Source organism: Sarcophilus harrisii, chromosome 1, assembly GCF_902635505.1.
Source record: "Sarcophilus harrisii chromosome 1, mSarHar1.11, whole genome shotgun sequence".
Lineage (NCBI taxonomy): Eukaryota > Metazoa > Chordata > Mammalia > Dasyuromorphia > Dasyuridae > Sarcophilus > Sarcophilus harrisii.
This window is the reverse complement of record NC_045426.1, coordinates 504909431-505053609: the sequence shown is the minus strand read 5'-3', so window position 1 is coordinate 505053609 and position 144179 is coordinate 504909431. Positions and strand designations below refer to the sequence as shown.

Sequence of the window (144179 nt, the reverse complement as noted above, 5' to 3'; positions counted from 1 at the left end):
AACTTTCATTCATTCCTTCTGAGCTCAGTGGGATGTGCTGGTTACAGAAGCCTGCAAGTTGTTCTGAATTTTTTCATTTGAAGTTTCTCTTGGAAATGAATGAAGTCCTAAGTCCAATCTCCTGAAGCCCTGAGTCCTAGAACTCCCAAATCTCTTGCACCCACAAAAATCACCCATTGTGGTTTCAAATCATATTTATAGGAGACATTATTTTACCTTCTCTAATCTCCAAGTAGTGTTTTTGTACACAAGCCAGGCTTATGAAATTGTATCTCGCCCAGAAAGTTAAATTTTTCTGAAAAACAGTGATTTACAATGTTACAGTTACAGGGCCTGCACACTGTCAAAATAAATCTACTTCAATTTTTCTCTACTCCGATTTCTTCTCCATTACTTATTACAACGCTATCCCTTCACACACACACACACACACACACACACACACACACACACACACACTCAATGTCCACTATTCTCTTTGATTCTATTTGACTTTAATATAACAATGATGCTTTAGGATTCCCCCCCTGGGGCCAATGGTTTCCATTTCCCATGGTTTCATCCACTACCCCATTGAACTCAGTACATGTTCAGCTATTAGAGCCTTGACATAAATGGCAGTGACAGGTATGAAATCAAGCACTTAAGTTTCAAGATGGAACCAATCAATATGCTCTACTTTGCCAAACTGAGCAAGAGTAGCAACAGTTCTCATTTAGAGTTTATTGTCACTAATAAAAAGCTTTCTGAATAACATTGGTAGAGGGAAATGTACAATTATCATTACCCCATTTTACTGATGAGCAAAATGAGGTTCAATGAAGTAAAGGGATTGTTCACGATCACTCAGTAAGTTGCAGGGCTGTGGTGTGAACCTAGGTACTCTGATGACACTATCCCATACTTTAAGATTATCAGATCCACCCCTCTCCAAAAAAAATTGATTGGTAACACATGAGTGTTGAGGGGCAATTATCACACAATGTTCAGCTATGATCCACTCTCTGACCAAATGTACCTTTCATTTTGCTGTGGGAATAGAAAATATATAAATTATATGTTCATTAGAGAAATAGGGAGAGAGAGAAAGTTGTCATATTCTAAAAAAGAATTAGTAAAAGTTTTGGTGAAGAAGCAGCATAGAAGATGCTCTTTAGAAAAGATAACTTTAATTACATTTTATTTTTTAATTGAATTTAACAAATATTAACAAACAAATATCACCTATTGCCCTTCCCTAACAGTTTGCTCCCATTAAATAAGAGCTCTCTTATAATAATAAAAGCAGTCAAGCAAAAACAAATTCACTAACTGGAAGTTTATGAAGATACCTGCCTTATTCAACATCTTTAATCTATTGCTTCTCTACCAAAAGATGGAGGCCAGGTTTATCATTATTGATCATTGAATTGGTCAGTGTTCTTTAAGTTATTTAAAATTGTGCTCTTTTGTATCATTGTTGTCGTTATATATGTTGTTCTTCAGGTTCTGCTTACTTTGCTCTGTATCAATTCATACAAGTTTTCCTAGGTTTCTCTCAATCCATGTCTTTAATAGTTTTGTTTTGTTTTGTTGTTTTTACTGAGCAATAATAGTCTATTACATTTATCTATCATAACTGTTTAGTCACTCCTCTACTGATGGGTACCCATTTTGCTTCCAGTTCTTTGCTACAACAAAAAGTTTTTGATGGCTATATCATATTACTGACATTAAATCATTCATTGGCCACTGATTAAAGATCTCACATTTAGACCATCATCAATTGAGTTATGTTACAAATGACCAAATCCTTTGATTTTTAATGTACTTTGCTCCCTTTTTATATAGTTATATTTTTATAGAAAAGTTATAAAAGTTTTATATATTTATATTTTATAAACGCTATTGTCATTACAGGCATTCAAATAAACCATATATGACTAAGGACTATTTTGCATTATCCTTTCTTTGTTTCATGTGTTTCTCTGGCCAATTAATTCATTATTGATGGCCTATCTATTGGTGATTGTCCTCTCTATTTTTATCTAGGCTATCCCTGAGAAAACAAAATCTCTTGTTAGGTCTTTCAGCTCCAAAATGAAAAATCCCAGAAACATTTATAGTCCAAATCCAGAGTTTCTAGGCCACAGAACAAATACAACAAAGAGTCAGAAAGAAAAAAATTAATTACAGAATACTCAGACTCATATGTGATTTAGCAGCCATGACTCTAAAGAAGCAGAGAGTTTAGAATATAATATTCCAGAAGGCAAAGGATAAAGGCTTACAGCAAAGAATTACCTGCCCTGGAAAACTGAAGACAATCTTAATTAAAAGGCCAAAGAATAGTTCTGCTATACTTTGATGATGAAAAGAATGAAAAGAGAAAGGAGGAAGAATACACTGGCAAAGGAAGAGTGAAGGAAAAATTGGGGAAATTATCCTAATCTGGGTGCAAGTAGAAGTCTACACAAACAAGGAGGGAGTGGGTAGTGAAAGTAACATTTGAACTTCATTTTCATCTGAACTAAGGAAAAGAGAGAAGAATCTACACACATACACATACATACACAGAGTTGAATACAGGAATGAATTTCACTCAAATAGGAAGGAAAGAGAAGAAAAGAGAAGGAAGATTTGAGGCAAAATAGATTAAGAGAGAGATGAGTCCTAAATAAAGCAAAGGATGCATAAAATATTTAAGAATATATACAAAAATATCTGTAATTTTTTCAGGTAGCAAAGAATGGGAATCTGAGGGGGTCCTCTTTAATTAAGGAATGGATCAAGAAGTTATAATATACAAGTGTAATATAACATTATTGGAATTGTAAAAAAAAAATTGTGAAAGGGATTGTTTCAGACAAATCTGAGACGACTTGTATAAACTAACTCAAAATGAGTTAATCAGGAATTAAGAGATAGTCAGGAATCAGGAAAACAATTCATAGAATGACAATATCATAAAGACAAATAAAAAGACTAAGGAACTCTTATTATCATAACGACCAATCATGATTGCAGAGGACTAGTGGTGAAACACACTGCCCACCTCCTGATGGAGAGGTACAGAATGCAGAAGAAACTCCAAGCACAATATAGGACACTAAGTGGCACAGTAGATAGAGTGCCAGGCCTAGAGTCAGAAAGACTTAACTTCCTAAATAGACACATACTAGCTGTGTGCCCCTGGGCAAGTCACTTAACTCTGTTTGCCTCAGTTTCCTCATCTGTAAAATAATCTAGAGAAGGAAATGACAAACTATTTCAGTATCTTTCCCAAGAAAACCCAAATGGAGTCACAAAGAATTGTAACAATTGAAACTGACTGAACAACAACAAAAAATACATTTTATCTTTCCTTTGCTCATGTCCCTTACAGAAATTTTGTTTTGTTTGACTATATATAATTTATAATAGAGGACAGTTTTTCTTTCATTTTCAATTAGAAAGGGGTACAGGGATGAATTTTTACTAATTGAAAAAAATAAATTTTAATTTAAAGAAATTTAATATAAGGTTTTTCATCATCAAAACATTTTAGGGATCATTGTTATTTTACTGCTAACTTCACATTAAAGCCTTCATGTAAAGCACATACAAATTAGATGCTGACAAATTGAACCTTTCAGTTAACTTTATCCTGAATAAGTACCTTTTTCTCAGTGAGAATATGTTTTCAGTAATTCTCTCAAGGCTCTCCTCTTTTCTGCCCTCTTTTCATTAGGAAAACTGTCTTCATCTGAAAGGTGTATCTCTTTACATCTATTTTCACATAAAATTATGTGTACTAAAGATCATCTAGTTCAACTTCTTGATCCAAAGTAGGATCACCACCCCTCTCAATATTCTTTATAATCTTAATCCTGTTTAAATTATTTCTTCACAGAAGTAGAATGAGGGAGTTAGAATCATACTCAAGTTCTGTAGACTCTTAAGGGCAGTTAAGTGATATAGTAGATAGAGCATAGGACATGACTCATCTTCCTGAGTTCAAATCCAGCCTCAGACACTTACTATGTGATCTTGAGCAAGTCATTTAATCTTGTTTGCCTGAGTTTCTTCTTCCATAAAATGAGCAGGAGAAGAAAATGGTAAAGCATTCCAGGACCTTTGCCAAGAAAATCCCAATGGGGTCACAGAGAGTCAGACATGACTGAAAGACTAGATAACAACAAAAACATATTCTATAAACTTAGAAGTCCTCTAATCCAACTATTCCTACCAAAAAAAAAAAAAAAAAGAGTCTCCCTTACAACATCAATAACTATTCATCATTCATTGTCTTCATGAACACTTCTAGGGATAGGGAATTCACTGCTTCATTAGGCAGTCCACTAGTTTTTCACCAAGTTCAACCTATAAGAAAGCTCTTATAACAAGGCAAAATTTGCCTAAGTTGTTCAGCCTTCTGAAGATAAATAGAATATGCCTTCTTCCACATAGTACTCCAAATACTTGAATATAGATATCATGTCCTTTGGGACAATGGTAGAGGCCTATGGAGCCACTTGCTGACATGCTATGACCCCGCCTATTGCATACCTCTTCTCCAACTATACATCTAGACTTTGCTTATTTGTGCCCTAATGGAGTTTCTACTTATGTTCTTCCTCAAATGGATCCTAAATATCCCAGTCCTATCTGTGGAAGAGAGCAAATACATGACATCTCCTCTTCTCACCTTCCTAAAAATAATGCAGTGCCCTCCTTAGGTGTTTTAAAGTGGGTTACTCCAAAGATTTACAAGAAAATATACAGGAATGGTATCATAAATAAAGTTGAAAGGTACTTAAAGGTCTTTTCAATCAGTCCTGGCTTTCCTTACAAGCTCCTAAGAGTCTTGGCTTTGCTCTTTCTTAGTCTTTTTTTCCTCCTTGTCTGACAATTCATTTTTAATTTTATTCCTAGGGTCAGCCTGGTAGATATTATATCAGTTCTCAGTTTTAGATCTGTTCTCAATCTCAAGTTAGGAATTTAGTTAAGGAAAGACAAAGGTGTCTGGAGCCTTTAGGAACTCAATTCTCCAGTTCTTAATTCTTTTTCCAAAATTCTCTTAGCCTTGACTGATGCCATTAAGGGGAACTTTCTCTATTCCTGACAACTTGAAATGAGTCTGGTCTTGCTTCTCACTCCCAAGATAAGATAACTCTCCCTGCCCTGCTCTCCTCAAGGAGATTTTAGTCTGACTGCCTCAGATGACAAACCCAGCTCACCCCCTTTCCTGAAAGTCTTGGAACTCTAGCCCAGATTCTTTGTCACTCATCCAGACCCATCCTTCCTATCCTGCTTAGTTGAATGTGAAGTGTCTCCTCTGATTGCTGCACATCTGATATTGCCCTTGTTTTAAGTTAATTTTACCAGTCCATGGCCCTGCAGCCAATTTAACCTCTAGCCTTCCTGAATTCAATTAACTTTCTATGGCATGGAACTGATCCAAAGTGCCTCAAAGACCCAAATTCAATAAAACCACCACCCAAGGTCTTTTATCTTATGCCATTTTCTAAACGTCCCTATACATTGAACCATAATTCAAAGCAACATATCTCCTGAATTCTTTTGGACCCTGAAATTTCCTGAATTTAGGGATGTTTCACTTTTGATCTAACTACCTGCCTCCCTTGTTTTGCCCTACATGTTAGTGTCCAGTTCTTGCATACCTTCTTCTTCCCCCAGTAAATGTATACTCCAGGCCACAAGTAAACATTTTATATAGTTTTTTAAAAGAAAGAAAAAAGATACAATTTCTGAAAAAAATTCCAAGATACCTAGAAATACTTGTAATCAATTTATCAACATGAATTTTTTTTAAGAGAGAGAGAAAGACAGAGAGAGAGAGAGAAAGAATATATGAAGATAATCTCAGAAGGAAAGCTACACAAGAAAACTCCCCATTCCTATGCCATTCCTATGTACATCAACTTTCTAAATTATTCTACCTATATTACTTTTTGGGGGGGACTAGCTTTCCTTTAATCTCAAAATATTTATGTGTCTCAAGCCAAATCATCCCAATAAAATATCATCTTCCAACTCAAAACCTCCTCATACTAATTAAACATTCACACACCCGGCCATGCTCAATAGAGTTGATTCACCTAGGCTATAACTCCAGACTCATTGACCCATTCAGGAATCCTACTCATTACTTGGGGAGCAGTGGAGCAAACCTCTTTGATCTGTCTGCATTCCTATCTAATTAGTGAGTAAACTTTCCTCTTTCTTCAACCCAAGGAAGACAAGAAAATATAAATAAAGGGAAACTATTCAGATCACCTAAAAATTAGAATAATTCAATCCAATACATTAGGCAATCCCTAAGTGTAAAGGACAATCCCTTTCTTTATTGATGCTAACATAATTCTAAGGAATGGTATTAGAAATAATTACTATATTTTTAATGTACAGTATTTTCCCTATCATGTATTTTTACTCACTCCACATTTTATGAGATGAAAATCAACAAAATGGTTTTCCCCAAGGAATCTTCCCTTACAACATTTTTTTCCTTTATCTTCAAAACTGTACTTAATTACTTGCAATAGAACCTGCTAACCAAAACTGACATGCTTGTCAGAGAGGAAAAGTATTTTTACCAATTAACTTCTGCAACAAAGTGACAAAGATCTTCAACTCCATGTGAATACTTAAAATGTTTTCTTTGTGAAGTCAACAACAACCTTACCTCTAGTTCAGGAAAAGAGGCTATTTTTAATTCTATTATGTTTGTTGAAATTATTGGAGTCCACTTGAATTTTTTCTCACTTGTAGATTGCTATCAGCCAGGATAGCAATCCTTGACCAATGCATGAGTCCATGGAATTTACATCTCTGTTTCACTTCATTTTAATTTAATTGTCATGGAATTTATTGAATTTGATGATTTATGTGATTTTTATTTTGTGTTAAATAAATGTTCAGTGATCTCTAGATGTTCCTGACCTTATACAGGGTGTTCCAAAAATCTTAGTGCAATTTTAGGCTCTAACAGCTTTAAATAAGTAAACTTTAATAGGAAGGTAGGTAATGTAATGGATAGAACATTGCCTGGAGATAGAATAAAACAAGTCCAAATTTGACCTCAGATACTAACTGTATGACCTTGGTCAAGTCACTAAAACCCTAGAAAGAAATGGCAAAATTGTGGTATATGAATATTATGGAATATTATTGTTCTGTAAGAAACGACCAGCAGGACAAATACAGAGAGGCTTGGAGAGACTTACACGAACTGATGCTAAGTGAAATGAGCAGAACCAGAAGATCATTATATACTTCAACAACGATACTGTATGAGGATGTATTCTGATGGAAGTGGATTTCTTTGACAAGGAGAAGATCTAACTCAGTTTCAATTCATCAATGATGGACAGAAGCAGCTACATCCAAAGAAAGAACACTGGGAAATGAATGTAAACTGTTTGCATTTTTGTTTTTCTTCCCAGGTTATTTTTTACCTTCTGAATCCAATTCTTCCTGTGCAACGAGAGAACTGTTTGGTTCTGCACACATATATTGTATCTAGGATATACTGTGACATATTTAACATGTATAGGACTGTTTGCCATCTGGGGGAGGAGGTGGAGGGAGGGAGGGGAAAAGTCAGAACAGAAGTGAGTACAAGAGATAATGTTGTAAAAAATTACCCAGGCATGGGTTCCGTCAATAAAAAGTTATAATTATTTAAAAAAAGAAGAAGAAAGAAAGAAAAGAAAGAAAGAAATGGCAAACCACTCCTGTATCCTTGCCAATAAAACCCCATGAATAAGTCTGTGGGGTCACAAAGAATCAGATATATAACTGAACAACTGAACACAAGTGATACAATGGACAGTTTACTAGACTTGGAATCAAGAAGATATGAATTCAAATCCAACCCAAATAAGGTCAGAAAGAATTGAACATGACTGAACAACAAAGACAAGCACCTACTCTGTGTCAGGAATTATGCTAAGCATTAAGAGACATAGCCCATTAAGGCTTGCAAAATGTTTTTTGTCCCAATATTAGATTTCTCAAACTTCTGGTAGAGAAAACTATAAACTGAAGGGACACTTGTCGCCCCTCTTCTACAAAGTTCCATAGAGCTTTCTCTCCAACCTCCAATCCACAAGATGGAGAATCAGGCTCTTAGTCATAAAAACTTATAATTATTCAATTATGTTGCAAATCCATTAAGACTTTGATCAAAGGGAACCTGATTTGAGAACTTTCTTGGACCACAGAAGCACTGCCTTCAGCCTGCCTCTGAGGTTGCCCAGTGGGATGAGCTGGAGGTCTTGCCTGCTAACCAGGCTGGGGTAGGGAGGCAGAGAAAGATTGATCACCAGAGATCGCTCATATGATTATTCCTTCTCCATCCCTTCTTTCAATAAATCATTTTTTAATTACCAACCTAAATGTTCTTCTTTGGACTCATTCCTCATGTATGGTCTTTGTTTAAAGGAAAATCAAAAGCAGTTCGAGGTAATGTTAAAGAGGTTTTTCCCCGAGTCTTTCCATTGCTTTGTTGTTGTTAGTGCTCTGATGTGGGAGGACCTCTTGGCCAGAGGCACCAACCCCCACTTACACACAGCTGGCAAGAGAAAACAATATCAGAACATCTCCATTACACATCAGGCTTTTATATGGCAATGTTTCATATTTTACTGCAGTTTCCTTTGGAAATGCTCAAAGTAACTACATCTGTTTCCTTTCATTGGGATTTTTGTGTTCTTCCAGCCAAAAAGGAGAGAATAAAGTTCATTAATTCAGCATAGTAATAATTATAGTGTCCACATAAACGTTGCTTGGTTTTGTACTTTTTAGAAAATGCTCCATTTGTCTCTTTTTTTCCTTCACCCATCTATACACTGATTCTTGCCTTCAAGACTAGAAAGTAGCCCACAATTCTTGGGCTATGAAGTCTTAAGCATTGGGACTCCAAGGACATGGTGACAACTGAAGCCATTTCCCCAGTCTACAAACCCAAAGATGAGAAAAACCTCTGAAAAAGGAAAATGAGATAGGTTACTGTCCTTATATCTAGCCAGACCTCATCCTAATGACAATGTGGACAGTCCAACCTAATGAATTCATCTCAAAAGACTTTCTTTTTTAAAAAAAAATGAGAAAGAAACCTCTCTCCTGCAAATTTGTGAGATCTTGGCAAGGCATCTTTGTCCTTTTCACCTTCCCTTTACCCCAACTTCCTCACCTCTCTCCCATCTCTGAGGAATGGATACCTAGAACCAGAAGGTAAAATAGCCATTGAAAGAATTCACCAATCACCTCCTGAAAGAGACTCCAAAATGAAAACTCCAAGGAATATCATGGCCAAATTTCAGAATTATCAAATTAAGGAGAAAATATTGCAAATCGCCAGGAAAAAAATTCAAATAACAAGGAGTCACAATCAGGATTGCCCAGGATATAGCAGCTTCCACCTTAAATGATCAAAGGGCCTGGAATATGATATTCTGAAAAGCAAAGGAACTTGAAATGAAGCCAAGAATCAACTACACAGAAAAACTGAGCATTATCTTTCAGGGAAGAAAATGGACATTCAATGATACAGGTGAATTTCACTAATTTCTTATAAAAAGACCAGAACTGAACAGAAAATTTGATCTCCAAATATAGAACTCAAGAGAAGCATAAAAAGGTAAAAAGAAAGGAATTCTTGAGAACTGTGTCTCTGGGTAAACTTAGAGGGTGCGAGTATAATTTGATTTTGTTGTAATAATATATTAAAAAGGAATGGATGTTGGTCAAAAGAAGCATGTTCTTCCTCCATCACCATGCTCACTTAAAGTGTGACTAAAATACCTAAAAGGGAAAAAAAGCCCTGAAAATGAGGTGGGGTAAGAGCAGAATTGGCATCTTTGTAATCTGGGAGTTGCTCATGAAAGCAAGATTCTGTCTTCTGTTACAATAGCTGTACCCCAAAATAGCTTTCCTGTGCCACTTTGAATGCCATGTAGGAAAATTATGTGGTATATGGCCTCTAAGACCAACTGGCTCCAGAAAACCTTCTCTTTTCTTAGTTTCCAATTTAAGGGACAGAGGAGGAGGCTCCCAGAAATATTTAGAAGAATTTACTAATGATCAGTGCTACCAAAAATGGAATTTACTGCCTGAATATATAGCAGGATTTTTGGTCCCAAAAACTATTCAGGTACTGTCTAGGTGACCACCTATTAAGAACATATTAGATAGAATTCCTAATTTATGTTTGGGCCAAATGCCTCCTTGTGTTTCCTCCAGCTCTGGTATTCATTCATGAAAAAATTTATTAAGCACCTATAACATGTAGGTCATTTGTGTTACATTCTGATGGAAATACAAAGCTTAGATAAAACAGAATATCAACTCTCAAGAGGCTAGATTTGGAGGCAGAAAAGCCTGTTCCAAACATGTCCCTTATTAGTTTATGTAGCCATAAATTAATCTTTTAACTTCTCTAAGGTTATTTTTTCACCTTCAAAATGAAGAGAATGAACTTCTAATGAACGAATGAATGAAAATCATTTCTTCAACAATCATTGCATCTTAAGCACTGTACTAAGTGCTAGGATGCAAATAGAAAAGCAAAACAATTTGTTCTTAAGGAATTCACATCATTATAATAAATGACATTTGTATAACGCTATGAGATTGCAAGTGATTTTAATATGTATATTCTTATTCACTCTCCCAGAGCCAAGCTTTGAGATATTTTCTCCAAAAATAGAGCAAGAATGGAAGTATAAATATTCCCCTGCAACAATTCAGGAGCCCGCACTTTTCCGTACCACTTCTTTCTATGGGTAGAGCAAACTCAGCCTTAATAGAGTCTCTACAATTCAGGGGTCCTCAAACTTTTTAAATAGGGGGGTCAGTTCACTGTCCCTCAGACTGTTGGAGGGTCAGACTATAGTAAAAACAAAAACTTTGTTTTGTGGGCCTTTAAATAAAGAAAATCCATAGCTCTGGGTGAGGGAGATAAATGTCCTCAGCTGCCGCATCTGACCCACGGGCTGTAGTTTAAGGACCCCTGATACATGATACTGGTCCCACTTAATACACTACATGGTACTGGCCCCACTAAGCTCATAACAAAATGAGTTCTTTTCTCAATTATCATCAATCTGGGTTCCTCAGAATTGAACCAGAGGTTACTAACTGTTATATAGACTAGTCCCTGAATTTTCAAATGTCTAAGAGCATATATACTTAGCTTCTAATCTGCTTCACCTAAAGTGAAAGAATAAATGTCAAGACAAAGAAAGTAGGCCTTAACTTATGGGCCACATGTTAGCCTTAGATGGGAAAGGGCAGAGACTTCTTCCTTTGCAGTATTGTCTTTCCTCTTGTTAGAATGCTGCTGGATCTGGAGTCAGAAAGATTAATCTTCCTGAGTTCCAATCTAGTCTTGAGTCAGACACAACTGAAAATGACTGAACAAACTAAAAAGGCAAGAAAGCATCATCCAAAGAGAAAGGACAGGTTTTGTTGGCGTAAAGCCTTTTGAGAGTTCTCCAGCTCCAGCTAGAAGGCCAAATAAAGAGGATCTTCTTCATCACATGGCTTGCAAACTGGAAGTAGTTTGAGATGTTTACTAAAGTTCTATATTTATCCAGAGGACTTCCATTACTTATCATAAAAGTCTCCAGAAATAGGTCCCTAATCTCATAATTTAGGTTACCTAAGTCAATCATGCTGATCAGAAGGATCACCAGCCCCACTCGTTTTTCCCCTTTGTACATGTCATTCATATGACCCTCACAATGATCTTGTGAAGAAAATGCCAAAGTCGTTTTCATTCCTATATTAAAAATGAGAATACTTGAGGTTCCAAGAGGTTGAGATTTTTCTGGTATGACTATTAATTCTGTTGGGTGACATCTAGTAAAAATTCCATTTTCAAATTTTGAAGGATTGTAGTTATATCTGGGCAATTTTAAGACAACAGGTTGGTCTGTGAGAAAGATCCATTTCTAGTATAGTTATTAGATGAACTTTCAAATATTTTGACATCTGTGTTTGAACTTGACAATATTTAATCTGATAGTATATGAAAGATACACAATTCTAACTTCTGGATAACATCTTGCTAGGTTGCTAAGTACTAGCTTTTAATAGTCTACAGTTACATGTTGCACAATTTGCACTTTTTGCATTAATAATCTTTCTGTATTACTAAGTCTGAATTCCAGGGAAGAATCTTCTGTCATTTCTGGTAGCAATGATGTGATCCTTAATTGCCATCATAAACTCCTCCATTTCCATAAATCCACACCAGTCAGCCTTTTGTTTTATACTTCTTTGCATACTAGTGGTTGAGTTGTTATAGATATATAGATATAGACCATGGTACGCCTTTGGATCCCATTCTTATACCTTGGCCATTTCATAGGTTCCATTTGGAGATAAACCACTTTCATTTATATCCAATAGCACTAATGATGTGTAGGTAATATCAGTCTTGACTATTTCTTGGTGAAGTGACAGCTTTCATTGCAAAAATATTTCCTTAGTGTTTTGAACTGCCTATTATATGTCCTAAGAATTTCTAAAATTCTTTTGTAGGAAGGAAGTATTCACCTTTAGCTATGTTACGCTAATTGGCTTTGTGTTTCATTAATATTATATACATTTTTGTGAAAATGTTTTCTGAATCTGTTATGGTCCATTTTATAAATCCAAAAGTATATATTAAGACTGGTATTGCATTGGTGTTCATTGTTTTAAATGTGATAATCCCATGCAATTTTAATTTCAAGATTTCAATTAGTCTCTTAACATATTCAGTCACAGCATTATCCTTAAAGTCTTTATATTCAATGTGTCTAGCCTAGAGGACAACAAGATATTTATAAGATATCTCCTCCATCCACTAGTTAAATTTGACATCTGGATTCCAGCTTAAAGTCCTTGCTCTATTTTCCTTGGTGCAGGCTAAGAATTTTACAATTTAATGAGTCAAATAAGATTTTTATATTATTGGCAAAAGATTCTATGAAATGAAGAAAATGTTTAATGCATTGTTCAGTGGTGCCACATAATTTAATGTCATCCATGTACATTAATAAGATGTTTTGATCTAACTCACTTCTAAATTGTGACATCATACTTTATCCTACTTAGGAGAGATGATACTGAGTTTAAGACTAGAAATTATTGGAGCTTTGAAGAAAGATAAGACATAAAAACATATAATTATAATACATAATATTGTATAGATTCTCTGGAAAGTTGCAAAACTAAGTCTTGTACGAGATCCATAGGGAAAAGTTATTACTCCCTCAGGAGATCAGAAAAGCTTGATGAAGAATATGATATTTGAATAAAGCTTTTTAAGGATGTATAGGAATCCTAAAGGTAAAGAAAGGAAGGAAGAGTATCTCTAGAGTAAAGGGTTGGAGATAAGAAAGTGCAAAATGTCTTTGAAGACAGAAAATAATATGGTTTGGCTGAATTGTGGAGGTCATGGAGGAGAGTAACATAAGATGAAGCTGAAAAAGTAAGGTAGAAACAGACTATGAAAAGTCTTGAATTTTAGTTGGTAGGCAGCAAGCAATCACTAAAAAGGTGTGAACAGAATCATGACATAACCATATATGTTTTGTGATTCTATGATTTTTTTTCTTAAGACATTCTGGAGGAAGTCCCACACTCAAAGAGGAGAACTAGATAATCAAATGCATAAGTTAACATACCAATATTCTTTCTTTCATTCAAAAAATTTACCTTTCCATCTTTATATTAATCCTTTTGCAGATATAGGTTATAATAGGATGCTAAAAGCCATATGATAGATTCCCTAATGGCTCATCTATGGAACTGAAGTCTGACTACTTATGTTTGAACAATAATGAAATTCACTTATTTCTTTTATTTCATATACATGGTCAATAACAGCATGGGATTCTCTTAGTTTGTCTTCCACATTTTAGGTCCTCTCTATGGCCATTTTCAGGGAGAAACACAAGAACCTTTAATGGTTTTATTTACTTGTTTGTACTTTTAAGCTAGAATCATTCAACTAGAAGGGACTTTATAAAAGATATCTAGTTAAAATGCCCTCTTTTTTTCAAATAGGGAAATAGGAGCTAAGTAACATACCTCAAATCACACAGTTAATTAGTAGAGGAGATACAATTAGAACCCAAATCTGATTTTTAGTCAAATGTGGTTTCTTTTTTTACGAATTTTTTTCAAGCAAATTTGTCCTCCTTGGGCCATATTATTTTATTTTACCAAAACTCAAGATAGTTGAAGCAGGTGAATTCATTGGGTTTTTTTTTTCAAGATTTTCAGGGTGTTGTGCAATTGGAGCACCTACAAATTTAAATATTAACAAGACAGATCATGTTTTGAACATGCTACCCATTTCTAAAACTTCTTTACCCAAATCTCAGGGAAACACTCTTCTATTTAGTATCATAAATGGTGTTGTACTACAGAAGTCAATTTATCTCACAATAGAAAAAAGTTACCTTGAAAACAATCATTTCCTTGCTTTACCAAGATTAGCCTGGAACTGGTTCAATTTTGATGAAAATGGGACCACAATCAAGTGAAATGAAACAGCTGTCTAGAAAGAATACCAAATGAGACTAAATGGAGACAATGAAATGCACTGGGCCAGGAAAAGTTTGCCCAGTAAACTCAGGAAAAGACTAAATAAATTTGCAGAATCTCAATCAGTTGGAAAGGAACTCAGAGGTCATCTAGTCCAATTTTTAACTTAACGGAACATCCTCTACAACATTACCAAAAGTGGTCATTCAGACTTTGCTCAAAAGACTTCTAGTGATGAAGAACTCACTTCTTCCCAGAATAGCCCATTCCACATTTGGACAGCTATAATTGTTAGGAAATTTTTTCCTTATTTAGAGTCAAAAATCAGATTTTCTGAAACTTGATGCACCTATTTCTGCATCTGGGGCCAAAGAAAACAAATCTAATTTTTCTCCCAAATGATAATCCTGAAAATACATAAAATAGCTATCAAGTCCTCTATAAGCCTTTTCTTGTTCAGATTATTTTTCTCTAGTTCCTCCTATTCTCTTTTGACATGGTTTGCAATACTTTCAACATTTTCATTGCCTTTTTAACTGGTTCCAGTAGTGTCTAGAAATGAACACAATATTCGAAATGTGTTCTGACAGAGTATTGCAGAATTATTACCTTCCTTATTTCAGATACTATGCCTCTTAGTACATCCAAAGCATGCATTAGCTTTTTTGTCTATCATATTATTATATGCACTCATATTGAATTCACAGATATTTTTTATAATAACTACCATCCAGTCTTATTTCCCCTGTCCTGCAGTTGATTTTCTAAACTTCCCTAGCATCAACCAGTTAGATTTTATTAGAATGACTTTGTAGCTATCATAGTTGAAATAGGAGAAGTGGAGGACACTGGATGATTCCAAAGATCAAATATGACAACCTGGATACGTTTTTCTGCAAATATATCAAAAATCTTCCCAATGAGACAGGAATCCCCCTGTGATCTAGTAGAATTAATACAATGGCTGTTAAAGGAGGTTAATTTGTTATTTTTGTTTGTTTTGTTTTGTTTTTAATTAAAGCTTTTTATTTTCAAAACATGCATGGGTAATTTTTCAACATTGACCCTTGCAAAACTTTGTATTCCAAATTTTCCTTCCCTTCTCCCCATCCCCTTTCCCCAGATGGCAAGTAATCCAATATATGTTAAACATGTTAAAATATATGCTAAAACCAATATATGGTTACATATTTATACAATTATCTTGCTGCACAAGAGAAATCAGATCAAAAAGGAAAAAAAAGAGAAAGAAAATAAGATGCAAGCAAATAACAAAAAGAGTGAAAATGCTATGTTATGATCCATACTCAGTTCCCACAGTCCTCTCTTTGGGTACAGATGGCTCTCTTCATCACAAGATCATTGAAACTGGTCTGGATCATCAAAGGAGGTTAATTTGGAGGATAAAGATAGCACCAAATCACACATTCCCTAGCTATTATTAACAATCCTGAAAAAAAAATTGGATAGCCAGCATAAAAAATAATAATAATAAACTGTCTGGGTTCATTTAACAACTAAAAACAGAATTCTTGGTTTCTAGGGATTTTTGCTTAAAAAGCTAATGCATTCATGAACTTAGTAATTGCAAAGTTAAAGAGATGATGTTTATGAGAATAAGAACCAAAAGACTGCTGGTGGGAAGTAGGATCTCCAAACCAGAAGACTTGGTGGAAAATGCGTTGAATCCTGCTGAGATGAGACCTGTGAATGTGAATAAGAATGAGAATTGAGAAACTGCCACAGTGGTCCATAAATCTTGTGCTACCCTTCCCATCTCCCAGAGAGTGATCTCTTCCCTGAGATTAGAGAAGATGCAGATCACAAAGGCTTTCACCACCAAGGGAATGGATCTATGTTATGCCAATACAGTTACTTACCCCTGTGAAAACTGGCATTGGTGGCAATTACATTCTTTTTTTAATTAAAGCTTTTTAATTTTCAAAAGACATACATGGATAATTTTTCAACATTAACCCTGCAAAATTGTGTTAAATTTCTCTCTCACTTCTCCCCACTCCCTCCCCTAGTTAGCAAGTAATTCAATATATATTAAACATGGTAAAAATATGTTAAATCCAATATATGAATACATATTTATATAATTATATTACTGGACAAGAAAAATTAAATCAAAAAGGGAAAAATGAGAAAGAAAATAAAATGCAAGCAAACAACAAAAACAGTGAAAATGCTGTTGTGATCCACATTCAGTCCCCACAGTCTTCTTTCTGGATGGCTCTCTCCATCACAAGATCATTGGAACTGGTCTGGATCACCTCATTGTTGAAGAAAGCCATGTCCATCAGCATTGATCATCGTATAGTATTCTTGTTGCCATGTACAATGATTTCCTGGTTCTGCTCACTTCACTTAGCATCGGTTCATGTAAGTCTCTCCAGGCTTCTCTGAAATCATCCTGTTGGTCATTTCTTACAGAATAATAATATTCCATAACCTTCATATACCACAATTTATTAAGTCATTCTCCAATTGATGGGCATCCACTCAGTTTCCAGTTTCTGGCCACTACAAAAAGGGCTGCCACAAACATTTTTGCACATATGGGTCCTTTCCCTCCTTTAAGATCTCTTTGGGATATAAACCCTGTAGAAACACTGCTGGGTCAAAGGATAAATGGCAATGAAATTCTACTTTTTTCTGAGCATGGTCCCAACTGAGAGGCCCCAAGTTTCAGTTATAGACTTTCCCAGCCATACCACCATACAAACATGGGAAGATATACTAGTGAAACACTAACGGGAGATCAAGCCATCCCTCTTGACTACCATGACTTTCCATACAAATAGGAGCTCTAGGGATGATGAGAGGCATGGAACCAAATGATTTCTGCTACCAGGAAGGGCAACCAATACTTCTCTTCTGATCAAAATGAAGAGAACTGAAGAATTTCATTTCTCTAGCTTTCCTTACAGTAACCCGGGGCTGAGGAAAACAGATGGCCCATAATAACATACAGAGGACTCACAGGAGATAAAAAAAAATTCCCAAGACAATCATTAGGTCATACCTAGCCAAGGGTTAGTGCTTTGATATATTCAGCCTCACTAGTGACTTTTCCTCTAATCCTGTAGCTAAGACCAATCAAATGTAGTTCTTTTGCCTAGGAAGACTCTAATCTAACTTCACCATCCTTCCAAAAGGTACCTAAACTCTACATCTTCCTGCCCACAGCCTAGAGGAAAAAGGTCTCCCTGAGGGCACTGATTGCTACCATTACACCACTGACAAATGTTGACAATACCCAGAAAAGGTCATGGTTGAGAGGTCCTAAATTGAATGGTGGTCTACATGAGGAGCAAAGTAAGGAAAATCCAGGGTCTAACCCTCAGTCAAGTTTTGAAGAACATGTTGGATAAGGAGAACCTAGATATTTCTAGAAACTAATGGTGCTTTTTAGGAAAGGAGAGATACTTCAATCCAAGATTTTCCTGGATCTGGCCTTCAGATCTGATAAAGCTTCTGAACATAGTTTCAGATGATCTTGTCTTTCTCTTTTTTTGTTAGATCTCCTCAAGAGTCACCCAGGCCTCAAATTTCCTGTATGCTTAGGAGAGTCGACATAATCCGGGGAAACTATTCAAGTGCTCTCAAATAGCATATTTCTTTTCCCCCCAAGAAGACTAAGATAATTCCTTTCCAGGAAAGGTTTTGGGCAACATTTGGCAGGTTCTTTGCTTCCTACCAATAGAGGGGAGGAGAAACTATCTCTATATTACCCCACATAAATATGTATTTATTTAAAATAAAGAGGATCATTGAAATGGTTTGGCAGCAATCTTGAGTCCTAGATGAAAAAAAGGAATAAACCTTGTCCAACTCATGGAAGAAGGATGCAATGCTCAGCAAAATCCTCAAATATTTGGTATAATTCCTAATCACCTTTCACATAAGAGAAAGTAAGGTTTTAACTGGTAAACCTAAAACTATTAAGATACAGGTTAAGTCTTGATACCATCCCTTCTGTCATGGCTGGCTGTGTACAAGAAGGTAGTGACATCTTATTTCCCTTACCAGAGATGACACTGACATTTATTTCCAGAAATGTAATCACTTGTCCTTTAGCCCCAGTGTTCCTGGCACTACTCCTGCTCAACAACAAGATCCATGATGAACTTCCCCCAGCAACACTCACCTTATAGAAGATCTGGAACTTGGTCCTTCCAAAAACCTAAGATTTCCAGTCCCCTCCCCCCCGCCGCCCCAATATTGCACTCCTTCAGGACACAATTGCTTTTATCCCTTTTATATCATGACTTTCCCCATTGCAGTTCCATTGTCTCTCAGGTCAGCATAATAAATTACTATAAATAGGAATTTGGAGGGAGTTTTGTGGAAGCTACAGATGACACATAAAAACCATTCAAAAAAGTTTAGAAACTCAGAACTGCATAAAATATATACCATAAAAGAAAAAATTAAGACTTCTTCTCTGGCATGAATTTTACCCAGATTTTCCAGATCTCAGGGGTGCTATTCTCCTAACTCCCATTGATGTAGAAGATAAAACAGCATTTGAATATTTTTTATGTCTTTCCATTTACTTTATTTTCTTTTACCTACACCAAACTCTTCCTCCAATCCTCTCGATCTAGGTTTCTTGCATTCCCAGGGGCAAAGTTTTCTAATATCAGCTCTATAGCCACAAAAAGTGTAGACAATCCTATAGAACCCAAATTCTTCAACTGTGGGTCACAGCCTCATACAGGGTCTTGTAACTGAATGTGGGGGTCATAAAATTATGATTTGTTATCAATAAATGTTTTATATGTATACCTATTTTTTATATAACTATATGCCCAGAGTTATGTAAAAATTTCTTGGCAAAAAGGGGTCTCAAATGGAAAAAGTTTAAGAAATCCTGTTTTAGAAAATCTGAAAGATCTGGCTGCTAAGGGGTAGGGTTGGGTAAGAGTACATCTACTAGGATCTCTGCCACACATGTAAGGCTAATTTTTGCCTAAAAGCCATCTGCAAGCCTTAATTTGTCCAGAGGACTAGGGCTTGAGCCATTGATGTAACTTCCTAGATACAAAGGCCTAAAACAGCCAGGCTTCTAGGAAAAAGGATCTCCTCAAACTCACAGATATTCCACTGCCATGCAAATTAACATACCCTTCTGAGTCATCACATCTTCTGACCAGATGCACATCCATCTGTAGACAATGAGGACTGAGTCTGTATCAAAGCTATATCATTGCTAAGCCTCTGACCCATAAGCTTAATAAATAAATTTCTTTTTAGGTATGGGAGGGAGGGGAGTGTCAACAAATCTTTTGCTCCAATCTCAAGATTGAACAACTGGACCTGCCTGAATTAGGTCCAACAACTTCTTACCAAGTTCAACATTTGGGGAACTCTACTACCTAAAGTATATGTTACCTAAATGATAAGATTTGAAGGGCATTTTTCTTTACTCCAGAAGTTTCTCCAACTTCACCTGAAAATTCTAATATTAGTGAGGCATTTCTTTATGTTAAGCATTACCAGACATCCATCCAACTCCATTCAATCCTATGCCCTCACCTGCCATAGATAAATATTATTGAGTCATTTCAGTTGTGTCCAATTCTTCCTACCCTATTTGGGGTTTTCTTGTCAAAAATACTGGAGTAGTTTGCCAATTCCCTCTCCAGCTTATTTTACGGATGAAGAAACTGAAATAAACAGGGTTAATTAACTCTACCTGAAAAGGATAGCCCAGTTGATCTTTAATACTTTAGCATCAATAACCTTATCAGATAACTTTCCTAGGCATTCATACCCCCAAAGTTATATATAAACATTCAAATTTTATCTAGGGACAAGAAAAACAAGATGGTATGACAGTAATTGCTAGAAGATATTAGAAAAGTTATCTTTGACCTCTCTCATGGTCCCAGTAGCCAATCATTTACAAATCTTTTCTACCTATTCTACCTTCTGTCAAACACTCAGATTGCCACCACTTCAATGACCTTCATCATTTCTTGTCTAATCTATTACAAAAGTTTCCTAACTGGTTTCCTTACCTCAAATCTTTCCTCATCTCCAATCCATCCTTCACATAACTAACAAAATAATCTTCTTTATACACATTTCTTGTGATGTTACTTATCTACTCAATAACCTGTAAAGTTCCCTTAGTCTGCAAGATAAAATAGACTCCCTGGTGTCCTATTTAAACCTCATCACAATTTGGCTTTGATCTATCTAGTCTTATTTTATGCTCCTTCAGGTAAGTAATTTAGCCTCCTTGGTCTGTTGTTCTCATCTTTGAAATGAGTAGAGTGGAATAAATGGTCCCTGAAGTCCCTTTGGCTTTCAGGTCAATGATCCTTACATGAATTGTTTTTGAGTCAAACTAGACTACTATTTTTGGCTCTCATCCTCTTTTTTTCTCTTTGCATTTATTTGTCCCAGCCACTCCTTCCTAATCTGATCTGTTGAAATCTTCTTACAAGATCCAGGTCAAGAGAATGATGCCTTCATCTCTTCATTGATTCTATCACATTTTATCTTGATTATATTTACTGGTGTTTTATTCTGCCAGTAGAATGTAAGCTCTTTGAGGGCAAATTCTGTCTTTTTTTTTTTTAACCTATCTTGTATCTCCAGTGCCTAGAACAGTTATCTTAAATGTAGTAGTTACTTAATAAAAGATTTTGGAAATAATTGATTTGTTCAGTTTTTATGATTCAGCTAAGGATATGACCTCTAGGGTCATTTCCAAGTGTGGAACTGCATAATTTTATAATTCCACATTATTATTCTTCTGTTATATTAGTGATGTAAGGCCCATACATTGAATTGAACTAAGCTGAATTGGAAGCAATTTGATAAATGTTAAGAGAAATAATCCTGATTTTCAAATCAGAGGACCTGGGTCCACATCCTACTTCTCAGTTTTACTGCTGTGTGAATTTATGCCAACCTCCCTGGGCTCAGTTTCTTCAACTGTAAAATATAAAGTGTGGACTAGATGATCTCTGAAGTCCTTCCCAACTCTAGATCTATGATCATTTTAATTGAATTGTCCTGAATTAAATTTCATTGAATTAAACCAGATGGTCACCATATTAAATGAAGAGGGAAAGAGGGTCCTTAAGTTAGAACAAAAATAGAGAAAAACAGAATGTGGTCCACACAGATAGGAGAGCCAAGCATCATCTATAACAATAGTTATACCTTCTGATCTCTGTTCATAAAAGAATCTGAGTGCTGCTTTAGATAAATTTCATTCCTGCCAGCTTAAAGGATAGTTTCCCAAAAAATAAATTTTTTTAAAGTTTGCATTTGCCAGCTTTCAAAAGCATGAGGTTTAAAAAAAAAAAAAACTCAGAATTTTTTCAGTTACTTATCTTGGCTAGTCTTGCCCAGAATCCACACACATCAAAGGAATCCCAGCTCTGGGGAATGAAAACAGGGTTATTTTCCCTCTTGTGTCATTAGACTCCATGGATGGATCCTACAGAATCAGGGGTGTGAAAAGAGGAAAACCAAACAGCAGTGGGAGAGATGCCAAGTTCCTTCCCTTGCAGTGGATGGAGAATCATTCCAACTGAAAAGGCAGTGAGGAAAATAAACTTATTTGTCTTCCAGCCTAAGATAAATATATATGTCAGAACTGCCCAACCTGCTTTATTTACACTTAGAAACAGTTACAGCAGACCTCTGGTAAAATAACATGGGAGAAAATGTGTGCAATAGGGATATGTTTGCACTGCAATGTTCTGTTTGCTCAGATAAAAAGTACTCTCAGTACCAAGTTCCCTTCCATGACATCTCAAAATGTCCCTCTTTGGCTCTGTGAACTCTGCTTATTGTAGCTTTAAAAGCAATAGAGGCAAACAGCTGGTAAAACTCTTGATAATTTTTCCAAACAATAATAAATTGGAAAAAAAAACTTGGGATTGTTTGGTTGTTTGCTTTTTTTTTTTTTTTTTGCAGAAATTTTATGTTAATTTTAGCAGAAAGTGAAGTATTTCAAAAAGTTGTAGAAATAATGTGTGCCATAAAGGTTTAAACTGAATAAAACAAGGTGAGATATGCAATGTTTTAGTCAAATGGCTTAAATTCAAGTGTCAGCTCCCCATCCCTGGAGTCCAAAAGGTGTGAATATGAGCCAGTGCTTACCCAATCTGTATTATCCTGGACAAGCCAGATTTCTCTATGCCTTAATTAGTCTTTTTGCAGAAAGAGGCTAATAATATTTGTGTTACTTATAGGATTACTATGAAGAAAGCATTTTATAACTTAAAAAATGTCTTTGAGTTGTTATTATCAGTGGCTCAGATAACTCCAGATATAACCAATGAAACATCTCTTTATTGAAGCTTCTCCCAATCTGATATGACATGTTGCATTTTATATAAAACAAACAAAATGGGAAGATAATGATACTGATCAACTATCAAATGATTAGATCTTTGAAATGTTTTCCAATATTTGTGATGGATTTATAATGATCCATTCTCTTTTATTCCCTTTATTATGCAAATCAATAATAAAGCTATAATTAATGAATTGAATGACTCTTCAGTTCAATCCAATGAAAAGTTGTCAGTCACATTAAGCAGCTTGAATCACTTTGTGTAAAGACTCAGTATAAGAATTATGTTTGAAGCCATACTCCAATTGATAAGTGGTTAAAGGATATAAACAATTTTTCAGATGAATTAAAACCATTTTAGTTATATGAAAAAATGCTTTAAATCACTATTGATCAGAGAAATGCAAATTAAGACAACTCTTAGGTACCACTTCACACCTTTCAGATTGGCTAAAATGACAGGAAAAAATAATGATGAATATTGAAAGGAATGTGGGAAAATGGGACACTGATACATTGGTGGTGGAACTATAAACTTATCCAATCATTCTGGAGAACAATTTAGAACTATGCCCAAAGGGCTATCAAACTGTGCATACTCTTTGATCCAGCAGTGTTTCTACTGGGCTTACATCCCAAAGAGATCTTAAAGTAAGGAAAGGGACCCACATGTGCAAAATGTTTGTGGCAGCCCTCTTTGTAGTGTCAAGAAACTGGAAACTGAGTAGATGTCCATCAATTGGAGAATGGCTGAATAAATTGTGGTATATGAATATTATGGAATATTATTGTTGTGTAAGAAATGACCAACAGGATGATTTCAGAAAGGCCTGGAGAGACTTACATGAACTGATGGTAAGTGAAGTGAGCAGAACTAGATCACTGTACACAGCAACAAGAACATATGATGATCAATACATGACTCTTCTCAACAGTGAGACGATTCAGGCCAGTTCCAATGGTCTTGTGATGAAGAGAGCCATTTACATCCAGAGAGAGGACTGTGAGAACTGAGTGTGGGTAACAACATAGCATTTCCACTTTTTTATTGTTGTTTGCTTGCATTTTATTTTCTTTCTCATTTTTTTTCTTTTTGATTTGGTTTTTCTTGTGCAGAATGATATTGTGGAAATGCGTATAGAAGAATTGCACGTTTAACATATATTGGATTACCTGCTAACTAGAGGAAGGGATGGGGGAAAGGAGGGATGAAAAAAACTGGAATACAAGGTTTTGCAAGGGTGAATGTTGAAAACTATGCATATTTTTTTGAAAATAAAAAGATATATATGATTATATAATTTTAAAAGAATATTTGGCATTCATGAAGGATTCTGGAACAGAGTTGTCAAATTGGTTGGGTAAGGAGGAGGACATAAAACTCTTAGTCAAAAAATATAGATATGAATCTTAGCCCTATCACTTTCTAGCAATGTGAGCAAGGGCAAGGAATATAACTTTCTCAAGCTTTTTTTACTTCTAAAATTGGGACAATAGAGAGTATTCCATTGCTATGTTCAAGTTTCAATTATTCATACCCACTTTCCACAAACTTCCACTTTCTTATGAATCTTTCCCTTTCATAATATGATTAATGTGGAAGGATGTTTAATATGATTGCACATATATGCTTGCCATCTTGGGGAGGGATGGAAAGAGAAGAAGGGATAAAAAATTGGAACTCAAAATCTTATTAAAAATGTATGCAGAAGACTATCTTTACATATAATTGGAAAAAATTTACATCAAAAATTAATTCATTAATTAAACACAAATTTTAAAATAAACATTCCATAACTGATAGTAGCGTATACAAAGTACATGGAAAAAACGGTCCTCTTTGATTGGATGCTTAGACAGAGTTGGGGTAATATTCAAAAGGCACTAGTCAATTAAAATCTTCTCTTCAGTTGATTTCTTTCTTCTTTCTTCTTAATGGCATTTGATGCCAGACAGACGCCAGAGAGAGAGCCACTGTTACAAGAAGAAAGACCTTGGGTCCTTCCCATATGAGGCTGATGTGTGGATTTGAGTATTAGGACCAGGATGGTTAGTGTAAGGTCACACAAGCCATAAAATTGAGAGGTGGAATTGAGAGTCAGGATTATGTTTCTTACCACTTACCATGTTGCCTATAGTTCAGCTCAGTTCAATGCTTTTTGTCTCAGCATTTGTCCCTTTATTTTGAGTGAAGCAGACTGGAGATTATAATTTTGTGAATCTTGAAAGGTCAGAGGAGCAAACTGACTAGGAAATCCAGGAATGGAGTTGATATCAGGGCTTTTAATCAGCATGTCCAGCTATGAAGCAGTGATCCAGCTGAGACTAAACCTCATCAGCATCAATGACTCATTTTGATGTTACCTTGGTGGGGCTCATGGGACATGGAAACTGTCCTAAACTTGAGTCCATTCTACCCAGAATCAAAGGTAAAATACAGAAATGTGACCCCAAAGTTCTGGGAAAATATTTGTGCTTCTGCTCTTGCTATGGTCTCAAAGTAAATTTTACTTTGTAAGAGTTAAGCAATATTAATTGTAAATTAGTATTTACTAATACTAGTAAAGTAAACCAGGGATGCTAATTATGGATATTTAACTGAGGGAAGATTCCATCGGAAAGAAGGATTAAGCTAATAGCATCTAAGAAAGAAACCCTAATCCTCCAAAGGTAGTTCCGGAATCCTAAAGGAGAGATGTAGCTTGTCTTGCTCTGGAAGTTAGGCCAGAGAGAACTCATTTTAGATATAATATTCCATTCTGAGACTCACAACAAACTTGTGAGATAATTGTTATTATTATTCCCATTTTACAGATGAGGAAACTGAGGTTCTGAGAGATTAAATGTCTCTGAAATAGAATTTAAATTCAGATCTAACTCCAAGTCCAGTATTCTATCCACTGTATCATGACCAAAAGACAGAAAGAAAGATAAGTTTATTAATTTCATATAGTGCAATGAAAGTAGGTAGAAAATAAATGGTGGAATTCAACCATTACAATGCGATTCAATCTAATAAGCATGTTGAACATCAGCTCTGTCAAAGACATTATGCTAGACATGGAAAACACAAAAACAAAATAAACAAATAATAAAAACAAAAAAGAAACTGAGTGCCTTCTCTCAAATAGCTTTCCTTTTACTGAAAGATACAATATGCACATAAATAAATGGAAAATTGAAGAGAGAAAGAAAGAAAACCAAGAATTAGTTCCATGAAGAAAAGTGGCAAGGTCCTCTGAGCTGGACTTTGAAGAAAGACAAGAATTATAATTAATTAGAAGAGATAGAGATGATAAGTTTGGGAAATAACATATAAATGCATGGAGCAAGGAGATAGAAAATTAAGTTTGGGCAATAGCTAGTGATCTATTTTGTCTAAAAGATAGAGTTCATATGCCAAATGGGTATTAATCCAGCAATTACACTATTAGGTCTACAACCCAAGGAGATCGTTTAAAAAATGGAATATGACCCCTACATAGAAATATATTAAAAGCAGCTCTATTTGTGCTGGAAAAGAATGAGAAATTGAGGGGATACCTCTCCAATGGGGAATAGCTGAAAAAAAGTGCAGTCTGAATATAAAAGAATTCCATTATGCTATAAGAAATGATGAGCAGGCAGATTTCAAAAAAAAACCTGGAACGACTTACATGAATTAATGCTGAGTAAAGTGAGCAGAAAAAGGGATAACATTGTACCTAGTAACTTGTGGGATAATCAACTTTGATAGACTTGGCTCTCCTAAGAAATACAATAATCTAAAAGAGTTCCAAAAGACTCATGATGGAAAATGTTATCCACATCCAGAGAAAATTATGGAGTTTTAATGCAGATCAAAACATACATTTTTACTTCTTCTTTTTTTCTCTCTCGTGATTTTTCCTTTTTGTTCTGATTCTTCTTTTACAAAATGACATGTGAAAATATGTTTAATATGACTATTCATGTATAACCTACATCAGATTGTTTACCGTCTTGGGAAAGGGAAGGAGAGGTAGAGGAGAAAAAAATTGGAACTTAAAATCTTATAAAAATTAATATTGAAAATTATATTTACACATGTAATTGAAAAAAATATTAAGTGGGGAAAAAATAAAAAGTAGAGTCCATGAAAGGGAATAATATGAAAAAAATCTAGAAAGCTAAGTGGGAACCAAACTGTGAAGGGCCTCAAATTCCATATTAAAGAATGGCATTTTATCCTAGAAGAAATGGAAAGTCAATAGGAAGGATGAATACTTGAACTCATGAAGATTCATCACCATAAAAATCTGTTACTTAATTAGTTTACCCATAAAGTCATCTGAGTTTTTATTCTAGATAATTTATTTCAGGGTTAGTTAGAGACTCAATAAAAGGTGAATCCATTTCCTTGTACTCTGTGGCTTAGCACTATTATATCTAGTGGATGGCTGTGACCTGGAACTTCAAGGCATAAGGCTCTGCTCAGGAAGGTACATGCATCTATCTAGAGACAGAGACACTTCTACTTTCATTTCCTTCCTCTCAATAGTACTTGATTTCTCATCCTCAATCACCCTTGAGCCGAAAGAGGAACACGCTCATATTTTCCTCCTTCATAATATTTAGAGGAAGATAAATCAGCTCCCAAATATTTGCAAACTATCACAATATAGTATTCAACAAATTATTCAACAAAGGGAGAGCCTAAATTTTCCATTTCCCTGTATTTTAAGCTTACTCATTTTTTAAAATGATGATTTCTTTATAATGCTAGACTCCCACTAATGGAAGAAATTGGCTCTATGATTTTTCCCATTCATTTACAGAAGACTTAACATCTTAACAAGTCCTGCATCCTGTAAAAGATATTTTATAGTGGGTTCCAAAATAACATAACACATGTGGTCCTGGCACAAAAATATGTGTATGGGCAAGTTAGAATCCAGAGCCTATAAAATGTTGTGTCAAATAAATACATTTAGCTTTTATATCATGGCTAATAACACACTAATTCCAAAGCAAGGCACCAGATGCCTGTGATTACAGTCAAGCAGAATGAGAGTATAAGCAAGGGGTGTGACTTATGCTTGAAACTCCTAGCAGGCAGAAAAAGCATGGTGCTGTTGATGTTCTGCCATGATTTTGGAAAACAACCTTTTTTTGAGGCTTGTGACTGACACACCTACTACTCCTCAGTTCTTTATATGCTTCAACTTTCTGAGTGCCAAAGAATGGGAAATGGGAAACACATTGACAGATTCATTCAGTAATTCTCTCGTTTATATCTTTTTTTTTTAAACAAAGTAGTCCATAGGCCAAGCCTCCTTCAGTGAAATAAACCCCTACCTACTTCCTGTAAATAGCATTGTACCAGCAACCAGACATTCCCCAGCTATGGGTAGAACATGTCAGTACATTCCATGCTCAGTGAACCATCTCTGGTCTCTCTTTTTCTCCCTCTGATCCTAAAGAAGAGAATTTATGTTTTCACAAAAATCTTCTATAGTACTTGTTACCATCAAATATCTGCCACCTGACAAAGCAGCTGTGTGCTGAGACTCAACTACAGAAATCTGTTCCTTCCATATGTGATTGAACATGCAGACTATTCAGCAACTCTCATGGTGACTGTGCTGTGATCCTTACATCACATGTAGGAGGAGTAACCTGTTTCCTAATTTTTATAAATGCATGAGAATACTTTTCTTCCTTCCCCTACTCAGAATTCACTTATCTGCAAGTATGGTTCCCCAGTAACAGTTATCATAAGTTCCAAGGGACCTTGTGAGTCAAATCCCCCCCTCTAATAAAAAGCTTGATTTTAATAACATCTAATAGAAACAATTAGCTCAAAGCAAAGATTTACCAAGATGATATGGTAAAAACAATAACTATAAAATATCCCCCCCTTAAACTTGGCCAGTCTGGATCTACTATCCAGGATAGTACTGGATCTACTCCCCTCTACAAGTCAGTTCCAAATTTTTAGGGCTAATTCTCCCTTGACTCTATAGTGGATCTCTTCTATACTGCCAAAGATCATGCTCCTTGCAACTGCTCCCTTCTTCAAATCATTCAAGTGTCTGTCTGTTGCAGTGAGTGGGGTGTATCTGCTCCTTGATGAATGTGGTATCTCCTTTTGGCCAAGTAGTTCTGAAGCAAGATGTCATGGCCACTGGTTGAGAATGTCCTGCCTTAAATGCCTCAAGTGATGCTTAATGTTGACAGGCTTGTGTTTCAATAACTGTTAAACCATACCCAATGTCCAGCTAGCCAATAGAAAACATCCCAGCAAATTCCATCAGGGCACTCCTTCATATTTAATAAAAGGGCACTAAGATATAAAGTTATCTTTGCCCTTAGTTTAACATTTTGTCACTTCATCTCCTTATTTTCTATTAAAAACTATTACCTAGTTTTGAAGTGGTGGAGGAGAGGGAGGAAACCAACTTTCCCCTCCCCCTGCATATTTTCATATACACAATTTCATATTTTCATACCACAATTGTGCAAGGCATGAGACAAGAGTGTGCTGCAAGATTCATTGGATCATGTTGCTTTCATCCATTTCCAAACATATATAAATATGTGTGTGTGTGTGTGTAAGCACACATGTACATACATAATCAATAGACTATTTGTATAGAATAACAATTAAGAGTGTTCTCCCAAAAACCAGTGTAGCTTTCAGGCCTTTTGTGGAATGTCAGCATGTTGATAATAAAGTTCCACATATAGCATCTATGGATATCTCTGTAGCTGCTGGATTATATCAGTCTTTGATCCTGAGTCTGCTACCAGATCTTCATTCATTAAAAGAAGGAGTTGATGAGTGTGTTTGATTATAGACAGTTAACAGGACCTTTAAGAGAGTTAACAGGACCTTTCCCTCTTGAGATAGGAAAAGAAATCCAAGTTGGTATTCCAGGAAATAAATGAAATGCCATTCTATGTCAAGTCAGAGCTAATGGTATTATTGTTGAACTTGGAGTTAGGAAGATATAAATTCAAATCCTGCCTCCAAGTTTTACTGGCTTTTGGAACACAAAAAAGGCACTTAAAACCTCTTTGAAACTCAATTTTCTCACCTGTAAAATGAGATTGTTTTTGAGGCTCAAATAAAATAATTTATGCCTAGCAACATTCTTTGAACTAGTATAGATCAAACTCCTACCCATCCATCTATTTGACAGACTATGCTAAATGGACATTAATTCAAAAGTAAAAGGCATTTAATAAAATATAAGGTACATAAAATTAGTTGAATCAAATGATAAATATTCTTTTCACTTACAAACAAGTGGTTATTATCTCCTGTACCTCCAGAGGAGTACGATTAAACTTTTCATTTAATTCTTCTGTGCCCCCAGTTCATGATATCTAGTTGCTTAAAATATATTCATCTCCAGATCCAGATGAATTATATCTAGCATTACATATAGAAAGGACTTGCAGATATAAACAAGAATGGCAGGCTCCTCATCATTGTTAATGCCCATGCAGAGACTCAAAAAAGAACCTGCCAGAAATGTTATAGAAGAGAATCTGGAAAGATAAGAGGTTATACTAAAGGGCCTCTAAGGGGTTTTAAAACATTCTGTGACTCTATAACTCCATGCATCAGATCCTGAAGATGCCATTGCTTTCTTCTTGGAAGATATTTAGAGGTTTTCTGGCTGCTTTCTCTTGGTCTGACACCTTCACTGACACTGCTGGTGCCTAATAGGATATAATCCTATACAAGATTATACGATGATCAATTCTGATGAATGTGACTCTCTTCAATAATGAGCTGATTCAACCAGTTCCAATTGTTCAGTGATGAAGAGAGTCATCTACACCCAGAGAGAGGACTGTGGGAACTGAGTGTGGAACACAACATAGAATTTTCACTCTTTCTGTTGTTTACTTGTATTTTACTTTGCTGCTTTTATTTTCTTGTATGGCACGATAATTATATAAATATATATATATATATATATATATATATATATATATACATGTATTGGATTTAACATATATTTCTATATGTTTAACATGTATTGGACTACTTGCCATCTAGGGGAAAGTGTGGAGGAAAGCGGGGGAAACTGGAACACAAGTTTTACAAGGGCTAATGTTGAAGAATTGTCTACACATATGTTTTGAAAAATAAAAAGCTTTAATAAAAAAAAAGGATATAATGTTGTAAAGGGAGAGACCATAAACCTTCTTGCATCTGAGGCCAACATGTAATCCCATAAAATAGGCTTCAGGCCTTTGTTTTCATTTTTAATGAAGGGATTTAAGATTCCTATTGTTCTTTTTTAAAGTTCAGAACAGCAACCTCCAATGTCCTGACATCATGGGTTCAGACACACAGACATACACACATGTACATACATATACTGGTTAAACACAGAAAAAAACATTTCAGCTTTCTTTCAAGTAATTTATATGTCACACACAAATCAGTTGTCCTAGTCAGGGGCAATATCTCCCACTGTACACAAGCCTATAATCTCAATAATTCCTTGCTTCTCTCACCCTGTTGAGGGAGGTATCTTCTTGGCTTGCAAATTAAAATTGTTTCTAGGCATTTTTTAATCTAGACTCAACAGGGAAATTTGCTTCCAAAGCCAAATTAGTTTACTTTGTTCCTTTTTGAAACAATTGTCATGTTTCCCAGTCTGAACTTTGGATCCACCCCTAAAGTCAACTTTCCTCTAAGTTAGGGGTTCCCTTTAATGCCCTAATTGTGTAGTTTCACTAAACCTAGAATTCAGGTTGGAGAATAACTGGCTCTCTTTCTGTGTTATTTAGATCAATTTGAAGGTATTCCCATCCTACAATTTTTGAAGAATCCAGGTTTGTTTCCTACAATTTTTGAAGAATCCAAGTTTGTTAGCATATAAAACTGATTTTAAGTGACCTTTGTTTAAAAGAAGGAATGTGTTTTTAAAATTTTAGAGGACATTAGCTGAGGTCAATTAAACATTTCTCAGGCACCTGCTATTTACAGAACATTGTGCTAGGTGCTGGGATAATAGCAATATATATTTCTGTGGTGTATTATACTTTACAAAACACTTCCTTTTTCACAATTCTTTGAGAAAACTAAAATTCAAAGTGATTACATACATTTTCTAAAGTGTAAGGTTTTTGTAGTGGCCAGAAACTGGAAACTGAGTGGATGCCCATCAGTTGGAGAATGGCTGAATAAATTGTGGTATATGAATGTTATGGAATATTATTGTTCTGTAAGAAATGACCAGCAGCATGATTTCAGAAAGGCCTGGAGAGACTTAGATGAACTGATGCTGAGTGAAATGAGCAGGACCAGGAGATCATTATATACTTCAACAACAATACTATATGATGACCAATTCTGATGGATGTGGCCCTCTTCAACAATGAAGATGAACCAAATCAGTTCCAATAGAGCAGTAATGAATTGAACCAGCTACACCTAGTGAAAGAACTCTGGGTGACTAAGAATCACTACATAGAATTCCCAATCCCTATATTTTTGTCCGCCTGCATTTTTGATTTCCTTCACAGGTTAATTGTACATGATTTCAAAGTCCGATTCTTTTTGTACAGCAAAATAACTGTATGGACATGTATACAAATATTGTATTTAATATATACTTTAACATATTTAACATGTATTGGTCAACCTGCCATCTGGGGGAGGGGGTGGGGGGAAGAAGGGGAAAAATTGGAACAAAAGGTTTTGCAATTGTCAATGCTGAAAAATTACCCACGCATACATCTTGTAAATAAAAAGCTATATTAAAAAAATTAATAAAGTGTAAGCTTTGTCCAAGTTTTGCAGCTTTACCCAGCTGGTAAAATTATAAATGCTGAAACTTGGACCCAAGTCCAAGTTCAGAATTCTTTCCAGTATACCACTTCACTTTTAAAAAATGTAGAAAATAGAGGTATGTTTTTCTCTCTTTCCAGTGCCACCCCTTTCCCCTCAAAAAATGGGCTTTCTTTCTCTAATGTATCCTAATTTCTCCCACTTGTAAAGATATCCCACCCTTTCCATCCATCCTCAATGCACAGAAGCATGAATCCTACTTTCTTGAACCAAAATCCTATTAGGACAGAGATAAATATTATTCCCTAACAGCTTAGAAGAGATCACAGATACCTTGAAAAACTAAAATGTAGGAAGTATCAAACAGTAAGAGACACTTTGTGTCAACCTGAGAGTAGCAATCTACTCCACCATTACCACCATAGCATCCTGGGAGCAATATAGCAGAATGAATAGACAGGAAGACACATTTGAACACTATCTTAGCAGTGTGGCATTGGACAAATCATTTAACCTTCTAATATTCCCAGTCAACTAGGGATGCAAATTACAGAGATGCGGTGATTTCACTGTTGTATTCACTTTGTTGTTGAATTGAGATATAAAATTTGAAATCTGTTTCTCAGTAGGGAACCCAAGCCTAAATATCACACTCGAGGTTCTCAGCAGGCAAACAATTAGAAGCAAGCAACATAACTTAATACTAAATGTGTGGCAAGGGCAACCAAAGGAATTCACGGGAAATAAGGATAAACAAATTTCTGAAAATCAAATGTGTGTATATATATATATACAATATTCAATTTTCAGGAACTTGTTTATATATACGCATATGAATATATGTGTGTGTGCATTGGATTTCATTTTCAAAATTTGTTTATCCAAAGGAGGTTTTACTGTTATTGTATTTGTTAGGAAAAAAAATCCTCTTTGTTGTGAGTCAACCTTGGACAGAAAATGGGAATTGATACTTGACAATGTCAGAAGAAATCATTCCCTTTTGTTGTTTAGTCATTTTCAGTCATGTGTGATTCTTCATGACCCCATTTGGAGTTTTCTTAGTCAAGACACTGAAATATGTGCTGTTTCCTTGTCCAGCTCATTTTACAGATTAGGAAAATGGTGCAAATAGAGTGAAGTGACTTGCTCAGGATCACTCAGCTAGTGAGTGTCTAAAGCCAGATTTGCATTCAAGAAGAGTCTTTCTGACTCCTAATCTGTGCCATCTAGCTGCCAGGCAATTCCCTAAATCCTTCAATGATTCCTTTTATAACAGTTTCCAGACCTTATAACTCTCCTCTACTTCCAGACTCCTCTACTCTGGATGTGCTTTTGTTTGCTAATGTCCCTTTTAAAACAGGACAACCAAAACCAAACATGATATTCCAGATGCAGTTTGCATAGTGGGAGCTCAGTGTAGTGAGGCAAGACAGGCATCCAGAGCGTATAGATGGAGAAAATAGGGCAGGACCTTGGGGGACACCAAATTTTAGAATGTGTGATATGAATAATGTCCTAAACATGTTCAGATTAGTGCCTAGTACAGTTCAGGCAATACAGCAATGTATTTTGTATATGTAAGTGACTTGCCCATGATCTCACAACTAGTTTTGTAGATATACATAATAAATATATGATGTATGCAAAACATATATATGTGTGTGTGTGTATATATATATATATATATATATATATACTGTACAATTACCATAGAATATTGTGTGAAGATATATGTATATATAGGGTATACATACAGTATGTGTGTATTGCATAAGTCAATACATGTACATATACTTTATATACACATATGTAAGAGATTCATGAATATACACAAATCACTACATGAACTCATGAGTATACATAAGCACATATATAGTGTATATATATATATATATATATATTCACAAATAGATTTGTATGTGCACATAGACATACATTCATGCCATATAGTTTTATACTATGTGTGTAGTATATGTACATATATATGTGTGTGCACACACACACCACAAAACACTAGCTTTGTCATCCTGGACAAGTCATTTATATATGTACACTGCATTAATTATATACCTGTCACTTTACCAAGCACAGCTCAGACCACATCTGAGTTATCATCTATATCATACTTTCTAACTTTGGTTTTCTCTTTCTTCTTTCTTCTTCTTCTACATTCTTCCTTCTCTTCCTCCTTCTTCTTCCTATCTCTGTCTGTCTCTATTTTTCTGTCTCTATCTCAGTCTCTGTGTCTCCCTCCCTCCATCTCTCTCCCTCTTCCTCCCTCTTCCTCTCCCTCTCCCCCTCCCTTCTTCCCTCTCTCTCTCTGTCTCTCTCTTGCTGTCTCTCTCTCTCTCTGTTTCTCTCTCTCTCTCTCTCAATCTCTCTCTCTCTCTCTCTCTCTGCTTTTTCTTTCCTTCCAAATAGCCATCTTCTTAGTTCAAGTCCTCATTTTCTCTTACCTGTCATTGGCTTACCTACCTTGAGTATCTCCCCTTCCCATCCATTCTACACACTAATGATGCTAAAGTAATTTTCTGAAAATTCAGATCTTTCCATGTAGGTCTCCTACTCAATGCCAGTTATTTCCTAGGATAAAACAAACTCCTTTTTAGCTTATAAAACTTTGCAAAACCTGATTCCAATCTATCTTTTCAGACTCATTGAACATAACTCAAATTGAAATTCTCTTGGTTCTTCACACATAACAATCCATTTCCAGTTTCTATTCCTTTGTACTGGCAGTCCTACATACATGGAATGAACTTCCTTTCATGGAGTCCCTCTCTTCCTTTAAAACATCACTTGCCTTTCCTAATCTCCCAAATGTTAGTGATCCCCCTGCTACCAAAGTACCTTATACTTAACTATTTTATTTATTTGTAATAATATGCTCTATACTTACACTATATATCCTTAAATATACTACTTCTTCCCTTTTTAGAATATAAACTTAATCCAAACTCTACCCAGATGCTACCTTTGGTCCTGTAAAAAAGAGAAATCTATCAGAATATATTCCATATATTCACAGAATTTCAGACTTGGCAAGAATCTAAGAGATAATCTTATTCAATTTTTATGAAACAGTAGTCAGTACTCAGTAGTAAATAAATATTTATCAAGCATCTATTATGTGCCAGACATTATGGTAAGCATTGGGGATACAAATATGAAAAAAAGAAATTCTGCCTTCAAGGAGCTTCAATAAATTAGGGGAAGACCACACACATACACACAAAAAAAAAAAGCTGAAAAGGGAGATAAGTATCCTAACATAGGAGAGTGGTGTAGAAGACAAGTAGGGAAATCTCAGAGTTAGAATAGCCAGGTGACAAATGAAGAGATGTCTGAGCTGAGCTTTCCCTTAAAGGAGGGTTGGGAGTTCATGGCCCCACTCTCGGCCTCTCTGATTGGTCATTGTTTCTAATGATGACTTCCAGAATGATGAGGTTATCCAAACAATGGGCTTCCTGGGGCATAATGAAGAAGTCCCAAAGTAGTGCATTCTGGTAAGAATCAACTCTATAATATCCCTGATAAATGGATATCCAGCTATAGACCTTCTTTCTAACTCACTGGAGTGATAGAGAGCTTTCTACCTCCAGTTGTAGCTAGCAGATATAAAAATTGAGGTTTTCTGCTCCCAAAATAATCTGAATATGCAACAATGCAATTGGCTAAAGAATCCAAAATCCCATTTTCTCATGCTGTCAATTTGAAAACTAAAATCATAGAAAACTGGGACACTGATGCATTATTGGTGGAGTTGTGAACGAATCCAACCATTCTGGAGAGCAATCTGGAATTATGCCCAAAAAGTTATCAAACTGCATATGCTTTGATCCAGCAGTGCTACTTACTGGGCTTATACCCCAAAGAGATACTAAAGAAGGGAAAGGGACCTGTATGTGCCAAAATGTTTGTGGCAGCCCTGTTTGTAGTGGCCAGAAACCGGAAAATGAATGGATGTCCATCAATTGGAGAATGGTTGAGTAAACTGTGGTATATGAATGTTATGGAATATTATTGTTCTGTAAGAAATGACCAGCAGGATGAACACAGAGAGGCTTGGAGAGACTTACATGAACTGATGCTAAGTGAAATGAGCAAAACCAGGAGATCATTATATATGTCAACAACGATACCGTATGAAGATGTAATCTGATGGAAGTGGATTTATTTGACAAAGAGACCTAATTCAGTTTCAATTGATCAATGATGGACAGAAGCAGCTACACCCAAAGAAAGAACACTGGGAAACGAATATAAACTGCTTGCATTTTTGGTTTTCTTCCCGGGTTATTTTTACCTTCTGAATCCAATTCTCCCTGTGCAACAAGAAAACTGTTTGGTTCTGCCCACATATATTATATCTAGGATATATTCAACACATATAGGACTGCTTGCCATCTAGGGGAGAGGGTGGAGGGAGAGAGGGGAAAAATCGGAACAGAAGTGAGTGCAAGGGATAATGTTGTAAAAAATTACTCTGGCATGGGTTCTGTCAATAAAAAGTTATTATAATAAACAAAAATAAATAAATTTTAAAAAATAATTTAAAAAAAGAAAACTAAAATCATAGACTTCCATAGTTACCCGCTGTCTTCTCAATTAATAGCTCCTCTATTTGGCATTTGGAGACCTTTACCATCTGGTACCAACCTATATTCCTTTATTTTTTTTCTATCATTCTTTTTTCTATTATATTTTATTTTGTTGCTCTGGGCTTAGCAAATATTATGTAGAGTAGACATATCCTTGTGCATTGTAGAGCTGAGAAAAGGAACTGTGCAAATCTCTATTGTATGAAGCTTGCTTTCCTTTTTGAATATATAGTGAATTCAACATGTTGCTTTCAAAAAAAAAAGTAAGCTTCTTGTGAGGAGAAATTGTTTGGGTTTTTTTGTATTTATATTTCCAATGTCTACTTGACACATACATATGGTAGACTCTCAATAATTTGTTGATTGATTGTTGACCTGGAGCATCATATTCAGTTCTGGCTGTCACATTTTGAGAGAGACATTAGCAATCAGGAGTATATCCAAGGAAGGATTACTAGGAGGGTGAAGGGTCTAGAAATCATGATATATGAGGAGAAATAGAAGAAGCTAGAGAATTCTCCTCAAATCTGTTTGCTGTCCTCACTAAAATGTGAAATCCCTATTCCCATACTTGTGTCAAAGCATAATGACTCAGCATGAAGGAAATCTTTGCCCAACTTTCCAATAAACATAAAAGTAGAAAACTTCTCCACCCTTAGGTGACTCACTAGATGAGGAAGTTTATTTATGCACAGGCAGCCCTCACAGCACCCACAAAACATCCAGAAGAGGTTCCCCAAGAAGATAGAATCTTCTTAACTTTTCACAAAACCTGGCAATGGTCACAAGGCATCAAAGTTTTACTCAGCATTTTTTGTGCCCATGACACAATGATATAAAATTTAAAAATGACCCTCAAATAAACTTTTTTTTGGTGAGACAATAGGGTTAAGTGTCTTGCCAGGAGTCATACAGCTAGTAAGTGTCAGGTGTCTGAGGCCATATTTGAAAGCAGATTCTCCTGACTCCAGAACTAGTGCTTTATACACTTCATCACCTAGATGCTCTTAAATGAACTTTTTAAGATAAATTTAGTGCAGACCCCAAGACCCTGAAAGTGGTAGGATATTAATTACTAAATAATCTACTTCAATGGTAAAGCAATGATGGGGTTGGGTCATATAGAAAATTAGGCAATGTGAAGCAAGTGAGAATTTAAAGAAAAACAGAAAAACTTTCCATTTGGAAACTTCTGATATTAATTAATTATTCTTGCTAATTAGGTGCTAAGTTCAGTTGTTTTTATGCCACTGAAAGAATTCAAGTGTTGCTCTAAATGTTGATGCCCTGGAAAAAGTCCCATTCACCCTATCCAAGTTAACAGCACCACCAGGAATGAACAGGTATATCTGAGTATTAAAAGGAGGAAGAGTGATCTATCTTAAGACATCATCAGAATGAAAATTACTATAAAGCTCTTGATTGATTCCACAAAATACCAGTCCTTGAACACTCGGTTATTTCCATATTGTTGCATGAAATATGATGCTTTTAAAAAAGCAAATCAGAGCATTTTTATCTGAAGTATTAAACAACTTGTTTATCTTTATTTCCTATGAATTTTTTGTTTATCCATACCACAATTCAATACTGAATTACATCACTTTCTTCAGATTATTTGACTTCTGGGAACTTTAGGCTTGGGTCCCCTACTCAGAAGCTTCTTAAGGACAAAGACAAAGTTTTATAATTCAATTCAATAATAAATTCAGTATTTATTCTAGCACTTCCTTTGTAAAAAAAAAAAAAACCTAGCTAGATATACAAAGATAGATATAACACTAGATCTGCTCTTCAAGAGTTTATAATCTAATAGAATGATATGTACACAAATAACCATGACATAAAGGACAATGAGAGAAGTAAAAAAGGTGACCAGTCAAGTGTTTGGAGAAATATGAGACAGAGCTCATTTTGGCCAGGGGATTTTCTAGGGGAATAGAAGATGTTAGGAAGTGAAAGGAAGAAAAGAAAGAAGGAAGGAAGGAAGGAAGGAAGGAAGGAAGGAAGGAAGGAAGGAAGGAAGGAAGGAAGGAAGGAAGGAAGGAGGGAGGGAGAGAAGGAGGGAGGGAAGGAGGGAGGGAGAGAGGGGAGGGAGAAAACATTCATTTATTTAACACCTAATATGTGCCAGACACTATGCTAAGCACTTAATAATCATATTTGAATCTCACAACAATCCTGAGATAGGTGAGGGAGACAGAGATCAAGTGACTTGCCCATGTTCCCATAGTTAGTAAGTATCTGAAGTAAAATTTGAACTCACATCTTCCTGTCTCCAGGCCCAGTACTCTATTTAATAACCATCCAGATGTCTCTGACTTTATTATCAGGGAAGACTACCTGGAAGAGATAATATTTAAGTTGAGTCTTCAAGGAAGTGCTTGTCTAAAAAAGAGAAGAGAGATAAAGAAAAGATTCCTCTATATTCTCTCCTCCACCATCCACAAGTACATAACAAAATTCTTAAAACAAGTATGGGCTCATTTTGATTATTTTATACCAACTACTTTTAATATGATAGTTACCTGGTTTTTCCCCTATACCTAGTTTGACTATAAGTTCTCTTTTAAGAGTCTCTGTGATGTCAGATGGATCCCAGACATGATCATTATCATGCTATCCATAAACAGAATTGGCTGGAAGCCTTAATTATCTAAAGAGAATCTCTTTTCCATTTGAACTTTGTGCTGACCATCTCCCATGAATGAAAAAAAAAATCTATTGTCCAAGTTATGTTATGTAGTTCAATTCTTTTCAATTCAATGATCAATTATTAAGCATTTAGCATGTGATAGAATCTGTGCAAGGTGCTAGATAATGCAAAAATAAAAATAAAATTGTCTGACCTCAATGGCTTACTTGTGAGAAACACATTGTACTTAGAAAAGTAAATAAAAGATCTATACAAAGTAATTGGTGGAAATACTAACAACTGTGTGAGTCAGGAAAGGTCTCTTGTAAAAGAAGGCATTTGAGCTCCATGGAAGGATCATCAACAGTATTGATCCATCAGTATATAGCTCATGAATAGTCATTGAACATGGACAATCTGAAGACTAGGGTGAAATGAATTGCCTTTAGGAAAATGCATCACACTTTTAATGAGCCTAAGTTGCCCCATGAGAAAAGGCCCACCTTTTTTAACATCAATAATTTTCTTTTCTATGAATGTGAGTCATGGGATACTGCAATCCCCAGAGAATTAAAGCTATAGGCCATCCAAAGAGCCATAAAGAAGTGTATTAAGGATATGAGTTGATAGCCTATGACCAAAAATAGTTGGTTCAGGAGAAGCAATAAAAAGATATCATCAGAGATATATGGCCAGAAAAGGAGGAGAGCTGGTCATAAAAGCAAGAACAAGGAGTAACCAATGAATAGTCAGCAGGATCCACTAGTATTTGTATGATGTCAAGAGATGTATACAAAGACTTCTAGTATTTGGGGCAGACCCTCTGTGTAGGATTCTTGTGAAGAAAAGGAACTCCAAAAAAAAAAGAAAGAAAAGAGAAAGAAAGAAAGAAACTCCATAACTTCTCACAGGATAAAAACATGTGAGTGAGTCATGATCTGAATCACTCATTACCCTTTCATCTTTTGTCAGTGGTCATTATAAATGCCATACTAGATTTCTAGAACAAGTTTGAGTAGCCAAAGAACTTTATATACATTGAAGCATTTTTTCCATAGAATTTTTTTTAAATTGAACATTATCTTTTGAGGAAAATTAATGCAGACATCAACACTGAGAGTGAGTTTTCCATACTTTATGCTCATATGTAAGACAGTTCTTAAGGCATAAAGTTGAAGCATTCCAGGAAGAAAAAAAAAGTACATTCTTTAATGAATGATGTGACCCTCCTGCTGCTCAAGGAAGAACTGATCCTCTATCATAGCTGACATCTGCTTTTCATAGAATTACAAAATTTCAGATTTGAAAAGAAGATCAGGTACGTTCTTGTCCAACCCTTTTGTCACAAGAGTGAGCAAAATTGCACAGTATAATTGAGGAAAACACCACAGAGAGTTAGATGGTAGTCTCAATTGGATCACTGACTATACAAGTAATGGTAAAAAAACAAAATCTTTTGACATCTCAGTCTCTCCGTTGCAAAATTAGGCATAGTTCCACAGGTTTCTCTCCACTCTGGAATCACAAAAATGTTAAATATCTTTTTTAAATGGTATAGGAAGTATTTTGAAATCCCTGGAAGCCAAGTCTTCAGTATGAATACATATATAATTAGCTTTCAATGCTAATACTTACTACATGTGTGACCTTAGGTAAGTCACTTAAATTTGGACTTCAGCTTCTTCATCTGTAAAATTAGGGCACTGGATTAGAAGTTTACAGATAATTTTCCAACGAAGGCTATCATACCTACATTGTTCAGCTCAAATCTAGCTAATGGTAATATCAATTAATCTTTAATAAAGAAAAATAGAATTAGGTTGGTAAAACTACTGACATTTCCAGGGTCAAATATAAATGATTTGAAAGAATTGTACACTACTTTCAATTATCAACTCTACCTTTCAATGATAAATAATAATTGTCAACATTTACAAAGTGTTTTAAGATCAAAGAATCCCACCCCTGCCACTACCTGGGATCACCTGTAAAATAAGAGAGCTGGGTTAGAAAAAGTCTAAGTTCTCTTCTGATCTATATCTATTAAACTGTGACAGTAGGTTTCAGGACCAGAAAAGACCTTAGAGATCAATTCATTTAATCCTTTCATTTTGTAGATGAGAAAATGGAGACCCTGAAATATGTTCTCAAGTCTAGTGCTCTTACTTACCATACTTACCCATATTATTTTCTATTACCTTAATTTTTAAAAAATTATTTAGCATTTTGTTTTTCTCTAGTTACATGGAAAAATAATTTTAACATTTGATTTCAAAATTCTCTTCCTTCCTCCTTCCTCACCCCCTCATTGAGAAGGCAAGCAATTAGATATAAGTTTATACTTGTATAGTCATGCAAACCATATTTCTGTATTAGTCATGTTGTGAAAGAAAACATAAATCAAAAAGAAAAACCTCAAGAAAAATAAAGTATTAAAAGGCATGCTTCAATCTGTATTCAGACACTATCAGTTCTTTTTCTGGAGATAGTATTTTCGAGTCCTTCAGAGTTGTCTTGAATCATTGTATTGCTAAAAATAGATAAGTTATTCACAGCTGATCATCTTCTGTTATTTTGTATATAGTTCATTTCACTTTGCCTCAGCTCATGGAAGTCTTGCCAGATTTTTCTAAGAGCATTTTGTTAATCATTTCTTTTAACATAATAGGATTTCATCACAGTCACAAAGCACAATTTGTTAAGACATTCCCCAACTGATGGACATCCTCCCTATTTCCTACTCCCTGGGACCAGAAAAGAGTTGTTATAACTATTTCTGTACATATAAGTTCTTTTCCTTTTGTTTTTTATCTCTTTTTGGATACAGACCTAGTTGTTATACTGCTAAGGTCAAAACGTATTTATAGTTTTAAAGCTCTTTAAGCATAGTTCCAAATTCTCTTTAATGAATGAATCAGTTTACACTCCACCATTACATTAATGTCTCATTCTTCTCACATCCACTCCACTATTTGTCATTCTCCTTTTCTCCAATTAAAAATAATTTTGAGCACCTTCTCACATGGCTATAGATAGTTTTGAAAAACTGTTCCTCTGAAAACTGTTCATATCTCTTGGTCATTTATCAGTTGGGGAATGGCTCAACTTAACTTAGTTCTCTATGTATTTGAGAACTGAAACCTTTAATGGAGAAACTTGCTTCAAATTATTTTTCATAATCTTGATTACAAAATAAATTTCTCTCCATCCTGTTCTTCACTTTCCTCCCCAATTTATTCTCTTCTCTCTCTCCTTTCAACCTGTTGCTCCTCAAAAGTGTTTTGCTTCTGATTACTTCATCCTCCAATGCTCTCCCTTCTATTATTCCACTTCCTTCTCTTATCCCCTTTCCCTTCCACTTTCCTGTGAGATAAGATAGATTTCCATACTCAATTGAGTGCACGTTATTCCCTCTTTGAGCCAATTCTGATCAAAGAAAAGTTCACTCTTTCCCCTATCCACCTACCTTCTTTTCGCTCCACTGTAAAAGCTTTTTCTTGCTTCTTTTATGTGATAATTAAATACTTTCTACTCACCTCTTAATTTTATTTTTTAGATATAATTCCTTCATATTCAACTCTGTGAATATGTGTCAATATATGTGTTAAGATGTGAACTCTGTCTATATATACTCCTAATTGCCCAAATAATGAGAAAGTTTTTATGAGTTATAAGAATCAACTTGTCATACAGGAATATAAACAGTTTAACCTTATCAAGTCTTTTATAATTTATCTTTCCTGTTTACCTTTTTATGCATCTCTTGAATCATAAATTTGAAAGTCAAATTTTCTATTCAGCCCTGGTTTTTTCATCAAGAATATTTGGAAGAGCTCTCTATCATTGCATATCCATTTTTCCCTGAAGAATTATCCTTAGTTTTTCTGAGTAGGTGATTCGTGGTTGTAATCCTAACTGCTTTGTCTTCTGGAATATCATATTCTAAGTTTTCCTATTCTTTTATGTAGAAGCTGCTAAATCTTGTGTTATCCTTCTTGTGACTCCATAATACTTGAAATGTTTCTTTCTGGATGCTTGCAATATTCTTTTCTTGACCCGGGAGCTTTGGAATTTGGTTATAATATTACTGGCACTTTTCATTTGTGGATCTCTTTCAGGAGGTGATAGGTGGATTCCTTCAATTTCTATTTTACCTTTTGGTTATAGAATATCAGGGCAGTTTTCCTTGATAATTTCTTGAAAGATTATTTCCAGGATCCTTTTTGAATATGGCTTTCAGATGGTCCAATAATTTTAAATTATCTCTCATGCATCTAACTTCCAAATCAATTGTTCTTCCAGTGAGATATTTCGTGCCATCTTCTATTTTTTATTCTTTTAGTTTTGTTTTATTGTTTATTTCTGATTATCTTTATCTTTCTTTTGTTTAATTCCAATTTTAAGGAGTTATTTTCTTCAATAAGGTTTTGTGCCTCTTTTTCTATTCGGCCAATTCTGCTACTCAAGGCATTCTTTTCCTCATTGGCTTTTTATATTCCTTTACAATTTGGCCTAGTCTGTTTTTTAACATGTTTTTTTTCATTATTTTTTTCATCTATTTCCTTTACCAAGTTATTGGGATTTTTTTTTCATTTTTTGCATTCTTTTGATTTCTCTTCCCAATTTTTCTTCTACCTCCCTTACTTGATTTTAAAAATCTTTTTTATACTCTTCCATGGCCTGAGACCAATTCATATTTTCTTGGAGGTTTTAAATATTGAAACTTTGATCGTGTTATCTTCTTTTGAGTGTGTTGTTTGAGCTTTCTTATAACCACAGTAACTTTCTATAATCAGAATGTTTTTCTGTTTTCTGTTCATTTTTCTATTCTATTTTTTTTTACTTATAACTTTTTGTTAAAATGAGGATCTGCTTCCAGGGTGGAGAGTGCACTATTCCAAGCTTCAGGGGTTTTGTGCAATTGTTTTCAAAAATCCTTCTAGGGACTTGTAAGTTTTCAGTTCTTCCAAGGTAGTATGCTCTAAGGAGAGACATATTTACTACTCTCCTGGCCTATACTCTGATCTGTAAATCACAACAATCACTCTTTTTTGCCCTAAAACTGTGACAAGGGTTCCTGCTCCATTGTGAGGTAGAACCAATATTCAAAACCATGTTTTCTGATTCTAGATCCAGTACTCTTTTTATTATATCACAAAATTGATAAAGTGCTTTACTCATAACAATATTATGTGTATATATATGTATGTATTTTATATATATGTATATATATTTATTATGATGTCCACTTCACAAATTAAGAAACTGAGGTACAAAGGGGATTATTAAATGACTTTCACAGGATCAGAATCCAGATTCCAACTTAGGATTTCTGATTACAAAACCAATGTCCCTACATGTCCCTTTAACTAAGATTCAACATCAGCATGTTCACTATGAGAGACACTCCTATCATCTCAGGGAAATTACCAGGTGACTGCTTTAATGAAATAAAGGACAAGATTGTCTACCATGATCTGATGATCATCTGGAGTGCCTCCAGAGAATATAAACAAACCAGGGGAAACCACTGTAGTCCCTTATCAGGACAAATGGCGTGGCTTTCTTTGAAAGGCATAGATAAAATTCTTATATGAATGAGTCTTTTTTCTCATTTGCAAGGAGAAAAAAAAAAGTAGAAAAGTATGAGATTCTTTGTATAGTTATCAAGGATGAAACCAACTAAATAGTCTTGAATCCTGGAGACAAAAAGTCTGCAATGTCAGAATAACTTCTCACCTAGGGAGCTATCCAGGGTACTAGAGTACTTTTGTCTAAAGCTTGCTATCTTTTTTTTTTTCCCCAGAGAGAAAGTCCCCTCCGTATCTGACTTTCTGCCCATGAGTTTTCAACCATTTCTATTATCAGCTACCTTTCCCCTATATAAACTCCTTTTCCTCATCTATAAAATGAAGAGGTAGAACAAGATTGTTTGTGAGATTCCTTCTAGTTCTAAAACTGTTTCACTAATTTGGTGGTTCTGTGCCTTTAATTAATAAGCCAGTACTACTTTCCCCACCATAGCTCAAACTGGTAACCTGGTTCTCTAGGTGAATTCTTATCTGTAAGTTAACATCACCATTATCATCATACAACATTTATTTATACTTATTTTCCATTAAAAACCAACTCTAATGCATCATGTGAAAAAATAATAATAATAATCCCGGGCTCCTGCAGGTTATGATAGCAGAACATAAGTTTTGTCAGGTGCTTCCAAATCGAAAAGGCTTCAAGCATAGATCTAGGAAAGGATTACATATCTTTTGTCTGAGAACCGATTTAACTAAGCTCAGAAGATTGACCATCAAAGAATTTTTTTCACCCACAATGATATGTAAATAAATCTACTAAACAATGAGGAAACGAACAAACTGCATTAGTGAATAGAGTATATGCAGTGACAATCAAAGATCCCTGAAGTTTTGAAATACTTACTCTTCAATTGTCAAAAAACTAACAATTTGTTCTGTGGTAGAAGTAAACACATCGAGTCTCTTCTCTTGACAACTTATCTCCTGGTGCCAATTTGCAATCCTTAAACCCAGACAATTATCCAGGTTAGGGTTAGAAAATTCCTTTTAACCCCTGTTAAATCACTGGTTTCAGCTGCATCCTCAAAACTATTTCATGGATTTTACTAATAAAAAAAAATGAAACCATATAGGATAAGATTATAAGACTCCCTTTGTCTCCCATGAAGCTCTCCAGTTGGTATACAAATAAGTCTGAAACAAGAACAAAAGGGCTAGTTGTACATGCAAGACCATCAGGCCTTAGTCCCTCATATCATATATTTGCATTTAGTTTGTATGTCTGCCAGCATCAAAAGACTCAACTTTTAAGCTAGATTCCAGTCAGTACATATCTCAGTGAATTTCCCACACATATATGTGTTAAAAGCACAACAGAAACTTTTCAAATAATTTAGTCTATGTGCATGCTATTCAAATAGAGAGAAAGCTAACAATTAATCTAGATTTAAACCATCATTGTTAAGCTTTAAAAAGAACTGAAAATAGGAATAAAGACTAGACTATGGTTCTACTGGTATAGGAACTCCCAAATGAAGAAAATCCCTCTACTAAGGCAGGTTTTTGAGAACTGCCTAGGGCATTGAGAGCTTAAGTCTGAGAATTCTCAGAATGAGATACATTATATGTTAGGAGAAGGGTGTGTGTGTGTGTGTGTCCATGGGTATGTTAAAAATTAGTTTTATAATGCCTTACACAAATGTGAGATATTAAAAAAAAAAAAGCCTTCAGTCCTTCATAAGGCATGCAGATAAATGCCATTAGAAGAATTCAAAAGTGAAAATAACAATAACACACATTTCTAAAGTATTTTATGGTTTACGAATTACTTTCCCAACTAGCACCTTGAGGAAGAGAGAATTCTCAGATTATCATATCCTTACTACAAAAATTAGGGGATTATGGAGGTTTTCACTTAACCCATGGTCACAAAGCTAATAAATTGCCAACCTATAATTCCAACTCAAGTCTTCTAAATTCAAAGCCCAGTGTACTTTCTAATACATCACACTTACTCTTATTAATCTTTATTATTATCTCAATTTTTTAAAAATGAAGAATACAAGTACATAGAGGAATGGGCAAAGGGTTACAGATTTCCCAATTTTCTTCAAATTCAAAATACTTCTATAGCTTCAAATTACATAATGAGTTCACAATGTAATGATTTTAACTTAGTTGAACAGTTTCTTTAAGTAATTTGTTAGCTAATCAAGAGAAAAGCCAATTAAAAGTCCTTTTTAGTTTTTCCCCCCCATCTGGAAAAAAAAGAAATCAAGAATATTAATATTGCCATCTGGTGGTAGAATCAAGATTTTACAATGATATGGTTGAGAAATCCAATTAATAAAGCACCTAATCACTATATGCCAAGATATTTATCTGTTTGCTGCTTAAACAGTAAGAGGATCTTATTAATCGCTTATAATCTGACTGTAATTTTTCAAAACCCAAAACTTTAAATAACAATAAAAGGATAGATCAAAAACAATTTTATTGCAAAAAAACATTCAGCACAATTCTTTCCACACAGCCCACATTTCTTCTTAAGCTTCAGGAACATTAATTGACCTGGTCTAACAGATATTATTGAAAATATGTATGAGGTATTTTTAGCTAAGTTATGGGAGAAAAGAAGAGTTCCAAAAGGCCAAACAGTAGCTGAAGCTATCCTCTGATGAGGGGTACCAGGACTATATTGTCTACACTTTCTAGGAGAGCCCTGAATCTTTCAAAAGAATGATGAGCAAGTTGAGTAAGGGCATCTCCAGTAGAATATCTTAACCAGTCTTCCAAATGGTTGCAAGCATGTTACACTGCAATTTTCCCTTCCATCTCTACCCCACCACCAACAATCAAAGAAGGGCAGGTTGAGGGGAGATAAATTTTAAAAAGGGAAAAAAAGTGAAAAAGAAATTCTATTTAAAAAAAAAAAACCTAGATTACCATTGAAAAATATGAATCAAAGTAATTCTTGGCATTTGAAAATGATTGTTGGAGATCTAACTTACAGACTTTAAGGAGAATATTAAGTCACTCCGTGTATCTAATGCTTTTGCAGATCACCCTAGTCAGAGCAGTTCAAGCTCTGGTCAGGCAAAAAGAGGAATGTCTATATCATCTTTACCCAGAGAAGAAGCCTCATCATTAAATGGAGAATCTTACTAAAGTTTACCTTTTTTCCAGTTTCTTTAGTCCCTTCTCAGTTACATGCCAGTTCAAAAGTTTTGCCAACACATGCCATATTTTCGTGGTATTTTATGGCAATTGTGCACAGTCTACATGTTTTACATAAAACAAGTATATTAGAATTAATAATTTTGTTGTAATCTACACTGAAGACCACATTTCCAAGATTAATATTTTGGTCTCTAGAGTTAAAAGGGCTATGAAAATATAGTAGAGCATTGCAGTGTTACTGGTAACTTTTTTCATTTTAAGTAAATTTCAATATTCAAATCATGACTTAGGTCCTATTGGCATGACTCTGAATTAACAATTTTATAGCATAATTGAAGTTATATTATGTATAGATACACAAATGTGTATACATATTTATATGCGTTTTTACATAGATATAAATATACAAGTCAAAACAATTTAATCAATTATTAGTGCAGCCAGATTTTCATAAATGTTATCTTTTTAAATCTGATGATATTGATGTGGATAAATAGGAAAATTGTCATTAAAGGATTTGTGCAAACATTGATCAATATTTTTGACACATTTTACTAGATTACTATTTCTGAATTAATTAATTTTCTAATTTTATTATTTTCTTTTTCTGGCATTTTAAAATACTGATTTATAATGCTCATTAACAAAAGAACCATTTTAAAGTGTTGATTGTTTAACTTTACAATTTATAAAAATACTAGTATCATCATATGCTGGTATTTTCCATATTATATATATTTTCTATTTCAAATGATTATACATACTTGCCAAAAAATAGAAATAAAGCAACACAAATTTCCAGCTTTAAAAAATTATATTCCTGAAAAAGTTTTAACAGAATAATTTTAATATTCTTTCCTTGCCCAGATTCCTTCAGTGTTATTGACATTTATAATTACTATAGAAGTATGAAGCATTGTACAGAACTTGGGAATAATTATTCTATTTCTTCTTGTCAGCTTTTGCTACTTTAATTGATCTTTCATTAAATATTTTTAAGTTTGTATTTTTTTAAATTCAGTTTCCTTTTTTCAGGCACAATTGTCACTTACATATATATCAAAAAACAAATACAAACAAAAACATTTGCAATCACAAAGCAATGAAAAGACCAATAAAATATTTTTATGCTAAAAAGAAAAAATGCAGATAACTGGAAAAGGAAAGTGAATCAAGTCTATAGTCTAGCATGAAAGGATTGGAATGTTGTTCAACTGAAAGGTATTAGAGGGAGAAAATCAGAGCAGCTTAAATCAGTGTTCTTCACTTCTTTTGTCATAGATCCTTTGGGAGTCTAGTGAAGCTATAGACCCCTCTTAGAATAAGGTTCTTAAAAGCACAAAACATATAGAATTAGCAATGATATTGACATATAGTTAACAAGATATTTAGAAACCAAACTCATGGATCCTAAATTGAAAATACTTAGTTTAGATCCTTAGCTCCATAGTAAATTTGGCATTAATACAAACACAGGTGGTACATGAAGCTAATAAAAGAATGCTTTTCAAGTGCACATCACATTACATAGTATTTTGGTGAGCTAGTTGCCATTTCAACTGATGATAAAGAGGCAAATGTAAAAAAGAATTCATTGATTCTTTACTGGCTTTGTGACCATTAGACTCTTTCCAACGAAGATTCAGTGGCCAACCCTTCCTTGCCTTCTCATTTCAGGTGATTCTTACCCTTGTCCCCCACAAATTGCCTACAGGGGATCCATACTCTCTCCATTGGCTTATCCCTTATTTTTATTTACATGACCAATTCCTTCCCCTTTTTTCAGTGATACATCTCTCTGTTAACTTTACAATATTCTGAGCAACTTTTTTTTTACTTTTTTTTGTTGTGTTTTTTAATCTCTTTGATAATATTTTATTTAAATTTTTGCTTTGTTATTCATTAGGGAAATTGATGTATAATTTTCTTTTTTATTGAAGTTTTTTTTATTTTCAAACCATATGCAAGGATAATTTTTCACTATTGACCCTTGCAAAACCTTGTGTTCCAATTTCCCTCCCTTTCCCCTACCCCCTTCTCCTAGATGACAAGTAATCTAATATATGCTAAACATGGTAAAAATATATGCAAATCCAATATAGACTTATGTATTTATACAATTATCTTGTTGCACAAGAAGAATCAGATCAAAAAAGAAAGAAAAGAAAATTCAAGCAAACAACAACAAAAGAAGTGCAAATGCTATGTTGTGAGCCACATTCAGTTCCCACAGTCCTCTGGGTATAGATGGCTCCCTTCATCACAAGATCATTGAAACTGGCCTGAATCATATCATTGTTGAAAAGAATCATGTCCATCAGAATTGATCAACGTATAATCTTGTTTCCATGTACAATGATCTCCTGGTCCTGCTCATTTCACTCAGCATCAGTTCATGTTAAGTCTCTCCAGACCTCTCTGAAATCATTTCAGCATCAGCAGAAATCCTGCTGATCATTTCTTATAGAACAATAATATTCCATAACATTCATATACTATAATTTATTCAGCCATTCTCCAACTGATGGGCATCCATTCATTTTCCAGTTCCTTTCCACTACAAAAAGGGCTGCCACAAACATTTTTGCACATGTGGGTCCCTTTCCCTCCTTTAAGATCTCTTTGGGATATAAACCCAGTAGAAACACTGCTGGGTCAAAGGGTATGCACAACTTGATAGCCCTTTGGGCATAGTTCCAAATTGCTGAGCAACTCTTAACTAAAAATATATTGCAGCCTATTAATACCCCACAAGGTGGCCCTAGTACCCTTTGAGTGATCTACTTCTTTAATTATCTGGAGAATGTGGCATTTTATGATTTCCACCTATATAGCATCACCAGGTTGGTATTAAAACAAAGGTGACTTTTGTGTCAGAAAGAAGCTTGGGGATTATCAAAAGAATGGTATAAATTCCTCAATGCAGTACAGCCTGCTTTCTTTCTCCTTTTCAGTTCTAGGGCCCTCTTCATTGAGAGTTCACAGTATATAGTTAAAATAAATAAATTGATAGATTAACAACATAAGATGGACATAAAATAGGAAAATAGACATTATCCTTTGGGTTTTTCTTATTATGTGAATTACAGAATTAGATCCAAGAAAAGCATTTTCTTAAGCACTAACTATATGCCAGGGACTGTGCTAAGATTGAGAATATAAATATAAGCAAAAAGAAACTTCCTATCCTCAAAGAATTCGCATTCCAGTGAAGAAAGATAACACATAAAAAGGAGCTAAAAATCTAGGGGGCAGGGGATGGAGCAATGTACCTATGTATGGGCAAAGTGGGAAAATAATTCTGAGAATCAGGAGCTGAGCCAGATTACTAGTGAGCAAAATTGAAGTGAGTACTTATTCAAATACAAAAAAACTCACCAATCAGAGGAAGCATTAGCTAGCTAATAGAATGGCAGTAGAAAACTAATCTGGGGAGTTGGAGCTGAGCAAATTAAGAGTGAGCATGGGTATGGGTAGTATAAGTATTTCCTCAGACTGAAGTTACAGAAAGGAACACTTTTAAATGATGATGATCATCATCATTATGATGAAAAATGGTTCTGAAGAAAGTACCCATAATTGCTGTAGTATATACTCACCTTCCTATCCCTTACAATATATTTAAGGATAATTAATAAATATGGCAAGAGCATCCATAAGAAAGCTTGTGTAAATGTAATCTTATAGAAGACTTTATCTTTTCAGTCAAACAGTTGATAGAAAGATAAATATACTGTGCTTATTTTTTTTTTTGGTTGTTGTTGATTATAAAACTCATATGATTCAGTAGAGCAAATTGACATCTTTTTTCCCCTGAGGAAATTGGGGTTAAATTGACTCGCCTAGGGTCACACAGCTAAGAAGTGTTATGCATCTGAGGTTAGATTTGAACTCAGGTCCTCCTGACTTCAGGGCTGGTGCTCTATCTACTGCACCATCTAGCTTTCCTTAGCAAATTGACATCTTGAAAGCTCTCCTTCAACAAGGTAACTCCCATGCCTGAAGTTTAACAAGAGATCACTTTGCTTTATCTTCTTTGATTATGAATATCACATGAGACATAAAATAGAGAAATATACTCTCAAATGTGTTGGCTACCATCATGGAAGATACTCAGTACAGAGTCCATTAGAAAAATGATACTCCATAAATTATAAAGCTTCTTTGAAGATCTAGTTTCTGAATGATATTGTGTACTTTAATTCAGATCATAACAGATTCAAATCTAATGCAGTCTCAGAACACTTAGAAGAATAATGACATAGAAAACAAAATTGTTCAACGGGAAACACAGATGTTTAGGATCACAGCCCCAGGTGCTGTGAACAGAATGCAGGTTTGTCTATGTGCAAAGTTTTCCCCATGGCCTGACCTAGTATTTTAGTCTTGTTCCTTTGAGTTAAATCAGTGGCTTCCAATCTCTTTTTACAGAATTAGACTCTGAATTGGATCCCGATCAAATTTGGTACCTGAGATTTAAAACAAAACTTAGGGAAACTGAACTTAGTTCTCAAAACTCTTGAAACCTAATGACTGTCACAATGGAGAAACAACCTTTTCACCTGCAGGCTGAACAAATGGCAAATCCCAGGCTACCATTTATGACTCACCTGTGTCATAAGTCAAGACAAAAAGCTAAAATAATAGCAGCAGCTGCAATCTCCGTGGAACTAAAAAAAAAAACACCTGACACAGCTTCCAAGTGTAATTGCTCATAGTAGGAGGTGCCTCTGCTGACATTGATGCTGCCATGGACAGATGAAAGCTTGGCCCTGAAGCCGCCCTTTCATCCTGGCTCTTTTCCATTAAAATAAAAGGCCTTTCTATCAGCTCAGAGTTCTTTTCGACTTGCAGATTAAACCTTTGAACTAATATGATGGTAGGGAAAGAAAAAACATGAGCCAGAAGACCTAGGACTGAAGTTTCTAGTTCAGGCTGTTAATAGCTGTTCTTAGCATTCTTAGCATTCTAAGCATTCTTAGCAAGTCACTTAAACTCGCTGAGCTTTGCTGTAGAGATAATAATGCTTGCACTACCTCGAAGGGCTATTGTGAAAATCAAATAGAATATTAAATGATTTACAGAACTATAAGAATGATCATTAGAGATCACAGGATTTTTAGAACTAAAAGGGGAGTATGTAGGTCAACCCCACTTCTCTCTTGTTTGTGTGTGGAGTTTTTTTTTTTTTCCCCCGAGGCAATTGGGGTTAAGTGACTTGCTCAGGGTCACAGAGCTAGGAAGTGTTAAGTGTCTGAGTTCAAATTTGAACTCAGGTCTTCCTGACTTCAGGGCTGATGCTCTATCCACTGCACCACCCTAGCTGCCCCCACCCTCTCTTGTTTTTACATGTTATCCTTGTGTCAGAAGTTCTGGCTTGAAATTCCTTTTTAAGGACCATATGTTATCACTCAGGTGAAACCTAGGCTTATCTGTATCTTAGACTCCCCAAAAGGATGGCCACCAGCTCCTTTTGTAAAGAGGCCAAGAAGATATCAAACACAAAATTGATTTACACACCATAAAATATTAAAAAAAGATTCATACCCAACCCATTGAAACTCAAGAATCACTAACCAAGGGTCTTCCCCTCCCTAGGATCCTATACAATCCTCTGGCCTGAGCAGAATCCCAGCAAAAGGAGAACTTTCTCCTCTGTCAATTTCTCCTCTCTTTTTCCCTCCAGGCTTCCCCTCACCTTCCAGATTGGGATGGGTATCCTCATTTTATTCTTACCCTCGGGCCTTTTCCTCCTTCACAAAGGAGGTTGGCCAATCCCTTCCAGGTTCCCAAAATGTGGGGCAGGTATCCCAATTCACCCTAAAGACTCCTGGCTCTTGCCATCTGTCCTATCACTGAAATTTTTAGGAATTCTAGTTTTTTCTGTATTGCAAGTAAGCCCTCCGATAAGCACTTTTTCCCCCAACTAGAGTGTGAGTTCCTGAAGAGCAGGTCTTGGCCCGCAGGTAGTACTTATAATAGTTTTCTTTGTCTGGGTGGCTCCCCTCACTTGCTTTCTCCCCACCCCTCCGTTACAGGCCAGAAGCTTCTTCTTCCTAGTATAAGGATGAAGAGGATATGTGCCTATACATAATAGGTGTTATATAAATTCTTTTTTCTTGGTCCAGTCTTTTTTTTTTTTTTTTTTTTAATTTAATAGCCTTTAATTTACAGGATATATACATGGTAACTTTACAGCATTAACAATTGCCAAACCTCTTGTTCCAATTTTCACCTCTTACCCCCCACCCCTCCCTAAATGGCAGGATGACCAGTAGATGTTAAATATATTAAAATATAACTTAGATACACAATAAGTATACATGACCAAAACATTATTTTGCTGTACAAAAAGAATCAGACTCTGAATTATTGTACAATTAGCTTGTGAAGGAAATCAAAGATGCAGGTGTGCATAAATATAGGGACTGGGAATTCAATGTAATGGTTTTAGTCATCTCCCAGAGTTCTTTTCTGGGTATAGCTAGTTCAGTTCATTACTGCTCCATTAGAAATGATTTGGTTGATCTCGTTGCTGAGGATGGCCTGATCCATCAGGACTGGTCATCATCTAGTATTGTTGTTGAAGTATATAATGATCTCCTGGTCCTGCTCACCTCACTTAGCATCAGTTCGTGTAAGTCTCTCCAGGCCTTTCTGAAATCATCCTGTTGGTCATTTCTTACAGAACAGTAATATTCCATAATTTTCATATACCACAATTTATTCAGCCATTCTCCAACTGATGGACATCCATTCAGTTTCCAGTTTCTAGCCACTACAAAAGGGCTGCCACAAACATTCGTGCACATACAGGTCCCTTTCCCTTCTTTATAATCTCTTTGGGATATAATCCCAGTAGTAACACTGCTGGATCAAAGGGTATGCACAGTTTGATAACTTTTGAGCATAGTTCCAAACTACTCTCCAAAATGGTTGGATTAGTTCACAACTCCACCAACAATGAATCATTGTCCCAGTTTTCCCACATCCCTCAACAATCATCATTATTTTTCCTGTCATCTTAGCCAATCTGACAGGTGTGTAGTAGTATCTTAGAGTTGTCTTAATTTGCATTTCTCTGATTAATAATGACTTGGAGCATCTTTTCATATGACTAGAAATAGTTTCAATTTCTTCATCTGAGAATTGTCTGTTCATATCCTTTGACCATTTTTCAATTGGAGAATGGCTTGATTTTTATAAATTAGAGTTAATTCTCTATATATTTTGGAAATGAGGCCTTTATCAGAACCTTTGACTGTAAAAATATTTTCCCAGTTTATTGCTTCCCTTCTAATCTTGTCTGCATTAGTTTTGTTTGTACAAAACTTTTCAGTTTAGTATAATCGAAATTTTCTATTTTGTGATCAGTAATGATCTCTAGTTCTGCTTTGGTCATAAGACCTTCCCTTCCACAGGTCTGAGAGGTAAACTATCCTATGTTCCTCTAATTTATTAATAATTTCATTCTTTATGCCTAGGTCATGAACCCATTTTGACCTTATCTTGGTGTCGGCGTTAAGTATGGATCAATGCCTAGTTTCTGCCATATTAGTTTCCAATTTTCCCAGCAATTTTATCAAACAGTAAGTTCTTATCCCAAAAGCTGGGATCTTTGGGTTTGTCAAAGACTAGGTTGCTATATTTGTTGACTGTTTTATCCCTTGAACCTAATCTATTCCACCGATCAACTAATCTATTCCTTAGCCAATACCAAATAGTTTTGGTAACTGCTGCTCTATAGTATAGTTTTAGATCTGGTACAGCTAAGCCACCATCATTTGATTTTTTTTCATTAATTCCTTGAAATTCTTGACCTTTTGTTTTTCCATATGAACTTTGTTGTTATTTTTCTAGGTCATTAAAATAGTTTTTGGGAGTCTAATTGGTATAGCGCTAAATAAATAGATTAGTTTAGGTAATATTGTCATCTTTATTATATTTGCTCGCCCTATCCAAGAGCATTTAATATTTTCCAATTGGTTAGATCAGACTTAATTTGTGTGAAAAGTGGTCTGTAATTTTGCTCATAAAGTTTCTGATTTTCCCTTGGCAGATAGATTCCTAAATATTTTATATTATCAGTAGTTACTTTAAATGGAATTTCTCTTTGTAACTCTGACTGTTGGATTTTGTTAGTGATATATAAGAATGCTGATGACTTATGTGGGTTTATTTTATAACCAGCAACTTTGCTAAAGTTGTGGATTATTTCTAATAACTTTTTAGCAGAATCTCTGGGGTTCTCTAAGTATACCATCATGTCATCGGCAAAGAGTGATAATTTGGCTTCCTCATTGCCTATTCTTATTCCTTTAATCTCTTTCTCAGCTCTTATTGCTATAGCTAGTGTTTCTAATACAATATTAAATAGTAAGGTGATAGTGGGCAACCTTGTTTCCTCCAGATCTTATTGGGAATGGTTGCAGTTTGTCTCCCTTACATATGATGCTTACTGATGGTTTTAAATAGATGCTGCTGATTATTTTAAGGAAAAGTCCATTTATTCCTATACTCTCAAGTGTTTTTAATAGGAATGGATGTTGGATTTTATCAAATGCTTTTTCTGCATCTATTGAGATGATCATATGGTTTTTGTTAATTTGGTTATTGACATGGTCCAGTCTTCTTATACCTTACTCATCTGCATATACCCAAAAATAGTGACTCTGGCCTCCTTGCTATTCCTCAAACAAGATCCATCATCTCTGCTTACCCTGCATATTTTCACCAGTTATTCCTCATGCCTGAAATTCTCTACCTCCAGGCTTCTCTTCAAGGCTTAGCTAGCTCCCTCATTAAATGACTTATCTCTTTTGAGGGCAGGGACAGGTTTTGCCTTTCTTTTCACCCTTAACACATACTGGGTACCTAATAAATGCTTGGCTTGACTTCTGCTCTATGCCATTATTGCAAATGATTTCTTTAAATGCGGTGACATCTTTAGACATACTCCACTCCATCAAGTCCCATTTCCCTCTCCTGGCCATAATGGGGAAATTTTCCATGTGTCCGAGTTTATCTCCCTTTCCTAGGGAGTCCCTACCCTATGTAGTTCTTTAAGTCTAGAGAATTGTATAAATCACTACGAAAAGATGGAAGATTTCCATAAATATGATGTATGGGAAATATTTGGAAGTTCATTATTTCTAAGCTTCATCAATTTTATGACTTTTACTATGTTCTTCAGAGATGGTATATATAGAAGTTCTAGACCTGGATTAAGAGAGACCAAAGTTCAAATTCAGTACTAAATACTAACACAATGACCCTAGAAATCACTTAATCTCTGCTTCAGTTTCCTCAACTGTAAAATGGGAATACTAACACTTCATATAAAAATCAAATTAAATCATATGTAGACAGTGCTTAGCATAGTGCCTGGCACATAGTAGGTGCTTCTTCCCTTTCCACTTTACTGTGCCCCTTCCTCCCAAAAAAGTGTCTGCTGCCTTATGAGCCTTACTACTTATAAGGGAGAACTAATAATAGCAGATATTGACACTTAGATTTTATCTGGGTTGGGCCAGAAGAGCCCAAAGGGAAAAAAGCCCCAAAGTGAGCCCACGTTTTTGTGTCGAGTGAGCCTATCATTCAGAATTATACACAGAATGAGGAAACTGAATCCCAGAGTAGTTTTGACAAAAATCAAGTAGTACCAGACAATCTAATCCTAGTTCTGATGAGGTTTAGATTTGGGGAACCCAAATGAAATTAGGGTTTCTGGTGGTCAGGGAGTTAAATAAGATCTAATGGCAGCACAAAATCCTCTGTAAAGGAATTTACAAACCCGAAAATCTAGATTGATAAAAGAGGTTTATTATGGGGATTGGAAGGTTAAAGTTTAGTTAAGGAAATAGGTGAGGGAAAAGAGAGGATAGCACTGGAAACAGTATTCCATTGGGCAGCAATTCTTGGTGTGCCAAACATAGGGCTGGCATGTTTGGAACCTTTGCAAAGAGAGGATTTTAGTTTGGCTCTTTTACAATAGGGGATTTGGCTACAAGCTGAAGGGGGCTTGTGGGTAGAGTCCCAGGTTGACTCCTCGATGGGTTTCAGCTAGGGCAAGAATTTGAATTGAATTCAATGGGTCTCGGGACAGAGCCAACCCCACTCAGATAAGAAAGATGAAACTGTTTGTGCTTCAGGTGGAGTCCCCTCAGTGAGGCAGAGTTGAAGGAGATTTTCTCCTTTAAGGATTTTCAGAGTTTTGGGGTTCCCTCTTCAAGTTCTATAACTCCAAATTCAGCCTCCTACTTCAGCATGATCTTATAAACTACCCAACTTCTCACTTACCTAGTCTTCCCTAAAGTGTGTTATAAAACAGAGTGCATTACCATCTGTCACTGAACCAAGTCTAAGAGAATTGTGTCCAAGTAGGCTTCCTGAAAATTGTATTTTTTATATATAATACTATTCAAAAACATTCTGAATAAAAGGAAAGAAAAACAAAATGTACCGTCTGAATTCAATTAAGTGGAACCTTTGAAAATTGGGCATTTCTTTCCTCCATTCTTCTTCCTGCTTTTATAAAAAGGCCATTTGAGAGGGGAAAAAATTCATATCAGGGGGTTATCTAAAAATCAGCTTTCTGCAATGAGATAAAGTTCAAATCTGTTTCCTAACTCTATAGTTAAGTTCATAGAATGAATCATTAATGGTGTAGTAGAGAGGGCATCAAAAATGGAATTAAAGGGCCTACATTCAAAGCCCACTTCTATCACAACCTGTGTGAATTTGGAGACTTCATTACTGATTTATAGAATTAGACTAACTAATCTTTAGATGCCTTAGAGACTGAACATTAGATTCCTAACTGTGATGCCCTACTGAGAATTGACAGTTCTGATATTCATTAGCTTTGTGACTCTGAGCAAGTCATAACCTGTCAGGCACTGTTTTGTCATCTGAAAAACAAGTATGTGAAACAATACAATAATCTCTCAAATCTCTTCAATCTCAAGCAGTTATCACCTGAGTTTGGGACATTCTCCATTCTCTGTTTTCAAAATAGGCACTCCTCCTGTTCTAATTTCCCTGGTTAGTTTTCCATTGGAAAGCAGTTTGATAGAGAGAAAAGAATTTCTTTTAAAGCCTAATAATTTGAACAAAATCAATATAGGCAATGTGATGGTATTATGAAGTATCATACACAAAGAGATGTGATCAGGTAACACACAACTGAAAACAATACCTTAAAAAAGCAATAAAAGAATTCTTAAATAGGTTTATTCTTTATCAACTGGCACTGTTTGGATTTAAAATGAAAATACAATTATAGTATGAAAAATATTCCACTAAAATTCTAAGAGATCTCTCCATCCAGGGGTCTATCAGGATCTTGAAAGTCAAGTGTTACAAGTGATTTGTTTTGGTGAGTCTTTAGACTTAAGAAAATGTTGATAATGCAGATAAAATGATGCATTTTTTTCTTCCAGAGAGCCAGATTGCTATTTACCAGCACACTCCTGCATTGCTCTACAAACATTGCTCAAGCTCAGAAGGAATGTAGTCATCATGAGAATAACAGTAAGCTAATATCAATTATTTAAAGCTTTAAGGTTTGTAAAATATTTTATCTCCTTTGATCTTCATAACATCTGTGCCTACATCTTCAATATCTTAAATATTGCCTTAATTCACTAGAGAAGGGAATGACAAACTACCCAGTATCTTTGCCAAGAAAACTATGGATAGTATAGCCCATAGGGATGGACACAACCGAACAATAAAAGTATACATTCACTGAGTTGTTGGGATGTGTGTGTGTACGTGTGTATGTGTGTGAGATTCCTTTCAGCCTTTTGCAGGGGAGGGGGACTAACCTGTGTAGGACACTGTGTTGGTCAGGATTTGATGTTGGTTAATTTTGCTAGGTTTTCGTTTTTAGAAAATGTATGTTTAGAAAACGTATGTTAAAACATTTTAGAAAATGTATGTTAAAACAAGATAGTCAAAATCATTTTTCTCTTTGTTATGAAGTTAACAATGTGATGGAGAGAGGTACACATTAAGTCAAAAGGAGTCTAGATTCTGCATTTACTTGATAACCTTTGGAAAGCCATTTAAGTAGACTGAAACACCTCAGCTTCCACTTCGGTAAAATAAATGGCTCAAAGTAGATGAATTCTGTCCCTTCTTGTTTGAGATCCTGCTTCAGAAAACACATATCACCTTGCCTTGTGCATTCATGAGTACTAATGAAATTAAGTGGGTTATTGCAAATCGCCTTTGTTCTGATAATGTTTATAAGATCATGAGATATTGTGACCTTTTATGAACAGTATGGATTACTGTTCCATCTCATCTTCAAAGTCAAAGTAATGCTGAGATAAATGCTTCCTGTAATAACAAAATCACAGATCCAGTGTTACCTAGTAACTAGAATTGAGGAAAAACAAGGATTGCCTGTTAGAAACTCATCAAAGATCTACTAGTGATATCGTAAGTGATATCAGTTGTACACAAAAGATCAGACAAAGGGAAGGAGGGCAGAAAGGGAAGCAGTGTTTTCTTAACGACATTCTCCTGTTTTTATAATATTCCATTTACTTAGCAATCTTTTTAATTGTGCAAAAACAAATTCAATGTTTTCTTACATGATTAACTTCAAGAGACAGCATGTTTTGAGATTCTTTACTATGTAAGCATGATGCTACTTGGCTAATCTAACTTCCTGTTTCAAGTTGAGAATTTAACTTTGAAGAAGTTAAGTTGAATGCTCCTTCCCATTCTCTCAAGCAGACAGAAATTAAATCATCCTATAATAGCACCATTTTAGAACCAATTAAAAACACTCACTATGGAATTACATCATTTCAGAATAGAGGATCTTGATGTTCTTTTAATAAAATAGGAAAGGGTGAGGGAGATAAGACAGACAAGTATCTTGTTAAATCCAATAATCTTTTCTCAGCTTTCTTTGACTTTTCTGCCATGTTTAAGTTAGTATATTTGGGTTTTCAGCAAACAGTTCTATGATCCATGTTCTGACCCCTGCTCCTCTATGGGCTCAGGGCTCCCACCTGGATATTAATTCTACACTTAGTGACCTCATCAGCTCTCATGGGTTCCATGCAGGTGATCGAAATCTACATATGTAGCCCGCTCTTCTCTCCTGAGCTTCTGTCCCAAATCTCCAAATGCCTGCTGGAAATCTACATCGAGATGGCAGCTCAAATTCAGTATGTACAAAGAAAGAACTGTTCCTCTCTGAACCTACTCATCTCATGTCTGTCAAAAGCACTTAACCAAAGTAACTTGGTAGTCATCTATTCTTCTCATCCTCTCAAACTGTAGTCTACATCATTTTTCATCCATCACTGAATGTCACATTATGCTCACTTTAATTCAGATCACTTATTCAACAATTCATGAGTACACAGTTATTAAGGGTTTAATTACTCTTTCATACCTATACTATTCAGGACTGACAAAGTAACTCCAAAGCATCAGTCACTTTAAAAAGCTTGAGCTTTTCTCTATTACCTCAAAGATAAAATACAAATTCCTCTAGTTGGCATTTAAAACCCATCTTAATCTAACACATCTTTTATACTCTATATTCTAGCCAACTTGGTCTACTTGCTGATCCTCATATGACATTTCTAGCTCCTTAGGCTGTCCCCTCTACCTGTCTCTTAAAATCCCAATACACTTTCAAGACTTAGTTAGCTATCTAGTAGGCGGCCTTTTCTGACTCCCCAAATCAATAACACTTTTTCCTAAAACTGTGTGTATATACACATATGGACAAATACATATACATGTATACTCTACTTAATAGTCATGTTTCACCTGTCTAAATAGTATTGCCTAGTTTGTAGTGTCCTTCGATACATTGGTGGTGGAATTCATCCAGCCATTCTGGAGAGCAATTTGGAACTAAGTTCAAATTTATCAAACTGTGCATACCCTTTGATCCAGCAGTGTTACTGGGCTTATATCCCAAAGAGATCTTCAAGGGAAAGGGACCTATATGAGCAAGGATGTTTATGGCAGCCCTCTTTGTAGTGGCCAGAAACTGGAAATTCAGTAGATGCCCATCAATTGGAGAAAGGCTGAATAAATTGTGATATATGAATGTTATGGATTATTATTGTTCTATAAGAAATGACCAGGATGATTTCAAAAGGGCCTGGACTTATATGAACTGATGCTAAGTGAAATGAGCAGGACCAAGAGATCATTATATACTTCAACAACAATACTATATCATGATCAATTCTGATGGATGTGGCTCTCTTCAACGAGATGAACCAAATCAGTTCCATTTGTTCAATAATAGCCACACCTAGCGAAAAAACTCTGGGAAATGAGTGTGAACCACTACATAGAATTCCCAATCCCTCTATTTTTGTCCGTCTGCATTATTTCCTTCACAGGTTAATTGTACATTAGTTCAAAGTCCAATTCTTCTCAGCAAAACAACTGTATGGACATGTATACATATATTGTATTTAACATACTTTAACATAATTAACATGTATTAGTCTACCTGGCATCTGGAGAAAGGGGTGGAGGCAAGGAGGGGAAAAATTGGAACAAAAGGTTTTGCAAATGTCAATGCTGAAAAATAACCCATGCATGTATCTTGTAAATAAAAAGCTATAAATTTAAAAATTTTTTAAAAAATAAAGTTTGTAGTGTCCTTAATGATTTCTAACTAAATGGAAATAAGGGGGAAAAGGTCATTCCTGCTTCTGCCATCTACCATTTGATTTTTCGTTTCAAGTACAAAACAAGGATAATGACTTCATATAGCACTGTTGCACTAAATAGTGTGTAAACTTTAAAAGTCCTTCATAAGCAATTACTCAAAGTCACTTCTCAGTGCATTTTTTAGGCCACTGTAGGCACTAATTCTAAGGGGGAGGTGAATTACTTCAAATAATCATGAAATCACAACTTTATTAAGAACCACCCTCAGAAGGTTACCCAATCCAGTGATGTAGAACTCAAAATACAAAGATGCCACTAAACCACAAAGATTTCTGCAGGATACATAGTGACTTTAAAAAAATTTTACACACACATTTCATTAAAATCTATTAGGAACTAGATTTTAACCTAGGTCAGGAGTGTTCACAGCATTATGTGCATCATGTCTGACAACTCTGGATTAGATTCCAATCCAATTTTTTCTTCCTCTATTTCTTAAAAATAATTCCAGAAATCTCATTCTTTGATACCACATTATGGTACTTCATGACAATATGCACTTTTACTTTGAGCTTTTTCTTCAGGATGATAATTTATTGACAATTTTAAAGAGGGGGAAGGAGCCAATGGACAAATATGAGTGAAAATTAGGCCCCAGTGTTCTCATAAAGAGGGAATTATTCCTACTTTTAGTTTGGAACCTAAAAGTATTAGAAAAACATGGTAACTTTTGCTACAAAGGTGAAGATTAATTTGAAATTACAATGGGGAAGGGGGGGAAGAGACTCATTTTAACAAAATCCAACATGCTGAGGCTTACCTTTAAAATCTTAAGTACCAGGTTTTGAAAAATATACAAGTAGGGGAAAGAAATAACATGAAATAAAATAGACTCTGGAAATCAATTTGGTCTGCTTGTACATTACATAAAGATGACGGTAAAAAATAGTACTTAATGATTTTCTTAAGTACAAACTCTAAAATGCATTTATTTCCAAATACTTTCATTATAAACCACCCTTCTTCCTATACATTAGAAATACAAATCATCAATTTAAACAAAACTGCTATTACAAAAGTAAATAATCCTTAATTTCTTACAAGATTTGATTTTTAAGGAAAAAAAAAACTCCTAAAAATACAGCAGGGTGTAGGAAGCAAAGTTTTATGGGTAGACGTAGTGTGAAAGAGGAGTAGTATGGTAGATCTGAGAATTTACTGCTATAAGGAACTGATGAACAAACTCTTTAACAAGCCAAATCTGCAAAAGACTACATAAATTACCTGGGAGACTAAAAGTAAGACTTACTCCCAGTCACTCAGTATCATTAGGTTTTCAACTCGGGTCTTCCCAACTCCAAAGCTATGTTTACTATTATACATAACTTGTGCTGTCATCACTGTGAGGAGTAAAATCTCAAATATCTATCTTAAATAACTTTAAAAGGTGCACTTAGTTACTTGTTAGTCAATTATATTATTCTTAATTTTTATCATTTTAAGTTTGTCATTGACAATGTAAAAAGGGTCTTAATATTAACTTTATTTTTTGCCCCTAAATAGCAAGAAACCTCTTCTCCAGCCAAGTATCATCACACTACCTTTGGGAATTTAAAATGTCTCAATAAAAAAAATAATAATAATAACTTCATTTTTTTTTTACCCCCCCCCCCCAAATTCCAAGAATTCTCTTGTCTGGTCAACAATCACACTACCTTCAGAAAGAGACTAAGCCACCTCAAAATTCAGGTCACTAGAGTAGTAAAATATTCTCAGAAAGATTTTCTGAGATTAAAAAAAAATTTTTTCTTAGGTTTATTACTAGAGGTAGAATTAGAGAAATATTTTTCTTCTCCATTCCCTTCTTTAAAATCCATTCTCTTCTTGCCCTCCCCCACACACAAATGGCTTTCTCACTAGAAAATTATAAACAATAGTTTGGACCATAAGCTTTATTTTTCAGGAATGCAACTAATCAAGCATCTTTAGAAGCAGTAAATAATCAGGTTTTGTTTAATTTTTTTCTTTAAAAAAGGAAAATGAGACTCCACCACTATTTTTAATAGTTTATTTATTCTCACTCAGTTGTTTGATACCCACCCCACCCCCCGGAAGCTAGAAAATAAAGATTCATTACCTACTTATTTTGTTGCTTTCCATCTGTTATAAGCATTTATCTCTACCTATAATTCTGACAAAGGGCAAATTATTTTTTTTTTTTAACTGCACACACCAAGATCACTTAATAGGTGTGAAAAGCTCTGGGCATACTATTAACTGAAAGCATTTAAAAGTGATGAGTACAATTTTGCAATGTATTCCACAAGAATATTTTTGTCTTGTCAAAAACTTTTTTCTAAGTGGCACATTTTGAAAGATCACATTCTAAAACAGCCCCTTCAACAGATAATACCAATTTTAATCACAAGGTAAATACTGATCTAAACTACTTCAGGGATTAAGAATATATTTTTCATTTTCCAGGATTTCTGAATCTTTTATACTACATTTTTTCCTAAGTGCCATTTCATCTTTAAAAAACTTTTAAAACATACTATACACTCAGAATACAAATCATATGTTTCTTGTAAATACAAGAAAATGGGCAAAATTAGGGTACATTAGTTTTAGAAAGAATGAAAGTAGTGCATTTAGCATAACATGAACTTAAGGCCTTAAGTCACTTGGTTGTAAGTCTAACTATTAGTAATGATGTATTTCCCCATGCTTACATACACAAGTAAGCAGGCAAAGCAAAAAAAAAAAACAAAAAAAAAAAAAAACTAAACATGTATGGAACAAAGACAAACAATTTAATCCATATTCTCTTATTTACTAAACAGTTGGACTTTTTCAAGGTGACTCCTGATAGCAAAATAAATGAGCATTACATTTTATACAGCTATGAAAGCGTTTACTAGAAACCAAGTCACAGCCTCACCCTCCCCCAACATTATTAAAGCACCTTGTGGTATATAGACTGGGTTAAAATGCCTACGTGCACATTTATTTTGTTGATGCTTCCTAAACCACATAATAGTGCATGATCACCCCCTATGTATTCAATCTTGTATAATAGCCATTTAAAAATAGATTCAATTTCATAAGTTTTGATACCATGTCATATGGCCATTCCTAAAACTTAAGCATTGAGGTCAAACCTATATCTATTAAACAAAAATATCTGTAATACAATCCCACCATTAATATGAAATTACACATATACCCATTAAAATAGAATCTCACACTAATTATTTTAGTTCTTCTCTCCCATTGTGATGAAATCACTGTTTACTAAAGTATTGGAAACAGCACTAGCCTAGGAATTGGGAGATCTCAGTCTTTTGACACAGAATCCACCTTTCTTCTAGGGGATCTAATTTGTCTGACCTTGGACTTAGGTAACTACCTCCCCTGGGCTTAGTTGTCCCATCTATAAAATGAAGGGATTTAAATTATTTCAATGCTCTCTTCAAAGATTTATAATTCTCTTCCATAACCTACAAAGTTTCACTGCATTCTTTGTGACATTAACTTTTAAGGGGGAGTTTGTCATCAATTTAAAGTTAAAAACAGAACTTTAGGCCAAGGGATTATGTTTTCAAATTTACGTAAAGAAAATGTAAGCCTCGTAAGCATGCTTTTCCAGTTATAAGAATGGGAGGAAACTTCTACAAAGACAATAGAGCATACACCATGGAAGGATCTTGTGTGGTTGCATGCTAATGGCAAAAGGTAAGCATTACTCATATGTTTCATAGATGTCTTTGTACACAGGCAAGAAGTTACCAGAGACAGCAATAACATGATACATGTGGATCTGTCCATTGAAGAAAACTAGAAATCAACCAAAATATTGTTTTCTCTAAAACATTTCATAACTTATAAAATGTGCATTTAGAACCGGATCTGATACACTTCACTGCACCACATCAAGTCCCACAGGCCAGGAAGACTAATATGCTTCATTTTCACTTAGACACATTTTTAAAAAGCACACACATATTCATTTATTAAGATTCAAATATGCTACCTTACATTTATATCCAATCACTGTTCTCTTATTCTATTATTACCTACAATTAGTATAAATGAAATGAAGCAAGACTAGGTGCAGAAAAGTAACAGACCCCTAAATGCATTCTTAAATTGAAAATGGTTTACACGGTTAACAAATAAATTTTGCAAAGAGTAGTTAAATCATTTTTCAGGAATATTTAAGACTTGCTCAGTAACATCAACTTTCCATTGTGGAAATTTATTTTGTATGTAAAACTGGGGGAAAAAATACACCTAGTTTAATATTTTAAAATAAGTTATAAATTTGATAAAAATAATTATCTTGGTTTAAAAGTACTTGATTAGAATTAAGGAGAATTAGTCTCCTTCAGGAAGACACCAAAAAAAAAAAAAAAAAAAAAACTGATAGGACAGTGGTACATTCAATGCAATAGACATTTAAACATATGCAATTTTACTATAATTAAAATGCTTTAATCCCTATAGTTTTTTGTGTGTTTCAAATGATCATGGTGAAGATATTTTTGATTATCATCATCCATAATACTAAAAGCAGCATCAAAATTCATCATTTTTCCTTCTAAGAACAGATTTCATTTTGTGTTTTTTTTTCCTTCCAGATTTAATTACAAATATCAGAATAAGTCAAATACATGGGGTTGAGTGTTGAGAGAATGCATTATTAGTCTCAAATTATTATACACAAAACACTTCTTAGGTATCCCCTTCTAATGATATAAGAGACACAAACAGGCTACCCAGCAAGAATCTGTTAACAGTTTTATTTTTTTTATGTTAAATACCATGGGACAGGATTGTAAGGATGAAAAACTCAAGTCAACAACTGCCTCACAAGGGATAAGAAAAATTCTGCCATGATATTAGCAAAGGTAAAGGAGAAAATTTACACTGTAAGAGGCACCATTTCCCCACAGAATACCTCTTGGCATATTCCTGAATGAGTGGGATTAGCAATCTAAATAAATCATATTTCAAGAGGTAACAGCAACAGATAAAATTTAAAGGGATTATTAAAATAACATTTACAAGACTCTGAACAATTCTTGAACTCTTATTAAAACCACAAAGAACAATTCTTTATTTATGAATTTCATAAAGGACTGAATGTGCAACTGACACCTGCTATTGATGATCTGATATAATATACAATTTGTCCAGTAGCCGAACAGTTTGTTTTTATTGTGTTTTCTAACCGTGAGAGATCATTAAAGGCAAAGCCTATCATGACGCTGTACACAAAAAAAAATGGTCACTGTGGGCCATACTACCAATGAAATGGTAGGTAAACAAATCTTTTTCTGGTCAAGAAAAAAAAAGGAAACAGCACTCTGCATGCTTCACTCTACAAGATGAATTTGCCTAGAAAGAATCCAATGAAAATGGCTGCAATTACAACAAGAAGTGAAGGAAGAGGACTGGTGACATTCTCTCTGAAAGACATGGCTGAGCTTGATCCAGCTTTATCCGCATGTGCTACCTTTCTGAGCCTTAAACCTTCATCCTGCAAAAAAAAAAAAAAAAACACACAAACACAAAAACAAAAAAACAAACAAAAAAAAAAAAAAATCACACATTAAAAAGATGGTCATTAATATACTATCAAATAATTTTAAAATATTTTAAAGAAGTAATGAATGACAAATAATTAGAAGAATGATCAGTTTTATTGATGAGTCATGCCAAAATAATAAAAAAAGCTATATAAATTAATTAGAGGTTTGATGCTATACCAAATCTAACTATGTAGTTTATAAAGAGACAAAATAATAAAATTGATTTGGAGGAACAAAAAGCTCTAGTGAAATACTAAAAGAAATCAAAATGAAGGGAAAATCAAACCTCAAATTATGCTATAAAGCAGCAATCATCAAAACTACTTGGTTAAAAAATATAAAAGTAAATCAGTGAAACATTGGTTAAGATGAGCATTAATGTTTAGTAAGCATAGGATCATTTGGAGAAGAACTCCCTATTTGAAACTAACTGGTGTGAAAATTGGAAAGCCATTTGGCAAGAATTAAAGAATAAATCAACATCTTACCCTCCTATCACAACAAGCTCAAAATGAATATGTAATGTGAATAATAAAACAAACAAACAAACAAAAAAAAGATACTTAAGCAACAATGGCTAGGGAATGAATTCTTAAATATGGAAGAAAGGTAATGACAAAAAATAAAAAAATATTTACATCTCTGATCAAATGGAAAACCTATTTTTCAACAACAAAATCAATGCAGATAGAATAACAAGAAAAACTATTAATGGGAGGGAAAGGGGAAAGATCTGTTTATTTTAGCTTTGATGAAGATCTGATAAGCTATTTAGAAAACTAAGAAATTAATACACTGAGCATAGTCATTTTCAAATATTTAAAGTGATCAAAGACTATGAACAATTTTTTTTTCAAAAACTAAAAACTGTCAAATTGTTACCAATCAAGATTATAAAAACAACTTTGAGATTTCACGTCAGACCCAGTATGTTGGCAAAAATGAAAAAAGACCACTGTAGTGGTCTAAGAACAGTAGTATCCACTGTTCTTAAAGAAGGGTTGTGGAGTCAGGCACCCTAATTAACTGTTTTGAGTTGTGAATCGAACTGACCACTGTAGAAAACCTAAAAATTATGTTAAGAAACCATTGATACTTTGACCCAAACTGTTAGGAATTTAAGTGCATAGAAAAAAAACACAGAAAGATCCCTTACACAGTAAATAAGGTATGATATTATACCTCTTCCTCTATTAACAGCAAAAGAACTAGAGAAACAAATACTTCCATCATTTGGGGAACAGTTAAGCATATATTTTGGTATATGGGTGTAGTAGAATAATAACAAGCTGTATGAAATGATATATATGAATAACACAAACAATGAAACTGGCTGGTTTTATAATTATAACATCAAGCCTAATCCCAACTAAGAATGAGGAAATATGCTTCCTGCCAACATTTTTTTAAAAGCACACAGAAAAGAAAAAAACTCAAAACGACAGAGCTGCAGTTTTTAAAAGTAATATATTTTATGAAGATGCAAGTATTATGGAAGATTCTTTTTAGGTTCTGTTTTGTATACAGAAATGTTCCTTTTTAATGTCTGAATTTATTATCTTAAAAAAAAATTGGTCCTTTTTTTATCTTACTCCTTCCCTTTTTGGGAGGGGTAAGGAAATACACACACAACACACCTGATTTATCATTTTAATTTGGCCAAGCTGCTTTTTTTCTTTTTTTTTATATTCTCTCTAGAGAAGAACAGACATGATATGTCCAAGAGTCTTAATGTAATTTTAAGCTTTAATAAATTCATTAAGTGTAAATGGCTACAAACTTAGCCAAAAAAAAATTTTTTTTGAAGATGTGTAGAAAGGTTTATATCTCATCAATATAAACATTTTAAAATTCACTAAAATGTCTCTGACACACTTCTTGAAGCTCAGTCAAGCTGGGATTGAAAGAACTTGAAAAAATCATGTCCACATATAATCCAAAAATCACATTACATGATTAACATTGACTGCAAAAGTTCCTTGTAGAAAGCTATTTCCATCCATGTCAACAGACAGCTAAGAATAACAAAGTACTGCCAAATTTGCACTAAAGACTGTATCAGAGATAAAAAGCTCTGCATGTTTTAAGTTATATTATATGAGGAATCCTTTAACTTCCTTCAACCTTTATTGCAACAATCTTTTGACATTTCAGCAAAAAAGTACCTAAATTCCTAAATTACACATCAGCTGAGTAAAGTGTTTTGAACACTTATCTAAGAGCTACATAAATGGTAGCTATTATTAAAAAATAGAAAAATTATGTAACAATTTTTAAATAAACAATTTTACACTCATTATCCAAGTTGTTCTTATGCATCAATTATGAACCGTCCTTTATATATCATCTCCCAATTGGAAAATGGACAAGCTGAGAGCAGAGACTATACAGAATTTCTATTTGTAGCTTAAGTACTTATTAGCACAAATTGTTTCTCACACAGTGTTTCAATAAATTTTTCAGTTTTATTCCATTCCTCTTTCAATCTCATTTTGCTACACAAATCAGGACTTGCTGAGGCTATACAGAAAGGTAGGCAATATCAAAGGATATGAACAGGCAGTTTTCAGATAAAAGAAATCAAAGCTATGTAGTCATATGAAGAAATACTCTATATCACTTTTGATTGGAGAAATGCAAATTAAAAACAATTCTCAGGTACAACCCTCACACCTATCAGACTGGCTAATGACAAAAAGAACAACAATAAATTGTGGAGAAGATAGGGGAAATGTGAGCCACACGAATGCACTGTTGGTGGAGTTGTGAACTGATCCAACCATTCAGGAGAACAATTTTGAACTGTGTTCAAAGGACAACCAAACTGTATATCCCCTCTGATCCAGCAATAATGCCATATTGGGTCTGTATTCCAAAAATCACGAAAAAGAGAAAAAGGCTTTTCTGTACAAAATATTTATAGCAGCTCTTTTTGTGGTGGCAAAAAATTGGAAATTGAGGGAATGTTCATCAATTGGGGAATGGCTGAACAAGCTGTAATATATGAATGTAATGGAATGTGTTATATAAGAAATAACAAGTTGATTTTAGAAAAATCTGGAAAGGCTTGTATGAATTGATACAAAGTAAAATGAACAAAACAGAATATTGTAATAGCAATACCATAAGATGATTTAACTATAATAATGACTTAGGTCTTTCAGCAATAGTGATCCAAGACAATTACAAAGGACTTATGATAGAAAATGTTGTCCACATCCAGAGAAAAAACTGATTCTGAATGCAGATTGAGGCATACTTTTACATTTTAATTTTTGGCATTTTTTTTTCCTTTTGATTTGTTTCTTTTCACAAGAGTGACTAATATGGAAATATGTTTTACATGATTGCATGTACCAAATTACTTAGTTTTAGAAAAACGGGAGGGAGCAAATTTTGAAACTCAAAAAGTTAAGTAGATAAAGTTCCTTAGGAAAGCATACCCCATGCTCCTGGATCAAGCAGCTTTACCACGTTCCCCAAATAAAAGCTTCTAAATAACTTTTAAAAAGCACATCAAGCCAAATTTTGACTGGGTTAACCAATAAAAAGTCAGTGCCATTCATTTTTCTAGCAAAGGATCACTGATGTAGAGCCTCGTTGCCAAATGGCAACAAGTACAAATCTTCAAAGAGGCTGCTAAATAATGCTGTGGGTTTTAAAAGCAGCAGCAATAACCAGGAGCATCCAGAATAAAGTGATAATAAAAGAATCTGACCACCTGATCACAAAGACATTTTAGGGAACCCTCTGTACTATCATGGGACTAGGTACCATCTGGTACCTTCTTCATCCATTATCCAGTTTCAAGCGACAGTTTCAGAAAGGAGAGAGGGCAATTTGAAAAAAGGGAGGCTCTACCAAGGTAAAGATCAGAAAGCAGCAACCAGATCACTTCCTAACATAATACCACTTTTGAAGTACTAAAAATCTACATGTTCCCTAGCTGTGATAGTAGCAAAAGGAGGACATAAAAGAATGAAGTAGATTCATCCAGAGATGCATAGAGTCTAAACTCAAAAAATAGTCTAAAAAAATTAGCAAACAACAACTTATAATTGCCAGTCAACATGCTAAATGCTGGACACACTGCCTACAAATCAAAAGGCTATTTTTGGTGACTGCACATTTGATATTTTGAAAACATGGTAGCTCTTAACATTGTTTTTAATATTGTTGTTTTTATTCTGAACATAAACATCAAATTTCCATATAGAAAATAGAAGAGAAATATTACATGAATCTATTATGTATATAACTTGCTTTTCCTTCTAATATAAATCTAACATGTAACTCAAAGCTCTGATTGGTCTGTGTTTCTTTCCATTATATCAATTCCATCATTTTTTTAAAAGTCCTGCCTACTGTAATTCTTTATTTTGTCCTCCACTCATATACACCAAGTGACAGATTAACGGTCACTTACCATAGATCTAAAAGGTAAAAGAAGAGGATGAAAAGGGTAACTTTCTCTTCCTTTAGTGGATGTTCACATACTACTTTTCTAACTATACATAACTAACATTTATATAATATTTATTATATGCCAGGCACTGTGCTAAGCACTTTATAAGTACTACTCTTCATTTATCTTCACAACCACCCTGAGCCAAACAAGGGTTAATTAACTTGCCAGAAGTCACCCATTTAGTAAATTTCTATGGCCAGATTTTAACTCATCTTCCTGCTATTCCAACTACTCTACTACCTCGATTAAACCCTATATTCCTTCCTACTACTTAAGAATGGCTCCACAATGTAGTAGAAAGAATACTAGGAAAAATGGGAAAATCTGAGTTTTTTATCATATATCCCTATTTCTAAAGCTTCATCATCTTTAAAATATAGGAGGATAAATGTGCTTGTAAGACTTCTTTTCAGTTGTAACATCCTATGGCTCCTAGTGCTGCTCATGAGAACTATGACTGAGTCCAACTATAGTTAAAATCCTTCACCTTCAATCTGGAGCTAAAGGCTCTTTAAAAAAAAAAAAAGCACTACACAAAGTGTAACGACCAAGTGGAGATTCTTTTAGATTGGAATTTAAGAAATCAAATTATCAGTATCTAATACAAAACATTTTTGAAAATGACTTTAAATCCTGATTATTAGTTACATAAAAGAAAATAAATCAAGATAGATGATGACTGGCAGTGGTTTTTGTTGCTAATTTAAACAATTACAAACAGGAAGTTAGGTAGCATAGTGGTGAGATTGCTGAGCCTGGAACCAGGAAGATGCATTTGTCAGAATCAACTAAGCAACTATATGGAGTATTGGAAATGGCACTCTTGAAGCAAGAATAATAACGAGAGGTTCTTACAACATTCCAGGGAAGAGATGAGGCCCTCAAGTGATGGTGGGTAGCAATTGTTATGAAAGTAGAGAGGAGGAGACAGAGGTGAATGACAAATTACAATGGTGTCAGTCTCAACCACATTTGGCAACTTGTCAAGATATGTAGAGGGAAAGTGAAGTAAAGCTTCACGGTTATGAACCTGAGTTACTAGAAGGATGGTGATACCTTCAAACAGGGTTACTGGGACCTCAGAAGACAAGTGGTTCATTTACAGATGAGGAAGCTAATTTGCCTAGGGTCAAATAACTGGTAAATAGCAGACCTAAGACTCAAAACCAATCCTGATTATAGATCTAGAACTCTTTCTAATATACCACACTTCTTCACATGCTCAAGAACTCCTTACATTTCATTTACTTACACAATGTTAGTAAGAAGGTATTTTATTTTTAAGTAATTGTATCCTATCACTTTGCACATGTATGCAACAAAAGAGCATTTAAGTAATTTATTACAGTAAAAATATTCGATAAATGAGCTATTTGCCATACCTTTATATATAATCCAAATTTAATCCAGATACTCACTCAAATTAACTTTTGATTGTCTAATGCAAAGATAATTCTCAACCTTAAAACTTAATTCAACCACAATTCCTAAAATGAAAAATTCTAGTTATATGTAACATGAAACAATGATCAAAGCAAAGCTCAAAATGCTTTTTTAAAAAAATCTACTTCTACAAATGGCCATCAGAAGTGGCTTTCAGAATATTAAAATCTGTTAAACTACAGAATCTGTTATTGTGACTGTTAAAGCATGCTTTTAGGACAAATGTTTAATAATAAGATATAAGTGAAAGACTTAAATAGGACTATAAATGACTATAAGTTCAAAGCTAATTTAAATTCTTGGTAAATGGTTCATAAAAATTAGAGATCCTCCAAGACAAGATGTGAAACCTTGATACAAACAATGTCCTTGAATGTGCCAGGAAAATGAAGACAGATCATGAGATTGTTCTATCCTTACTAGAATCACAAGAATTAAAAAACTCTTATTTTAAAAAAACTGTCAAAATATTAAAACTTTTAGATTAAAAAAAACATGCTAAATTTACTGTAGACGACTTAAATATAAGTTAGCAAACATACATTAGGAACCTTGAGAAAAAGAGTATAATAAATTGACATAAAGGTTTTATAGTATGTAAAATAAAATAAAAGTAATCCATAAATCTTTAAATAAAAGCGACCACTTTAAATTCTCACATTAAATAAAATTTATTTTAAAATATAAAACTTACTCTCAGGTGTCGATTTTCTTCTGATAATTTCATCATTTCTCCCTGAAGTCTTTTACACTCTTCCACTAGTTTCCTTGTTTCAGTATCATTGAGTGAAACACTATGTGGTTTTGGCATGGGTCCATCTTGTTTAGATGCATTCAGTGGAAGAGCTTTGCTAGGTTCCATATCAATCTGTAAATATTACAAATATATTTTAAAGTTTTAAAAAACATTAAGATTTTTATATGCCACAAATTTTAATTTGTTTTGCTTTTTCAGCAACTATTCCAACTAAAATATTTCAAATTACTTCTGAATCATTAACAAAAATTGTGCCTACACCCCGAAATAAAAAATTTGTAAGTATTTAATTTCACTGCTACAAGGATATAAAAGTCCTAATTCAAAAAAAGGGGGGTGGGAAGTGGGGAATGTGTCCTCAAAGAATAATCCCATTGATATCTAAAAGGGGAGGGAGATAAAGGGGGAAATGGCAGAGAAGGTTGGTTTCTTAATTGTCCCAATTCTGGAGCTTAAAATGGAGCTCTGGAGGGTAGAGAGGTTCCTTATCCTTAAGGTCTCCATATCATTCCCAACGATTACCCTGTAATTAAGAGAATTTTAGGAAGGCACAAAAGAAAGGTTATGTTAATTAGGGAGAATGTAAATAAAAAAGGGAATTTGTAAGAGTATGAAAATAACTGTCAACACAATGCCAAAAACAGGCTGAAAAATGAAAATTAAAGAAATCCTAGAATTGAAAATTACAATAATCCTTAAGAGATAATCTAGCCTAAGTCTCTCGTTACAAATAGGTACATACTGAGACCAAATAAAATAACAATTAGAACTACCGCCTAATTCTAAAGCCAGTGGTCTTGTGGAGTATAAAATAGTAATGAGTTCTTTCAACACTCAATAATATTTTCAGTGCTGAAATTAATGTGACCTTACAAAAAGTATTATTATTATTATTATTATTATCATCATCATCATCATGATAAGAGATACTGAACTATGATGAAAGTTAAGAGATCGGGGTTCTAGTTCTGGCTTTAAAATTATCATTATAGATACTTCACACCTCTCTAGGCATAAATTCCCTCTATACATACAGAAAAATTGGACATCATTTCAAGTATATCTTACTTAGAACTAATATAATATTAAATGGCTGTAGTTCAAGTTATTTGGTTTTTAACCCATCAGATTCTGTGACCATGACATAGTGAACCAGCCAGAAGTACTCCTAGCTTATGATCTTATTTCTTCACTCACTTCATCCTAAGATACCAAATGTCTTAGCTTTTTGTCTGTAATAGAATCTTGTCAATTTAATTAATTTAAAAATCGTGTTTTTTCACAATTTGTTTTTGTGGGGATTTTTTGTTTTTAAGGAATTGTCTATGCTTACACATATTCTTAGAATAAGTGTTTTATTCTACAACTACATTACAATGGGCAAACTCAATAAATTACAGAATGACAACATGGTACACATGCAAAGGCACTGACTGATTCAGAGGGCCTGGGGGTTCAACTCTTACTTCTCAAAATTACTACCTGTTCATATTAAAAGAAAAAAAAAATTACTTAACCTTGACCCTCAAGTTTCCTCAAAATGAAGAGCCTTTGCAAGGATTTGGACTAATTAGTCTCTGAGGTTTCTTCCAAGTCAAAATTTACAAACGATATTAAACTTTTTTAATTGTTAGGCTAAATGAGATTATACAATACTATATACCAGTTCAATTGTTTAAAAAAAAAATTGATTCTGTAAGAGCCTAATAAAGCTTAATTGCCGATAAACATTATGAAGGGGTTAATAAAAAAAAAGCTTAATTGCTGATAAACATTATGAAGGGGTTCGCCATAATTTTATTCATTAAAAAAGGATAAATTCCAACAGAAGAGGAAATATTTAAGTCTTAGAAACATGTACAGCAAAATACCATTTTTTACAAAATCAAGACTAAGACAATTCTGTTAAAGTTGTTTCCATACAAATGGAAATGGCAATGAATCCCAAGGAAATAATGTACCAGTTAAAAAGAAACTTAGGTATACTTGAATTTCTGAAGTTCTGAACAAATTAAGACAAGATGAGAAGAAAGAGAAACAGATCTTAACAGGTTCCTGTGAGATTTAGGAAACATTAGCAGAAAGGTAATAAAAAGGAAAACTGAATAATTTTTTTAAAGCTATCATTCAAACAACAAAGGACAGTAAACTAGTGACAGTAGTACATTACAAACTTGAATAGCACACAAAAGACATTATGTTTTTTACATGGTAGCAACCTTTATGGAACTTATAAATATATTAGAGGTCACAGTAGGTGCAAAATGCATTTTAATTCATTTTTAAAACAAAAATAAAATTGAATTGCTGGAAATCAAATAGATTATCTTACTATGTATTTCTGTAGTTCTTTCTAAAATCTTTTTTAAAACCATATGTGTTTCTGTAGTTCTTTCTAAAATCTTTTTTAAAACCAGTATTTCCATTCAAATGATATTCTATAAGAAATGATTCAAATGGTATTTTGTAAAAAGGAGAATTGTACTGTACACATTATAGCAGAATTTAATGTAGAATTTAATTTTGAGCACATGATATTTTGTAAATTTTAATATCTGACTTAGGGTACATGCCTTTAATACAATAGACGATGATACAACTGGGCAGACTGCAGGAAGAGAGAAAAAATAAGCTAAAATAGATAAACTGGTTGAAAGGCTAACAACCTAAAGAAATATACATTTCATTACTGATAATAAAAAGAAACTAACAAAAAAATCTGTAGCAGGATTTTCTAAGGGAAAATTTATAAACTTGGCAGAACTACATATAGCAGGGCTTCTTTAGCTTTTTTCACTGCCGACCCCTATTTTGTCTGAGAAATTTTTATGCAACCCTGGGAATACAGGTATGTAAAAACAGATATACAAATCAAACACTTATCGATAATAAATCATTTTGTGACCCCCTCTTCCCCACTATATGGGATCACAACTCACAGTTTAAGAAGCTTTGGTATATAGTATAGTATAAAAACAATGCCATGGGGAAAGAGCAATAAACTTAGATGTTAAAAAAACAAGATTCGGGCTTTGGGTTCCATTATTTAGTGAAAGGTATGATGATTTGGAGAAGACCACTTCTCCTCTATGGGCCTCACTATCTCTTTTTTTATAAAATAGGAATTTCAACTAGATGATGCACATTTAAGGCTCCTTCTGGTTCTCTTATATTTTTCCTCTTTTTGACTGCCAAGCCAAATATAACTTGGTACTCTTATCATATTAACAAATCATCAAAATATTCAACTGAATACCTCTCCAAAGTGAAATGTAAAGTTATTAGATGAGCTGTATAAAAACAAACTCTATTACTATATACCAGCCAAGTCACCATAGGTCTATATCTGGTTAATAGATTATTTTTAATTGTTTTAAATGGCATAACTATTAACCTATACTGAGTAGGTTTCAAATCAAAAAGTTTATTAAAGCCAAATCACCATGTCATTTACACAGCCATATCGGAAAGACTCTGAGAAAACAGAAATTGACTCCTCATTACTAAGCAGTTCAAGAAGTCCATTCAAGGAAGATTACTTAGTTCCTGAAGGGATATTTTGTTCTATGAAATGGGATACTTTATATATTGCGCTAAGAATAAGAAGCAGATTACATACAGTAAGTACCCAAGGGTCCATAATACCTTCCTGAATAGTGATTTTAATACTGATAATGATACCTATTATTTACTGGGATATTGCTTAAAAACAGATGGGAAAGAGACAAATACTTTATTAGTTCCTTTTTATTGTTTGCTTTATATATTACCTATTTGTGTGTTGAAGACGAAGTATCTAATTTATGCACTGGTATTAAAAATAACACATTTGAATTATTAGATTTAGTGTGTATTTCCCAGTTTTTAAATCCTAAAGATACATATCTGTGCTACAATACCTACTAATTTACCCAGATAAGAAACTCAACATATTCAGGAACCAGGGATACAATCCAGCGAAAGAAATTAAAATTTGATTTTAAAATATCATACCAACTTCATCAAAATATAAAATTTTGCTTTTTCTGTGAACGTAACTATATCACATTCACATATTTGCAAAAACTTATTTTGCAACAGAAGAGAAATTATTGTAAAGAAAATATTCTGTAAAACTATAAAGCTTTGTTAATGAGTTGGAACTCTTAGATATTTTGGCTTATTTTTAAATAGAATGAACTTTTCCAATTCTGTACAGTTCTATAAGCTTCAACTACAAATATGAGCTGAAACTAAGTGTGTAGCTGTACCTGTTTCATTTCAAAGTATACTCTGAAAATTTATCTTCCAATTACCTACAATAACTTAACACCAGTAGAATCCTATAGCTGTAAGCTCCCTGTAACAAACCTTAGGCTTTTGCTGTTTGAACATACTGTGTGATGCCCTGGGGTCAGTCTTCAGGCTATAATTGGCAGGTGTTGCAACTGAGGTGATGATGCTGACTGGAGTAGTGAAACCGGTCCCTGGTGTAGATATACCCTGAGGTGGCATGGGAAACACACTCTCAGACTGGCATCAAACGCATCAGATTTTTCTTGCATGATATAAGGGAGTGACTAAACCACAGAGAAAGTATTAGTCTTTAGAACAGTAATATCACTACTTTAAAAAAAAAAAAACAAACAAGTTTTATGGATAAGCACAATTAATACAAAGATATCTACTAATAGTTAAGATTTAAAAGACAAGGAAATACATTATTAAGTTTTTGCTATCATCCCCTTTTTAAAAGTTATATTCCTATTTCATCACCCTTGTTTACCAAATTTATATGCATGTTTTTGCTTCTGTGGCTTTAAAGAATTTCCCGTACTAAGTGATCTTTTAATCCACTGTTTTTAACTTCATTCATGAATTAATTTTTAGCCTAAAACTCAATATGTAATTGAAAATAAAGACTTAGTATATTTTCTCATTCCTGATTATAATTTATCAGCAACCCACCATAAATAATGAGTTTTTTCCCCTATAGGATTCAAATTCAAAATTTCTACAAGGTCCTTTCAGATTATTTCCTCTGTTCATCTCTCTCCCACCCCTGCCCTGGAAAAAAAAAATAACTCCACCAAAATAAAGACTTACAAAAATTATTTATCAATAAGCTATGAAAATCACAAAGTCAAAATCTTATTACACACTAAGATTGGGAGACACCCAGAAACACCTAATCAGTCTACCATTAAGCATTTGTGTGTAAATTTTTAAATCAAGGAAAACATCATTTGAAATAACATTCTCTCACAATAACAAGGTTCTTTCTAAAGTTTAACATAAATTCCTTAATGTTGTTGAGGGGCCATTTTCTTTTGGCTTTATCTCAGTGGAAAAGGTCTGCAGAAATCCAAAGATTAACTTTATTATCTACCATACCTACAAAATTATTACATTGGATTAAAGAAATCCAGTATCTTTGTGTTGTTTTAAAAGTTATTTTCAAAAACAACCTAATTTCACAGAAAACAGTGAGAACAGATTATATATTAAGTGTCAGAGTCAGAAAAGACTAAAAGTTTAACAACAAAAAAAGCAAGTTTAAGAGACTGATGAAATCAGCTTGGACATGTGTAGAAATTCCAATAGGATGTCCAGTTGGAACAACAATTTACAAGTGATAGCTGAAATAAAGAGAATGAATGAGATTAAAGGAACTAAATAAAAGAGACAATAGAAAGGGAGAGAAGGACTGAGGGGAAGACAGGAAAAGCAGTCCTTTGGGGAAAACTCATAAGGGATGGGGAAGAAGACAAGGATCTAGCCAAAGAGACAAAGAAGGAACAGAGAGAAGTAGGAAAACCAGGAGAGTTCAGTGTCTGTGAAGTTAAAGGAGAACAGTTACCTAGTATGAAGGTAATTAATAGAGAATCATTAAGAGTAAAACAGAAAAATTATTTAACAGCACAGAATCAATTATGGGATGTTTCATTACTTGTTTCAATGATGTTCAGTGGAATGGAAACAGGACTAACCAAAAAATTAAAGAAACAAAAAAGTCAGTCAGTTAGGGTCAGGGATAACTGAAGAAAAGGATGGGTACTGAGAAATTCTAGGCCCTTAAGCACAAGATAATAAAAATCATGGAATCCTAAACTTAGAGGAAATCTCAAAGGTTACTGATACCAGAGCAAATTTCTACAAGATTCCCCTGCAAGTGCTCATCTGTCCTATATTTGTAGATTAGCAAAGATGTACTTATTACTTACTTTAAAAACCCATTTACTCTTAGTGAACTGTTAAGAAACATTTTCTTATATTGAGCTGAAAAGTACCTCAGTAAAAATCAGTCTAATTTTTACTTAATGGAAGTAGGATTTTAAATACTTGAAAAAAGCCATATAATGTCCCATTCTTAAATATATGAACTTGGAACCAAATGTTTTCCAATACCCTCATTAACTTGAAGGCATTTATGAACCCCTCTGATTAGCCCTTGAGTTGACAGATATAAAGAATGGCATCCAGAAATGCGGTTATCTCCTCAGAGAAAGCAGGATTAAAGAAAGCAAAACTATTTTTTTTTTTTTTTTGGGGGGGGGGGGGGGGAGTAAAGTTAGAGTTTACAGTAGTTCTAAAAGATTAGTCAGTACTATGGTCCAGGGAAGCCACAAATGGATTGATATGTGCCAAGAAAGGAACAGAGAAAGGGATACAGAAAAAAAAAAAATAGTAAGAACATGTAGTTTGTCTCCATGGCTGAAAAAAATGCATGGCTGGGCTTGGAGGAATCCAAAGGAATTGAAACTAAAGTATAAACAAAAAAAAGACTAATATGGCATTTTAGCAACAGGCATTCTTCAAATCACAATGTATTTATTAGCACCTATTATGCTCCATTCGATGTACTTGGTATTGGAAATACCAATTCAAAGAATGAAACAAACTCCTGCTTACAATAAGTTTACATTCCAATGGATGGAGGGGTGTGTGTGTGAGACAGACAGATACATACAACATAAAAATAAAGAAAATATATACAAGCTGTTAAATATGGTATTATTGGGGTTGAGGGGATAAGGAAAGGTTTCAAGCAAAAAATGGTGAAGTTTCATGCATGAAAGAGAGAAGGATCAATTCGGCTAGACTGTGGAAGAGGGGGATTGAAGGTCGGGAACAACATGATAGAAGATGGAGAAATACACATTAAAGTTAGAAAGACAGGAAGTTATAAAGGTTTGTAAAAAGTAAATAGCTTTACTCACATATAATATCCTAGAACCCAGTGAAAGTCATTGGAGTTAAATAATTGGGGGAGTCACTTAAGAAAAATTACTTTGGCAGTAATATATAGGATGGACTGGACACGAAGCAGTAAGCCAAATTAAGGGACTATTGAATAATCAAAGAAAAAGGAGGCTTCAACTGCGGAGATGACTGTGAGTGAAGAGGGAGGGGTAGACAAGGACAGATAAATATAAAGATAGAAAATGACAAGATCCAAAATGTATGATTATGTATGGTGAAAAAGAGTGCTAAAGATTTAGAATATGTTACTTGCCACCAAACCAAGAACTTCTTTTCAAATTATTGTTTTTACATCATCTTAGTTTCCAAATATTTATCTCTACCAAGAGACTTATCCCTTATAATAAATAAAGAAAGATGAGGTGGAATGGAAAGTTCAGCAAAATTAACCAACAGCTTAATGTGACAACATAATGCTCCACAATCCTAGTTTCGTCTGCAAAGGAAGGAAGGAGGCATTTTCTTATCTCTTCTTTGAGACCAAGAAAACTAAGAATTATACAGTCACAGCATCTCTGAAGATGACTCTACTTTTTTTTAACCTAACAAGATATGACACTTCTTTGAAAACTTCCTTCTTCATATACTTTCCATAAGCTTGGAAAAACTACTATAATCTGATGTTACTGCCTTCGTTTCTAACAACAAAAAAAACCTAGCCTTACCTAAAGAACTTTACAAATACTTATTCAAGAGAAGAAAACTAGAATTAACTAGAACTAACATGGATAAACTACAGGCAGGGAAATTTCAGCTCAATAGAAGGAAAAATTATCTAATAATCTAAGCTATATAGTTATGGAAAAGGTTACTTCTCTTGTTAGCATTACCCAAAGACTAATGTCTTTCTAATCTCTACAAACCTAAATCAATCAAGCTCAATAATTGTCTAGCTTTCTTTTTTACATGCTTTACATTTGAAAATTAATAGTTAACTTTGAGGCTGCATGCCAACACCCAAAACCAAATAATAATTTTAATAATTATCCTAAAATGACGGAAACTTCGAAAATAGTCAATTATTTTATTAAATTGCTCATCAACACAGAGTTATTTTTCCCTTTTTAGGATACTAATGCATCATTATTCTGGAGGAGGTACAGATAAAAACTTAAGACAAAAAAAAAATATATATATATATATATATATATATACACACACACACACACACTCAAATAAGTTTGTTTCCTTTTTTTTTTTGACTAATCAATAATATCTATGACTACATTCAAAAAGTTCAGAAATGTCCCTTCACTTTTATGTAGTCTTTTTGCAAGAAAATGGGATCCTAAAATATACCAAAATCAACCCTCCAAGCAGCTTTCTTTTGCCAAAAAAAAAAAAAAAAAAAAAAACCTACTGAAAGTTTTTTTTGAATGTGCACAATTTTTTTAAATGTATCAAAGTATCAAGTTTTAAAAATATTTAAGTTATATAAGTTATGTAAGGACCCACAAAAAACATACATATCATATTCATTCTCTCTCTCTCTCCCCCAAACCATAAAATACACAGATTACAAGCAAAAGGAATTTGAAAAGAACAGAGAATTTTATCTTCCTATTTGGGATATTTTCAAGATAGTGATATTACTACTTATTTTATCTACTTACCAATTTATCATTTTCATTGGGCATTTCAAATACACATCTCAATTTGGAATCCATGAGTTCATCAGGTTTTGCTTCTTTCCACTAAAAAAGAAATCACTACCATCAAAAATCTAAGTAACAATTCTCTCTCAATTCATACAAAATACATATAAATTTGTTACTTTTGAAAACAGTTTTGGGAGTAATTTATTTGCAGCATCCTCCCCATTTATTCCCCCACTTTGGTTTACTTACCAAAATTTTACCATGTAAAATAGTTATTTTCTTTCATCTAAGATTACATGTTTTTAAACTTCAAGGAAATGAAAGGAGTAATTATTATTATCAAGCTTAAACAGTGTATATGCTAATTTTCCCCATAATATGAATTTAAAGCAAGCCTTATATGCCTTATTTCTATAATGCCAAATTGACTTTCCTCCTACTTCTTATTCTTAGCCTTTAGGGCTAAAACCACAGTAACAATTCAATGATCCTACAAGCTAGGATCAGAAGTGACAAAAGATAATGAAAAAGAATGCGGTCTATAACTATGAATTAATATCTACTAAATTTGATAGGATATATACCATCATCAACTATATAGTCTGCTCCCTATAAAAATTTTTAAATCGTCTTAAAAATCTTAGGCCATTTCTAAAAAAGTAAAGAGCCCCAGACAACAGAATTTTCTCATTATAATGGTCCTTCCCTACCCTTGACTATTTTAAATAGCCTAAAAAGCACAGAATGGAAGGAGGTTTGTTCAGGTGTGAATACTTTATTATGATACTGTCTAATAAAAAATAAAATTTTAACAACTTCTAATATATTAAAATTTTCAAATACATTAAAAAGGAATATTGATGAATATTTCCTAGTGCTTTTCCAGTCACAGGGAGGAAAATTTGCTTTAAATAAAAAACAAAATTTTAACAGATTGTAAGAGTGGGATGATGACTTGCATCAAAAAAAAAAAAAAAAAAATCCTTCATTGTAATACTGTATAGAAGAAATCCTTGAAATATTGAGTTGCATGTGCTTCTGAAATTATTCAGTTGATAACAATCAATGTAATTGATTGTTCAAGGAGTTGACATATTAATTCTTGATTAAACTAGTAGGACTTGGCAGATACAGTACTGACTAGCACAGCATCAATTTAAAATACAGTACTGAGAATGACAATAGTTAAACAGTTTTTCTGTCTAATGACATTTTTGACTAGGGTTTGAAAATTCAAAGAACAAATATAAAAAAATCAAAGCTAACTTTTAATTACTCTGAAAGGGTTCCTACTTTGTATGCTTTTCTGAAAAAGGCTCTAATCAAATATATAAATTAAATGCAAATTTTTCTCCTCCTTGAAGGTATCCTTTGTGTAATCATCATATATCAATCTCTATGCAAGCTCATTCTCTCCACATCACCTGGCATAATCTACTTTTCTCTCCATGACCTTTTTATATGATCTCATTACTTACTATCTATGATAGGTGGATTTTATTCCAAATCTATATATTCTCTTTCATAAGTTCTAGTCCCTAGCTTTATCTACCCAAGGACAATTCCCAGAGATATTTCAAACTTAAATATCCAAAGTCCTTTGATACTTACTTCTTTGCTGTGTTTTGATTTATGTTTTAGGTTACAGTTTTATTAAAGACACCAATTAGAGGAATGTAAGATCAGTAGAAATTTAAGAAATTCAATCTAATCTTTAAGTGGTTGTTTGATTATGCCAATAATTATGAAGGAGTACAGGTTACTTAGTTTGTCATATATTATATGTTGGGAGATTTTTTTTTGATGCTTTGATACAAAACACAACTTCTTCCCTAACTCAGCCCTCCTCTTGACTTCTTTATTCCTGTTATGAGAAATGCCATTCTTCCAGTAATCTAAGTTCACAAGATAAAAGATTTTCAATTCTTCACTCTCACTCATCTACCTCATCCCATTTAAAATCCTATCAACTCTTATCTCTTCTCTTACATCTGTCCTACTCTCAATTCCCAAAGATTTCCTTTAAGAGGACAGAAACTGGACCTCTGGCTCACTCTACTCTTATCTGCTCATTTTCAACTCCCAGGGAAAAAGTTTTCACTCCCAGGATGAACTGATAATTTTTAATCTTAGCACCATTCTGCTAACTCAAACACTGAATACTACCCTCCCTCATCCTCTCTTCCCCTCTCTAATTAAAAGGCTAGAGTAGAGCATTAAACTACTCTCAAAGCTTTCCTCTATATAGAGGGCAAAAATCAGACTGCTAACTCATCCTACTCTCTATCTATTGCAGCAACAGAACAAAATACACACCTCTCCTTTTTTTATCCTCTAGTGCCCCTCTGCTAAGATATAGATGTAGTGAACAGATTTAGAGGACCAGTAACATTTTTTGCACTTCATTTTTCTCATCTAATGTCTTTTCACTTTAAAATGTCACAGCTGGTGCTATCTTTAAAAAGAAAAAAAAGGAAAAGAAAAAAGAATTTTGACAAAACATTTTTCCCAGCTCTGACCAGAACTAACTTTAATGAGATAGTAAAGCTTCCAGCTTCTAATAGAAAAGTCCTGATTTGTATAAAAAGTCCACTTTGTGTCTCTGCTTTGGATTTTTTTCTTAAGATGTATTTTGAGTTGAAGATATTTTTTTTAAATATCACCTGTTTGTACTTTTTTGAGTAAAGATTCCCTTTTTCATTTATTGAAGGAGATGGGAGTTATTTCAGTTAGGAATGATTGCATATCTTTTTTTCAAGCTGGGCATGATGGTGCAGCACAGTTATAATTCTTACTACCAAGAAGTCTGAAGCCAATAGATCTCTTGAGCCTAGGAATTATATGGAGAGAAAGGGAGGTCACCAAGTAGCCTAAAAGTTGGAAACATACCAGTTCAAGCTCCCTTCCTAATTATAATGAACCATAATAATGTTTAGTTCTAGCATTTCTACCCTAGATAAAACAGGAAAATCTAGTCTTTACTTCTTTTTCTTTTTTAAATCCAATTTCTTTCAGCTCAAAAGAAGATATATAGTTGCATTCTAGGAGACAAAGAGTCTTTAAAATTCAAGAATCTAAATTTCAGTAAAATCTGTAACATTATACATATTTGACCAATTGTGCTTCTGAGAGAAATAAAGAGATATCTAAACTGACATGGGAGGGTAGGGGTAAGAGAGAGTAGAGTAGTATCGAGGATAGAATATGCCTAACACTTAATTGGAGGGTAGGGGTGAATATGGGAGAAAATATTTGGCCAGGGATCATCAGATATCTGAAACCAAGTTTCAGACAACCATGAACTATTCCAAGAGCCAAACGGATGGCATGGTCAGAGATACAATTAAAAGGACTAAACAAAATCTGTTGTTATAGTTGTTTAGTTGTTTCAGTTGTGTTTGAATCTCCATGCTCTCCCTGACCCTAGTTGGGATTTTCTTGGCAAAGATACTGGAAATGGTCTGCCATTTCCTTCTCCAGCTCATTTTACAAATGAGAAAACAGGCAAATGAAGTAACTTGCCCAGGGTTACATTGATATTAAGTATCTGAGACTATAGATGAATTCAGACCTTTCAGTCTCTAAGACAGTGCCCCATCTACTATGCCACCTAGCTGCCCTTTGAAACTAGATAGTACATTATTAATAAGGTTGAGTATGCTATTCACTGTGTAACAAGATAAATATCTTTTAAGTTCAGACATTATTTCTCAGTATTTTTTTCTTACTCACACAATTATCCTTCTTTAATTCAAGGTAGTCTGTACACAGACCTAAGGAAATAAGCAGGATATTGAGATAAACAAGAGTAATCTGTGTAAGAATTTGCCATCTCTAGAAAACAAGAGTCCTCCTAGCAGTGTTGTCTTAACTCAAATAGGAAAAAAAAGGGACCATTAATATATAAGAATGCCTCAGAGTCATACATTGACTTTTAAAATGTAATGTTATCGATGTTTTATTATATTTATTTTGTTAAATATTTCCCAATTATATTTTAATCTGTTTTGGTAAGTCCCAACTAATTTTTAAACTAGTGTGGACTCTACCTAAGAGTGTTTCAAGCCACATATCTGAAATCTCTGTTCCAGAGTACATATGGACAGATCTAGGAACTGTGTACATTTTTTTCAGGTTGGAACTTTATCCCTTAAAGAATATTATTAATTATAAGTTGTAATAATAGGATTTTTAAATTTAGAGGTATGGGGTTTTTTTAACTTTTTATTTTTTTTACATAAAGGTTTAGATGACTTTTTAACACCATATAAAAATGAGTTATTTATTATAATAAGTTTCATTTTGAAATGCTAATAATTGATAGGTCTCTGATAAATTAAATTATACAATTTGGGAATATAGATCCCATTATAATAGAATTTACTCTAGTCTTATTTTAAGTGAAATATGCCTTCTAATAAGAGACTTTTGAAAAGCCACGATTTTTGTGATACTTATCAATAAAATAAAGTGTTTAAAAACCTAAATAAACAAGTGAGTGAGAGAATAAATAAGTAAAGGTTTACATGGAAACACATTTTGTGGAAAGAAAGTAGATGGAAAGACCTCCAAAGCTTCTTGTTGAGTCATTTTTTTTTTTTAGATTTTTAATGATTAAATAATCTACATAAATGAATAGCTTTTTTATAGAACCTGAATTTTAAAGACAGGATATATTAAAGAAAGCAAGTGTATATTGTCTATTCCAAAGTTTAAAAGCTTCTATATTTTTAAGTATTCCTTTAAGCACTAAGTAGATATAGGACCCAATATCTAAAACAGGATGGTGAAGCAAACTAACTTTGAGAACAATGAAGAATACAGAAAAATCACAGGATCATAATTTAGAATTAAAAAGGGATTTCAGAAGACTTATAGCTTAATTTTCTCATTTTAGAGATGGGAGAGGCGAGGCCCAGAATGGGGGCGCCCAAATATAACTTAGCTAATATCACAAAGGAAGGGGGAGAGAAGAAGGGGGAGAGGGAGAGGGGACAGGGAAGAGAGCAGAGGGGAAGAGGAAGAGGAAGGGGAAGAGGAAGAGGAAGAGGAAGAGGAAAGGAGAGGGAAGAAGGAGAGGGGAGAGGGAGAGAAGAGAGGGAGAGAGAGAGGAAAAAAGCCAATAGGTTCCAATAGGTTCCCCAATTCTAAATTCTGTCTTCTACCATGCTACCACCATTAAAGTCAGGCATTAATAATGATTTCCTTCATTGCTTCCCCCCCCAAAAAAAAAATAATAATTTCCATTTTACATTGTTTACTTTAGTAATACCAATATGCTTCTTATGTCACCCTAATAAATGATTTAAAAAAATATATTATTCCAACAACCTGTTCTGGAGTTAATTAACAAATAGAATCAACAAATTTTGGAAATACCAATCCCATCATTTTACAGATGGGGAAACTGGGGACTGATAAGATTGAGTGAGTTGCAGAAGATCAAACAGAAAAAAAGAAATGACTTTAGCAATGAGTCACATACAAGCTAGTAGAAAATATCAAATTGATGTAAGGGCTTTTGCAATAAACTTCTAAAATAAGTTTCAGGAAATTCCCTTTGTCCTATTACTACACAGTAAGTAAGGTCTTCTTTTGAAGATTATTGATACAAAAAAGTAAAACATGGAATAATTTATACCAGCATGAGCCAAAAACCAAGTAACTAGCTTAAGAAAAATGTCCTAAAGTACTCTGAGCACGCTGTGAAATATGTAAAGACATTCACACCTAATCTGAGAAATCAGAATGCCTAGAGAGGGGGGAAAAAAAATTAGAACATCTAAAATGGTATCTTTACTTAAAAGTTTATAAATGAAATACAGAGCTTGATGATCTTCAACAACATTTTCTCAAGGCTAGCAAAAGGCTCTCAAAAGCATTGTTTTGAATCCCCAGAGAAAAGAAAAGTAATGGGAAGGTTCCATATGTTACATTTCTGAAACTTAGAAATATAGGAAAATATCTGGATGAAAAAAATTAACATTCACATATGCACCATTATTAATCAAAAAATCATATTTACTAAGACAAAAGAAAATCTAGAAAAGGATGAAATCATACATTTATATGGATCACTTGACACTATCTTTGATTTTAAAATAAATTCTATGATAATGAATGTTAAAACTTTTTAAATCTTTCTCTGGTAAAATTACAGAGAAATAATATTTCTTAATACCAAATAGTTCACAGAATTTAAATGATTCCTAAAAGTGAATTCATTACACAATGTACTCACCACAGCCTCCATATCTGAAGTGTTTGATGGTGCAAAAATCGTCTGTACCATAAACTTGTGTTTACTCTTCTCATTTGGATCGTAGTCAAAAGGCTGTAGCATTACTGAATAAGAAGAAGGAGTAAATTATACTATGTTCTATTTTAAATTTATTCTGTTTATTTTTGCTATCATGTATACTATATTTTATAATTAGGAAGGGTATGAAAATTCAAGCACATATATTTATATTAAATATTCTGAATCAATACCCCTTAAGGACCAATTTGAATTTCAACTTAAGTAAAAGTTTTTGAAATCGGGAAAAAATGACTAGTCAGTAAAAAACAAAAACAAAAAGATAAGGATATATAACAAAAATTTAAACAATTTCAAAATTCTACCTCATGCTCTTATTTTAAATCATTCCCCTTAGACTTGATTTACAGTTAATAAATATTTGTGAAAACTAATACTTAACGCAAGTCCCTTTTCTGGCATTTCCTAATAAAATGCAGTTTTGCTTTCTCTCCGCCCCCCTCCCAAATTAAGACACCTGAATTAGAAATGATGTACTCCGTAACACAAACTTTCCCCTTTCTCCCCAATATCTTGAAAAATTTAGAATAGTGAAAAATACTTCAAAGATTATTAGTACTACAGCAACAATGAAGTTATGTGATGATCAATTGTGATGGACTTGACTCTTTTAAACAATTAGGTGATTCAGGCCAATTCCAATAAATTTTTGTGATGAAGAAAGCCATCTGTACCCAGACAGAGGACTATGGGGACTTAATGTGATCACAACATAGTATTTTCACTATTTTTGTTGGTGTTTGCTAGGGGTTCCCCCCCCGCCTTTTTTTTTTTTTTTTGATTGATTTTTCTTGTGCAACATGATAAATGTGGAAATAAGTTTGAAAGAATTGCTTATGTTTGATTACTTGCTATCTGCGGGGAGGAAGAAGGGTAGGTAGTAGGGAGAAAAACTGGAACACAAAAGTTTTACAAAGGTGAATGTTGAAAACTATTTTAGGTATTTTGGAAAAAATAAGCTATTATTTTTTAAAAGATTATTAGTACTTAAAAAAACATTTAATTTAAAAAATGCTACAAAGAATTTTAAGAGTCACACTATTCTAATGAAAATGTCCCAATAATCAAATACATTCCCAATCTCCTGTCCCCAATTGCACTAATATATTCTGGGTAAATTGACTTCTAGAGCCACCTTGTGGCACCGTGTGGAACATGTCTGTAAACTACAAATGTATAGTGTGACATTTTCCTGATCATCTAATTAAAATGGATACATAATTTTTCAGATTTACAACAGATGGAGTAGTATACATAAATAAGGACTGTTAAAAACATATTTGCTAATTCTTTCAAATGCCATATATTACAAGGATTTGCATAAAAGAGAATCTGAGTTCATTATATTTCTTTTAGTTTGTGTTCTTATTATCTTTAGGCTTGGCTTATCCTTGTTCTTTTGGCTATCTAGTCTAATATTCCAATTTGTATGTTTCATTTAGGAAATTCTTTGGTTACATGCCAATTATTTTGGAAAGTGATGGAGTAATTCAGATGACCAAAATAAAAACTATATATATTTGCTTTCAGTCTTGCAAATCTAACCAAGGCATATGGGATAGGAGTTATACCTGTAATTTCATTGGTACAGAGAACTCCAGGTAAGGAAATTTCCATCTACCAACACAGGTGGGTATCTTTATAGTTTTAGATAGTTGCCCATAGCACTCAGAGGTTAATTGACTTTCCCAAGGTTACATAGTCAATCTGTCAGAAACAAGGTCTTCCCGATTCCAGAATTAATACTCTTTTCAGTATATCATACTGCCCCACTATATCTAAAGGGGTTTAAACTGATAATAATGAGAAAATAGCCAATTTATAGCCTGGTGACCATACTAGATACTACAGAACTTAATTCCAATGTAAAAATTTAATAACACTGAGAGAATATATGCTGGAGTAGATCTACTAACAAACTCCAGGAATTCATGTCTCTATCAGAAATGTTCACAGGGCCAGTTACATCAAGGAAACAATTTTAACCTTACAAATAGGGATACCATTTGCAGGTGGGTAACAATTAACAAGAAAAGGGGGAATATAAACCATCAGATTACACCATACATATTGGACAGAATAATAAAGATAAATCAGAAGCTTGACATCTGGGGGAGGGGGTGGAGGGAAGGAGAAAAATCGGAACATAAGTGAGTGCAAGGGATAATGTTGTAAAAATTATCCTGGCATGGGTTCTGTCAATAAAAGTTATTTAAAAAAAAAAAAAAAAAAAGATTATAAGGTTAACATGAAGGCATGAAACAACAATGATAGGAGAATTCATTTAACAGAGACATCACCTGCTGAAGTTCTCTTTCCCAAAAAGAGAACAGCTAATAATTTATTCACTTGCCTTATTGATAATTTCATTCCTCAAAAAGAGGAACCTTCCTTTCTTAACAATTGTTTTGCATCAAATTCTCACTAGCAAAGTAGAAGCAACTGCTCAGAGAGAAATGAGAAACTAAGAAGTGACCATCTTAGAATAAGTGAGCAAAGACCAATGACTGCCAATCTAAATTTTTGAAAATTAGATTTCAAGCAAGTATATTTAGAGGAAGGACGAAAAGGACCTCACGTACTAAAATCAACTGTGAGATATAGGAGCAGCAAGGTATCTCAGTGGATAGACCACTCACCCTAGTGTCAGGAGGACCTAAATTCAAATAGCTATGTGATCCTGGGCAAAAAAAAACCTCACTAAAAAAATTACCTCACTAAAAAAAAGAAAAGAAAAGAAAAGAAAATGAGAGATATGCCATGAAACTAGGGGGAGAAAAAGTTCTGATTTCTAAAAAAGAAAAGAGTGGGGAATCTCCAAGTAAGTTATTCATTAATAAGTTTTACTTCTAATTCCTGGCAAGATTCTAGAATATATTATTACAAAAACATACTTGGTTAGCATCTAGAAAAAAGTGACATGGATTCAAAAACTGGTTACATCAGAATGTCTATTTTTTTAAGTTAAACCGGAAATCATGAGTACTGCAGACATAATTCACCTAAGTTTTAGGAAAATGTTTGGCAATCATTCTGAATCTCAAAACAAGATGGAGACATATAACTGAGACTATAGCACAGCTTGGTGATTTCAAAACTAGGTGAATGTTCAGTGGTGAAAGATGGTCAGATACAAAGTGGTCTATAATGGAGTGACCTGGATGTCTGCACTTCAACTTAGTTATCATTTTATTAATGATTTGATGAAAACCAAATTTCACGTACTTTAGAAATTTAAAGATAAAAATAAAGGAGTGAAATTAACATCACACACAAAAATCACTATCAAACAGACATTAGAACAAAACATTAGAAAAATTAGAAACAAACATTAGAACAAAAAAAGAAGATTAAATAGGCAAAAATATAAAAAGTCAAAATTGGATAAAAAATTTAATTTCACAAGTACAAGATGAAAAGTGTGGCTACATAACTGATTCGATAACAAGCTGAAAGGAATTAAGTTAACAGAGGTTCAACAGCTTTACTTAAGAGGATCAATTGTAGCAATTTTACAAAAACATATTCCATATGCGTACGCGCACACATACACACACACGGAAAATCTGTAAAATATATTTGTACTAAAATATCCCCCTAAACAATATGTATGCTGGTATTTCATATTGTTCTATTTGAATAGAGTATAATTCCAACGAAGATAAGTGAACTTTTATAATATCCTCAAAACAAAAAATAAATCAAATTAACAGTATAAAATATTCTTAGGTTTCACCAAATATTTAACACTACTGCTATAGCATAAACAAACTAAAATACTCCAACATATATGTACAGTTATCTTTTCTTAGAACTCTGAATAGAAGCCCAAGCAGGCCAATCTTCATTCCTCTGCTGATTCTGCTTCTGATTTTCTAGTCTCAGCTGCCTTCTTAACCCTGAACCTCAGTACCTGGGGTCTCTTAAACTTGTAATACTAGTACACCTTTACAATTTTTGTAACTAAGTTTCTCCAACACCAAAAATCTTTATTAAATATTCTAGCTTTCTAATAAAAATTCTTTATAAATTATGTAGACTAGGATGTAAAGACAGTCTAATCTTAACTGGCATTCTAACTGAGGAAGCCACTGTTCTTGAATACTCAACTTTGTTCACTGCGTAACACACTTAATAGTAATCACCAGGTGATCTAATTAACAAAAATTCACTTTTTTTTTTCTTTGCAAAGTACTTGATAAATCCTGGCCACAGAAAAATTCATTTTACAGATTAAGCTTTATTAAGATCATGCTTCTAAGATTCATAACACAAATCAGGAATCTCTAAATTTCATATGAGAATTGGTTTCCTTTATGTCCTCCTATATGTCTCCACAATTCTTCCACACATATTTATTTTTTCAAATGAATTACCTATTTATTGTGTGACAATTAACAAAACACCACTGCTTACTGCAAATTAAGAGCTAACTCTGTGTAGACCTAGGAGTGTGAACTCTGAAACATTCACTGATAACTAAGATCCAGAATTGTCCCAGAGTTGCAGAAATTACAAAAAAAAAAAAAAAAAAGAGCTAAAAATACTGTTAACATGACCTGAGATCATGGAACAAGTCAAAGATTAAAGAATTTGTCCAAAAGATGGATTTGACCATGTCCATGCTTCTAAGAATCTTTCTTGCTTTCAATTCCATTGAAAACCTATGACAGAGACACGACAGAAGAGGCAGGCACTGAATTCATCCAATATCCCCCTCAAAACAACTGTAAAATAATGCCTTCAAAATGAATTTTAGAGCAGCAGAGTTAATAAAAGGTTAGAGTGAGGCATTTTTCTAGCCTAAGACAATGAAAAGGAGAATAGCAGAAAAGGTCTATTACAATAAAATGGGAGCTGACCACAAAGCGGCACCAGTGGGCTCTGGAAGTAGTAGCAAAAAGCAGCAATAGCTTTCAGAGTTCTCAGGCCAAAGATGCTCTTGGGGAGGGGGGGGGGAGAAGAGAGAGGAGGGGTGTCAGACAAAAAATTACAAGGAGATTAGAGGGGACTCTTTGCAAACACTAAATACAGATGAGACTGACTAGGATATCTATTGCCCATATACATTTTCAGATGGCTCTTCCCAAGTGAAGAGAAGCATCTGTGGTCAGTCACATGGGAGCAGGAACTCTGGGTGAAGGAGGGAGAGAAAATCATTAGCAATGCAGTTGTAGGAGAGCAGAGGCTCTGGTCACAGTTCCAAAGCCAACAAGAGTACTATATGGTGCTATATGGGACCAGGAACCCTTTCTGGAAAAAGAGCAGAACTTATATCAAGGGAGCAGTAATCACATGGAGCACACCATCTTGATAACATTGAAAACTTGGGAGATCCACAGACTTATTTCTGAAAACAGCAGCACCAAAAAGCCTAAAGTCTGGGACAGAGCAAAGCCTAAAAGGAAAAATGCTAGTTAGACAAAAATCCAACAAGAATTCCTGGAAGAGTTAAGGAAAAATTTAAGAGTGATAGAGGAAAATTCAGAAAAAGAAATGAAAGTGACATTTCTAAATTGTGAAAAGTAATAAATTGTGAAGAGAACAGCTTGGTGAAGGAGGCAAACAAGCAAGTAAAAACACACATACACACACAGTCAGTCTGTCTGTCTGTCTGTCTCTCTCTCTCTCTCTCTCTCTCTCTCTCCCCCACACACACACACACAAGTGAAGAAAATAACACCTTAAAAAATAAAATTGGCCTAATAAAAGAGGTACTAATAAAACCACTGCAGAAAATAATTCTTTAAAAAGCAGAATAGATGGGGGCAGCTAGGTGGGGCAGTGGATAGGGCACCAGCCCTGAAATCTGGAGGATATAAGTGCAAATCTGGCCTCAAACACTTAACACATCCTAGCTGTGTGACCCTAGGCAAGTCACTTAACCCCAACTGCCCAGGGGAGGGGAGGAGGGGGAGGTTGCGCACCCGCCAGAATAGACCAAATGGAAAAAAAAGGTACAAAAGCTTACTGAAAAAAAATTCCTCAAAAATTTGAACTGAACAAATTTTTTGAGATATCAAAAAACAAAACAAAAGCAAAAGAATGAAAAAAAGAAAATATGAAATATTGTTTGAAAAACGATCTAGAAAACAGATCAAGAAGAGATCATTTAAGAATTACTGACCTACCTGAAAGCCACAATAAAAAAAAAAAAATTGAGGGAGATAGGGGTGCCTAAACATTTTATTTCAAGAAATTATGAAGGAAAATTGGCTCTGATATTCTCTAGATCGGTTTTGAAATAGAAACTGAAAGACTCCACCACTCATCTCCCAAAATAAAAAACTTCTAGGAATAATAGAGCCACATTCAAGAGCTGCCAGGTAAAGAAAAACTATTGCAAATAGCAAAAACAAAAAATAAAAAATAAAACCACCAATTCAATATGAAGCCACAGTCAGAATTATACCAGATTTAGCAGATTTCACTTTAAAGAAACAAAGGATTTGGCATGTAATAGTCCAGACAGCAAGAGAGCTAGTAAAAATAACCTATCCCAGGAAAACTTCAGAGGGAAAAATAAACATTAAAGAAATAGAAAATCTTCAAACACTTCTGATAAAAAACCAGAGCTAATAGAAAACCTGACATTAAAATTATAAATCACAAGACATAATAATCACAAGTATAAAAAGAAAGAGTAATCCACAAGAGACAATAAAATTCAATGTTTTACCTTCCTACACATAAGATGATACATAATCATTAATAAGGTAGTTAGGAGGCTGCATAGACCAATGGCATAGGTATGAACTGATTATCTTAAGGTAATCTCCAAAATATATCAAGGGGTGAGAAAGGGGTGGGAGGAGGGGGAAGGGACAGGTAGAATGGGAAAATTATCTCACATAAAAGAGGTATGCAAGGAAGAACAAGATGTGTAAGGAAAATACTGGGGGAGGGGGAAAGAGGTTAGAGGTAGCAGGTAATGGTGAACTTCACTTTCATCAGAATTGTTTCAATTATAAACAGGTGCATGCACACACACAAAGTTGGATATACAACCTATTTTACTAAATACGGAATAAGAAGAGATAAGAAAAAAGGATGAAGGGAATTATAAAAGAGGAAGCAAATTATGGGAGACTAATCAAAAGCAAATTAGATCTTTAAGGAGAAACTTATCAGATAAAAAGAGGAAAGAAAACAGGAAGGAAGGAAATACACATTTAATAATCTCCTCTGTGAATATGAATAGGATGAGATAACCCATAAAACAAAAGCAGATAGCAGTAAAGATTAGAAACCAGAATCCATCAATAAACATATTTATTAAGAGGACTTAAAAAGAAAGATGATACATATACAAACTTAAAATTAGGAAATAGATTAAAAACCTATTATGCTTCACCTGAATTTTAAAGCAGGGTACATGATCTTAGACAAAGCAAAAGCAAAAATAGAATTAAAGGAGATGAACAGAAGACTACATTTTGCCAAAAAGTACCAAAATCAATGAATAGAAAAAAAATTTACAGCAATTATCTCTGAGGCCTCTTTTCTCAAATATGTAGGGAAATGAGTCAAATTTATGAAACAAGAAATATTTTCCAATTAATAAAAGATCAAAGTATGTGAGCAGTTTTCAGAAAAAACATCTACAGTCATTATGAAAAACATTATTAGATCAAAAAGATCAAAGCAAAAGAAACTTTATGTACAAAAATATTTATAATAGTTCTTTTTGCAGTGACTAAGGATTGGATATTGAGGGAATGCCCATCAACTGGACTAAACCAACATATATGACTGTGATGAAGTACTACCTGGCTATTAGAAAGGAGGGAAGGCAGGCTCAGAATCAAGATGGGTGGAGAATAGAATAGAACTTTGCCAAAGCTCTTCCTTCACTAGATCAAGCCTCCACATGGATTTTGGAGTGACAGGACCCACAAATGTTTGGAGTACAACAAATTTCCAGCAAAAATAGCTTGGAAGGACTTCAGGAAAGATCTATCTCAATCAGGCGAGAGAGACAGGACACAAGACCCAACAGTGCAGAGAAACCAGGAAAGAGAAGACCTGCACAGAGAACCTAGTGGGGATCTTAGCCAAAATACTATTGGCTACTATCCTGACTCAGAAGCCAGTCCATCAGCCAACTAGCTATGAGTCCTCCATCGCAACTATAGAACACAAATAATGAGCCCCTAAATCCCAGCATAACAAACAGGATTTGGTCATATCCATCCAGCTCAGGAAGAAGCCAGCTCCCATCTGCCCTGTAGAGGAAGTTGGGGATATTCATTCTCCCTTTTGCCAGAGGAACAGAACTCAGCCTTTAAAAAATGAGAAAAAAAAGCAAAAAGAGCTCTGACAACAGACAGCTATTATGGAGACAAAAAAGCAGACCTTAAACTCTGAGGACACTAAAGGCAAACAGCCTCCAAATGAAGCCTCAAAGGAAGATATTTACTGGTCTTCAACTCAAAAAGCTATTGTTGGATAATTCAAAAAAATCTTAAAAGAGAGTTAGAAGAAAAATGGGGAAATGAAATGAAAGCTTTGCAGGAGAATGGAAAAGGAAACACAGAAATTACCTGAAGAAAACAACTCCTTAAAAATTACAATTGGTGAAATGGAAAATATATATATATATATATATATATATATACTGGAGAAAACCACTTCTTAAAAAATAGATTTGGCAAAATGGAAAAAGAAAACAATTCCTTAAAAAAATAGATTTGGTGAAATGGAAAAAGAAAACAACTCCTAGAAAAATAGAATTGGCATCACTTTACACCTCTCAGATTGGCTAAGATGATAGGAAAAGATAATGATAAATGTTGGAGGGCATGTGAGAAAATTGAGACACTAATGAGTTATGAAATGATCCAACCATTCTGGAGAACAATTTGCAACTATGCCCAAAAGGTGGTAAAACTGTGCATACCTTTTGAACCAGCAGTGCCACTACTGGGTCTGTATCTCAAGGAAATCATAAAGGAGGGAAAAGGATCCACATGTTTAAAAATGTTTGTAGCAGCTCTTTTTGTGGAGGCAAAAAAATTGAAAAATGAGTAGATGCCCATCAATTGAGTAATGGCTAAATAAGTTAAGGTAAATGAAAGTAATGAAATATTATTATTCTATAAAAAATGATGAACAGGATGATTTTAGAAAGGCCTGGAAATTAACTGATGCTGAATTAAATAAGCATAACCAGGAATACATTGTACATACTCACAACAAGATTGTGCAATGATCAACTATGAAAGACTTGATTCTTTTCTCTACAGTTCAATGACCCAAGGCAATCCCAATAAACTTTGGATGGAAAATAGTCAAATGTATCCAGAGAGAAAATTAAAGAGACTGAATGTAAATCACGCTATCTTCCTTTTTTTTTTCTTTCCGCCTCTCATAGTTTTTTCACTTTTGTTCTGATTTTTCTCTCCCAACACGATTCATGAGGAAATGTTTTTAAAAAAAAAGAATGTACATGTTGAACCACCAAAAATGTTGGTTTTACATGTAACTGGGGGAAAAGGAAAAAAAATTTTTATATAAATAAAAACCTGATTAAAAAAATAAAAATAACTCACAAAAGTGGAATATTTAAGTTTTTTAAAGATGATGTATGATAATTCAACAAAAAACACCAAGTTATTCAAATAGGTAGGAGATAAATCAGAAGAATTTCAAAAACCAGGGAGGAATAAGAAGCCAAGTGTCAAATACTAGAGAAGGTTAAAAAAAAAAAAATTGAGAAAAGGCCAAACTAATAATCAATAGTAACCTATGGAGAGGATAGTTTAAGTTGTGCAATGATGTAGGAAACAAAACTGAGGAAGTTAAAAAGTGAAAGGAGAAATATAAGCATAAGCTGTTTCTACTAGGAAATTTTCTGAGAATTAAAAAAAAACTGGTCATGAGCTTGAAAATGTCTGGGTCAAGTAAAAGCTAAAAGTTTTTAAAAGAGGAGAGAAACTTGAATGTGTTTGCAGCAGAAGGAAATAAACTAATAGATAAGGAGAAATTGAAGAATGGAAGAAGTCAAGTGAATTTAATTGTCTGTAATGTGGCCTGGTTGGTCAAGATCAGCAACCCAAGCTAGTGGACTAACGAAAACTAGCAACTGGACAAGCCTGACCAGAAAAGAAGTTTAGATGTGGCGCAAAAAGGGCAGTAATAGTGAATCATTTTGAGTTGCTAGCAAAAAGGCTACAATAATAATAAATCATTCTGAATTCCTCAACAACATACTTTTCTATGGATATAGTGACTTTTGACTAAAGGTAATATAAATCAGATTTTGGACCTAGACTAGGATAGTTAAGCAAAAGAAACACACACACACACACACACACACACACACACACACACAATTTAGTAAACAATAAGATGTATGTAGCTTATAGACTTTTAAAGTAGTAACAGACTACCACCTCCTCACAATTGTCTATAGCATTGCAGAAAAGGTAAGTTTCTAGAATATGTACCTGTGTAACCTCATTGTTATCATCAGAAAACCCGAAATCATGTAATCATTAGAAAAACTGAAAAGCTCTGAATGAACATAACTGAAAGCCATTCAAACAAATTTGTAGAATCCACATTAACTATTCAGAGTACCTGAAACAGTTACAGTTGACCCTGGATCAATAATTCCACTGTTCGGTCTCACACAGTACCGACGAGGTGCTGTTGTCTTCACTTTGAAACATACTTTTCTGTCTGATGGGTTTCGAAGTTTAAGATTTGTAGTGACTACATCTGTGAAGGGGCCTGTAAGTTAAAAAACAAACAAAAAAAGCTCATTGAAGTATAGCAAAAAAGGAAAGTTTGTCTAACAATGCTGAATAAGTAAAATGAAAATTTTATAATACATATTTTAGTCCTAACTTGACCACTAACTGGATATAACACCAAACAATTGCACTAAACTAATCTCTAGCAGTAACTAGTAACCAGTAACAAAAATTTTCTAACCCTCCTCAAAAAAAGTTAATTTCTATTTACTTAGTATCTATTTTATTTGCTTATTTATGTAAGTGGTTGACCCACCACTTAAACTATTTGAGGGCAGGAACTGCATCATGCAGTATCCCTAATTAGTGTTTATTATAATAACCACTTAACAGTTTGATAGATTAAACTGTAAAACAAATTGTTAAAAATGTAAAGCAGAACAAGAAAAATTATAAAACTATGATAAAATAAATCAAAATACAAAAACTGAAAAGAATTATAATAAAATTATAATGATTAAGTCCAAAAGAGATATTGGAAAAATTATCTCTCTCATACTTCGCAGATAGACAAGGGGCACTATATAGATATCATCAGACTTCTGATGTGTTGGTTAGTTTTGCTGTACTATTTTTTCTTCTTTTTTTAAATGAAAGATGGCTTTCTATGTGGGAGAACAAGTTATAGAGCAATGTTGGTTATATATAAACAAAAGGTTAATGAAATATATGTCATATCTTATACAAGTGTCTTACTGGACAGTTATTTGGTTTAGGACTAAATGCTGCTAAAGTGGAAATATTTAAGCTATAATAACTTCTAAATTAAATCCTTTTTCTCTGCCAACACGTAAGAGTAGAAACAAGGAGGATCTTTAGACATCATCTAGTCAAACACTTTCATTTTACAGATGAGCAAACTGAGGTCTAACAATAGGTAAATGAATTACATGTAATAAAAGGCAGTAATGGAATTTGAATCCAAGTTTTTTGACTGAAAATCCAAGGCTCCTTTATGTATTACTAATATCAAACTGCATATACTATCATACTGAGTTGATGTGTTGGCTACTTTTACTGGCCCCCTACCTCTTTTGTATTCTTTGTACAATAAATTTTTTTTTTTGGATAGGGGACAAGTGAAGGATACAATCAGAAATAAAAGTAATAAAAACAAATATAAATAACTTTTTTACTTTAAAGATTAATGTATGCCCATAATCATTATACCAGATCACAAAATTAAATGATTTCCCTTTATATTTAACATTTTAAATACCTGAAATTCTTAGTATCTCTTTAATGGGGCAATCAGTCTTTGAGGGCCTGGCCCCTAAGGCAAAATTCCAGAATATGACATCAACTACATCAAACTGCAATTCGGGAAATAAATACCATATCATACAGTTAGTATTGATTCGTGATTTTCTAACTCAAAATTCAGTCTTACAAGAAATTAATTTTTACTTGAGTTTGATATTACTATTCTACTTCAACTCTCCTAGAAAAAAAACCTTTCTTCTTTTCTCTTAGATGACCTAAGATAAAGTTTAAGGTTTTTTGTTTTGTCTTCTTGTTTAAGTTTTACTTAAAGAGCACAAGGTAAAAAATTAATAGCACCAAATGCAAAGACCAAATGAATTTATGAAGCATAGAAATTTCATTCTCCAGCATCCATCATCTATGCAAAGATAGCTAACATAGTTTACATGTCTAATTTGGCTTAAGTACTTATCAAATCTAGTCTTCATTATTATATCAAAATCACAATCATAAACTATTAGGCTGACATTTAGTAAAGCCTAGAAATCACTTAATGCCCCAGAGATGGTATTTGGTCATTCTCTAGCATCCATCATCTATGCAAAGATAGTTAACACAGTTTACAAGTCTAATTTGGCTTAGTACTTATCAAATCTAGTTTTCCTTATATCAAAATCACAATCATAAATTATTAGGCGGATATTTAGTAAAGCTTTAAAAAAATCACTTAATGCCCCACAGATGGCACTTGGAAAGGTGTCAAATCTGAAATCAATATCCTCTCTTTTCCACCTCCAAAATAAACATCTCCTGTTGACCTACCACAAAACTGTGTCAGCAGAGATTATTTAGATAGATTTCTAATTAACATTTCAGAATCGTTCTGGTCTAATTGCCAATTCCAACCACAATTGAATTTTCAAAATCAAAGATCAAAAAATGGCAAATTTAGCTGTAAAAGGAATATGAGTGCATAATCAAATCCAACCTCTTTCATTTTAGAAATGAGAAAACTGAAGTCCAGAGATAGGAGATAATGTACCCAAAATCACACCAAAAGTAACAAAGTTAGGATTGAACTCGGGTATTCTGAACCCAAAAATCCAGCACTCTTTGCAGCACACCTTCTGGTGGACTTTCAAGTTCTTATCTTCTACTTCAAGAAGTAACTAGTCATGGGGCAGCTAAGTGGTGCAGTGGATAAAGTATCAACCCTGAAGTCAGGAGAACCTGAATTCAAATCTAGTCTCAGATACTTAATGCTTCCTAGCTGTGTGACCTTGGGCAAGTCACTTAATCCCAATTGCCTCAGGGAAAAAAAGAAAAAAAAAGAAGTTACTACTCAGAGCATGCCATATAAATTTATCTTCTTACAAAGAACAACATTAATAACACTAACAAGGTTTATCACATTTCTTTAGTGATTAGCTCCTTAATTTCCTAAAAGTAATTAGTTAACAGTGGATAAAACAGTGGATAAAGAGCTGAACTTGGATTCAGGATAACCAATTCAAATCCTGGCTCAGTCACTTATGTGATCTGGGGAAGTTACTTAACCTTTTAGCCTCAGTTTGTCCTTCTATGTAAAATGGGGGAAATAGCACCTACCTCACAAGGTTTTTGTTTTTGTTTTTTTTTTTTTGAAGCTCAAATGGAAAAATGTTTGAAATGCTTTGCAAATCTTTAAAGCACTTTAAATGCTAGGTATATATTAGAGACCTAAAAGGAAAACTGCAAACTAAAGGTTTCCAAATTTGACTACATCAAACTTTTTTAGTCTAATTTAGTGCCCCAGTGGATAGAGCTCAGAATTCGGAGTCAAGAAAACTTGAGTTAAAAAATCCCTGAGGCACTTTAATCTAACTGCCTCAAATTTCCTCACATGTAAAATGAGAATAATAGCACCTATGTCACAGAACAGTTGTGAAAATCAATGTATTTATAAAGCACTTAGCAAAATACCTGGTGTATGGCAAACACTATATAAATGTCTGTCATAATTATCATAGTAGTTATTTTTTTTAATCCCAATCCATACTATCTTTCCCGCTCCAGTACAAAAGTCCCTTCCCAATCTCATACCTATATATAGGTAATACACTTATGATTCCTCCTTGGTTTTGTTTGTTGAAATCCTCTTCCTTTTAAGTTACCAATTTCATGAAGCCTTTCTTTCCTGATTTTCTTGGTAATAAAACTCAAATTTCCCAAATCCCATTGAAACATTTTTCCCACCAATTCCTTCCTAGTCAAAAGTAATCCTGCTGTCCTGTGAAGTCAAAACACACTCTACAATCTACATTAACATTTCTGTGAATGTCTCTTTCAAGTAACACCCTCAAAGATTGTAATTTACAAATCTGTGTCACCCTTAATACTTGGTACCTTGCACAAAACAGGCAATTAATAAAAGCTACTTCAGTAGATCACCTTCAAGAATTAATTTTCCAAATCTCTAAGTTTTCTAATTTAATATAGTATAGAATAAAATGAAATAATTTATATTAAATTGAATTTGTAGTTCAGTCTATTACCCTAAAACAAAATGGAATCTGACGATCTGTGAAATTGGAGGGCAGAGGAGGACACTGTTTGATCACAAGAAAAAGTTACAAATATATAGGATTATACTAAAGGAATTTACTGTTTATAGATCCACCACTGCTTTTTAGCAAAAGGAACGGGTTTGTGAGGAAAGATGCATTGTTCGAGATATGCCAAATTCAGTATGTCCAATAAGTAAATAATACAAAAAAAGAGTGTAACTTATCAGGAAAGAGAAGAGGACAGCTATGTGGTACAATGAAAAGAACACTGGGCTTGTTATCAAGAAGACATGAATTCAAATCCAGTCCAGACACATCAATTTGTGTGACCCTAGAAAAGTCACTTAACCCAAGTTTCCTTATCTGGAAAATGAGAATGAGTACATACTTCCTAAGATTTTAGGGAAAATAAAATAAGACATTATTTGTTTAAAAAAAAAAAAAAACCTCTTGGGGCTCCCACTAACTCTCTGAAACAAATAGAAAATCTTGTCTGGCTTTCAAAGTTCTTCATAACCTAATCCCTTTTTTAACATTCCATTCTTTCCTAACATTCTTATACTTTATTCCCTTTCCCCTACAATCCAGCTGCCCTGGCCCCATTTGTTTCCATCTCCAGGCTTCGCCTGCTTGTTTATGCACTTAATCAAAGCTAAAATGGTTCCCAAAAGCTCTCACTGAAGTGAGGGTGTTGGTTCTAAATAGTAGAGGGTGGATCAAGAAAGCAACAAGCCTGAAGGCCTAGATAACAAAGATGCTCTAGTGGAAGAAATGTATCAATTAGTGTGAGAAATCTTCAAACCTATGAAGGGGGGAACTGAATGAGATCAGGTGAAATTTTCTCAAAAAGTCAGAGAGAGAGTAGGTCAGACATTAGGCCTAATTCACAGGATCCAGATTCACAGGGCCAGAAAGCCAGGGTTTTTAAGCCCAGGTGGGAGGAAATCACATGATCTCAAGGCCTAAAGATCTCTGGGGCAAGGCAAGAAAGGTCAAAACCCAGGTCTAAACAGACAACATTGGTAAACATTGGTCAATAATAGTTACTTTCTTTTAGTCCATCCAATGAAAAAACTTGGGTCTTTTGCTATTTAATTAGCTTTACTATTTCCAGCTTGCCAGGCCAAGAACATGTTGGGAGCTGAGATCCCTTACCAGGTATGTGTCTGGTCCTCTGCCTGCAGGAACTAAATAAATGGTTTCTCGTTGTATTTCAAGATGTCTCTGATTAATTTGGGTAAGGGGGTCTAGTATCCATCCCACACAGGCCTCTTAACTGGCCATTAGCTCCCCTTACCTACAATGCTTTCTCAGTCCCATCTCTGACTCTTGGCTTCCTTCAAGTCTCAAACCAAATCATACTCTCTGCAAAAGACTTCCCTCATCCATCCCCATGTTTTTTCTCTGAGATTACCTCCAATTTACCCCAAATATCTTATATGTAAATTGTTGTTTGTATGTGATCTATCCCATCAAGATATAAGTTCCTTAAAGTCATGAAGATCATTTTTGTCTTTCTTTGTGTCATCAGTGCTTAGGCACAGTATGTAACAAATAATAAATAAGTACTTGTTAACAAATATTTATTGATGTATTGGCTGATATATATAAATTTGGGAGGAGATAAGGAGTTGAGATCACAAAAGGAAAAACTGAAACCTTAGAAGTAAATGTAAATATTATACTTTGCTGATATATTAATGATACACATATATATATACATATATATGTATGTATGTACATACATATATGGGACCAGTGCAGCTGGATATATTAATAATATCAATAATGCATCTTAAAAGCAGGGAAGGCAAAAAAATTGACTAGCTTTCCCTTCCCAATTACTCAGTGGAAATCAATTTGATGATTACTTAATTTGGACCCACTTCAGCAAAACAAAGATTGATAGCTGAACCCTCTGTTAAAAAATATTTTTAAAATAGAAAGGGTCACAACACAAAGGGAACAATACAAAGCCAATTTCCTAGACACTTTTCATCTATTCCAACATTTCATTTGTTTATATGGTACCCCACACTGAAAAAAAACCACCCCACTATGTCAGGAATTATGCTATTATAAACATTATCTCACCTGATGTTCACAACAAGCGTAGGAAGTAGGTATTGTTATTATCCACATAGTATAAATGAGTAAACTAAGGCAGATAGAGGTTAAGTGACTTGCCCAGGATCACACAGCTCATAAGTGTCGGAGAAAAGATTTGAAATCAAGACTTCCTGACTCCAGACCTAGGGCACTAGTTATCCTGCTGTCTTCCAAAACATAGGATGCCACTTAGTACACATCAAACTCCCTTTCAAGCTAATTATCATGATAGTTTTAAAGACAGTCAAATCAGAATCCAATTCTATGCGCCACTCCATCTATTTCTTTGACTTTTAGGTATAGTCACTAAACAGAGTACCAGCCCAATCAATAGTTAACAACTGAACTCAATTAATCAGCTTTTCAGGGTTCTTGCCAGGCCCTCAATAGTCTCACAGGACCACACAAGGTTCCCAAAACCTATTTCCTGGGCTGACATCTCCCTACTTTGTCACTGCTCACACACAACCCTCAGCACTAATGATGATGTGAAAGAGTCACTAGAGCAGAAACTGATAAAACTAAAACTAGGCATTAAGTTTGGAGCATGACCACAGAAGATAGTTGTGTAGGTAGACAGGACTTAATGAACTAACTAGTAACCACTCAAGGGCAGTTAACATACAAAGTAGCCAAAGGTTTCAATTTGCTAATGCATAGTATCAAAAAGTCATGAGCTATGTAGCATGACTGGTCCAATGATAACAAAAAGTAACAATCTCAAGACAAAAATAGTAAAAAACGACCTTACAACTCTACAAGGAGAGGAAAGGAGGGACAAAAAACAATGTGTTGAGCAGATAACAGTTGAGTGGTGAAAGTCACAATTCCTACTTGAATTAAAATTGTTACCTTTAATTAAACAAATAGCAACTAAAAATCCCTAGGAGATACCAACAGAGTTGCACACTGTTACCCACAACTTAGTATGCTTTCTGACTTGGTGGCTATCTTAATAACTAAAAAGCACTTTTAAGGTTTAGCTCAGACCACTCTTCTCCAGGTAGTATGTTCCCAAAGCACTTTTTCTCATATTTCCTTTGCTCCCTTCACTTCTTACATTTAAATGTATAGAATATATCTATGTACATATACACACACATTTATTTCTCCAAGAAGAATGCAACCTCCTAAAGAGAAGGAATTATAATTCTAACTAGAACTTATAAAGCATTTAAGGTTTACAAAGTTCTTTACAAATATCTCATTTTATTCTCACAACTCTGAACATAGATATTATAATCCCCATTTTACAGATGAGAAAACTGAAGTAGACAGAAATCAAATGACTTGCCCAAGGTCACACAGCTAGTTACTATTTTGAAGTTAAATCTAAACTTGAATTTTCTTAGTTCAAGGTCCAAAAAAAAAAAGGGGGGGGGGGGATGCAATTTTATATAGTTTGGGATGATTGTGCCAAGACACTAGATATTATTGATAAAGTATTAGGAGATAATTCGGGGTATAATATGATACTAGGAAAAATTATTAAAGGTTATCCGAGTAAAAAAATCTTTTTAGTCCATGTAGTGAATCTTTGATTATTTTTAAATAAAAAATAACTGAACAATAACTGAATCAATCACCAGACATTTAAAAATAAATACATAAATAAATGAGCTGCTGCGTGCACAGAGTTTTAACCCCTAATTAGGCCAAAGTTTTTAAGTCATTTGGAGGGCCAAATTCTTCTGAGTATTAACACTTTTTTTTAACCTTAATAAAGAGCGCACTACTGGAGAGGTTAATTTTTGAATGATTGACATATAAGTTATTGTACTATATTCCAAATGGAAACTTCATTAAGTGCTAAACTCAATCCATACCATGCTCAGAACACACCCTGGAATTTTGCTTTCCTGAACACATCTCTAAAAATCATTATAATATAAACAATCTTCTCCTGATGCAAAATTACTCAAAAGCTAAATTATCTTGCTCCTAAGTGGTTTTACTGCACTTAAAAGTAATGTATTTCAACTCAGCATATATTTATTAAGGTCCATACTACACACAAAGATCATTTTAGACCTGGGGAACAAAAATAGTTGTTAGCAAAGATTTTTCATTCTATAGGGAAAGGTGAAGGGGAATCTGTAAATTATATAATTAAAAACAAAATAATTTGAAATGGATGTGGGGCAGCTAGTTGGTGTAGTGGATAGAGCAAGAGCTCTGAAGCCAGGAGGACCAGAGTTCAAATTGGCCTCAGACACTTTAACAAGTCCTGACTGTGTGACCCTGGGCAAGTCACTGAACCCCAATTGCCTCAGCCAAAAAAAAAAAAAAAGGATGACAGAAGACTAACTAAACACTTGGGGGGAGGGGGGGCACAGAAAAGAGAGAAGAGAACAAGCTCATATACAAGGGATACCTCTCCAAGCTATGAAGGAAGCTTAGTAATTCTAAATGAAGAGAGAGTACATTCCAAGTATAGGGTAGATACTGCTCCCAAAATTAATTTCATACAAAGCCACAGAAGTTTCAAATTGGCCCAACACAGTCAAGCCTCTGCCTTTACAAAGATGATTTTGGCAAATATGAAACAGGATGGAATTATGAGAAATGCTGAAAAGATGGGTTTTCACAATGTTGCAAAGCTTTGAGGTAGTGTGGGATAGTGGGTACCACTGATGAAGATGTTTTCAAATGTTGATAGGTTTAAGGCAGGTTAGGAATCACAGTGATCAATAGAAGCCTTGAGCAAACAAGAAACTGGGCACACCCCCCTCAGAAAGGCACAGGTGGATTCAACCAATAAGACTCTTGTAGTTTTGAGAAAACCACAAACAAGCTAATAGCCCATGCAGCCTAAACCAGTTGGGGTCAATGATAGGACTTTATCAAATCACTACTGCACTTGCTTAAAAAGCTAACTGAATATTAATAATAATTAATATTATAATAATATTATTAATAATACACACTCCTCCCGAAGGCAGGGTTTTCTGCATTTTTCCATTAGGCGTAACCCAGATGAAATAGACCAATCTGGTCTCTGAAGGGAAAGGCTGCGCCACACTAGCAAGCATAAAGGTTCTCCCACTTCTGTACTCAGTCTTCTTCTTCCCAAAGAGGAGTGGGACCTGTTTCTGGCCAGAAACGATTCCTTAAGATTTTTCTTTAATAAATTTTCCTTGGTATCTTATTTTCAATGTAAAGAGTGTTATTTCTAGCAGAATGAAGAGAAGAGATTGGAAACAGAGAGGCTAATTAGGAGACTACGATGAATGGTGTAGGCGATTGATAATGAGAGCCTAAACTAGGCAAACGGTTGATAAAATAGAAAAAACGAATAGAAGGGGATGGATGACATAGAGGCCAATTTCACAACTAACTGAACATAAAGAGCATTAGCTCAGCAGAAAGATTGTGTTAGTTTTGAAAGTAAAGGACTTAGTCAAATCCAAAAACCTGCAGTTTTTACTAATTGTGATGTCAAACTCATTGGGCTTTAGCACCCTCATCATTTGCAAAATAATTTTTATCAATTGATTTCTAAGTGTTATTAGACATTCTACTTCCTAAATCTGATTCTTATGAGCAAAGAATGAAGAATCCAAAGAAAGCAAATGTGCTTAAATTCTCACTTTCACATCCTTTTCTTTTTAATTTTAACTATTCAAAAACTTAGGGAAAATTCAATTCACTCTTTACTTTCATTTGCTTTAGGTACCAGAAAACAACTCCACACTTTGTGGATTTTTAAAATATTTTCATTAATGAACATTAAAATCATGCTACATTTTTACAAAGTTTTGGTTTCAACTTTTATGGAAATATTCCAAAATTATCCCACTTCCCTATCTCCCTATATGTTGACCAGAACCTCATTTTGAGGTTCACTGAGATAAAAATATAACTGAGTATGACAAATAATGATTATACTGTAAATTAACAACTTATCTGTTATAGTTTCAACCTTACCTATAGGTAATTTATCTATAGATAACTTATCTTTTACTTAAATTTAAACTACCGTCTTTTTACTAAAACTGCTGAATAAGACTGGCTTGATTTACATAACACCAAGTTTATGGAGAATTAAAATGGCTAAAAAAGCAAAAGTATGCTCACTATTATGAAACAGTGACCAAAAAATGTGTCAAAAATTGAGGCAATTTGTTTTTTAAATCTACTGCTAAATATATTAAGCTTTGGAAATAAGAGTTAAGCATTCTGTCTTAATACCTTTCTTAGGGATAGGAATCAGACTATTAGACAATTTCACGTCCTCTAGATACTTAAGAATGTTCTTTGGTCTTGATTTATGATTTTCATTAGTTTGAAAAATTTCTAATGAGAAAATTCTCTTTACCAATTAAGATCAGCAACTGCTTAACTTATAATCAAAGGAAAGTTGTCTGGAGTTAGTCAGTACCTGCCCTCAAGGCCAAATTTCATTCAACTATAGAAAAATGCATGTAAAAAAAATGTTACAACATTTTCTTCAAAGTGTCATATTTAGAACTTGGGACAAACTTTCAATATAGACCAAAGTCACTTTAAAAATTTAACATCTCAATTTCTTTAAAACTCAAACCATCTATAATAATGACAAGGCTACAATAAATTCAGGCTTAGCCATTTCAGAAACCACAATGTGGCTTTATGTTAGTGTTAAATCATGAGTGTTATTAAAATGTGCGCAATGATTCATTTTTATAATAGTCCAAATACGAATTGTCTCATTTATTAGTAAATTTATAGTATGCTTATTACTAATTCAATCCCAGTTGCTTTTTATTTGTGCTTTTTTCACTCAACAAAAATCTACCTTCTGATCTTTCCCAATACTCCTTTCCTCAAGAACAAAAAGATCAAAACCCACTACAAACATGTATTGTTCAAGCAAAACAAATTTCAAAACAAGTTTTTTCATTGATTATATATAATATGTATGTACATGTGTGTATATGTGTATCTATATTTAGATATATAAATCCACATCACCAATTGGTAGGTAACTTTTTTTTTTTTTTTTTTGCTGAGTAATTCAGGTTAAATGACTTACCAGGGTCACATATAGCTAGGAAGTGTTACATGTCTGAGACCAGATTTGAACTCAGGCACCCTCCTGATTTCAGAGCTAGTGCTCTATCCACCTGGCCAGTAGGTAGCATATTTCATCATTAGTACTTTGGAATCACTCATCAGAGTGCCTAATTATTCCAAAGTTACAATATTATTGTCATTTGTTTTACTGTTCATACTCTATAAATTCATACAAATTTTCACAGGTTTCTCAGAAAATCCCGTTCCATCATTTTTTAGATCACAATAGTATTTTATCACATTTATATAACATAACTTTGTGCAATCAATCAGTCCCTAATTTATGCATATTCCTTCATATTTCCATTCTTTACCTCAAAGAGGTATCTTTAAGAGTTTTATTTTGGGGGTAGCTAGATTGCAGAGTAGAAAGTCCTGGAATCAGGAGGAGTTGAGTTCAAATAGGACTCAGACACTTAACACTTATTAGCTATGTGACCCTAGGTAAGTCACAACCCCCAACTGCCTCACCAAAAAAGTTTTATTTTGCTTAGGACTAATCCTTTTCTTAATGTAAACCTTCCCTCTAATTTCCTCTTTTCTCCCTTTTTATCTCTCATTTCCCTTTATTTTTGTATTCAATTATGTGTGTCTATCAGGAGACTCTTGATTACCATATCTCAGTGTGAAGAGAATGATTTTCCACATATTGTCAAAACAGGATGAAAGGAGGGGAAAAGTATCTTGTTTAGATATTGCCAACCCATCACCATGAGTCAAGGAACTGGATAAACAACAAAGGTCCTAACAGAAGGGCCCAGGTTTAAATTGACAAAGGCAAAGGCAACAGGACACAAGCCTTTTGACATATGGAATGGGTGAATAAAGAGAATTCTAAATCCAACCAATTTTAACTCTAGTAGTAAATCCAATCTAACTGTAATTCAGAGGAAATCTGACCAAATGAAAATTTAACCAATTATAACTGAGTAAATCTGACCAATTCAAACCTTGAAGGAGGGGTAAGGAACCAAACTAACAGTATTAAAACTTGCTTCTTCTGATTCTGTATTTGGTGTGTTCTAAAGGATTCTTCTTTCACTGTAAAAGAGCATTGATTCTAATAGTACACCTGGACTAGCTTGCAAGCAGGGAAGTAGTGGTCAGTGGTAGCTCCTCTGGGCTTACTCCTTAGATCCTGCTAAATTCCACTGTGTCTTTTGCCAACAATTGGAAAAAAGAACAAATGACTAAGTACTATCATTACATTGCTAATAAGATTAATATTTCACAAGCAGTAATACAAACTAGTCCCAATTTTCAAGTTCATTTTTACTAGTCCAAAGCAAGAAAACCACACCCAATTCTATCTATTCCATTTCTGACAATAGCATCCCAACAATTCTATCTCAACTTTATCCTTCAACTTCTACCTGCAAAATAATAGCACAAAAATCAAAGGCTGCTTAACCTTAGCATGAGAGGCAAACATCCCCCCCTCAAAAAAAAAAAAAAAAAACACAAAATTCACAAATCTAGTTATTTAAGTTGTATTTTAGGTTTTTTCTTTTTTTTTTAAGATTAGAAATGTTAGTTTCTGATACTTCATTGTCTGAGGTCACAATTCTCCTTTTCATCTTCTTCATTAAATAATGTCATAACTTCAAATTTTCTCAGATTCACCCTTTTCCATTTTCATTCATAGTCCAGGTATTTACCTAACACTTAGATTTAATGCTTCAAGTTCCTCTTAGGTCTACCTGTATGTAAATTCCTTAAAACAATATTCATAAAACAGATACTATTATAGTGGATAGAACACTGCCTGCCTGGAATTGGGAAAACCTACTGCTATCTCAAACACTAGGTGTGTGACCCTGGCATATGTCACTTAACCTCTGGTTTGCTTCAGTTTCCTCATCTACAAAATGGAGATAAAAACACCTTGCTTGCAGGATTGTTGTGAAGATCAATTGAGATAAGGCTTGTAAAAAAGAACTTTAGGGGCAGCTAGGTCGGGGGATAGAGCACCAGTCCTGAAGTCAGGAGGACCTGAATTCAAATCTGGTCTCAGATACTTAACAGGTCCTAGCTGTGACCCTGGGCAAGTCACTTAACCCCAATCCCGCCTCAGGGAAAAAGGAAAAAAAAAAAAAAAAAAAAAAGCTTAAACCAAGTGCCTGGCACATAATAAGATCTATCCCCCTTATCATATATTCTGACTAATTAAGAAGCCACAATGTCTTCACCTACTTCTTCAAATGCAAATTCTCTGCTTCTTGGGCTTACTGTTACGTTGTCCACAATCAAAACCTACCCTCTTTTTTCCCACTCTTCTCCCCAATAAGTCCATCATCAGGTCAGTCCATCAGGTCTCCTTAACCTTTTTCCTCCCAATTTTCTCACCTCAATAAATTTTCCCATATTGTATGCTCTTCTAACAATCTATGATGGCCTATCCTTCAATTCTGCCGATCTAAATGTTATTTAGGGCTTCAAAAGTGATCAAATACTATTTTCTCACTCAGGGAGTATTCTCTGATTATGAAATTAAAGATTACCCTGAAATTAAAGATTAATCATGGAATAGAGTTGAATGCAACAGCATTCTTAATTCACACCAACAGCCTTAGAAAACACAAATTATAGGAGAATTGCCCTATACTCCTGACCAAATTTGCTTCTGGTCTTAAAAAAAAAAAAAAAAAAAATCTAGCCTTAATTTTTTAAAAAACACCCTTTCAGTTTCCATCAAAGTATTTCAACAAATGTGGACTGAAAAAGAGATCCTGCAATCTACTCAGAGAAAATTTAAGGTTATATCCATCCTCAATATAGATACTGTACTATAATTTTAAATATGCTAAATCATATTGATCAACTCAAAAATGCTGGTTCTGGATTATCCTCTTTGATGATAACTTGCCCATTTACAGCTTTAATAATAAGATAACGGAACTTTTCCAGAATGACACTAGACAGAAACATATTTAGTAGTTTGTCAGATACCTAGTGTCTGTAAATCATAAAACTTTTAGCAAGGTTTTAAGATCCTTTAAACCAAACAATACTAAGAACATCTCCTCAGCAATATTTAAATTTTTTTCTCCTTTAATTCATGACTCATAAAAAGAAAATTAAGATGTGTGGGACAAAGACCACCAGCTCGAATAAATCAAGGAGATTTCTCAAGGCAAAAGCAGCAAGGAATTTTATTACCATCTCACAAGAAAGAGCATCTCCCAACTAGCAGTCAGACATGGAGAGGCAAGGCCCAGTTAACACAGACAAGGATTCTATTGGGGCCTGAACTAACTGGTCTTTACCCTGATTAGTCGGGACAAATAACCTCACATTCTAAGTCATAAATGAGAAAAAGAAAAAATTCTAATCCAACCACATCTTTAGGATTGCTAAATTAATTTATAGGGGAATTTTAATCCAAGGTAGCCCATAGTCTCACAAAGTAAAGGGCTATATGATCCCATTCTTTGTAAACCACCTGATCTCTGGAGAAAGAAACTTGGGCCTGGGGCACAGTCAACATTCACTCAATTTTGCGAGTCTCCATCTTGTGAGATAGCTTCCACAGTTCACTTCATTCAAAGATAATTTCATTGTATAATCCCAAACTGAGATTATATTAAAAAAAAAAAAGTATCAAGAATAATTAAAAAGTAAAAGAAAAAACAACCTCCCCCCAAAAAAATACTATTTGAAATCAAAGGATCTGAGCACAAATCTGCAGACTACCACTTAATATTACTTTGAGCAAGTTACTTTTGAATTGATGCTGCTTTTCAATTAGAAAAACAACTGAAATTGTATTAAAAGCAGAATTTTTTTAAAGATAAAATACATTAAATAAAAAAATTTTGGCACTGCAAAGCAGAATGATACCCCCTTCAATCTAGTTATAAAATGTTAAGTAAGAAATTAACATTAAAAACTTGAGAATATCAAAGTGGTCATTAGAGAAAATAAGCACCTGAATGAATATAAAACAGATGGTAAGGTAAGTAACTCTACATGACAAAATTTTTAAATTGCACAACTTTTGGGGAAACAAATCTGTTATTTTATGTGTAATATTAATAGGAATCTTTTATAATTCCATGACACTTTAATGATTTTTTAAATAATATATTAACTCTAGCAATAATATGATTTATTTATATCCAGAGTAGCAACAAAGGTAACACTATTTGAATAGTTTAAAATATAGAGATATATAATATCTGATTTATAAACAAATTCAACATTTTAATCAGCGTATTACCAATCAAGTTATCCTTAGGCTTAAGTAAGTTTTGGCTATTTGTTTAAGTAAGTTTAAGCCTATTTGGCTATCGATAGGCTAATTATCCAATTAGCAGCTTGCCAGGAGTCTTAGCTCTTTTCTCCCAAGGTTTGCATTTGTGACACTTATTATTAGTATTTAGGAAACTTTCAAAACTGTTCATTTTTGTACCTAAACCAGACAGAAATTTTTATAGAATTTTAAATGACTAATGAAAAACAAATCTTGTTAAATGCACAATTAACTTTTTTATTTTCTCAAAATCTCCATTTATTTGGAGACTGCGATGTCTTTTTTATTTTTAATAGCTTATTAATTTTCCAAAATACATGCAAAGATAGTTTTCAACTTCACCCTTGCAGGGATATTTACCTACCAGATCTTTGGAGAAAGGAGAAATTTATGACCAAATAAGAACTAGAGATTATGAAATGCAAAATGAACAACTTTGTTTCCATTAAGTTAAAAAGGTTCACACAAACAAGATTAATAGGAAATCACAAAGCTGGAAAAAAATTATAGACAATGTTTCTGATAAAGATCTCACTTCAAAAATATATAAAGAACAGGGTCAAATTTAAATACAAGTCATTCTCCAATTGATAAATGGTCAAAGAATATGAACAGATAATTTTCAATTGACAAAATTAAAGCCATCGATAGTCATATTAAAAAAAAATGCTCCAAATCTATTTTCTCAAAATCTCCATTTATTTGGAGACTGCGATGTCTTTTTTATTTTTAATAGCTATTGATTAGAGAAAGGCAAATTAAATCAACTCTGAAGTGCCAACTCTCACCTCTGATTGGCTAAGATGACAGGAAAAGATAATGATGAATGTTGGAAGAGATATGGGAAAACTGAGACACTAATACATTGTTAGTGGAGTCGTGAATTGATCCAACCATTCTAGAGACCAATTTGGAACTATGCCCAAAGTGCTATACGACTGTGCATATCATTTGATCCAGCAGTGCCATTACTGGGCCTGTATCCCAAGGAAATCATAAAGGAAGGAAAAGGACCCACATGTGCAAAAATGTTTGTAGCAGCTCTTTTTCTGGTAGCAAAGAATTGGAAAATGAGTAGATAACCCATAAATTGAAGAATGACTGCAAAAGTTATGGTATATAAAGGTAATGGAATATTATTGTTCTATAAAAAAAAATAAAGGATCAAGCTAATTTTAGAAAGGCCTGGAAAGATTTGGATGAACTAATGTTGAGTGAAACAAGCAAAATACATTGTACACAGTAACAGCAAGAAGGTGTAATAATCAACTATGAAAGACTTGGTTCTTTTTCTGTGTGGATCACTCACCCAAGGCAATCCCAATAAACTTTAGATGGAAAATGCTATCTGACCACTACACACCTGTCAGATTGGCTAGAATGACAGGGAAAGATAATGCGGAATGTTGAAGGCGGATGTGGGAAAACTAGGACACTGATACATGGTTGGTGGAATTGTGAATATATCCAGCCATTCTTGAGAGCAATTTGGAACTATGCTCAAAAAGCTATCAAACTGTGCATATCTTTTGACCCAGCAGTGTTACTACTGGGCTTATATCCCAAAGAGATTTTAAGAAGGGAAAGGGGCCTGTACGTGCAAGAATGTTTGTGGCAGCCCTCTTTGTAGTGGCCAGAAACTGGAAACTGAGTAGATGCCCATCAATTGGAGAATAGCTGAATAAATTGTGGTATATGAATATTATGGAATATTATTGTTCTGTAAGAAATGACCAGCTGCATGATTTCAGAAAGGCCTAGAGAGACTTACATGAACTGATGCTGAGTGAAATGAGCAGGACCAGAAGATCATTATATACTTCAACAACTATATGATGATCAATTCTGATGGACGTGGCCCTCTTCAACAATGAAAATGAACCAAATCAGTTCCAATAGAGCAGTAATAAATTGAACCAGCTACACCCAGGGAAAGAACTTTGGGAGAGACTATGAACCACTACAAAAAATTCCCAATCCCTCTCTTTTTGTCTGCTTGCATTTTTTATTTCCTTCATAGGCTAATTGTATACTATTTCAAACTCTGACTCTTTTTATACAGCAAATTAACTGTTTGGACATATATACATATGTTTTAGTTAACTTATACTTTAACATATTTAACATGTAATTGGTCAACCTGTCATCTGGGGGAAGGGATGGGGGGGAAGGACAGAAAAAGTTGGAACAAAAGGATTTGCAACTGTCAATGCTGAAAAATTACCTATGCATATATCTTGTCAATAAAAAGCTATAATAATAAAAAATATATTTTAAAAAGGGAAAAAAAATGCTATCTGCATCCAGAGAGAAAACTATGGAGACTAAAAGTAAATCATGCTATGTCCACTTTTTCTTTTTCTTGTTGCTTTCTTTCCCTTTTCCCCTCATAGTTTTTCACTTTTGTTCTGATTTTCTCTTCCAACATGACTCATAAAGAAATGTGTATTTAAAAAGTTAATACACCATGTATAACCAGAAAAAAATTCACCCTTGCAAAACTTTGTGTTCCTTTTCTCTGTCCCCCTCCCTCTAGACAGTAAGTAAGCAGATATAGGTTAAACACATACAATTCTTCTAAACCTATTTCCACATTTATCATGTTACACACACAATCAGCTCAAACAGGAAAAAAATGAGGGGAAAAAAACAAGCAAGCAAACAACAACAAAATACTATGTTGTGATCCACACAGTCCTCACAGTTCTCTGGATGCAGATGGCTCTCTCCCTTTATTAGAATAACTGAATGAATTAAATAGATTTTTAAAAATTATATTGTCAACAAAAAAAATGCAAAAAAAAATTTTTTTTGGTGCAAACCCAACAATTCCATCATCAGTCAGTTTTCTGTCTCAAAAATAATTCTAAACTCTACAGGACTAAAATGATTAAATAAAATGCCACCTATGCTTTAAAAAAAAAAAAAAGATATATTTTACATTTAAAGTTCTACTACAACAAACAAAAGAATTAGCTAAAATTTTTGGTTGAAATAAAATTGTTATACTATATATAAATGTGTTCAACTCTTACAGAATATTAAAATCTTATTTTCTAATAGGATACTATTTGTCATTATAACACTTAACTGATAACTATGAAGGGGCATAATATGTAAGGTGAATTGAGAGATTATACATATTAAACTCTATTATTTGATTATAGAAATATGAATTTGTTGCCAACTTCACATTGTAGAAATTATTAGTACTATCTATTCCAAATCAATTACTAAGGTTCTGTAGACAACCTAACCTTGGAAAAAAATCAAATCTATCTTCATTCTAAACCCATGCTGCTGGCTACCATAGAAAGGATTCCCAATCAAGATTGACTTTTGAATCCCTTTCAACTCAAAATTTTATTATCTCTTATTAATTCCTTCTTATGCAAGACTATGATCTCTAGATGTTTTTCCAAAAAAAAAAAAAAAAAAAAAAGTGAAAATTTAAAATTCAACTAAAATCAAGCATAAATAAAACAGGAATTTTGTTAAGGAAATATTGTCCTTTATGATAACTAATACCTACTATCAATCAAAAATGGAAATAAGATTAATGGCATGCAGCATGGTATAGTAGATAAAGTGCTGGACTTGAAAATCAAAGATTTACATTAAGTCCTAACTGATCCTTCCCAAACTGTGAAACCATGGATTTATTATTTACCTCTGTGAGCCTGAGTTTTCTCATCTGGAAATAATGAACTATAGCACCTATTTCACAAGATTGGCTTCAAATGAGGATGCAAAGCACTTTGGCAAACAAAACTTACACAAGTTACAGAGTGGGTGCCAAAACTATTAGTTGAAGGGAAATTTTCCTTCTTTCAATGAAATTACAGGTCTAATTTAAAACAAAACAAAAAAAACTAAGGTCAGTTATTATCGTTCTTTTAAAAATACTTTCTACTGATGACTTTTTTCACAAATTTTTCACTCCTCCAAACAAAATGCCTTGCCTTGTAAGAAATGTTTTAAAACAAGTTTAAAAAAATTAGTTCAGCCAAATCAACATATCAACTGTATTTTACAATATATACAATATTCCACAATCCTAGTCCCCAACTGCTGAAATGAAGAAAAAAGATGCATTTTCTCAACTCTTTTTGGAGTCAAGCTTACATTACAGTGACAGCCTGGGAGTTTTTATTTTTTTCCATTTGTACTGTTACAATCATTTTGATTCCTTTTTTCTTGTACACTTAGCATGAATTTATTGAGGGTTTCAGGATTCTCTGAAATTCTTGTTCAACAGCACAAGTGCTTGTTTCTCACAGCACAGTAATATTCCATTTCATGTTGTTTCCAAATATAACACAGAAACAAAAAAGACACCATTTTTCAACAAACTACACAAAATAGATTATATTCTGCTCAAATAATTTAAGATTTTAATTTTATAACAAATATTAAACATACAATAAAAATAAAACACTGACACAGTAACACTGTGACAGTAACACTGACACAAGCTCACAGAAAGAACCCTTTAAGATCATTTTACAGCTGATTTCTAGAAACTGAGATACACAGAAGTTAACTTGCCCAAGCTCTCATAGGTAAAGTGACTGAGAACTAAGTACAAAATTCAGGAAAAGGAGTCAAAATTCAGTATACTCTTTCTACTATAGCATGCTGCTTCTCTCAATGTAGTCCTCAAAATCTTTAAATCTCTACATGAGAAGGCACTAGGGACCATCAATAAGAAGCTACAGGTTCATCACACTCCAAAAACAGAGAACTCTTTGCCTAGCCTAAAAACTTCTTTCACAACAGGACAGGAAGAGGAGACTTGGAACCTGGCAAGTCAACATGGGAGAGAGGAGGAGGGAATCTCCATAGTCCTCATTTCCAAGAAGATAGGCTGCATAAACTCTAGCCTACATATTTTATAGCACAAGAAAAATGAGGGATATCATATCACTATGGGATATACTAAACTTCCATTACCCTCTTTCCTCTTCCTCCAATAAGCAATGTCTCCATCTTTTTCCCTGGGGTAGTAATCAATTTCCCTTACCCCAGTGTATCACTCTTAATGCCAATAATTAGCCCATAAACTTTTGTTATAATCTGAAATCTGCATTAGCCTTGCCTTTGCCGATTTTGTTTCAAACTTTGTTATAATAAGAAAAAAGGAAGGGAGAAGAGTTGTATTTGAAAATATCCCATCATTTTTGCCAACTGATTTGCATCCCCACAGGAATACACTCCACGGTTTAGAAAACCACATTACAATGGCTAGCAATTCCCTGACAGGTACATAATTTGTTTCCAGTTTTTGCTATCACAGAAAGCACTGTAATTAATACACACACACACACACACACACATATATATATATATATATATATATATATATATATATAATCTTCTGACTTCTTTGTGATCACCATCTCCTCCTTTTCTAGATGTTTATTAGCCTTCATTTTAATGAATTCCAGAATTTTTGCCATGACACTGGGGGAGTGTGATATATTTGAAAATGAGGACACAATTTTTAAAGGTATCAGCAAAATAACTTTTTAAAGAATTTTGCTAAAAAAGAATGGTCTAAAGCCTACAGTTCAAAAATTCTATTCTCTTCCCTCTATTGAAAGGTGGAATATTTGTTAGTACAGTACTCCATTAGCTTTTCTATTTCTCCATGACCCTTTACAATTGCTCAGTGGCTGAGCCTTCCAGTTTTTTCAGTACCCTGAGTAGTAATTCATCTGAGCCTGATAATCTGAACTCAAGCTAAACACTCATTACCCCTCTTCAGCTAAATTCCCTATATTAACTACTTTTATGATGTCCTAAACTAAAACTTGATCCAGAAAATAACGGAATGTTATTGAAGGATTTTGAACATCAAAGCAGACACATGTCAGGAGATCTATGCATTAGAAGATTAATCTGACAGTTCAATGTAGTCTGGATTATCAGGAAAAGAGGATTTACATGGCAAAGAAGAGCCTACTAACAAAGATCAAGTGGAGAGCTAATAAAAGGCCAAATTAGAGTAGTTTAAAAAAAAAAAAAAAAAAGGTTGGAAGTGTTAGGGCAATATGAAGGAGTTAGAATTAATCAGACTTGGCAAATGATTTTAAGTATGGGGAATAAATAATGAAAGCTAGCTAACATTTTAAATGCTTTATTAATCTGTAACATTTTTATATATACACACATATAAAAATATGATTGGCATAACTTTTCAGGTAGGTAGTGCAAGTATAAGGTAACATAACTTGGGAGTAATAGGTGGAAGTCACAAAAAGGAAGATTTAATTTGATTTAAGGAAAAACTTAATAAAGCTCTACGCAAAATTATAATCAGCTGCTTTGGGTAGTAAGTCTTCCCTTATTGGAGGCCTTCACAAAAAAGGAGAGATAATCAAGTATTTTAAGATGATTCAGTTACTCTTGTATGGACTTGGCCTCGAGATCCTCTCCCACTCTTTTGATTCTTTAATTCTAAAAACAGTATCATTTTTAAGAGTCAAAGGAAAAACTGTTTTCCAACTTCAAGATGATGAGTTCTATTTGAAGTAAATTAGGTAGGAAAAACTGTTTTCCAACTTCAAGATGATGAGTTCTATTTGAAGTAAATTAGGTAGGAAAAACTGTTTTCCAACTTCAAGATGATGAGTTCTATTTGAAGTAAATTAGGTCTGAAGCGACAATACAGATGTCCCAAATGAAAAAAAAAAGAAAACTCAACAAAAAATTCTCCTGCTTCCTACTGCTCTTATACTCCTGTACAACTCAAGTCTTACTTTCAGATAATTAACAATATCAGCGATTGTGTCAAAGTTCTAAGTATGTCTTTCTGGTGAAAAGTGAGAGAAGCAGGCAATAAAGACCATTAATGCCAGATTAACATCTTAGAAACTTAAAGATCATAGAAGGGGATTCTAAATTATAGCAACATCAATTAGTGTGCCTAAAGTTACAGAGCTAGTTAGAAAAGCAACGTATTTCCACATTGATGTAGGATAAATTTCTTTCACATTCAAGTAAATGGAGTCTCTCCTTCCTGAAGGAGTATGAAAAACTAGATGACTTTATGAAAGACAGGCTGAGTTCCATGAAACTTTATGTCCAGGTAAGTTTAATTCAATTCAAACATTAAGCATCTATCAATCAACAAGCATTAATTAAACATTTGTTATTTGTCCAGGTACTATTTTCATATACATACAAAGGCAAAACAATTCATACAATTCATTCAAAGAGCTTAAATTTTCTTAGGGAGATAAGTTCTAAGATAAGTAAATGCAGAATACCTATGCAAAATTAACAACGAATGATTTGGGGGCTATGGAGCTATGTACAATATTCTAACTATGTACTAGGCACTGTGGATACAAAAATAAAACAGTTCCTGCCCTGAAAGAGCTTACATCTCACCAGGGCACACTATACATATGCACATGTGCACACACACACACAAACACAAAAGTTAAATTTCTAGAGGAAGGGAAAATTAATTATCAAGAAGAAAAAAGTTAAGAAAGACTTAAAGAATCTCCCCTACAAGGACTGAAATAAAGGAAATAGAAAGAAAGGAACAGATGGAAGTACCATAGAAACTTCAAGATTAATAAGAATTGGCAACTTATAAAATGGAGGAAGAGGGGAGATCAAAGATGACCCCAAGATTGCTATTCTAGGTGACCGAAAGAGATGTGAGACTTAACAAAGATGAAAAAATTTTAAAGAGTAAGTTTAGATCTGGACAGACAGGTAAGCTATATCTGTTTTGGCAATGGTACATTTAAGATGGCTACATAAATCAAGGTAGAGGTAATTTATACAACAGTGATACTCTAAAAGCCAATTCTCCCCCCCAAAAATGGGAAATTTTCCTAATTTCTTCTTGGCAGGTGCAATCTGTACAGTATTTCAATGACGATTCATTTTAATTTGCCTACAAATTTCTAGGTAGTCTAAAACTTTCAAAACACTATCCCATCTTATCAAAACTCCTTGCCATCAACAAGATCCTCAATTCAAGAAACTCCATGCCATTGACAAGATTCTCAATCCTCACAACTGGAAAGTAAATACTAGAAAACACATCTCTATTAACTGATACTGACACTGATTACCCATACCATGAAAGTCCTTTTCTCATTTCATTTTATGATGTTCAATTTGAGTTTAAAAAAATATTTTTTTTAAATACAAGAAACCTAAATATATATGGAATATCTTTTGAGTACATTGTTGATAAATAAAACTCGTGCTAAGACTTGCCAGGTCTAACCTTGAACTCGGGGTAGAGAAGCCCTATTAACAATTCCATATTTTTTTTTTCCTACCAAAAAGTACACACCTTAACATTACTTCTCACATTTGTTGCAATAAAAAAATTCAGCAATAAAATTAAGACCAGAAATTGGCAATAAAAGGGATCCAAGGTTACTGAGTAGCCAAAGATACATGACAACCAAGCTTTTTTATAACCATCAGAGGGAAACCCAAAAATAAACAGTGACATCAATCTAGCAAAACAAAGGCATATCTGACTTCTGATTGGTCAAAGTTAAAGTTACTAATCCCAAATTACATTAGCTTATCACAAGGTGGAAAGTTCCTAAATTGACAATTTCTGAGACAGAAAAAGATACCTGCAGTTTACATGTTTTTATGATACATTAGAATTTTGTGTCTATTAAGTCCTGAAAAAGAGAACTTATGGGTGGAGTGTGGTTTATATTACAAAAAGACACTAAATATCTACAAACTTAAAGAGGTAGTTCAAGCTTACACATTAAGGTAAAATAACTAATACAGAGCAAACTTGATTATTCATACATAGTAAAATAATAGAAAATAAAGTGTCATACCAATTTAATTCCACATTTCTTTCCTTTGATTCTTAGAAGACATCTCTCTCATATAACACCCTGTATAAACTACAAACATGATTCGGGGTGTCCTAAGGAGTAAATTAAGTAGTAAGAGCTATGGGCACTATTGCTAGAATTGATAGGCAGTAAAAGGAATTTTTAGCATGATTCCTTTAAAACCAAAACTGAGTGATCTATTCCATAGTTTAAAGATGGCATAATGACAAAAACTGTGAAGGGTCAGTAGCAGCAGCAAATGAGAAAAGAAAGTCCAGGTATTAACAAAGTGATTTATTTAGTTGGCCAGTTTGCTGGAAATTCCTGATATAGACAAAATAAGGTATATGTATATTTATGAAATAAGCTAAATTCTCAAGATAGCTGGGGGGAGGGGAGAAGGAGGCCGCCTCTTTCCAGAGATATTACTTAAGTTCCAAAATCTTTCTCTAGGAAGATCTAATACAAAACTTTAACATAATTTGGTACAACCTTCTAAAAGCCAGAAGTATTAAATAAACTGCACTGAGTTTGCATTATCATTAACAATAGAGAAATAAAAAGCACATCACCTGAAACTTCAGAGAATTTCAGTTATTATATACCATTTAACTGATTCTATCTTTACCTAAACTCTAAACCTGATATAATCATTGGTATCAACAGGTAAAAAAGGAAAAATCTTGTAAAGGATCCAAGAAAATGTAAATTAGAAAATGGATCCTCCTTTCTCTTAAAATTCCCAGAAAAGAGACTTCAAAATAGGAAAATAATTTCAGTCACCAATGCAATTTTACACGTGGATGTCTGGCATGTGAGAAATTGAGGCAACAACCCTTGAAAAAAAAGGTAGGATGTTCTTTACCTTGTAAAAGTCAAAGTAGGAGCCTCCTGACTCATTTTCCTGAGTGTGCCATTTCCTTGCTGACCAAGAAATTTTCACACTTTGTTAAGTGTGAGCCTGGCTTACACCCTATAAATCTGTGCAATTTTATTACCTGAATGACTGGCAGTTCTCATTTTATATAAATTTGCATTATGCAAATTCAACTTTGAATAAAGAAAATTCTATAAGAAATCAGCATTCCAAAAAAAATCCCTTAACTTTCTCCCTCCCTCCCCCTTTTCCTTTATCTTCTCTATCCTTTTTCTCTTCCTTTTTTCATCCCCTTCTCTCCCCCCCCCAAAAAAAGACGACCACCACCTTGAAACCTCCAGCAGCAAGAAAAGAAATGTGTACCTCACTCTACACTCCAGACTCCAGATCCTGCATGATTTATTCTGCCTATCCACAATCTGGTCCTAGCCTCCACACATCACCCATCTTCTCCTGTCTATATCCATGTCTGGCCCCAACTTGTCTGCTCACACCTCACCCCATGTTCCTCCTCTCCATTCCAGCCAGGCCCATTCCCACCCAGGCCCTCCATATGGTTGGCCCGGGCTTCACATGTTTCTTCTCCTCTCATCACTTCTCTGTCCCTGGCCTGCACACATCTTTGAATCATATACCATTCCCCCCCTCTTTCTTCCCTACATCCACAAGCAAATTCACTTTATGTAAAAATTGCTTTACATAAAAATCTATAGAATAGTACCTTAAAGTGAGAACTATCTGTATAAAATCCTCAATCAAATTTTTATTTTAAATCTTATAAGCTAGTAACATATATATATATATACATACATATCTATACACACACAAATGTGTGTATACAGCATTCTACTTTTTACAGAAAAATATTTTATTGAGAAATTTTTACTAATGGTTGCAAACTTTTCTGATATTCCTCATTTAATTCTCTCCTTAGGTTACTTTCCCCATATCACCCTAAATGAATGAGATTCTTCAAGTAATTAATTTTAGAAACATGATTATGTAATTCCAAAGCTAGGAACTCATCAGATTAAAAACAGTTAAGTTCTGTCACACTGATGAAGCACTAGGTTGGGAGAGCTTTCAAAACGTGAAAATTTCACAAAGGCATTCTCATAACCAAAAGAGCATTTCACTTTCTTAAACGGCACACAGAATAACCAAAGAGTAGACCGATCTAAACTGAGGTTGAGAGTGAAGAGACAACTTAAAAGTCAGAGGTGGGAAGGGAGAGAGGAAACAAGGATGAGGTTTACAATGAATTAGAGAAGATCCCAGGAGAGAGCAAACTTGGATGGGCATTTTGTCTATATCAGCAAGTACATGATGGGAATACCAAGAACAAATGTGATAATGGCGGTGTTTATCACAAAGATTACTAATGAACAGAATTATGCTCCAGTGCATCAAGGAGGTAAAGTCCCTCAAACTACATTGTCCCTGAAATTAAGAAATGTTCATTATTTGGGTCCAGGGTCCAGGTCCAAGTGCAAGATAGAATTCCAAACTTTGGATGATTCCTGGAGTAAAAGTATCAGGCTTAAACTCCCTTTCTTTCACACACACTCTCCAAGATTATAGCACATTACATATACATCATTCCCTAAGCCAGGTGGCCTGGAGTTTCTTAAAAAAAAGTTGAGGTCTCTTACTACTTCATTCCCAAAGGCTATATCACATCAATACTTGCATTCTATATTATTTCAGATGTTTCAGTGATTTATTAACAGAGTTCCTGTGTGCTAATGTGCCCCGATTACAAAAATGTGCTATGAAAAGAAAAGGAGGGCCATGCATATGATGGTATCAAGAATGACTCCTTAAAAGCAGAGAATGACAAGTCAGAACAAGAAGAAAAAATTCCTTTAGCTCTATTTGGTTTCATGCATGAGTTCCATCTGCCAGTCAATCAGGTTCTATAGTATTTATAAAATATAAGCTAGGCTCACAATGAACCAAGTGAGAAAATTTCTTGGTTAGAAAGGAAATAGCATACTTCTGTACTCCCTCTCTGGGTAGCACATGGCATTCCTCTTGAATGGCAAGGGATTGGCTTTGCAATTTTACAAGTGTAACTAAAATCAAAAACTCTAAACTACATCAAATAAAGTCTCCCAAGAATGCACCTTAAATATCAAAATTTTGGTAATTACAGTTAAGGATAGGTTGATATTTTTCTTATGCCTTAATATTAAGGGCATTTTACTGACCCTTCATTTAAGAATAACTATATTTCTAGAGTTTTATTCAGAGATAGTATGAACAGTTGTTCAAATATCCAATTGACTAATCAGTGCAAATATGTAACTTTAGTACATATTAATTACTAACAGATACAATCTCATGAAATCACTTTTAAAAGTTAACTTTCCACTTTGAGAGAGATTCTAGCTCCTCAAACTGGAGAACCTTCAGAGTTTCACAACATAATGTCAGCAGAACTGGTAAAATTTTATGAAGTGTCAAGTCCAAAAGAACTTCACAGACTAAATCTCTTTTAAAAGATGCTGTTACATTCTTTGAGTTATTATTTTCTAACTTAAAATAAAATATACCTCCATTAAATATTTAATAGCTTTCAAATACTTTTGTCATTTTTTTTAAAAGCTCAATTCATAACAAAATCCAGATTAAAAAAGAAAGTTGCCTTTTTCCTGGCAGTTCTGATTAAAATGGTTTCTCAAATTTCACAATATAAAATTTTTGAAATGCAATAAAATATTCAATATCATATTTAAAACTTATTAACAATCAGGTGATATTAAGTCAAATTTATCTTATTACTACCCCTGATATTTTTACACCAGTAACATCTTAATCCAGTATGAAATAATTAAACTCAACAATAGCTGTTATCATGCTTAGCACGTTAGGTTTTTTTCTGATTTTTAAAACTTTCTGGAAAAAAAAAAACTTTTGAATTTGAATCATGTCTTTATAGTACTTAAAGATATTTAATTTTTGATTTCTCAATTGCAATTTTAATTTATGATATGTATGAGCAATTTCCTGACTTTCAAAGTGGTTATCCAAAAAGAAAAAAAAAAAAAAATCTACTGAATTCCAACTGAATTTCGATAAGATCTAAATGCTGTATTATTCATCCTCCACACTAGGATGGAAAGCCAAGCACAGTATTAAACACTTCACAAACAAACTTCATTTACAATTATGAGCTCCTACTAACAAGTCTGGGAGGAGGTGGGTACTATTATTCATCTCTCTATAAATGAAAACATGGCATCTTTGTTTCAGAATAAAAATTTCCACCAAATTATCTTGGATTTATTATTACCAATGACAGTATTTAAAATCTTATTTTTCCCAAGGGTTGCTATTTTCAGTTAGCTCCTGTTCAAAAAGTTAGTTATCTGTGGCACACTCCCTGGTCGCTGTTTCCCAATTTTTAAACCACCTGAAGAACTAACTCAATTCCTAAACTTTACAAGGGTGCTTCCTCAGTCCCAATTCAAAAATAGTTCACTTTGAGATGTTCTTCATTCAGGTAAAAGAAAAACACCAAAATGCCTTTCAACAATTTAAAGGCAGTACTTATAAAATCATTGTAACTAGGCTGTTTGTGGATGGAAAATAAAGCAACTAGGCTGTTTGTGGATGGAAAATAAAGCAATTTAAGTTGGAAATGCCTTTGGACAGGTTGAGGAGCACTTTTTCCAAAGGATAAAGCTGCAGCCTCCACCCCGGGTATACTACAAGTCAAAGTCATATGGAGCTATTAAATAGCTTTCCCTGTTATTTAGAAGCCAGATTTGGTCAAAACTTTCAAAGACAGAAGTGAAGCACATTACCCTGAATAAAGCCCTTACAAGGGATGATAAAGGACACATCTCTCCTTAATCTAAAGGCTTTTCAGTAACCTCAATAGGAAAAACTACTAACCAAAATTTTTATAAAGTCTTTGGCATAACTACTTATAACCAGGCCAAAAAAAAAAAAAAGTATGTTTTTTATATTTTCATATAAATATGTATATATATATATATTTATTTTATGTATTTTTATATTTATATAAATATTTTTACAACTTTTATATCATTTTTGTATTTGTAAAAGTTCTGCTTAATTTTCCAAAAAAAAAAAATCCTGAGTTTTCTTTTGTAATCTTAAATTGAATGGAAAAGTAAGACATTCAATACTAGTCAAAGATACATTTCTCAAATCTTATCTCAATGGGATCAAAAAAATCCTGTATCAAAACTCCAAAATACTTTACATTCAAACCCATCCATCTCACCATGTCAATATAAACATACTTTTTTGTAGTTGTCTAATTCTTCTAGTCTTTATTTTCCTATCATATTTCAAACTGTCTACATTAAATCTTCATCCCACTGAATTTACTTTAAACCTAATACATGTTTTATTACTACCAAAAAAAAATGCAATGCTGTGTTAAAGTGAGAAATGCATCATTCATTCTATTTTTTTAAGCAACTTTGTCTCTAGTTAACCAATAGTTGTATCATTCACAGTATTTAATTGTTCAGACTGACCAGAAGGAAATGCAGTAAGATAAAATGTTATTCCAAATTAAATGTTATCTACTTATTTAGGTTGATACCTGACTTACATAGGCTTCTCTCACTGTTCTTGATAAAGGAGTAATAAAAGGCACTTTTTAAATACCAAATAAATAAATCTAAACTTCAAAGTGTTTTCTCTAATCAATTAAATTCCGTTCCTTCCTTGTTATAACTAACAATAAACCTGTTACTCCCCAAGGAAAGAGTGATAAAAGGACTAAAGTGTGGTTCCCTAATGGCATTTAAATTTGCTCACTATTACTACTTTTAATACCAGAGAGCAGTTTTTCTTTTCTTAACATTCAAACCACAATTTGGAAACTTACAGTAGGGAATTTATATTTCAGTCATAAAATTTAGTCCCTAATTAGTTTATAATGTCATAATCTTCTACAGACTGGGAATATCCATCTCTTCTTTTTTATGAGTCTCTTGGCTGCCCTTCTAGCTTGGTCAGCATTAGAGAAGCAGAGAAAGATTTTTTTTTAAGACTTTAAAGTTTTTTTCCTTAGGTTGATCAGATCAATTCCCCTTTGTCTAGTCAGTGCCTTAGACCATTGCTTAAAAGTTCCCAGCAGAGAATCAAGTTTATATCCTCCCTATTTCTGAGTCCAATTTTATGGAATTTTTTTTTTTAAACTATTCTTAAGTACCTTTAAATTTTGGGTTTACTGAGACCAATTTGCAGACCTTTATTCTTAGTTATCCTTTTCTAAATCAAATTGTGATTTATACCACATTTTAAACAATTAGTAGAATTTTTAGATCAAAATAATTATTTTTAATAGTTTCATATTTCAATCAATTTAGTAGCCTGCTTCTGCTCTCTTACTCTCATTGTCAAATATCATCCTTCTTTGTATTGCTATTAGAAGATCCCATAGCTCCCCTGAGGGGTCCCAAAGGAGATAATGTATCAGACCGGGTAAAAAAGGAACACTCTGGAAATTCCCCAAGATGCCTACCAAAGGAATCCTCAAGAAACGAATAAAATAATGTCCTCGGAAAAGGGATCATCCTCCCAAGAAGATTAATAGTGAAGGCTTGAAGTCCCTCAGTGTGAAGACAGCTACTACTAGAGAAAGGAGTTTCCCCTGGTTCCCCTAAAGATTCATCTAAATCTTTCTGAAAAGATTTCCTATTATTCCTCTAAGATGATTCTCAAGCTTACTACTAGATCCCTGAATTCAATTAAAAGGATTGAGTAAAGTTTGATCCCACCTTAGCTCAGAAGAATTCAGAAGAAACTGAGGAGTTGTTCCTCTCCAAGAAATTTCTCAGTCAAGTCACCAGAGCACACTAAGAAATTCTTCTAAAAGGCTGGCCCAAGTGGCTCAGGGTTTCTTACTCAGGTCCTGCCACGGTGGTCAATTGTTGTGATAAAAAAATCTGCACTAAAGAGAAACTGAGGCAATAAAGTTCCAAGCATGTCCAATTTCTTTATTACCAAATCTAGCAATTGCCAATAAAAGGGATCCAAGGCTACCCAGTAGCCAAGGACACATTTGACAATGAAGACAGCTCTTTTATAGTCATGCAGGGAAACCCAAAAACAAAGTGACATCAATCTGGCATAACAATGGTATACCTCACTTCTCACTGGCCAGTGCTAAGGTTACTAAGCCCAAGTTTATAAGGTGGACTTACATCCTTTGGAAAGTTCTGTAGTAATCAATTTCTGAGGGGAAACTGGGAACTTGTTTATATATTATTAATTTCTGATGCATTAGAATTTTGTGTCTAGAAAAAGAGAATTTAATGAATAAAGTGTAACATACAAACAGGCAAAAAACATCTATAGGCTTAAGGAACTAAGGGAGTTCAAGTTTATACATTAAAGTTAATAATAATTACTAATATGCTTAATTACTAATAACTAAATATACAGTAAAATAATATAAAATTAAGTGACGTATCCAATTTTCAATTCCACACATTATATATGGAATTGAATGTGAGCTGCACATGTCATATACATTATTTACTGCTTCTCCCTTGTTCCCTTCTTATTTCATATTCAGTATCTAAATAGCTTGGCCCTTTAAAATAAGCAATGACTAAAGCAGAACTCGCTGGAAGTTCTGTACTGGCTTAACTTTGAAAAGGAAAAAATAATTTGTTATGTACTTATGAAAAGCAGCTAGGTGATACAGTAGATGAGTGCCAGATCTGCAGTCAGGAAGACATCTTCCCAAGGACGAATTTGACCTGAGACACTAGTGTATGTCCCGGGGAAAAGTCACTTCACCATCTTTGCCTCATCTGTAAAATGAGCTGGAGAAGGACATAGCAAACCACTCCTCTATCCTTATCAAGAAAATCCCAATTGGGTTCACAAAGGATCAGACACAAGTGAAACAACTGAACAACGCATATTTTTGAAGCTGGAAATGATGAGATAGACATAACAAAGAGGAAATAAAGAAACTGTGAAGTCACAGAGAAAAGGATGAATGAAAAACAATTTTTAAAACACTTCTATTCAAGCACTAAGTTCTAAAGGCACCAAATACAAAATCCAAGGAATGAAAATGAGATGAGCCCTTTAGGTTCTCTGCTATTTCAGCAAATTTGGAAAATAACTAAAACAAAAACAAAAAAATGCCTCTTCCCTTACTTAGGTCACTATAAAATATTTTCTAACATTTAACAAGCTATTAAAAAAAAAGATTCAAAAAAATTTAAATCACACAATTCAAATATTTATTACTAAATCATTGTGAATTTTGATTTTGATTTATTGAGTACTTTTATAATAATCATATTTCAAGGAACTTCAATAGTGTTATTCACCAAAAGTGGCATTAAACATAAAATTCTATGTAATAGAGAATAAAGAGGGGAAAGGGATGTAATCAATATCAGGGCTTCTTAGAACTTTTTCCACTCAGGACCCCTTTTTGTCTAAGAAATTTTTATGTCACCTCATGTATATATAGGTGTACAAAACATTCACTGATGATCATAATTTTGTGACTCTCACATTCAGTTACATGTAGAATCCCAACCCACTGTTTAAGAAGTTGAGATCTATAGCACTAAAATGATCTCAATAAAGTACATTCCATTTGTAAAGCACTTCTATCTAGTGTTAACAGCTGTCACAGTGGAGCATGTTGCAAACTTTGCCAATAAATGGTACACTTGAGAATAGCATTATATCCAGTTTGGTCTGGAGCTTTGTGACTGGAAAGCCTTCTAGCTAAGTCTCAAATGAAATTTTAAAACCTACTTCCTTTAGGTGGGAAAATAAGCAAGATTTTTTTTTCCTGCCTTGGGGGAAGACTTATAGCAGCTAAGTGTAAGTACTTTTCTGAAAGCTATTATATCAAAAGTGTTAGGGTTGGAATCTAAAATGAGCAGGGCAAAACCCACTTTTCTAGTGAGAGAGAGAGAGAGCACAGTAACCTAGTTGTCTAGCTAGAAGGAGAAAGAAGCTTCAAAATCATGCACCTACCTGCAGTCAGTAGAAACTACAGACCTAATAGAAATGATGTATATAGCAGAACAAATCCTGGCAGAGAGACCGAATCTAGCAGAGTATTATTGTTCATTATAGACAATTCATTCAGCTACTTGCCGGGCATAGACTACATACAGCAGACCTGAAGGGAGCAGTATGATAGCATGCAGTTAAATATAACTGCTTTGCAATGCTGAAGGTATAAATTACTTCATATATGTTTTACTGGCCACATCTGTGCCCCCATATGCATTTGCTTTACACGTATTCATGCTTAGATGGTTACAGATACATAGATGGTTTTTTATATATATATTTATCAAGTTTAAGAGAGGAATTTTTTCCCCCTAAGTTATCTCATTTAAATGTCTGGTTTGGGGGCAGGGGGGGAGGAGGGAGGAAGGGAGAGGGGAAGGGAGAGAGGAGAAAGCGAGTGTGGAGAGGGACAAAGATCTAGAAAGAGAGAAAGATTGCACACCCACTAGAGCATTACAATTAAGACTCCAATTACTAGTCTACTTTGGTTTCTAAAGCTAACACAACTTTATTCCTTATTCAGTCCCATTGTCTCAAATCCAATAAACCCACAATCACCAGCAATTATTTACTATAGGTCCCAAAATATTTCAAAATCACTGTATTATTTAAGTAATTCAACATCATATCGCATTTCATTCACTAGAGTCTAAAATTCCTACAATGTTATCTACGAATAGGGATAAGCAACTATGATTCATGCAGCTGGTATACACAAAGTCATTTGTCAATACCCTCATCTTCAGCCAAAAATCACCTAATAATTTCTTAGAAAAGATCCTTTCCACTAGTGCTTTTTTTTATTTTTTAAGATGTTGGTTGAGGGGTTAATGATGTATAGTGGAAAGAACATTTGGCAATAAATCAAGAAACATGCATTCTACTCCCAGCTGTTCCATTAACTCGTCCATGTGAATACACAAGTCATTTATTTACACCTCCCCAGGACCGTTTCCTCGTTTGTAAAATGAAATCGTTGGACTAAAGCAAGGGTTTTCAAAATGTGATCTTAGGATCTCTGGGGGCCCTGAGACTCAGGAAATCAAAACCATTTTCCTAATAATACAAAGAAAGGATTTGTGTTTTTTGTTTGTTTTTTATACTTCCTTATCTATGTGAAATCAAATTTTCTTCAAATACTTCAACAATCAAACTAGCATATCAAAAAGGACTGAATACAGAAGCAGATAACATTTAAAAAAAAGATTTCCAAAAACATATAAAGCAATTCCATTTCTCAGTAAATTTTTTTAAATGAAAAGTGTTCTTTCCTCATTAAAATGGTTTCTATGTTGACAGGTAATGGGCTTATTATTTTAAACGATAAATAATTTTAAATTATCAGTTCCAAATTATCAGAGAAAAATATCAATAGCTATAACTCATATAACAAAAACTCGTCAGGGTTTCTCAATAATTTTTTAAGATATAAAAGTAATACTACTAAGACCAAAAAACTTCAGAATTGCTGGAAAAAACATTGCTGAAAATTTAGAAGGCCTAAATTAAAGTCTCTTCAAATTTCAAAAATTCTATGATTCTAAGGTGTTTTGTTAAATTAACAAACATATTCTTTACTATCCTGAAGTCTAAAATAACCCTATTCAACACTAATCAACAATGGGGATTGTGATTATCCCCAGTCAAGTTGAAAGCAATAACTTCAAAATATCTTTCTTAGAATATGTTCTATTTTAAGAGACTTAAAATTACCAACCAACACAAATACAGTAGCCCAGCTCAGATAGCAGATCTTCAAGACAGGGAAATAAATTCAAGAATTTTCTATTCTAAATTATAATGCAAAATGCTATTACTATCGGCACAGCTCTAAAACACTATACATTATTCTGTATGTCACACTTTTAGATTTATGTTATCCTCCTACCATGTGAGAAAATGGAGTTTTTAAAAACAGGAGAAAATTGTGTTTTTTTACTAATTATTATAAATTATAAAGAATCGATACTAATTTTTTTAAATAATCAAGGAGACTATTTTTTCTTGAATATATCAAGCATATGATCAAGCAAGCAAATGACCTAACTCACCTAAAATATTTTTGGTAGATCATTTATTTACACTACTACCATGTAAATCTTAAGTAACAAGTTATTCACACATTTTAAGATATGACTATATTTTATGAAGTTTTACGAGGAGGAAAACTGCTTACAGAGAAATAAGGTGAGGATTTAGCTCTCTTCCAAGTTCTAACATTCAATATTTAAAACTCGGGAAACTCACTCAAAACTCTGGCATCTCAATTTCGCAGTTCAAAAATAGCAATGGCTGCCATCAGTCACTAAGGCATAGAAGAAATCCACAGTATAAAGAGATTTAAAGATTCCCAAATGAAAAGATCTACTTAACTTGTAACTTTTGAGTTTCCCTAACTGGATGTTTGAAGGTACCACACCTTTTTGCTCTTTAATATTAATGCCTAATTGCAAGGAATTGGAAATTGAATGTGTGCCCATTAACTGGGGAATGGTAAATAATTTAAGGTATTTGAAAGTAATGGAATATTACTGTTGTATAAGAAATGATTAGCAAGCTGGTTTCAGAAAAGCATGATTAAGACTTAAATGTTACATGAATTGATGCTGAATGAAATGAGCAGAACTAGAAGAACGCTGTACCCAGTAATAGAAAAATTATGTGAAAATGCCATCTACATCCAAAGAGAACTATAAAGACTGGATGTAGACCGAAGCACACTATTTTTCACCTTTTTTTTGTTTTGCTTTTTTTTCCCTAGTGATTGTTCACACTTTTGTTCTGATTTATCTTTCACAGCCTGACTAAGGAAATATGACTGTACTTGTATAACTTTTATCAGATTGCTTGCTGTCTTGGGGAAGAGGGAGATTAAGAGAGGAAGACAGAAAAAAATTTGGAACTCAAAATTTTACAAAAGTGAATGTTGAAAACTATCTTTACATGTAATTGGAAAGATAAAATACTATTGAAATTTTTTAAGTTAAATAAAATCTATACTCAAGAGTTTCTATTGTATAGTTTCTAGTATACTTTTCTTTACATTCAACTCAATATCAAGAGGATGAATTAGAACCTGCAAAAACCAAAGACAATATCCCTGCCCAAAAGTTGTTTAAGTCTAATTAAGGGGGAAAAAAAAAACCTGATTTCAAATTAACTCCACGAATGATCACCATTCTGCTACTTTAACAATTAAGTTTACCACTTTTTTCCCAAAAAAATTTAAATATACTTCAAAGTAAATTGCTCTATTTGTTCCCCTCACTTCCCAATATTTTTATTTAATAAGAATGAATTAAGCAAATACATGGATCCTGATCCAAAGCAATCCTTACAGTAAAAATATATTCCCAAGTACTAAGTAAAAAGTCACTCACTCAGCAATCAGCAACAAAATTATCTAAGTTCTCTGTTTTTTAAGGTTCTTTTGCCCAAATCCTCCCTGTTTTTAATTGAGGTAGCTGAATGTATTCGTGACATTAGAGAGGAAAATGGCTTGCTGCTAGTAACTCAGTTTCCCTCAAAATTTAGGATGGAGAATTGAGGACCCAATTTGGTCCAGATTAAAGTTAAGCACTAACTTCAGCTTTCTCCCCATCCCAGCTTTATTAATTCCAGCCTTTTAACAATCATTCTAAGAGAAGTAAACTTTTTAAATGATGGGGAAAAATACATCAAGAAAGAAGTATTTACAAAAATACAGTCACATGGGCAAAGCTTCTTTGGCAAAGTAAAATTTAAGGATGTCAGCAGTGACCAAATCCACATACTGTCACACTTAACACTGGCCTCCTAGCTGTGCCTCATACAAGATATTCCATCTTCTAATTCCAGGCATTTTCACTAGGTGTCCTCCATGCCTGGAAATTTTCTCCCTTTTCATCTTGGCTTTCTGACTTACTTTAAGTCTCAGCTAAAATTTAATGTAAGGGTCTTCCTGCTATTATCTCAAATTTATCCTGTTTATTTGTACATAGATGCATGTGCACATATTGTCTCCCCCATTAAACTGTGAGCTTCTCTTAAACAATAGTTATGTTGATCCTTCTTTGCATTTCCAGCACTTACTAGCACATGTCTATAGAAATTTTCCTTTTACAAATATGCAATTTTATCCTCACAACAATCTTGGGAGATAGCTGTTATTTCACCATTTCACAAATAGAGAACCTGAGGCAGAAAGCTGTTAAATGCCTTGCAGGACCATACAACTTAATAAGTCTATGTATGCATCTGGATTTGAACTCAGATCTTAATTTCAATTGCCCAAGTCACCTAGCTGCCTTTTGACTTGCATTCAAAACTTTTCTTGCCATTTCATACTCAATTGTCACAGAATCTTAGATCTTTATAAATGCAAGGAACTTTTAAAAACCTTTTAATCTAACTCCCTAGATTTTTCAATATATTAGGAAACAGAGAATGATTCACAGGATCCCATTTGAGTTGCACAGGACATCAGGTATCATCTAAACAGTCTAATGTGCAGACGAGCAACTACAGCCCAGAGAAAAGAGATAGACATAGTCCCCTACATAGGAAATTGGTCTCCAACTTCTGGAAAAACAGACAAATAAGAACCCCAAAAGGGTACAGAGCAGTCTCAAAAAGTTATCTGGAAGGTTCAAAGCTAAGCATTATCTGGCAGGACAGCAAATCCATCTTAGGCTCAACATTGGGAGGAACCACAAAAAAAATTGCCAATAGAAATTCATTTCTCTCTTCCTCAAGTGGTTCCAGTTTCATTCAGCTAAACTTTTTCATTTAAAAAGGATAGTTTTAAAAAAATCTTTTCTTTAAAATACAGAAGAGATAAATTGACCAAAATATTGAGGAATTTCCTGTATGTTATCAGATCTCTCCATTTCACTTAATATTCTAATATGCTGGCTATTTGCATAAGGTCAATATATGTTTAAGTATTTACCCATTTGAAGACAAGTTCCCTATAAGTGAAAAGCCAAATAAGCCATACCCTAACTCAATCAAATGTTACAACTTCTTTAAAAGTTAAATCAAAAATCAGAATCCCAGAATTAATTCAAAGACATCAATGGTTGAATAAATACATGGCCTTATTTTCACAATGGACAATAGGATAACAAGACAGAGTTGGAAAGAACTAGAAAAACTTACATAGGTAATAATTTGCAAAGCTGGAATATAAATTCTACTTGTGATTCCCAGAGTTTTTTACTACATCACAATTTCAACATAGGTAGTACTGCACTCAAAAATGTAGATCTCAATCCAATCATAAATGCCATTCTTTATGCACATAAACCCACAAATCTACCTCGAGTCCTCCCTCAATATATATACGCATATCGAGCTGCACAATAGCTCACATATGAAGCTGCACAGATAGCAACGGAGCATTCAGGTTGTCAATTTTTTCTTCTTTGAAGTCATAACCAGCATACTTTAATCCTATATTAATTAATTTAACCATCATATGTTATAATCCTTTGGGCAAGCACCCATAATATGCAGTTATAAACAATCATCACTGGATAAATAATTATGTTATAATAAGTCATATTAGCCATGTGTCCAGGCATTGTGTTTTAACAATTATCATCTCATTTGATCATCATAGAACCTAGAGAAGTGTTATTAGCCCCATTTTAGATTAGAAAACTAAGACAAACAAGTAACTTAGCCAGGGTTACTGAGTTGAAGTGTCTGAGGCAGGATTTGAACTCAGATCTTCTGACCTTCACACAAACATTAACCCACCGAACCATCTACCTATCTTATATTTTGGTTAAGAAGATTGCTTTTGTAAAGAGAAGCTTCTGACTATCAAAAAAACTACACATGATATCTCAAAGGTAATCTAGCCTACTGTCCTCATTTAGGTCCATTTACATTATCAGTCCAAGATATGCCTACCTATAAGGCCAGGTCTATGAATTGTGTATCAAAACCTAGACAATAGGCTTTAGATTTTTCATAGAATCTAGTTAAATAAACTCTGAACACATCCACCTTTAATGATTAATTCTTTAACTGGTGTGAAAAGGGACAATGTGTGTTTTCCTAACTTTGAAAAATAACTTCTACATGTTCAAAATATTAGAAAAATAGCTGCATTTTAAACACCAAAAAGATGGTAAGGGGCCTCTCACTTTTGTGGGGAAGGTCCCCTTTCTTCATCCTGGCAGCAATATTCTAACTGATCTCATAAGAAACCCTCCAATTGTGCTAATAAGGCAGCTTCTCACTAATACTAATTTCCAAGAGTGATGGCAGCCCACGATTCTGTTTATCTTGCATAACCAATATAATTTAAGAACACAGGCTACCAAAACAATAGTATAAAAATGTTAGCAATGGTATATAATACAAAAAAAAAAAAAAAACACACACACACAAAGCACTGACCACTATAGATTACATCAAAATATTTCTACAGCAAGTAGCTATTGATGTAATTTCAGGCTTTCAAGAGAGGTCCTTTTTTTTTCTTTTAAACTAATACCTATGAATGAATACAATATACATAATAACCGAGTCCTTTCCTGAGTGCTCCATGACTCCTCAAAACAATAATAAACCTTCTAATGCTTACCTTGAAACAAAACTAACTCAACTGCTTACATAACTCTTCTATAGAAGTAAGTATATAAATATACCAGTGGAAATAAACCCTTTTTAAAAAAAGGCAAATACTAGTTGTGAAATAGTAACCTAATACTCCAAAATGAATTAAAACTAATTTTCTGGACATTAGAAAGCAACTTTGCTATATTAACTTTCCTAGGAAGTGTTGCTGGCAGGAATGCAAGAACTTTCTTGTTGATCTGACACTTTCTGGAATATTGATAATTTATCATGTTTCATTTTACCCTTTAAAATGCTTTAATTTTTTTCTTAAATGGAAAGTAAAAAAATACAAATGGAATTTAACATTGACTTCCAAAAAGGACTTGGGACTCAACTACTTAACAAGGTAAATAAATCATGCCTTTGGTGTTAATTCCCAAAATGCAGAGTCTGGCATTATTAGTACTTAAATGTTTTTTTCACACATTCACCAAATCCTCTAAGCAACATTCCCTATTCCAAAGAGCACCTGGATTCCTAAACAGCAAGTAGAAAACAGTGTGGAAGACAGACACCTCCTTCAAAGTAACCCATTACAATTCACTCTCCTCAAACTTTAGGTACATTTACAATTTTAGGTAGTTTTACAACTTCAGGTTTATTTACACCTAATATCTGTATGCACGTCGCTGCCCCATGTAATATTTATTACTGCGTTTGACCCTCCTTAAGACTGTAAGGTAAACTCATTTTAGTGATTTGCTTAATACCAGAATGCAGTAAATGGAGACCCAAAAGTTAAGACAGAGGTCTGCTAAGGTCACTAGATAAAGACCTGGAAGAACACTAGCTTACAGAAACCACTTTGCTATCAAAGATTTAAGAGGTGAAAGGAAGATTAGCTAGTCCAATGACACTCGCCCTTTTCCCTCACTTTGCAAAAAAAAAAAAAAAAAAAAAAAAGCTCAATTATATTCAATAATTTATCCAACTTCACATTGTTGTTAAAAGGATGAATACTATTAAAAACTATGGCAGGATAACTATTGGAATCCTTCAGATTCCAAGTCCTTCTTAACAGCCTCCCTACTTAAGGTATGGAATGACCAGTATTTTAATCAAAAGTTTTGGTACAAAATTATTTTAAAACAAAACCTGGGAGAAGAGGCTTTTTTTTTAAGTTTTTTGAGTTTCTACGGGAATTGAAAATCCTGGTAACAATAAACAAAAAATAGATAAGCAAGGAGAAACTAAGCAAGGGGGTTTAAAAAATCGCTGTCTGAAACATAAGACGCTAAGAGTAAAAACTAAATAAAAACGCATTTCTTTCCCCCTACTGTCCTACTTACAAGAGGTCAAGAATCATCCACACCAAAGCCTCTCCCCAAGCGCTGAGAGATTCGCTCGGCTCTCTACCACCATAACCGGGATAACGAGCATCTCTCCCCCTCGTCCCAGGAGGCTCCTCCGAGGGAATGGTTCAGGCAAGCAGCGTAGGTCGGCCTCACAGGCAGTTACCAGCCCGACAAACAGCGGACCCCAAAACCTGGAGGACCAGGGGCTCCGCCGAGCTCCGAGGAGGCCGAGCGAGTCCCGGAGGCTCCAGAAGAACTGCCTGGAGCCCGCGCCCGCGGGAGCCTGACTGAGCCACCCCCGGACCCAGCAGGAGCCCCCCGGCGCACACTCTGCGGAGCCGCCTCCCCCGCCCGTCCCGGAAAAACCCCAACGAGTCCCGAGGGGCAGAGAAGGAATGTCAGGGCAGGAGACAGCCAAAGGAGGGAGAAGAAAGGACTGCCGGGAACCCAAGACCCAGAAGCTGCCTCCCGGCGGGATCCCAAGATGGCGGCCAAGGCGCCTGGTCCCGGCACCCCAAGCTCGGCTCGCCTTTCCTTCCCTCGGCCGCGGCCTCCTCCACTGCCACCCCCCCCCCATCAGCCCCCGCCACAAGCTGGGCGTGCGCGCGCGTGAAACTGAGTGTGAGTGTGAACGGGCGGGGGAGGGGAGAAGGGAGGAAAGGCTGACGCCGAGAAAGGCGAGAAGAGAGCTGGAGAAGGGGAGAGAAACATGGAAAACGGGGAGAAGGGACGGACGACGCTCCTTCCCCCTCGCCAAGCCCTCCACCCCCACCAAAAACAAGAAAAAGATGAAGGGACCCGAAGCGGGAAGCTGACGGTCTCTCTCCCCACTAGCTTCATCTAGGCCCACCTCGCTACCTACCTTTAAATTTGAGGTCTGTGGGCGGGTCGAGAAGCAGGATCTGCTCGTGCTTTGCCATGGCCCCGGCAGCGGCCGCCATCGGAGAGACAGCACAGGGGGTGCGGGGGCGCGCCCGAGGCGGCGGTTTGCCTGGGTGGGGGGGAGGGGGGGTTGTCCAGAGGAGGGAGAGTGGGAGGAGCCGAAGAAGGGGGAGAGAGGAGAGATGGCGAAGCGCCGGGACTCCGAGAAAGGCACAGTCACCAGCCTGGGCTCACCACTCGCTCGCTTCCTGCTTCAGCCAGCGGGTCGGGCAGTCTGACGACCGTCGCTTCCCCCCCCCAACTAACAACTGACTCAACCCCACACCAGCCACCGCGGCCACGCGCACTGCGATCCTCGCTGTCCCACGTGACGCGCCCCGGCGTGCGGCGTGCGCGCCACCGCGGAGGCCTGTACCTCCTCTTCGCCCGCCCCGCCCTTGGAGCCTTAGCGCGGCGTGGACCTTCACGCGCCTGCGTGCTCCCGCCTGCTCTACAGATTTCCAGACCTAAAACGTTGCCGGGACTGTCATTGAAAGTAGAAGGATCGAGGGGGAGGTGGGCAGGGAATATTGCTGCGTGACTGAAGATCAGAAGTAGGCTCTTCCCTCCCCTCGCTGCGGGATCAGGCAGTCAGAACGGAGGTAGCACCTTCTAGGCAGAGTAAACGACTTGGGGAAAGAGCTCTCAAAAACTACAGCTCCCAGCATGCAGTGTTCCAGACAGGCAGGATACGGAGACCGCGCCATTGCAGGTGCGGCATGCTGGGAGTTGGAGTCTCCCGCGGGGCAGCCGAAACGCAGTGCACCTTGGAACTTGTAATAGCGGCCAGACCGGCTAGCTGTCAGGCCAGCGACGGGCGGGAAGAGGAGCAAAGTCCGTTGACAGATGTTGGGCGGGGTCCATTGGCCCCACACTGGGCTCTGTAAACCTCTTTGACCAACTGATTTGCCAGGCACCCTCCTCCTCCGAATGTGACTCAAGTGATCCCAAGGGGGACCAGCCTATATATAATGAGATTTGGGGGTGGGTGCTTTTTATTTTTT

General features: G+C 34.3%; 1 protein-coding gene across 2 annotated transcripts; it reads right to left on the bottom strand.

Annotated features, from left to right (window-relative positions):
• Window positions 1–67988: 67988 nt before the first annotated feature.
• Window positions 67989–143755, bottom strand: VAPA (VAMP associated protein A). Of its 2 annotated transcripts, XM_003760060.4 has the most exons (7): window positions 143117–143755; window positions 101250–101402; window positions 90591–90694; window positions 84365–84445; window positions 79860–79991; window positions 75447–75620; window positions 67989–68789 (listed from the first exon to the last, which is right to left on the bottom strand). In XM_003760060.4, the coding sequence occupies exons 1-7, from the start codon at window positions 143193–143195 to the stop codon at window positions 68631–68633; spliced, it is 882 nt and encodes a 293-aa protein (XP_003760108.1). In that variant the 5' UTR covers window positions 143196–143755; the 3' UTR covers window positions 67989–68630. The 2 variants fall into 2 exon arrangements, with proteins under 2 accessions (XP_003760108.1, XP_003760107.1); XM_003760059.4 differs by lacking the exon at window positions 79860–79991 and having other exon boundaries at window positions 143117–143195.
• Between the last annotated feature and the right edge of the window lie 424 nt (window positions 143756–144179).

Excerpts from the sequence above, each read along its gene's own strand:
- VAPA (XM_003760060.4), bottom strand. The coding sequence starts at position 143,195 with ATGGCGGCCGCTGCCGGGGCCATGGCAAAGCACGAGCAGATCCTGCTT. Across the intron at positions 75,621-79,859 it reads TCAAACAGCAAAAGCCTAAG|ATTGATATGGAACCTAGCAA; the intron begins GTTTGTTACAGG and ends TAATATTTACAG. Across the intron at positions 68,790-75,446 it reads AAGAAAATCGACACCTGAGA|GATGAAGGTTTAAGGCTCAG; the intron begins GTAAGTTTTATA and ends TTTTTTTTGCAG.